At 43.4% G+C, this 144,179-nt stretch overlaps 2 protein-coding genes across 4 annotated transcripts in view; one reads left to right on the top strand and one right to left on the bottom strand.

The window, feature by feature from the left end:
* Positions 1-33,289: 33,289 nt before the first annotated feature.
* On the bottom strand, positions 33,290-135,501 carry arap2 (ArfGAP with RhoGAP domain, ankyrin repeat and PH domain 2). 3 transcript variants are annotated; one of them, XM_068713345.1, is made up of 34 exons: positions 135,076-135,322; positions 133,713-133,764; positions 130,303-131,216; positions 129,605-129,702; positions 126,417-126,493; positions 126,025-126,089; positions 125,044-125,406; positions 124,419-124,488; positions 115,993-116,113; positions 108,280-108,473; positions 101,046-101,152; positions 92,891-93,090; positions 87,634-87,719; positions 87,207-87,389; positions 82,212-82,386; positions 74,272-74,397; positions 66,834-66,978; positions 62,922-63,024; positions 62,036-62,234; positions 57,215-57,278; positions 56,567-56,730; positions 55,699-55,911; positions 55,403-55,508; positions 53,260-53,407; positions 51,323-51,400; positions 47,723-47,797; positions 46,876-46,993; positions 43,708-43,836; positions 43,075-43,208; positions 40,985-41,067; positions 38,292-38,327; positions 37,372-37,435; positions 35,306-35,404; positions 33,290-35,005 (listed from the first exon to the last, which is right to left on the bottom strand). In XM_068713345.1, exons 3-34 carry the CDS (start codon positions 131,148-131,150, stop codon positions 34,658-34,660), a joined length of 5,019 nt encoding a protein of 1,672 aa, XP_068569446.1. In that variant the 5' UTR covers positions 131,151-131,216; positions 133,713-133,764; positions 135,076-135,322; the 3' UTR covers positions 33,290-34,657. The 3 variants fall into 3 exon arrangements, with proteins under 3 accessions (XP_068569446.1, XP_068569447.1, XP_068569445.1); XM_068713346.1 differs by lacking the exons at positions 133,713-133,764; positions 135,076-135,322 and adding an exon at positions 135,333-135,501; XM_068713344.1 differs by lacking the exon at positions 133,713-133,764.
* Positions 135,502-137,683: 2,182 nt separating this feature from the next.
* dthd1 (death domain containing 1) overlaps positions 137,684-144,179 on the top strand; it is a 10,652-nt gene continuing 4,156 nt past the window's right edge. The window contains exons 1-6 of the mRNA XM_068713876.1: positions 137,684-138,131; positions 138,991-139,513; positions 140,196-140,526; positions 141,180-141,359; positions 141,865-142,127; positions 142,980-143,135. Of these exons, the coding sequence (XP_068569977.1) occupies positions 137,684-138,131; positions 138,991-139,513; positions 140,196-140,526; positions 141,180-141,359; positions 141,865-142,127; positions 142,980-143,135 (1,901 nt within the window). The remainder of the gene's footprint in view (positions 138,132-138,990; positions 139,514-140,195; positions 140,527-141,179; positions 141,360-141,864; positions 142,128-142,979; positions 143,136-144,179) is intronic.

The raw sequence follows: 144,179 nt of genomic DNA, 5'->3' as shown, positions 1-144,179 counted from the left end.
CACAACGGCTAGAAAACGGAGGGGGAAAATAGCTAGCCTGGGTCTTTACAAAGGGAACAAAAAGCTCACCGATTAGCATATGTGTTTTGTTTAATCTGCACAAAACCAGAGAGTTTAAAATGATAAGTTGTCGCAAAATCATAATTTGTACACTTTGGTTGTTATATGAATTAAATAGACCAGATATAACAGGATTATCAGTGAGTTTTTAGAGGTTCTGGTTGGTTTGTTTTGTTTCTTTTTGACAGGGCCAGGCTTTTCCTGTTTCCAGTCTTTGTGCTAAGCTAAGCTAAGCTAACCTAGTGCCGACTGTAGCCTTGTATTAAGCAGACAAACATGAGTGTTATCCATCTTGTAATTTAACTCTCCACCAGAAGTACTTCCCAACATAGTCGGGTGAGCATTAGATGGAAATACTCAAGTACCTGAAAGTTGTCCTTGAAGAACACTACTTGAGTAAATGTAGTTACTTTCCATCACTGGGTATTTACTGGACACACTACTTACACTGATAGAACACATGCAGGTCCACTTTTTAGCTCAAGGACGCCCAGAGAAAACAAAATCCTGTTGCTGTCCCACACCGGTATTCGTGCGGACATCTCAGGACAGCGGCCCAAAATAACTGGAATATTTTTGGCATGGGTGCTTAATAAATCGTGATGTGCTACTTTTTATTAAGAGGCATCAAAGCCAGAGAGAGGAGGCAAACCTGAAGGGGATCGTTGCCCCGGCCTGGCCCCTCTGTTGGGAATTCCTGAGGTGGCTGAAACTCGCCGCCGGCGTACAACTCCATCCGCTGGAGCAAAGTCATAGGGAACACCGGCGAGCGCTTGATGTTCCGAATGAATGGAGAGAACAAGAGCAACACAGAGTCGGCTGTGCCAATACATTCATCATACTCCGCTACCCCCCCCCCCCCCCCCCCCAACGGACCGGGTTCACGGTTTACAACCTCCCACAGTTGTGGAGTGCACTGATGTGAATTTGATGCAGAACTGTAGCCATTGTAGCAGAGCAGTCATATTAACTTAAATGCCTTTTTTGCTGTTGCTGGTGTCACTATTTTAGGCTTGTTTGCTTCTGTACGCTGCACCATTATTGGAAAAAAAAAAAAGAAATGCAATTCAGGGATTGATGAATCATCAAATATGCAACATATTTCATAATGTTGTTGTTTTGTTAAGACAGCTGCCCACTCTTCTTTTTCCTATCCACTATCCACTAGCTAATGAATATCTATTTTAGTCATACACACTTATATTGTCCCCATTACAGAGGTATTATTTCAAACTGCTCCAGTTGCCTATATGGGGCGTTAAAGAGAATGTCTAAGCCAATTTCCCGTGGAAGAGGAGCCTCAAGAACATGTCTCTGTTAGATAAGTTAATTACCTCATATCCTTCGGCTACACACCAGCCTCCTCCTCCCCCCCTACCCTATACAGGAGGACTGAAAACAACACTCCTACATGATCAAGCTGTACTATATGCTAATGCTAATTAACTCACCGCTATTATCTTCATCATGTAACATGCACCTGTTTGGCTAATCACAGGACCATCAGCTGTGTACGTTTCACCTTTTGCAACGTGCATCACAGGCCTAATTTATCTCAGAGAGGAGAGGATTTAAGAAAGCAGAGATGGAGTTTTGTGAGGTGCTGGGTTCTTTATCTTCTTCTACAGGAAGGTGTGTGTGTGTGTGTGTGTGTGTGTGTGTGTGTGTGTGTGTGGGGAGGCTTGTCAGCATTGTGTGTCCCACTAGTTTAAAAATAGCTATGAATTTCAGTATTTTCGCATGAGAGTTAAGTTTTTATTATTGTGACTTATGAGCTCAGCTTGGCAGAGGTACAATAGGAAAGTGGAACAATTAATGGTGATTGCATGAATAATTGTCATTTTCAAAATAACATGTCTATCCTTCTCACTGCGTAATGAATCGACTGGTTGCCACGCCGCATTGCACGTCAACCGCTGTTTGTTGTCTCCACATGCTTCATGAAAACATTTACATGGCAGCAATTGCACATCTATGAATAATTAATTAAATGGACATGTTTTGTGTTGCTCCTGTACTACAGTAAAAGGTAAAATCTACCTATTTTGTGGGTGAATAACTGATTCGTGATGCATTGTGCACACTGAAGATGTTATGACTGGCTGCCTCTTGTACGAATAGTGACACTTATGCACACATTTCACGTTGCCATCTCAGCAGAAATAGGCGGTTTTGTCCACACATTTTCTCACGAGTGTGTTCTGAGTGATTGTTCCGTTCACGTTCTGTGTATCACTGTCATCGCGAATAGATTGCATGTTTTTTTTTTCGCTGGATAGCTACAATTTGTATCACAAGAAGCATTCTTGGCAGGCTGAGTGGTTCCCTAGCTGCAGTCCAAGGATGTGGAGGTTTAGAGTCATTAGTTTTATTTTATACATGGTGACAGAATGTTACATAAAGACCATTCCCAGGTTATAACCGCTTCAGTTTTGAATAAAGATGGTCTTCCTGGTGAATCCCTTTTCTTATAAAATGGCAGAACTTTCCTGCCAGGATCGTTCATTTTCAAACAAAGTTAGTTTGAGAGGCCAGAAATTACACAAATGGACTTTGAAGGATATTGATGTTTTGACCTTTTTTTCAGTTGAACCGTCACAAAGACAAGGTGGGGTTTCGATGACAAGCCTAACGATGATCTATATTTTACTTAATGGCAACGAATTCCACGAAAATACCAACTCTGATCCAGCTAGCATAGCCGTATACGTGGTTTTAGTGTCATTAACGCTTAGGGCACCAAACTGTATTGATCCACGACTGCAAATACTCCACAACAAATACACTACTTAGCCCTGTTTGAGTAACGTTTGCTTTAACACTACAGTGCTCAGATGCTTGAGGAAGTAGCCTTTTTATTCAAAGCTATATGTGTGTCCTGTTTTGATAGCATTATGCTTTTGATAAGAACAAGTGGGCTCGAGTGCCTCAGACAGGGTAAGTGTTTTGGCTTGTGAGATTTGGCAATTTGTTGACAATATGAAAAATGTAGTATAATGCTTGGCTTATCCTCGTAGAGTACATAGGCAGCCCTAAACCAACCATAAGGAAACAAGAGGATATAATGATGGAGGTGGTTGTTGCTGTGATCATTAAGAGTCAGTATGGAGACACCTTGGCTGTGTTGAGGGAGTCTGTGGCAGAAGTGTCTGAGTGTTGCACATAAGTACTTTGTGCAGTGACTGGACCCTGGTTGTTATGGAAACAACCTTCTTTTTTTTTTTTCATCATGATAAAATGTGGTCTGAACGGCGCTTTTTTCAATTAAAAAGAAGGGCAAGAAGCTGAATAACACAAATTAGTCCTTGACATGAAAAAGTTTGGCAACCCCTTGTTTGAGCACAGGCCACTGCTTCCTCTGCAGCTCTGGAAACAGCCTGTTCTATCACAAGAACAACAAAAAAAAAGAATCCAGCAGCACTAGTGGCATACAGACAGAATACAGCTGTGGACCGACTGTGCCGGATGCACTTCTGAAAACATAATCCTTATTCTGTATGTGTTGAGAACGGACACGTTTCCCAGAGTTACACTAAAACCACATTTTGAATTGTTGCAGCGAAAGAGTCCCCCGCTTCATGTGTCGATTTGTTTACGGAGCTTGAGCTGCACATAATCCTGCACGTCAGCGCTGCTTTGCTCGAAGCTGTCTCGTATGCTGTCTGTGTTGTGCACTTCAGTTATTCTGCAAATACACTAAGAACAGCGCACACACACACACACACACACACACACACATGCTGCACACACTGCGGAGAAAGTCAGCATGAGGGCTTCGGCGTAGCCCCCTGCATGAGGCGTGTTTTTACTGGATTATCCCAACTCCACCTCGCCTCTAAAAAGCTTTAAGTTGGGGGAAAATGCTCCTCCTTCCCCTTGATATCTTGCTGGCTTAATGGCTAATAAACCCTCTAGTTGGTGCTCAAAGTCAAAAGAGCCGCAAACACAAGCAAAACAAACAAGTCTAATAAACGCCGCTAAATGCAACCTTAGACGTCACCGGTGCAAAAGCTTGAAGAACACAAAAGGGCGCGTGTTTATTTTTCACTTAATTCCAAAAGATGCTTTTTTTTTTCCTGTGAGGTCTTTCTGAAGGCTGGAAAGCTGCAGCTGGAAAGCAGCCCTCTGCCTCTTTAGTGTATCATTACCCCCCTCTGCTGGTGCGTGGAGGAAACAAACCCTCTGCGCTCCACCAGGGAAGTATCTTTAAAACATCTTTACCACCTCATTGTTATGACCCAACACATTCTGCCTCAGTGTTAAACAAGGAGAAACAGTATAACACTTGCTGTAGATTTTATTAGTCGAGCAGAGTACTGTGACTCATTTCCAAGTCAGCGGCTGGAGCAGTTGCTTCAGTATGCAATGTGCTCTTCTCACAGTCTCTCTCTCTCTCTCTCTCTCTCTCTCTCTCTCTCTCTCTCTCTCTCTCTCTCTCTCTCTCTCTCTTTCTCCTCTCACGCTTTCATTCACAGCTGAATTCATTAGCCCCGCTGCCATGTTGCCGACGCGGTTGGGAATGTAAATTAAGGTGACGGAACAGATATTAACAGTCGTCTACTAATAACGTCAACTGATGTTATCAGGCCCGGTACAATATTCCAATATTTCCAGATGCCCTTTTTTGTCTGCTCCTGAGTTATAGCTATTCTCTCCATCCACCATCTTCCCTCCATTGCCCCCCCCCCCCCCCCCCCCCCCTTTTCCCCCGTGGCTTCTCTACACCCTGTCACACATGGCCTCCTCCAGCCCATTACGCTTTGTTTTGTGTCACGCCCGTGGACGCCGGGGCGAGCGGCGTATTGGATGACTTCAATCCATCTCGGGAACCCCTTTCCTCCTCCGCCCTCCTCCTCGGTCTTTCTGTCAAACAGACACATTCTCTGTTTATCTCTATATCTCCCCTCAGCCCTCACTTCTCCGCCTGCGACAGAGCGCCAATGCTGATGGATGTTAAAGCGAAGTTGCTAACCGACGTTCCCCCCCTACCCATACGTAAAATAAAGCCAGACTAAACCCTCATTTACAGCATGCGTTGGGTTCGGATCACAATGCAACCCAGACCATCTCCAGAAGCTGTCTGGACGCTCCCATCGAGTTCTGATCGCGCATAGTAGACCTTGCAGTTCCTTATCCAGATACAGATGTTAAAGCCAGCTGTAAATGGGGCACAGGTGAATGCTACCTGTACAGTTTTGCCGCCCAGCAAGTTGAGCGGTCTCTGGACTCCGCCTCTTCCTGCCATCTCAACCAAACCCGTCAAAACGCCCACGCGGCTGAATTCAACCTTCCTCGACCTGGGACGCACCAGGTTTGTTGGCCACTCTGCGGAATTTTTCAAACTAATAACTGATCGCAGATTTGGAAAGATGAAGATCTCGTGTCATTAACAGGAGTAAATGGGTACTAAAAGATTCAAGACCTATCATGGTCGGAACCATTTCCTTAATCTTTGTCATGGAACTGATGGCGAAAAAAGGTCACGACGCGTACAAAGGAGCCCCGGAGAGGACGTCGCTCACCTGGGGTCGCTGGGGAACAGTGTTAAATAATGAACAAGCCCGTGACTAATGAGTGACTCATGAATCTTCGCTTTGGAGGAACCTCATGAGCTTTCGTCAGCACCATTCACACACACACACACACACACACACACACACACACACACACACACACACCTCCACCCTCCTTTATTCTGTCTTTCCCTGCTTTTCTCAATTCACACCGGTTGCTTTCAGCTGCATGTCTCTGCCATTTCCCGGGGGCTTTAACTTTACTCCTCTCCTCTTCTCGCAGCACCCTACCTCCCTCTCCTCCCTGCCTCTCCCTGTCTCAGGAATCAGACACAGGTTTGCCACTGCTGAGGAAGCAACCGTGGTAATCCTCGGGCTCAACTTCAAAAAGAGCCTCTAAAGACTACACCCTCTACGGTTCTGGCAACTCAGCCTGCTACCTATGCTGGGGGAAGAAAAAAAAAAAAGAAAAGCTCACACCTCCCTTCTCTCACCTGCCTGTTTCTCCTCTTCCCAGATACTTCACTTCACTCAAACTTGCTTCGTCTTTATCAGCACTAAATGTTCCTCAGCACAACTCCTCAACTCCCCTCGCAACAAAAGCTCCCTTCCCCTGCCCATATCAACACGCATCTCTGCAGGGAGGAGTGGGAGGGGAATGAAAACCTAAAGCAGGAATGAAATAATAGGATGGAGGACGGAGAGGAGGGAAAACTGGGGGGGGGGGGGGAATGTAAAGCATAAGGATAAAGCAGCTGGTGACTGGAGGAGAGAAAGGGACGGCGAGAGGGGAAAAGGAGGTGAAAGAGAGAGGAGATGGAGAGTCCCCAGCTCCACACGGTTGGTCTCAGAGGGGCAGCCGCCCTGCTTCTGTGGAGAATTTGTGGGTCGGGACCGTTATCGACGTGTATCACGCGCACTCAAACAAAACGCGCGGCCAGACCGGCTATGCTATATCACTATATCTTCACACTGCAAATATGTGCTTTGCTGCTGTGTTAGTGCTCTGAATTCAGTACACCTTTGCAATAAAGCACACGGTGAGCATTGTCACTGTGCAGTTCCAGACACTGATCCTCCCCTTGTAACTTTAGCGGATCCAGTTCTCTTAGAACACGAGCTGAGGCCCGGTTACACAACAGCATTCAAAAGTAGAGGTGCACCAAATGTTAGTTTCTTGGCCGATTCCAGTTTCCAATTTATCAAAAGTCTGACCAATTTTTGCTGATAACCTATTTATTTTCAAGAAGTAGAGCTATAACTGACAGCAAGGCTCCGGACAATTTTTGTTTTTTTTCCCCCACTGTCCAGGAATCGCCCCGAAAACACCCAATTGAAATGATTTGAATATAAATGATTGTATTATTACTTAAATTCTTGCTTGGATTAAAAAACGATCACGGCATCAGTGTTCTTAATTACCTGTTAAGTGTCAGATTAATCTTCCTCCACGACTTATTTTGGACATGCAGTTGTGACAAATTGTGAGTCTTCCTCACTAGCCTTGAAGAGCTTCCACAACGACAACATGTTTTGTGTGCGTGGCCGTGACGTTGCTGTCCTCGCCGCTGTGTGCCGACGATGTGTGCAAATCTGACCGGCGAATGAAAGAGAAAGAGAAGACTGATGAGTCTAGACTAGATACGTAAATCCCTCACGTTACCAGATAATCTGGGGTCAACCAAGGTCCAAACAACACCATGCTTTGGCAATACCATGCTTCATTATAGTCCAATAAGACAACATTTGACTTTCAATTTAGAGACAATAACAAAAATGTCATCATCCCATAACTATACTCGCATGTCCAGTCATTATCGTTTTCACACGGGAATACTGTATAACACAATGGAAAATGGAACCACAGAACTGAATGATATAATTTAAATCAAAATGATCCCCCTTGAGTTTTCCACATGCCGTACTAATTCACAATTCATATGTGGGAGGCATTAACTCCCTTATCTCTGACATGCGATGTATGATTTGCCGCACATATCCCTTTGTGTTTCTTTTTGATTGCTATTCTCTCATTCTAAGTGCTGATTCTGTGGATTTTACCCAGGGGTGCCGTGCGGCTACCCTCCCCCCCCCCCCTCATCTCGCAATCACCCATCGCCCACGTGTCAATGAAATAATCGGTCCCCGTAGATGGTACGCTCCAACAATATGAATTATGAATTATTTATTCCCAATACAGTCTGACTTATATCTTTTCTGAATTACATTGTTTTTTTCATTCAGCTGATGCCACAAAGCGGAGTCCTGTCTGAGTACTACCAAGGTGTTTCCTGCTCTCGTTGAGAGGCGGCGGCAGGGACTTTTGGAGGCGGAAGGACTCAGACAGGCGCTACTTAAACATTTAAAAAGGAGGAGGCCAACTTCAAAGGAATGGCCTCGCACAATCAGTGTAGCCCTTTCCTTTTCAATTAGCACACAGTCTGCCGGTCTGGCACGCTCCACCTAGAGGCTGGGCTAAGGCCGTGAAATATTGATGGCCCCCTTTTCTCGGGAGTGAGCGGAACGCTTTGTGCTTCATTCCCCTGGGTGAGTTTATGTGTTTAAGATTTTTTTTTTTTTTTTTTTTTTTTTTTGACAGCAGACAGCCGAGTGGGTGATTTGTTTGTGTGATCCGCGAGGGCGTGCAGTGACGCACTAGTAGTGGATAGCACTAAATTCAATCAAGTGTCTCAACAAATACTCCTCTATTCCTAACTCAGCAGCACGTCTTTCGCAGCAGTAACACAACAAATAGCTCTTTGTTCGATCAGATGAATCCCTTGTCTCTCCATCTTTCTTCCCCCAAGCCTGACAGCGTTGCTTCCTTATTATCCGCCGCTGTTTTACAAATCCATCTACAGCGTTTCACCTTTGGCTGCGGCGTGTAAACTCTGAGAAGGGCAACTTTTGCAGGAATCAAAGCGTTTTTGGGGTGGAACTGCTAGTAAACAAGACCTCATTATTTTTCTGCTGCAATCACCAGGGACTTTTTTGCGTTCGGTAATTGCACCGGCTCGTGTGCGCAACAAATGAAGAGCACTTAACACCTGAAACCGGTAAACCTCAACACTTTTACAAAACTTTTTTTTTTTTTTTTATCTTGAGAAGCACAAAGTGCCTTAACAGTTTGGCGTTGTGTTTTGGGGCTTTGTAATTCGTTTCCGAGTGATTTATTTTGCAAGTGAGTCAAGGCTTCAGAGAGGAGAGGTTGGATGTACATTAATTACTTGGAAAGGATCTCAAGTACATCTTCGAACCACAACATGTTTGAGAAAAAAACAATTCCGACTCCTCCCTCACTCTGTTTTATAGAAAGAAAAAAAGAAGTGGATACCTCAACACATCCAGACTTACAAATTGGGGTTTCAAAAAAGGCGCAAACTTTGACATCCCCAAAGACACCCTCACATTACATGCCAGGGTGTGAAGCCGGAGACGGAGAGCGAGAGAAGATTGGATGTGATATTAAAGCTTAAGCAAGTGGAGGGGTTATATACTTAGTCATACGATGACACAGCCCCTAATGGGGCAGAGAAGCGATGCACTGATATCCTTAATTGATGGATTAGAAGCACATAACTCCCCACAGAGAGAGGATGATCAAGAGAACGGAGGAGAGAGTAAGCAGAGGGAGCGAGAGCTTGAACATGACCTGAACGGTTAATTGAATAGGGAAATTCCCAGGATATTCTATTTAAATGAGGTTGGGGGGGGGGGGGGGGGGCAATTTATGAAGAAGAGAAGAAGGGAAAATGAGATGAAGAGTAAGGTCACGGTTATGTGGCAAAATGAGCAATAAACAAGAGACTGTGTTAACAAACAGTGAGGATATTAAAGTTAATAGCACCGATAATGAGTATGAAGCAAATCCGGAGCTCGAGAGAGAGAGAGAGAGAGAGAGAGAGAGAGAGAGAGAGAGAGAGAGAGAGAGAGAGAGAGAGAGATACGCAGTGAAGAGATGGGCCTGAGAGCGGATAAATACCCCGCACGCCGTTTCTACATGGAGAGTGAAAGGTAGCTCCACAGCGGGGACGTGGATGGATGGGTGGAGGAGAGCGCGGAGACCTCGGGAGGAAAGCAGCAGATCCCTGTCGAAAACTCCCCTTTCATCTGGCCCACACAGTGGCAGATCAATCCCAACGCCCGCCCATCATTAGGCATCAAAGGTGTGTGGGAGGGAGAGGGGGGGGGGGGGGGGGATCCTCTCTGCACACGACTAATCCCCTTTAAATGTGCCTTCTCAAGGAACAAAGGCACCATTACGTCCACAATGCGTTTGTCGATGATCTGCGCTTTTCTCGTGACGCTGCGCGATCATCGAAGCGAGCGGCGTTGGCGGGGAAAAAAAGTTAGAAAAGGAAGCCCGGGATTTCACAACGCTCGACCACCGCGCGATAACTCTCCGCGTTCTCTACGTACTCGAAAAATGCTCTCCAGAGAGACGAGTTCCCGCGGTTTTAGCGTCCCCAATTTTTCAGCCGTGAACTCCTGGTTCACGTTGATAAATGTGCTGACGGCGACTTCGGGGACGCGTTAACCAGAAAAGGTCAGCAGCGTTGGCGCGAGTGCAATCAATTCCATCGCCACAGATGACGAATGGAGTCAGTTTCTTGTGCGATTGTCAAGAGATTCTCCCCTTCCCTTCAGTCCTCTCGCTCTCTTTTTCTGCACTCTGTGTCTCACTCACTGTTCCGCCCTGAAATCCACGAATAAATAATTCAAGCCAGAGATTTTTCATTTTTATGACTGAATATGATATTTATCCCTTACCCGAGCTTGCCACCCACCCACCCCGCTGAAGGAGCACATAAAACACCGTATGCCTCAAACAAGACTTTCTAAAAGCCCTCAACATTTCTTCTCTCTCTCTCTCTCTCTCTCTCCTCTCTCTCTCTCTCTCCTCTCTCTCTCTCTCTCTCTCTCTCTCTCTCTCTCTCAGGCTCCAGGATCATCTCTTGAGCCCCAAAATGTTGTCTCAGCACCACTTGAGTTGCTTTGTTTTCTCTTAAGTATCCCCCATTCCCCTCCCTCCTCTCCTCCTCCTTCTCATCCCACCCTCTCATCCCTGCGTTGCCCTCCTCTCAGCATCGTGCCATGAATCTGAGGCGGTGACAAACTCCGACAAGAAAGCCAGCGATCTTGATACCTCTCTGCATCTCAATAATGGAGCAAGTTGATATGAAAGCCTTGTTATCAGGGCCCTCTTGGCTCACTGCGTGTTGCATCCCATCCGTCAATGGGGGGAAAAGAGGCGGGGAGAAAGAAGGAGGGAGGGGGGCTATGGTTGGGTTATCACAGCAATGGGATTAATGGATGTTTGGGGTTTAAATTGGCTCTCGATGACAGCGGAGCCTCACCGTGTTTTCATCAGTTATCGGCAGGTTTCTCCCCCATTACTCTCTTTCTCTCCTTCCTTCCCCTTTTTTCTACCTCTCCCTGTAGCTACAATTTATTCCTCAACCTCTTACCATTTCTATCTCAGACCCCCCCCCCCCCCCCCATCAATCTTCACCCCCTTTAATCCAATACTCCAGACAGCATGATGTCCAAATTAAAAAAATGTGATGGAAGCCAAGCCAAGAAAAGTTCATATTCGTGTACAGTGAGTCAACTACACCAATAGACTAAAAGAGCATTTTTCAATATCTGATAACTGAATATGGTGTTCGGCACAGTCAGGGGTTTGGCTCCCAAACTTTTCCCAAATGTCTGATACCATCACGTCCCTCAGACAAGTTAGGGAACCTTTCATCGATACAGCCAATTGTTTGTTCATCTTTTTTCACTGTTTATCCATTACTTTTACTGTTACTATTGAAAGTGTTTTTTCATTACTTTTAGGCTACTGTAGTTAACTACTTCCACTGTTTGTCCATTACTTTTCCTTTACTTATTCCACTTGTTTGTTTAAAGTCATTATTTCAAATATTTAACGGTTTCCTTTCGTTCATTTTTTTTTATTCTACTTACCAAAAATATGCAATATTATTTATTTTTTCTAGAATTAAAGCATGATCTAGATTTTATTTTTAAATTGACTTGCTTCCTAATTTTGCATTGTACGTCCCGGAAACTGCAGAAGTACCCCCCCCCCCCCCCCCCGAGGTTCAAATATCCGTTCATGGGAATCACAGTTAAAGGGCGTTCATGGCTTCCACTGCAGCTGAATAGACATCCCATCAGGTGCAGCGCCATTTGATTTTTTTTTCCTGCGAAAGCCGGTCCAACACTTCTCAGAATGCTTGCTGCATCTTATAAAAAAGAAGGACTTTGTCAAAGACATTTATTCACGACTCACTTTGGTTCGAAAAGGCTCATTTATCTGAAAGAAACGTACGCTCATAGCAGCAGATGGGCTGGGAAGGAAGAAACACCACTATCAAAAAAAAAAAAACTCCCCCGCGACGGCCTAATTGCGTCTCACTTTTTCTTAGTGTTTTACATCGAGAGAAACGGAGGAAGAGGCTTTAACGTGGTGAAACCAAACTCCATTCGGGGGGTAAAGAAAGACCCAAATACAGCCATCTTGCCGCCACAGACTTGGCTCGCAGTCACAGACACTGAAAACTATGAGACATCCTCAGTCGTCATGGTGGGTCTGGGTTGATCAGCTCAGTCTTCGTTTTGTGCGCGCTTTTCTTTATGCCCCACATCCCCTCCGTCACAAAAGTCCCCTGTAGGTCTCCATTATCCCTTGCAAATCCTATCAGTTCCAAAAACACACACGGGGTATTGCGATGCGCGTTTTGGAAATGGCTGACACAATTTCCTTGTCTTTTGTGGCAAATAATGTAAGCAGGGTACACTATTCAGACATCTATGCGGATTCACAAACATCTGCTGCCGATCGAAAAGATACCCAAAGGCTTGATGGAATATGGAGAGAGGAAAAAATAACCTGGTGTGAGCAATTTGCTACCGTCAGTTACAATCTCCACTTCTAGGAAAATGGCTTTATTCTAGGAAATCAAAAGCATACTTGTTTTTAATTATATAGGTGTGTATGTAAGACTGTAAGTCCCTTCCCTCTGGACACAGTAAGAACATATCGGAGTTCTATATATATATATATATAGATATATATATATATATATATATATATATATAGATATATATATATCTTTGCATACCTACGGCATGTCGTAGAGCTGAGTGCATGGAATCGGAAGCCAGTGTTTGCTCTCTGTGTTGTGCGTCTTGTTGTGGGAACGGGGTGAGCGGCATCTTTACACATGGCTTCCCCTCAGTGAGGGCGAAATGAAGGGGAGCCCTCGGGGCAAACACAAAGGCAGGAGGATCTGAAAGAGTCTTAGATGAGCATAAACACACACACACACACACAGACAGACAGAGACACACACACATACACACACACACACACACACACACACGAAGACACAAAAGTAAACAACAAGCACTTGAGGAAATGGCACATTCCCATGCACACCTTAGACACCCAATACGGAACCGTCTTCAGTCCGAGCACATGGGAGGCTGCTGTGGCCTTTTCAGCACCATGGACAGCAGCCCCCCCCCCCCCCCCCCCCCCCCCTCTACAAACTGGATGGACAGCACCTCGCAATATGCTTTAAACATCATGTATCTTCAACTCAATCAATTAGTCTCAGTGTGTATTTGTAAAGGCAGTCTAAGGGTAAACAAAATAGTATCTATCTGCTCACCTTCAGTGTTTTCCATATTCCATATTTCCGTTTTAGAAATGTGTATCAGAGCTTCTTCTATCAACAATTTCTATAACATAATAAAGCATCATTCTGATCTCTGTTTTCATCTGAGGCACTATCTTGCATTATTGCCAGTATTGTTAGGTTTACAGTTTAGAATAGATTTAGTTCTGTGCATCGTGAATCATGAAAAGTGGTTTTATGTTTTGTGATGATTATATTGCCGAATAAAACATAAAATAGTGTGTTTGCCACAGAGCTTGTTTTCTGCAATAATCCAAAATCAATGGGAAAATCTCATCGGCTTTTAGTAGAAGGAACCAGTGTGACGCTAACTTCAGGGGTTAGCCAATAAAAACACGTCATACGCATCACTATGTTGGAATCGATGGACTAGTTTTAATGTAGGTTGACTTCATAATCTAAAAGTTCACTAGTTTGCATGTGTTGAGTTAGAGTTGCATCTTTATTTAAAAAAAAAAAGAACTCCATATTTCTGCATGAACACTGTTATCTATCTTTCTCCAAGCGAAGAAGTTGAATTGTCCAAACTTTCAGTAAGCAGACGAAAAAGTACTTTATCGTCTCCATCATACTTTTTGTTTGTGGATTTATTTCTCTCCGTCACCCCTTCATCCCCCTCTGCTGATAATTTGTTGCGATTTCAAGACAAAACATGGAAATTGCACAGAGGGGATCAGGAATTTTACTCCTTGATAACATCTGTTACTAACTATTTCGCTCAGCATGCAGAATCAGTTGCCCCAGTAGACCCGTTTTCCCCCTTTATCTTATTTATTTGGAGAAAGGGTTATATTGTCTCGTACACCACAAGGTGCACCTAGGAACCTCTGTGCATGGCTAAACGGGAACTTTTATAGCCGTCCCTACCCAGAATGGCAATTAGCTGCGGTAGACTGGGGAAAAACACAGAGCGGAGTTGGTATGCAGAGAGCTCGGCAAAGTTAATGGACTTTTAAATCGACACTGTGCGCCAAATTCCCTTATTAATGCCATCCCTAGTCCCTGCCTACGCGACCGTTTGATTTCAAAGGTCAACTCTCAAATGTCAACATAGGAGCGGTAAATAGAGTACATTTTTATGATGCACGCACTGTGAGTCTAAAGTATGTGAATTAAAGGAGCGACGACGTGACGAGGGGCACTGCTGACACGTTTCCCCCTTTATTCACCCTTCTTTTTTTTCCCAGGGCATGATGCGTGTGTTGGTCTTCATTTTGAGGCTTTAACACACAAATACGCACAATTATCTCGCATTACGTCACTGTACAAAGTGCGCATGTCGAACCAAATTCGACTTTTGTTATTGTCTCCTCTCGTGCTACTCATAGTGCATCACAGGATCACTGCTACATAGCGCTGTGGACGAAAAAGGTCACCGGTTTAATGCAGGAAACGTTATTTATGTGCACTTCACACCTACGCTCATAACAGGCCACAGTCCGTCTGTCATCATTATGAGCGTTATAAACTCTTAAAATTGAGGATGTTTGTTTTCCTTTATTTCCTGACTTTTAGTTTGTTGTTTATTTAGTCATTAATATTGAATGTTATGGAGAAATACTTTTACGTTTTCAGGGGCTTTAAAGTTTAATGAAAACTCAGGGTTCCTAGTTGTGTCTGTCTGCAAAAACAGCGTTTTGTAGCTTTTTTCAGATGCTTATGTTCCATCTTTAGCCAAGAGATCGAGCCTGCCACACAAGTCAAGATTTATCGGCCAGTCTACGACCCCGCGAGGACTAAAACTGTTTCCAGGCATAGTCAAAAAAAACAAGATGAATATGTGAACACAAAGTGCAGGGGTGCTGAACCAAAGAACAAAGAGAGAGTAATCGTTCTGCAGACTGCAACAGACCAAGAGGAAGTATCATCAGCGATTGGTGAATAGGAAGAGCAAGATACTAAAAAATTCTATTTTCTTCAATGAATTGCTGCAAAACCACAAATAAAAATGAGAGAACCCTCCTGTGAGATTTAGTTTCAGGCCAGAGAAGGTGTTCAATAGGAAATGGAACAAACTGGTCACAGAGGTTTCATGAATGATGTTGGACAAGAACATCAAAGCTTGTCATGAGAGGAGATGCAGGGGGGGGCTGATGATGGACATCTCATGATGAAGACTGATCAGTGCCCGATAGAGTTTGGCGCTTGAAGGGAGAGTGTGCCAAACTGAAAATTTTCACGCCCAGCCCGAGGCTACGAGCTGCGAGTTCTGACCGCGTGACTTTAGGGGCCAGCGGAGCGCATAACGCCACGGGCCATAGTAGCTGGACGAAGACTTGTATCTTATAATGGAAAACACCACATTGTTTTTGTTTTTTTGGTGGGGGGGGGCTCGCCCACAAAAAAAGATCCACACGAACACGGATCCATTAATGTGTGACGATGTGCTGTGAGAACACACCTCGTTATTGATCGCACTAATGTAGCTTGAGGTTCAGAGGGTAAAAAGAGTAAAAAGAATAAGAAATTGTGACAGACGGGGGGGGCAGAATTTAAACATGGCCTCCAGCAAGCAGACTGTATCAGTCTATTTGCTTTCCTAATTATCCGATTACTGCCTGCACCCGTGGATTCATGCCCTTCTCTAAATATAGGCCCAGATTGTACCGAAGCTCTGCTGAGAAATTCTCTTTGATTGTTTGGTGGGGAAAACCTTCCTCAAAGTGAAGGGGCCCGATGAAAGGACCCACCTCCTCAATAAGACATCGCTTTGCCTGAGGTTTTTTTTTTTTTTTTTTTAAGTATTTGTTAATATGCCCGGAAGGCAGAAAGAGTTTTCATCTCCTGTCCCACTTGGAAGGCCCTCATCAGGCATTTCCAGATGTTTCCCTCTGCCCTTTAATCCACTCGCTTTGTTGTCAAGAAAACAGCGGAAAAGTTTTGTCTCATTAATTATTGTTTGCTCTCCCCCTTTTGTGTTGATGTGCCTCAAATGCCATGTTTGGTACCCGCAATAGGACTTGTGCTGTGCATTTCGAATGGGCTGCGAGGACGTTAACATGGACGGAAAGTTTAAAAAAAAAAAAAAGAGAGAGAGAGAGGGAACGGGAAGAGCAGGGGAAGTGTCAGGGTGTGGTGAGAGAGGGATATAAGGAGAGACAGGGGAAGAAAAAAGAGGGATATTAAGAATGCAACCTGCTGGGTATCAGGTTGAGGGCGACAGGTTGAGTGTGTAAGTGGCAGCTGTGAACGCTTGTCAAAGGAAATTTGGGTCAACATGTAGCCATCTCCCTGGACATCATTGCACCCGTGAAACGGAAATCCACACAGCTTAGATTATACGCATGTGTCAGATTCCTCTAAATGTTTGCCTGCGCTCATTGATTTCCTGTTCCTCCGGCTTGATTGATAAGCCGGGCGCATTCATCTATTAGTTTTGGTCCTCCAAAGCAACTACTCAAGATGAAAGGGACAGAATGCTTTTGCAGTGAGAGTCTGCATGCCTGTGTGTGTGTGTGTGTGTGTGTGTGTGTGTGTGTGTGTGTGTGTGTGTGTGTGTGTGTGTGTGTGTGTGCGCTCGGAGGCAGCTGCCTGTCTGCCATTGTCTAGACAGAGTCATGTGCCTGCATACAGAGAGAGGAGGTGACATAGCGAAAGCTGCCTGTGTTGATAATTCTCCGCGACACTCATTTGCTGTGACAGAGACCCAAAAGTTAGTTGCAGCAGAACTTTGAAAAAAAAAAAAAAAAAAATGAAAGCGGTTCAGGGATTTAAAGTGAAGATCAGCTTTTCAGCGTTAAACACTTGACAAACATAACAGCAATGAGTTAAGGGGATTATGATTATAAGGCTTGCAAAGTATTCAATACAATACTATCAACTGTATGCATACCCAACTGTGTCTTCTTTGGGCGTTTTCCAAAAAACGCGAGGCAGAACTGATGTCATAAACGGCTCATTATTCACTGTATATAAAGCCAGATACAGTAGAAATACTTTCAATGTTTCTGCATGAAAAGTCTGACACACTTTCCACTGAAACTTCTCAATCCTCCGCATCTCCTCTCCATCTGTAATGGAATCCCCGCACACACCATCCCCAATCAGCCCCCATAATGCCTTGCTGTCTGTATGCCCCCTGGTTATGGCTGTGCCACGCTATAATGGTTCCCCCCCCACCCCCTTATCTGACACACAGTTATGCAAATATTAGGTTCCACCCGAATATCTGGTGACAGGAGTTTCTCTCGCTCTTCTCCTCTCCCCCCTGATTATGCAGCGATAGGCTCGCTCGGCCTGGAATAGACTACTGGCGCATAATCGTGATTAGTCATATCTCGTGTTCGCAGTGATGTAAAACCCATCACTGCCTGGTCTTTATTGTCGACATGCGTGTTTCTGTTTGTGCGCGAGACATACTGATGGACGGTCGGAGACAGAGACGGAAAATCCTTTTCATGCCACTGGTTCAGACGTTGTATGTAATGTGCTATGTTAGCTCAACAAGCAGTGAGACATTTCCTTTTTTCTCCAGCTGATCAACTTCTCAGGCGGAGAGCTGAGATTGCGTTCAGTCAAACAGTAATTAATCCGCTTTTTTTTTTTTACTTTGACTTTTTCCTGCTTTTGCTTCTCTGAATGCCATCATGTAAAATGAAACGCACTAACCCAGAGCGGGACACAAACCCACACAGTCAGCTGTATATATAGATTGTCATGGCAAAGAAAACTTAGCCATTAGTGTTAACATGTTGCTCGGCAGACTTTAACTTGACCTGACAAATTGGGAAGTGCAGTGACATGTCATGTCATGGAGACTGACAGAGACCCAAATGAAAATTAAAGACGAATGTCCCCCAAAAAAAAGAAAAAGCATGCTGCAGCCTTCGACATCATTAAAGCTAACTGACAGAAAGTGGCATCACTAACGTCTCTGGTAAATATATATCATGTATATCCTTATTTATAATATTTGTTTATATTTCAGTCAATAACTCTAGACGAGAGTACATTTTTGGTTAGCATATTTTAATTAAATTATATATTATTTGATTGTTGACCACTTTGGGGCAGCAAAATATGCTGAAAACATAATTGACAGATTATGATAAATTGCTGAAGGGTTAGCAAACAATTTGCTTTTTTACATATCAAACAGACATGAAGCAACATTAGCAATCACCTAAAGAAGTCAGTCACCCGACAGAATGCAAGTCTCCACCACCTCCTGAGGGATATAATTCAAAATACTATTAGCCAAACACCCTACTTTGTCTATTTCCTGTTTGGTGTTGGGCAGGTTGCATGTCGGGGTTTATCTACAGTTGCCTGCTAGAACTGGGGCTGAGTTGTGAGCCAGAAAACCAAAACAATGAGCTAAAGGAGCCTACAATTCTTTGTTAAGCTGAGGGGAACTGCAGAGTGAAGATATAATCCACGAGGGTTGACACTTCTCGCAACACATTCAAGTGCAGCTTAAAAGTTCTTCCCTTACTTAAATTTATGTTAATTTGGATGATTTAAGTCGGTTGCTACAAATGTTGACACGTCCTAGATACATGGGTGTAGGTTGCCAACGTACAAGTTTGACAGAAATGTGCGGTAACAACAATGGATCACCTGAGTAAGTTGTAATATTAGAAGCCATACGCCCCAAAGTATAAGGGTGCGTAGTGAAATCAACAGGTTAACATGTATATATTTGCAGCCTCCATATAACTGTTTTGTAGATGGTCAGGTAATGTGCTCATGTGAGTTTAGTCAGTCAGGTGGAGCGCCGTTGGCTTGAGTCGGTCAGGCAATGGTGCCAAGCGAAGCTGTTGACAGCGAGACTGAAGAAGGTAGGTGAGAATTACGTGAGTAGTAAAATAACAACCAGTCCTCCCTCTCTCTCTCTCTCTCTCTCTCTCTCTCTCACAAACACTCCCTAGCTCCATCTCCCTGAGGGGTAGTGATCTGTGACTCCTCAATGTTCTGTGCACATCTGAGATGACAGCGCACACACAACATGGCCATCGCTGCAGTCTGGGTTCCACATGATCACCCACAGCAGTACTGTACAGCAAACAAGAAACAGCCACACTGTGTACAGACAAGGACACAGGTCAGGGCGCTCACTGAATCCAACAGTGTCGCACTCAGACGTGGACACACGGTATGTCCGAATAGTGCGTGGTTCATATGGGCCTGCTCTGGAGTCCGATGCATGGACATCGCCATATAGTTCAATGAAATTCTTGTTAATCGTTTGCATATTAGTTTAATTCTTTGCAAACGACATTCTGTTATTCTACCCCAACACTCGGAGATCTTTTTTGACCTAAATGTGATCCTGATGTGTCCATTAGAGATGCATTGGAAACATTGGCTGTATATAAGAACTGCATGCAGTTTCATGAACTGAAAACACACTGCGAAAGGGTTAAAGTTGTAAGATATAAAGACAGACAACTCCAAGACCGGACAATGCTGTGGAAGCAACCATTAAATTAAAAGGTAGCCGCACCCTAAAACATACCATGCTTTAGCGTCTATTTCACTGTAAATGGACCATCATTTACTGAATGAACATCATGCTGCATTGAAGAAGACTTGAAACTAGCGATTGAGATCTTAAACTTGTGTTTCAATGTTTGCTGAGGTAATAAATCGAGAGACGTAGGGTCATTTTCTCACAGACTTCTATACAATCCGACTTCTTTTTGCAACACGCGGGGTCGCCTCCTGCTGGCCATAATAAAGAATGCAAGATTAAGGCCTTTATTAGACCCAGAGGTTAGCTAGAAACTTCTTCACAAACACCTATGTCTCTATATCTACTGCAATGATAATGGGGGTGAGAAAAACTGCAGTGAATTGATCAAATATATATATATTTTTTTAAAGAATGCAGTAAATAAAAACATAAAAGCAGTATTTGAATCATGGATAAAAACTAATTTACGTTAGTTCGTTTTTATTTGTTATAGAAATTCAGCGTAACTGAAGGATTCTGGATTCCAGATACATGTTTTATAGATCACAACTTGGATTTGATGGTATAATAAGCATAATTAATAAGCGTGTCAGAATTCTTTTATGAGCGAGTCCCCACGACACTCATTACAATATAAGAGGAAGTCTGTGATGCTGAATACCAAAGGAGGTGTGAATTCACTCTCTATTTCGGGCTGATTATATGGAAGCTGGGGGAGAAGTTATTCTCCGCAGATATGATCAAATGTTTTATGAAACATGTGTTTCGTCTGCGATTTCCAACGTGCGTACCGGATGTAAATGTGTACATTTATATCTCTACAATTTAAAACCTGAGAATTTATTATTTTTTTTTTCCCCTTATTATCAGCAGAGGAAGGAGCAGACCAGATTCAATTTGAGGAGAGGTAGTGGATCATGAAAGCATTTCACCATTCGGGAACAAATTTGATATCCGTCTGGAAGTCAGGACCCAGAACGGTTGTGTTGTCAGAAAAGTAAAATGTTGCTTTATTTGCCATTCCAACTCCAATTTCACATCATTGCTCAAACTTTTTTTTTTTTGATCTTATCACTTTTTCTGACTTTTACTTATATTTTTGCTCCAACAGCCCTTTCGCCACTTACCCGTAAATCCTCATGGATGTACTTAAATTCCATCTCATGAAACTGAGACCAATTACACTTACAGGATCGTCTACAGTATGGTAGATTTACTGTGAAGTAGACTAAGGAAAAGGGCAAACTCTGATCTTATTTCATTTTCTCCTTTTATAAGATCAAGTTTTATCATCCCAAGCCTGTGCAATACTATCCTGTTGATATTGCTTCTTTCACTACAGCCTGCTGCAAACAGTGCATGGGTGAAACTGAATAATATTGACATGGGTGCGTTTCATCTCGGTCATCAATAATGAAATCGTGTTATTAGTTGTCTGGCTTGTATGCTGATTATAAGTGCTGCCAATGCATACGCAATGCAATAAAGACACTATTGAATTTCCCCAGAAGTCTTCTTCCAAATAGATTTTTACCCATATCCAGAAGTGAGAATGAAATAAAACCTCTTTCTCTTTCTGTGCAAGTTTGCTCTTATATTCTTTAAATCTGTTTTCCCCACTTTAATTATACTTTCCCAGGTTTCTACCTCCCTACTTTTTTCCCACCACTTACACACGGTGGCTATGTAATTGCTGGCTGTGCAGCTTTTGCCAAGGTTCTTTTGCTAAAACGCCAACGATAAATAAATAAAAAGTAACCTTTGACCAACGGATTATCTAAACAATATGAGCTGCTTGCTAGGCAGAATTTTTATTCGACATTTGTAATGGTGTAATTATAGATCACAACTTAAAATGAAAAGAAACAAGTGCTCCCTTGTGCTCTTCAAGACATGCCTTTGTTCTTTTATTCCATTAATATTTGCTCCAAGATTTTTTTTTTTTGTCTTTCACATATAACAAGTTACCTTCTTTCTGCAGACCTGGAAGTTAACTCTTAAAACACCATAATAATAATAATAAAATACAATATAAAACAACAATAAATGCCTAAATTGATATGTGGAACATGTTTAGTTCCTGACAACGCAGATATTGCATCAATCGTATGAACATTTACCAATTGAAAATATATTTAGACTTAAAACACTCACTTTTGGTCTGTTTTAGTGGCCCTGTGTGGCTGTTTACCCATATTTTGAACCAATATCAGTCCTTTTAAATCAGTTTTTGTACCTGGCTGTCTACATTCCTTCAGTCAAACCTTCTGAAAGCCATGGATGCCAGGAGTTGGAGTGAAGCATCAGGTTGGCACGATGCCTCGGAAACAGCGAGACGGGAAACAGAGAGAAGCCCAGAAGAGATGGAGAGAGAAGAGAGGACAAATGAAAAATATGGTAGCGGCGAAGGTGCCGGGGGAGTCTGATGATGCAAAATGAAAGCATAGCAACAGGACAGAAAGCGAGGAAAGAAAGAAAGAGCGAGCGAGTAAGATGTGTTTAACTGCGGGAGTTCGTGTAGGAGTGATGGGAGACCCCGCGGGGCCCCGAGGTAATCTGCAGGTTTGTGCGTTAGCTCTCCAGGATCTCGCAGGTGCACTGCAGTGGAGATGTCACAATTGTTGTTTCACACATGTATTCGGATGAGCAAACGGAGACGTACGGGCGCACAGAGGATAAACAGGTGGGCATTAAGCTTCAATGCAAGCTGCAACCCTGCGGTCAACTCTTTATCCATTTCAATAAAAACAAGCAACAAAGGCTTATTTTATTTTTTTTTCATTTTGCCCTCTGCTTCTCACATCCATTTTTTTTTTTTTTTTTTTTGGGCCGGCTGTGTTGGCAAAATTAATAGTCACATATCTTTGTAGCAACATTGAAAGCAGAGACTGTAAATACCATCTCTCATTTAGATCAAATAAATACATACAGTGTAGGCAGAATGCACCAGCCACACGTCCTTGGCTGACAGTCTCCATGCACTATTTCATCAGATGCAACTGTCTGTCTGTCTGTCTGTCTGTCTGTCTGTCTGTTCATCCCCACAGTCACACACCTCCCTGGCAATCTCAAACAAACTTAGACAGAAAAGACTGACATATTTATATAGATTTTCCCCGTTCTCCCTTTCTCCCTTTCCTTTGCTCCGAGAGAGATGAACAACAATGAGATTTAATCACCCCATTTTCCTTTTGCAAACAATTAGATTATGGCTTTGTTTTCTTTCAATTTGATAAGAGAATCTGACACCATTCTTTCCCGCAAACCGCAGTCATACATTATGGAGACAGTGGAGCGTTGCTTCTGTTAATAAGAATTGACAGGAGCTACTGCAGAAATAACAAGAACAGACTTCTCCGGAGTCTCGGGCCCCACCCAAAACACTGCGCTTCCACAGACGCATACACTGGCACGCATACCACCGTCAATGCACAACAGCAGTGGGACATCCACAAGACATCCTCATCAATTATGAAGGAGCTCTGAGTACCATCCATTACACCCAATCAGCTGGAGAAATCACTGTTTTACCACCATTAGCATTCCTCTATTCATTAGGTAACCACACACACACACACACACACACACACACACACACACACACAAATCTGCACACACATGCAGACAATGCGCCCGATAAGCCAGACTGAATATGGAGAAACTAAACAGTTCTCAGAATGCAAAAGAAACCAGTTCCAGTCCCTAGATTATTCATGACCTGAATAGCATGCCTGCACAAACAAGCCCCGACTAATGTTAATTAAGCAGAAAAGAGGCTCGTTACAGAGAGAGAGAGAGAGAGAGAGAGAGAGAGAGAGAGAGAGAGAGAGAGAGAGAGAGAGAGAGAGAGAGAGAGAGAATGGATTAATCCAAGGACGGAAAAAGAAACGTGCGTTTGGAGTTGGGAGAAAGGAAAAGATTGGCAAACTTTCATGCTTCCAAAGAAAGGGTGAGTTATGGAGAAACAAAAAGGGTAAAATCAGACAACAGCAGGATTTAGTCTCTGGTGAGGAAAGCCAGATGAGTAATGCTATAGAGAGCTTGCCACTGTATTTTTTTTTGTGCACGCTAAAGCAAAAAATATGAATTGTTTCATACATTTCCTTTTCCCTGTGAAATAATGGATATAATCTAAACAGAACAATTTCTATTTTGAATGAACTGCTGAAGAATGACAGACGTTACACCTCCGATGAAGGGCCTAATGGTACATTGAATAAGCCTTCAAGCAGGGTGACTCAGTAATGTCAGTTACACAGCATCTTTCTATCTAACATTAGCCACCACAAGCTATTGACCACACCAATAAAAATCGCGAAATAGCGACAGGCTACAAGTGATTTTCTATGGAAGCCGATGACATGAAGCGACAAACTGACGCTCGATACTGAATATGCCATAAGCCAGTTTCCCGTGTTGTTTTTAACGTCAGAACTACGCCTCCGAGCTCTCTGGCAACACTTCAGCGGCCACGTTCGGCCGTTTTGTTGCTTTGCTCGCTCCTAGCGCGAAGTGTATCGAATTGCAAAATTGTGTTTTTCAGTGCCTATGAATTAAACTATTGAGTTGCGATGGGATGACTATGTTGTGTCTTCTTTTAAAATGTGCTCGGTCTAGCCAGCCATGGTTGGAAACCATCGCACTGAAGCATACACACAACAGCAAGGCTGGATCCATTTGGAGGTCCGATAACGTGGACACGTGTTGGATGACTCTGTCTTTAACCAATTCCAACTGTTCAATCCAATTCCCTCCAGGGAATCTCCATCAGATACTTGCTTGTAACCCGGTTAGGAAATCGAAGGATCAATCTGCTGAGGGTACAGCAAGTGGGAGCAAAGATGGAGGGAGTCCATTCCGAATTGAAGGTCAATCCACGGGTGCGCGTCAACTCCTTTGGGCTGCGCTTTCGACGCGGCTGCATTGTGCTTTATTATGCATGCCGTATTGAACCAAACCAATAGGTAATCAGGGTGAATCAAATATTTATTGGGACAAATTTCGCTGGAGGCCACAGATGGACTTCGGTCAGGGCAACAGAGACACATCACAGCCGACAAATCTCGCGAAGCGGTGCACTGACAGAACATTTAGTTTAGCCGGGAAAACATGAACTCTGAGGGCAACGGCTTAGTAGGTGTTCCCATTCATGCTACGCTGCGGTGGAAGTTACAGTCATTTTTAAGATTTTTGTGGACTCAAAAGTGAGAGGGGAAAAAAAAAACCAAAAAACATTCACTTTAACTACCTTTTTGTCTGAGAGACTTATTCCCCTTTGCATCTCCTAGCAACAGTGAAAGTGTGTGGTTATTGTGTTCCGACAATGGTGCTGCTGTGAAGTCAGGTGTGCTTAGATTTTGCCAGACCGAGACGGGTAATACAGACGTCCACTGGTCAGAGCAGTCAAGGCAGGTGTCTTTCTGCTAAATGAGTCTGTGGTGGGTTGGAAAAAAAAAGAAAGAAAGAAAAAAAAAAAAAAACCATGATGTCTATGAGCTGGAACAGCTCTATCATCACAGCCTTTCTTTTCATCCGTCCCTTCTGTCTCTTTCCCTCTCTAACTATGTCTCGCTAGAGCACTTGCCCCTCACCCTTGGTCTATCTCGATCTCTTTTATATCCTCTGGTGGGAAATCAACCACATGCACGTAAACAAAGCCTCGTACTCGCTCACATACACACGCATTATTTTGCAGCACCACAGGGCTGAAAGAAGCTTCTATCAGCCCAGCTTAGTCTTTCAGGTGGTAATTAGCAGTCATTGTTGTTCTTCTGCTAATCAGAAATCTCACACACCAGTGAGGGTCATTATCTTGCCATCACGAAAAAAAAAAAAGACCAGCCTAGCTCAGGGAAGATGCAGAGAGATGTGTGTGTGTGTGTGTGTGTGTGTGTGTGTGTGTGTGTGTGCGTGTGTGTGTGCGCATGTGTGTGTTATGTGATATGTGTTATGATAGAGTGCACAGCTTTATCAAATAAAATGGCGAGATTGGATCTCTTTCAATCATTTGCATATAGAAGGGCTTAATATCAATTATGAGATGAAATCCTGTGATTGCTTCTTCCTCTGGCTAATTGCGCCTTCAGACTCGTGGACGCATTATTCGGAAATAAACGCTTTGAGGCTAGCGACAGTGGGAACAAAGAAGCGTTAAAGTTCAAAGCGTGAAACAAAGCTGAACGCGGTTAGAAATGAAAATAGGTGAATTAAGAAGAAGAAGAAAGAACATGCTGTCTGTATAGAAATACATGCAATTTTGCCCCAATTTTGAAAAGGGCAATTTAAGAAAAGCTTGGTTTTAAAGCTGACCAGGCTGAAAGCAACACATACACTCCAAATATTTTAAGCAAGATTATAAAATGTTTGCTCCATAACGACCATTGTAGCCAAATAGCTAAATGCTAACACCATAGCACACGTCTTAAAATCTAGTATCAGTTACACAGCAACAGCTGTCATTAGCTAACATAAGCTAGTGGTCGTACCAGACCAAGTAAAGATGTAGCAGGAAAACACCTGGCTGTATTGAATGTAAGTGTTTTATTCATTACGTTTTAATTTGTAAGAATTAGAACATTTTAAAAGTTACATTGTGTCACTCTTAAAAACAAGACTACAGAACTTTAACCAAACGTTGGTAACATGAGCTAAGTTTGCTAACACAAGCTAACATTAGCCGCCATAGGCTTCGGGTCATAGCAGGCCACGTATGGAGTATTTTGAGTTAAGAGCATGGTTTATGTCTTGTAAATTCAAATGCGTCAACTTATCATTTGAAGGGGGAAAATTGTTTCTATAGACTCTCAAAAGTTACGTTCTTGACTTTAATAAGTCAGTAACCAAGAAACAGTTTGGCCCATCAAAGACAGAAATAAAAAAAAAAAAACAGATATTGGGAAGCTTAAAAAAAAAAACTGAATGCATGCAGTATTTGTATCAACAGCTATCAAAATACGCCAAATAAAGGGGAAGTGTTCATATTGACTCGCTAATACCACCAATTTAGTTTTATGCAATAATGATGAGGTATCTGAACTCTTTGATTGGTGGCTTTGAGTGTGTCTATAGACTTTATGTCAGATATTAAGTGTACCAAGCAGCAGCCCAAGGACACCTACACTTTGGAGGACTACTCTGCCACTCTATAGAAACTCTACGCATCTTTAACAAGCAGATGTTTAAATCCCTGCCAGTTTGCCACTCCTGAAGCCACTCCAGTGTTGACGACTTCATTTAGACCAAACAATCTCGACATGAAGGTTACTGCGGATGGACTGGCATTGTAGATTAGATGGGGATAAATAAATAATGGACTCCGAATGAGGCAACAATTTATGCTCCTCTTCCCAATTCAAATCAATGGTGTCCAATCTATACCCGTGTCCTTGGGATGGTGTGGTTTTGAGGAGCTGGGGGGCACAACAAATTGCTGACTCTCTTATGCGGTGTGCTGCTGGTAACCCCAGAGAGCTGGCAGCCTGCTTTAATAGGGTGGTCAAGGTCCAACACAGAAAGCCAATACAGGGACTCTGGATACAAGGGGTCAGGAGATTGTCAGGCATTATCCTTCTCTTGCTAATGCACTTTCTTTGTCGCCATGTTAAACGCTCAGGTATGCAATCTTGCCGTGTCCATTAGTCACATTTTTCTCACTCATTTCCTTCCACCTTGTTCTTCGTCTGCTTACGACTGCCCATTCCTGCAGCCGCTCCCTCGCTGGTGAAATAAGGGAGCCCATTGGACGGTGGTATGCAGAGGTCGGCTCGGCCTCGCTTCTCATTCCACCTCTGGAGTGGATTACTAAATGGAAATGACCGCAGGGTTCGCAGGTCCACCCTGATCAGCTCATAGCTCACTCCCTCTTTCTCTCGTTCTCTCTCTGGCCGGCTGTTTCAAACCCTCTCTCTTTCTAAAAGGTGCTGAACTCTCACCAAGTCCCAGAGACCCTCATATACAGCTTGCCAGCCTCTGTTTTGTTTTTTTCCAATCCACCAGCTGTGGATGTATCAATATTAGAATCGCTCTCCTCCACTGCAGCACACAATGTTCACAGTGGAGAGACAGCTTTTCTACGTGCAGAGATTAAACCATAAGATTCTTTTTTTTTTTCCATCTTAAAAAGGTTCACTCCAGAGATTCATTCGTGGACACCCAAGTTGGGAAGAGAGATTTCGATCAAAAGCAAAGCAGCAGAGGCCAAGATGTTGTGACTTTTAGTCACTATACTGACTCAAGAACACTGGATCCTACATTCCCCATGATGCAACTTGACAGTGTCTATCATTGGACAAATCCCTGCTTATCGAAAGAATAGCTAAAACTCCTTTACGTTCAAAAATGTCTTCAAGCCAAAGCCAGGGTAACTCTGATGACATCATAAGGCTAATTTTCCTGGACTTTGGTTAGTTTACCTCCAGAGCAGCTGTTTCCACAAGTTTAAAAAGCAACCGAGCCAATCGGAGCTTTGTACACACCAGGATGCAGAGCGGGACCGTTCTGTTCCTGTACCACAGTCGGAAAAACACAAAAGAATTACAAATATTAAAAGGGGAAGCGTGCCAATTTTATACACCAAAGTCTGCAGTATGCTCGATACATTTCCTCAAGTGATGTCACTTGAGTCGGCGTCCGATCGGGCTGAAAAAAACGACATGTTTGGGCGTGTTGGGAAAGAAATGAGCTTACCAGATCTCTGAAGCCCTCTCCTCATCTCTGCTTGAGGCTCAAGGCTAGATTAGCCGCTACTAGCTTACCACACCTGAACCTGACCGAACTGTGGATTGTTGTGAGTGAGGTAGACGGAAACTTTTTGTATATGTGTAATGTTGAATGCTTGGAATAAAATAAGACAGTATTTTTTTTTTTTTTTTTTTATTAAACTCTCCACCATGAGTCGAACAAACACGAAGTTACTTCCCATCATTACCTGCTTCTGTGTGTGTATTTAGCTCAGGGTAATCCATTGGAGCTATGCCTGCTGTTCAGTCATTATGCAAATTGTGAATATGCCTCAGATACCGGACAGTAAGGTCACCACCCAAACAAATACAGTGTCATCAATGAGGTGACCGCCTCCACTTGGCAACATTCCTATAATACCAATAATGTAAAAATATGAAAATGATCTACAGCCCTTATTCTTCCACAATGTTTAATTGGAATGTTTAACATTTCCTTCTTTATTAGCCCTGTGGTGACTTGCTCCCTCCCTCGACCGGGGAGGGGGGGGACGGGAGGACGGGGGGACGGGAGGACGGGGGGACGGGAGGGGGGGACGGGGGGGGGGACTGATTGAGGTTTTAAAGACTCAATCCCGGTTGAATTGCAATTGCAGAGGCTTTTAATTAGATAAAGCTTGGCTGGTTTGAACATATACTTTACAGCCGTGTCAGGCTAAAAGGCTCCATGTGTCGTAAATATCACCCGAGACATTAATAGAATTGAGATTAGGGGGCAGAATGTGTGGATCAGCGTAAAAAAAAAGGCAGCCAGCAGTGGGCCGACTTCCTGCAGTGAGCTATTTATAGCTGCTAAAATGGACGGCTCCATTAATATAAGGCTTACCCTTTTCTGGAAATGTAAATCACCAGAGCCACGGCTGGACGTGCATGTTATACAGCTGCAGTATGTCAGAGTTAACAGTACGGCCTCTGTGATTTACAGTGGTCTGGCACAAAGCGCAGAAGATGGCTTCATTTCCGCGTACTATCCTTACGGACATCTGGTTTGTTCTAAGCAATGTCTTCTCTCTACCTCTAAAAGAAAGACATGAGGCCGCACAGGATACATATTTTAATTGCTGGACTGTTTTCAGGAAGGCGGCACGAGGACGAGCTTCTCGGCTAGCCCGGAATACAGATGTCTTAAGTGGCATTAGCGCCATGTTGAGACCTGTCATTCATCTGCTGCCTTCATTTCTGCCCTTGATGTTTCTATTATTCAGAGGCGAAGCGATGCCGACACCAAAGACGGTGGGAGATCAGATCGCGTTCTCAGTGGACACTTCCACAAGGCCGAAGGCTGATCTATAACCTCCACATTTCCAAACTGCATCAGATTAAGTCCAACATTTCTTGTTTTTAAAAAAAAAAAAAAAAACACCGGCTCTGGGTTTAATTGAGAGGCATCTCACGTAGAATCAGAGGGCTCATGTCTGTTCTTTTGAAATAACTTGTCATTTTCTCTCTCTTTCTCGAGCATATCGGCTGGCTCCCTTTCTCTCTAATCCCCCTCCCCTACTCTCTCTCTGTCTCTGTCTCTCTCTCTCTCTCTCTCGCTCTCTCTCTCTCTCTCTCTCTCCCCCCCACTGTCATCACCGTCTGTGTGAGCACTGCATTCGGCTCAGATACTCTACTACTGTACACATCTGCATGCATGTGCTGCATGACTCCAGAGCACACAGCTAACTGCTGGTGGTAGAGACCTTGAGAATTTTTTTCACTTTCCGTAGGTTAAAGTAGCCGTGCCACAATAAAAACAAAATACACTTTTACAAGTACATTCACGTTTTAAGTTCCAGCTCCCCAACTTCATATCCTGCACTCTTTTGTGTTACATCCGGCATGAGTTCATCAATTAGCTGCCTCTTTAAAAGGAGTTATTTAGACCGTCACAGTGAATTTGATGGAAGTTAAATGATTGCTGCTTTATAAACTGGCACTGCAGTTTCAATGCAGAATGATTCGAAAGGTCTGCGGGGGATTAATAGCTCATAATTACAATGTAACTTTTTTTTTTTTTATGATTTGCCTTTTTTTTTTTATGTTACGACCTACACATCAGTCATCCATTCGATTGTAACAGACTCCCGACCCCCACCCATCACAGAGACGAGGGAGGTGTACCTGCATATACAGCGGCTTGCTAGTGACAAGGAGACAGAAATGAAATGAAATAATAATGAAACAAAAAAAAAAAACGGCTCTCACATAAACATGTGCTTCCACCTCGCCTTTACACCGACACTTTAATAGAGGAAATAGAAACGCCGCAGCGCATGTTTTTCTGTCCTGTCCTGCAGCTCATATGACATTCTTTCATGTGCAGCTAATTTTTCCCCCGATTCAGTCCCCGAAAAAGGGGGCTCCTCAGGCATCTTCCAGGTCCTGAGAATGATATGCCGTCAAAACCATAATAGCATTCCTGGTCCAGTACTTCAGTGATATTATAATGGAACTTTTGACAAAAAAATGCAGACTTCGTGTTCGCTGCAATGGATTCCACGACCGAAGCAAGTTTTAAGAGTCTGCTACCCAATTTACATATTGAACCAAAATAAATGATAAGAAATAAATACGTGAATAGAAACGGAACTTTCTAAATGCAATAGGTGAAGCGTATGTGATAAATAGGACTATAATTATTCAAATAGACATTTTTATTATGTTGTTATGAATATATTATTATTGAATAATGTAATCTACTATTGGTTAGTTAAATCTTTTACAATGTATATTTTACATGATGATCATAACTCCACTGGCCACATTAGGTTGCACCTGTACAATCTTTTGCATTTCAAGATCTACCAAAAAAGAATATTTATAAGCTACATAGAGGTAGAATGTACTGGCAGCTATACGTCTTTAATAAATAAAATGGCCACACCAAGATATAAAACATTCCGTTTCAAGTAAAATGTACTTCAAACATCACAAGTATCAAGAAGCTCATGTGACTACAATTTATATTGTATTCATTTTTGGACTTTTCTCTAATCTTTGCTTTAATAATTAGGTTTTAATTTAATTGTTTTTTTAGGCTTGAGGTCACAAGCCCAAAAAAGTTGGAGACCACCGGTTTAATTGGTCAAATGAACATCTGTGTATCAGTTAGGCCTACTCACCATGTGCTGTTGAATCCTTGATGAAAACCGGTTTTCCCCGTGGGCGGAGACTCCGAAAACGGTCGAAAAAACGGAGTCGCTCCTCGGAGAATTAAAGTAAACAGAGGCCAGGCTTAACAACTGCTCCGGTATGTTACAATGCCTCCTGCACAGCTTGTGCAGTATTACCCAAGTCTCGTGCTCAGTACTTCCCAAACACACATGCATTTTCGCCAAAATCGTACCATTTAAAAACACACTTACGCCACTACACAAAATGCGTCGTAAGTAGGTAAAGTACCTACATATTGTACTTATGTCAGTTTGTTTGGATGCATTAGTTAGGAGCGATATGGTGAATGCCGGCTGCAGGACTTTGCAGAGTTTTTTCGCTGACCTCTCTCGCACCATATGGTGACCTTATGGGCCTCACAGGGACACAGAGGACAACGGAGGTCAATGCACAGACAGGAGGCAGTCAGAGGACGTAGAGACGGCACAGCTCCGGTGCATTTAAACACAGGAGACATGAACGGGAGAGAGTTTTAAAGCAATTACCACCTTCACCACTCAAGTGAGTTATAGTGTGACTTTTGAGGCACGGACATATTGTAACACATCGGAACCAAGAATTGACGACGTACAGTGCGTCTGCTGCCATGGAAGCAAGGCTGCATGGAATGAAATTGATTCCCGAAGGGCCAATTAAGTAGGAACATATTCATTTCCACTAGTGCAATGAACTTAGAACTAATATGGGCGAGGGAAGAAAACAGATATTTGCACAGAGCTAACAAAAGCCCTCATAAGAAATGCTCAGACCATGAATGCATAAATGTGGCAGCGCCATGATTAGAATATAAGGACATGAAACAAAGGACAAGCAGCTGGTGTATGAGGCATAATGAAAATAAAACGTTAATATGAATTTTTCATGGAGGAACCTGTGTGACAATTGCCTACGTGTGCATTTTCCGGCAGCTATACATTATTCAACAAAGGCGTGTGACTTCAAATGGTGAGTTTATTCTCACATTTCACTCGAGAAAATGCAGAATTTAATGAAATCTATGAATAAAATGATGCTCTAATTATATATAAATAAGTCAAAGATGGAAGATGGGTTTTTTTTTGTTTTTTTTTCGTGTTTAAATCCACAACGGGGCTTAAGTTGCTTCCAGGGCTCTTGTCTATTAAATCTCGCAGACATGTTCATAGAACACAACAGCGTGCACAGAAAGAAATCTATATAATGGACAATAAAATCCCCATCGATACTGTGCAGATTTACCCGGTAACAAATGACCAAACGACTGTAGTATACAAACCTCAGTGAGCAGATGCAATACAAAAATAGAAATAAAACACAGATAAAGAGCTCTTTGTAAGTGAACAGAAAAAAAAGAGAAAAAATTCCAATCATGATGCATAATAAACCTGAAAGCAATGACGGTAATTATCATTTAACACTGAAGCTTTCATTCTCATATTATCTTGATAGCTTTGCTTCATGCGGTATTTTATTTGTACCCAACTGTAATTATCTGATGGATCTGGCTGTATTTGTAGTTTCATTGCTGTGCAATCAAAGTACAAAAAAAAGGGCAATTTCTCGAAAAGCAATTTCCTGTGTGCGTCTCTCATTCTGATACACAATCGCACACCTCTACCAGTCTCCATTGTTCCCACCATCTGCATTTCTGTGGGAACACAGGAAACATGTTTAGCCAGAGCTTTTGGCAATGAAAGAAAAGAAACATACAGAGCACAGTATTTATCCTCAATTTATCACCAGGATGAGTGAGAGTCAATAATGAATGCTGCGTATGAAAGCATGTATGGCCTCTAAGTATTAACAGAAACCATCAAACGGAAAAATATGAACATATGAATATGATGCGAGACGTTGAACCCTAAGATGCTCAAAATGCTGAGGTCAACTTTCATGTATGTACTTGTATTTATATGACAATTTGAATACAGTTAATGTTGGTTAAACGACAAAGTTGTTATGGGTAACAAAAAATATACGTCTGGTAAAAAAAACAAAAAAAAACAATTCTGTGGAACTCATAGACCATTTTAACTGAACAATAACCAGAAATCTAAACTTTTGTAAGAAATTGTATTTACTCACGCTATTTTTTCTTCTTTTTTTTTTACAATAAACATGTAAAACAAGCTAACGCTGAGGGACGTCAGCTGAACGGTCAGCGTCAATTATTTTGTCACTGTACAAAAACACTGAACATTAAGTGAAACGTGCACGAAAATGTCAGGTAAAGTAGCATGTTTCAGCTATTTTCAATGTTCAGTAGCCGATATTTATACTGCGCATTGAAATTACATTTGGTGGCAGCCGGTGCACAGTTTAAAGTGGTGCTTAATTAAAAACACTGCTAGGTAGCAATACAACGGATGTTTTTTTTTTAAACAAATAATACCAATACCAATGTGGCATACCATGCCTATTAGCCACCATTGATGGCTGGATGTCCCTAAACATATTCCCCTCTTGAATTTGATATGCAGGCATCATTTTCTTTAGTATTGTAACTCTATGTGGTAATAGAGGACCCCGTCCCTTTTAATTCTGAACATAGGGAATGCTGTTTATAACTTCTACGGCGAAAGTGCTTCCATCGAGATAAACTCCACCTTATAAGGATTCAAATAATTACAACGTTTTTTTTTTTTCCAGATGTCGTCAAAACAGCATTTTCAGAGTCACTGCAGACGTAAACGCATGAAGCAAGCACTTTGGAGCATTTCTGGAAACGTCTGGGCTTTGACAGCCGAACGTAGCTTTGGTAGCATTCTCCGGGTTTCAGAAGAGCGGCATATAAATCACGCTTTGTAGTGCTTGGGTCAGCGCCATGTCCAGCTGAGGTCTGCGTGACCTCCGATGTCTCCTGCACCTGTTTTCCACATCCCCGTGAGTATCGGCACCCCCCCCCCCATATCCAAGTTCAGAAGCAGTCTTCAGGCTATGCAACGCCCCTCATGAATGCAACTTACTTTGGTTCCATCTGCATCGCGTGTTCTTTCTCCCGTCTCCGCATCCTTCTCCTCTGTCCTCAACCCTGGAATGTTTTGTCTCACCGTTCTGAGTACCTCTCTTTCTCCTGACTTCCCGTCAATCGTTGCTCTTGGCGCCGCGACTGTTCTTGCTCAGCACCGAGTTAAGTTCGTTCATCAGATTAGGAGGCATCATACTCTCCCCGCCCAGAACAGGTCTCCTGCCGAGGGTCTTGCAGCCACCCTGAGGGGGGACGGGCAAAGCCAGGGTCTGCGAGTGTCTGGACGGGGACGGGGACGCGAGGCGTCGAGGCTGGCCGGCATCCACGGAGGTTCTTTTGTGCGGGACTTCTGGGGCCTTGAGCAAGTCTCTGTGATTGCCGAAGTTGGCCGTGATGTTCGTCCTGTGGGGGAGAGTGGTGGACGGTGGGTTGCCGTCGACAACAGACATCCTGTTGGTTGTCAGCTGTGGGCAAACGTGACCAATAAAGATGAATGGCAATGGATTGAAAGTCAACTACGGACTACAGGAGCCCCCTAAACCCACATGTGTCACGTCATGTACATAGGAAAATAAATGTTTTGAATATATGAAATGTTTTACATGAATGCAGCAGAAAAAACTGTCAGCAACCAAAAGACAAAAGGAAGCAATTATACGGGGAAAACGTGTTTACAATTGAACAGACTGCATTGTCTAATCCCGATTTCAACATTCCCGGTATATGACCAGCGTGTGCGGTTCGCTTCGTCATTGATTGCTCACCTGTTTGCCGGTGGTGCGGTTGTGTGTGACCTTCTGGCCTTCGGTCACTGCTGCCCCTTTGGAGGGTTTGAGATACGGCGCCTCTTTTGAGTTACCCGCCTTTGAACAGAAGTCAGAAACCGTGCTGAAGACACACACACACACACACACACACACACAGCCAACAGCAGAGTACACAAGTATGGTAATAACCCCCCCCCCCCCACCCCCCCCAAAAAAAAACAATCTTTTTTTTGGCAGTGATTCATTGTGGGCAGCAAAGATAGTTCATGTTCATCCGTTACCTTTATTCTCCCTTTGTTTGTGCTTGGCTTCGACAGATGTCAAAGTAAAAGGTAACTCCACACTTCTATAAACATTTCCTTCATCATGACAACAAAATGACTTTAAAGAAAGAAGACATGATAGAGTTGGTATCAATGTATAGGATATACATTGACTGGACTACCTCAGGCTTCTGTAGACATGAGGGAGACGATCCTGTGCGACTGTGTTTTGATCTCTGGCTAAACTTTCTCCTGAACAACTTCTCCTTTTTATATCACTGCGACCCCGAGACCTATAGAACTGTCTCCCTTTTTTTTTTAAAAAAGAAGAGAAATGTGTATTTCATCACTGCTAGGACCTGTCCTTGGACCTTTACACCCTCACCACCACCACAAGCCGTTCCACCTTGCTTCGAAACGAGGTCCTTCATCGGCAGTTGCTATGGAAACTGTCTGGAGCACAATGTTCGCTAACAGGTAAGAGAAAGGAAATCAAGAACGCTGAAGTGCTCTCTGTCTACTTTCTCATCTGCTCTCTCTCTCTCTCTCTCTCTCTCTCTCTCTCTCTCTCTCTCTCTCTCTCTCTCTCTCTCTCTCTCTCTCTCTCTCTCTCTCTCTCTCTGCCCTTCCCGCAAGTCCCGTGTCCTTCCCACAAGCCCCGGTGATGGGAGCTGACAATCCTGATATTTAGCGGATTTGGGAGGAGAATCCTAATATTTTTAGCCGGCTCCAGTCTGCTATAGATTTAGTCGTTGTAAAGCTGAGAGCTTCTGCAAAGAGCACAGAAAAGTCACTGAGCCCAGTGAAATAAACACCTGGAAACACTTAGAAACAACAGACAAAAAAAAAAAAAAAAAAAAAAATTGGCTTCCCCTTTAGATCAATCTCTCCCCGACAACGTTGCCCTTTTTACTTGCCAACCCAAACTAAGGCACTAAAAGGCTTTTTACTGTAAGCACCCGTGATAAACAACACCGTGCTGCAGGCGGGTTCCCATAAAAAGGAAGCCGAGCAGAGGGCTAATGCCGATTGATTGTGCCGAGCGTACGATACGGAGCGGCGGAAGTCTAAAGACGGTGAGATCTTTCAGTTTAGGAGGATGTCGAAGTTATAGCCGTTCGCTTGGAATTGAGCAGAACAGACATATTTAGTCTAATGAGGGAACAAGACGGCGATTTCACCGAGTCGTTCGGGACGAATATGAGAGAGAAAAATACAAAAATATGACACATTCGTAGCTGCTCTCTCCCCCCGTGTTTGCTTTGCCTTGCATTATTTATGTCATATGTGCTGTGTCAGCGACTGACAGCGACAACACTTAGCTGTATCTGGGGGCTAAGTACCACAATGTGATTGTTACAGTCGCCTTGACCTTATTCTCACAGCTTTTCCACATAAAATGATTTATGTTAGTGCTGAGTGACCTCGAAAACTTTACTGTCCTCTCCCTGTTTATGTATCTCATCTGACTAACGGCACAATGGAAGTGGATGATTGGGGGGGGGGGGAAATATGATTTATCGTATCTCCTCGTTCAGAGATATGGATTGTAAAATATGATTTATTCCGGTCGTAATCGAGTGTATTTTTCATCCAAAAGGAGGATCTCGCCGCAATGTGCGCGTGTCACATTCACGGGTATTTTTGGTTTGCAGTAACAGGGGAAAAACAGGGTTTCGGGAAAAGACAAAAACAATACTTCAAATCCCAGAGTCAACGCATGCTCTGCTGCTTCATCGAGCGTCTGCACGAGTGCATTCCTCACTCTTATTCCAACATCCCCGTTGCGCGGCGTCTTACCGTCGTCCTGACGATGTCGGTCACCCAGCTGACCTGCGCCTCCTTCGTCTCGCAGCAGAAATACCTGAGGAGGGAAAGCCCAGTCGCACAAGTCACTCATTTCCACCTCGTTATTTTCACACTCACTTGAACCAGGTGACTGGATTTGGTGAGTCACAGTTCCACGTGACTCCGCGTGGGTATTGGCGATTAGTGCTGGATGATGGTTTAAATGATAACTGTCACCTATTGAGGTTCGTAAAGCGTTCCATGTTAAAAAAAAAAGCAGCCTTAAAGATGTCACATGGTCAAAAAATGGCTGCATTCAAGCCTACAGCAGCTCTGTGAGGTTGAATACAATCCTAACATGGATGTTATAAATAACCTGAACCATGTTCACTGCGTTAGTGTTGCTGTTAAATGCTAACATTGGGTAATAAGCACTAAACACACACGGCAATCCCTCAAATAAATCAGATATCTTAACCTTTCAAACTATCATCAGTTGGTTTCTTCTCGTAACGGTTCAGATAAATAACTTTAAAAATAGTACGTTTATACTGACATCATAAATGTTGTGATACTAGCTACTATAGTAGCATTTGTAAAGAAATGACAATTGTCAATTTGAAAGGCAGCAAATAACGGTTTACGAGGAAGCTACAGATAGAGATTGATTTTGTTTTAAAGAGCGAAACAATCATCGTTTCACTTCCTACGAGTGGACCAGACAGCAGCATCTCACCATGCGATCATCATTAATATATATTTAATAGCGCTGACGGTCCCATTACTAATCCACTTGGACGTTTAGTGCTTTAAATTCAACTTCCTAACTCCCTGTCACTTGACCCCCTTTTGCTTTGGAGATACTTTAAGTGGAAAGGGTAAAAGTCAAACCCATCAATTATTGAATTGGAGACCTTCTGCGCGGCACTCACCATTGTTGTTTATCAGTGTAGACCGTGAAGCCCCAGCTGTTAAACGGGAAAAAAAAAAAAAGCACACGGGTCAGATTGTGCGTCTGCAAAACTGAATCTTGTCCTGTGTGCGCAGCTCCATTCGAAGACAGAGGTTAAAAAAACATGTTTTTGCGAGAGGAATGCCAAAGTATTCAACACCAGAAAAGAAAAAAGAAAAAAAGTTGTTGAGAGACTGTTTAAGATCAAAACCTTTTCAAATAAAATGCAAAGAGTTCACTACAACTGCAGGATGCTACACAATGGAATTAATTAAATCAGTCAGTGGAGTTCCAGCCCACATGTTTATGCAAAGTGTGCTGCTATTCGCCTTAAACCACAATTACTTATAGATATTAGATATGCGTAACGTCTGCTGTATGTTTAATGCTCACGTGTGAATTCATTGCATGATGCTGGGACCTAAACTCAGATGTGTCTCAGCTTGAATGTGTACACACACACACACACACACACACACACACACACACACACACACACACACACACACACACACACACACACACACACACACACACACACACACGTTTATGTATGTTTAAAGGGGAATTAACCTGCGCAGAGGTAGTGTACGGTTAAAAGATCACCTTCCTGGAGAATACACCTTCCCTGAAACCTTTCGCAGCTGTGGCTGAACAGGAGCGGAGAAAAGTGGAGGCAGAACAAAGCGAAAGAGGGGGCAGAGATGGAGCGCCGGCGAGCCTGGAGCACCACTCCTGCGAGTTAAGGCGGCCGATCCGAAACCCCGCAGTCGGCCGCTCACAGAGAGACCTCTGCCTAATGAGGTACTGGAGCACTGCCTCTCCGAACCCTCTCACCATGACTCTCTGCATTCTCCTCAGCACTCTGTCTTTATTTCTTTATTCACCGTAACACTTCTCCCAAAGCCCACTCAACAGTATATCTATGATACCGCGCTGTATCATCCGCTCCCCTCCGTCCCCTCCCTCCCTCCCTCTCGCTTCATCTCCCACTCTTGCTCTCTTATCCACTTTCCCTACCCTGAAGGACGGCGTAATGCAGACAATCGCTTGCTGGACTCATTTTTCACGCTTCCCCAGACTCCAAATTTCCGACATGGGGGGAAAATTATGAGGAATTAGAATTGGGTAATGTGAAATATAGGGTTTGGCTTCTCAAAAACTTTTCCTCTGTGCTTGACCAACACCAACCGCCGAATGGGTTTGGCATGCGTCGTAAATTATAATAATAGGAGGTCGTTAAAATAAAACAGCGGCGGCGATGTTTTCCACGCGCCGAATGATTTGTATTTGTTAAAATGCAATTACATTTAATCAATTTCATTACAGTGAAAAATAGGACGGGGGTCAGGAGTGGCTTGGGTATCTCCCGGTGACGGTAGCCTTTGAGGGAAGAGAAAGGGCGATATATCTTCGGGGACAAATTGTTTACACACAGACAAAGACAGTAGCAGCGCTAAATAATCACTAGTTCATCTTAATAACAGAGGGGTGGATTCGCTAAGAGCGCAGCAGTTGTTTTGGCTCTAATGAGTCACGTTTGACCGCAATCATTATGCAGCCACGCCATGTTTTTCCACCGGGGGAAAAAAATTACAGGAAAATAGTCTCGTTCGATATTTACTGCACCAAAAAGATATGCAAGGAAGGGGTGGAAATGTATACAAATGACTATTAAAACCGGCTCGTAATTGTTGATTAACCACTGTGGCAGAGGGGTTGGGATTTATCGTCCGGGAGAAGCAGGTGTAAAATTTGTGGCTTCGTTGTTTTATTGGCTGCTTGCAGAGAGAGAGAGAGAGAGAGAGAGAGAGAGAGAGAGAGAGAGAGAGAGAGAGAGAGAGAGAGAGAGAGAGAGAGAGACGAAGCCATCATCCACATTTCCGTGATATCTATACGACAATGAAAACAATTTCACTGAGGGAATAAATCAAATTGCAGCAAATGAATAAATTCTCATGAACTGCACTTTAAAAAGGAGCTTCAAAAAAAGCAAGCGATGAGACTGAATTCACATTTTTCCAGGTATTATACTGGATGCAGTCCTCTGATCGTCTGAAGCTGCCAATCACCACGTATTACATTTTAGATTGTTTTTATGTATTTACTGGAGGAACCTTGTCAAAGCACAAACAAACGTGTATTTTACTTTTGACGACTCCTTCGCATGATACGACAATAATACTTTTGAATGTGGATGCTCAATGCGAACCTTGGATACAGGAGCGTGCTATGAAAAAAGAACTGTCCACTTACTAGCTTTTTTCAATAGCTTTCAGCCACATAGCATGGTCTTCCTCAGCGGATGGCGTAGCATTACAAAACAAGCTAATCAGACCTTTTTTTAGCATTTAAAGAGACTTTTTAAAAGTCGGCAACCTTAATGTTCAGCTGACACTGTTATTCACCACCTTCTTCTTCTTTATAACTATCTTTTATGTAATATAAGAGAGTATATTTGAAGTTTCCAAAAATATTATGTTTACCTGTTTCTTTTAAGACGCGTGACTGAAACTGAGACTATGGAAAATGGTACATTTCCATAGTCTCAGTGAATCTACCAGAGATTTGAATCCCTTTGTCACTCATGTGCTGTGCTTTCTGATTACGGGTGGAGTGAGGAACAGACACTAGAGACGTATCATGCATGTATCAAGATAGAGTGCAGTTTACCTGGTTGGAGGTTTCAGCTTTTTCTTCAGGCCAAGGTAACATTTCACAGAGCGGAGTTGGATTACTTTCTCTGCTTTAGTGCCCTGCGAAGAAGAACAAAAAAACAAAACAAAGTGAAGAAACCTCATGCACGGCTTTGCTTTACTTCCGTCTCTCTCACAGAGGTGGTAGAGGAACACATTGCTCAAACAACGTACGATACTAAAGAGTTTCCCACTCAAAGTATACAATTAGAGAGTTTATCAATCGTACGGCACGTGTCATTATTATGCCGACGTGTCCACGGGGCTTCATATTTCATATTCATAGGTCAAACTGAGTGAAATGTTAAGCCAAGAATAGCTGAACATAAAGGACCTATCAGACATAAAAACATGGATTATTCTATTGTGAGGCACTAAAAGGGAAGAAATCATGGTTCTGCTGCCTCCCCTTAAATCATAGGTATTGAGGAAGTCACTCTGAACTCCGTGGGCGGCGATATTATGAATCAGTTATTATGATATCGCATATTGGAGATATGAACTCCTTGGAGCCACATGGGTTAAACTTCTACTTTTGTAATGTATTAACTTGTATTGTGGTGTTTTTTTGTATAGTACCTTCTTCTAATACATTATTTTCTACCATTTTTTTTGACATGCATCTTTAATATATTGTACACTATGATACTTCTTGATTCATATTAATTGTCTGGGCCATTCGTTTGTTGGTACCTTATCATGAATTGATCATATCTGTGGCACCTTCTGGTAATGTTTATGGTGCCGTATGGAAAGATCTACTCCGTTGTACTCTTGTTTTGTATCTTGAAATGTATTCATGTATATTTATATCCAGATGCTACTGCCTATTATTGTTTACTTTTGCAGTGGTTTGCTGTAGAGGCGGGTGAGTGATTCTTGGCTAATCAGCGCCACATGATTAAAGGCACACCTGATGGCAATCGAGCCCAAACCCAACCTGATGAAGCAACATGCTGAAACGTGCGTTTCTCTCTTTCTTGTTCTTAAATGTAATTTGTCAATAACACAGCGTCTAAATCAGTATCCTGGTGTGTGCCGGTGTCTTAATTTCTTTCGGTTTGCTGCGCTCAACTAAATAGACCAAAGTGAAATAAAATGCCAACAAACTATCCGTGGAGCATCAAAACACGACAATCAATTTGAGTCATTACCAGCACGCCTCTTCTTCCGAGCAACAAAGAACAAAGTGGAGGAGAACAAAGCGAACAGAATCAAAGTTTGCCTTTGACACCTACACATCACAACCCACCACCCATTCCCTGTTCCATCCAACTTAATCCGTGCTAAATACAGACCTGGCAGTAATAGTAGAGGCCAAAGAATATCAATTCATTTTCAGAAACCCTCCTAATTTCCTTAGCATTTACACAGTAATTAGCCACTTGTGCAAGTTGATATTTAAAAAAGCTTTCAGTGAAAGCACCACCCCCCCCAACACACACACACACACACACACACACACACACACACACACACACACACACACACACACACACACACACACACACACACACACACACACACACACACACACACACACACGCACACACACACACACACACACACAGCATCACCCCTCACCATTTTCCCTCCGCCATTCTGCCAGAATTACTGCACCTCCATCAATTATTTACACTTCTTCACACTCCTTTACGAATCCCATGTTTCAACTGCAGAAATGTGCTGAGAAAAAAAGAAAAAAAGAAAAAAAGAAGGCCTCCAGGGAACTGGGGCCGGCTGGTCCTCTGTGAAGCACTCGCTGTATTCTTCCTCTTTTTCAAAATAGAGAAGGAAGTCCGCTGCCATCAGTACGTTTCATTTTCCTACTTAATTCAAAGATTTGGAACCCTGAGACGGACATCGTCGCCGGGGAGATGAAGCGGAGACACTTTGGGAGGAGCTTGGTCTATGTAGTTGCAGGTATGTAGACGCTAACATATTTTAGTTTGACAACCTTTTCAATACCCCCCCGTGACACAAAGCGATCCGTGTTGGCCCGGAAAACAAACACGTGTTGACAGTTGATGTGGCAGAAGATTAGGCTGAAAATAAAAGCGTTCTTACTTTGATATCTCTGTAGAGCAGCAGCGTGTCGGCGCGCAGCACGACGTATTTATCCTGGAATTTGTGCCCCGACAGCAGTTTGGAGGATCCATCGCTGAACTTCAGATAGTCTCCTTTTATCAACTGTCTTTGGTCTGATGTAAAAACACAATGAAAGTTCATTAAAGAGGAAAATATTCTTTCAGCCCTCAATGGACGCACGAGTCGATCAACTGGTGCTGTAACGATTCGCCGGTTATCTATCAATGTCTTGATCTACGTCAATTTTATTATAACTGTTTATCCATTACTTTTAGCGCACTATTTCAATGGTTTATCGATTACATTTATCTGACTATTAAAATGTCTCAGCTCTTTTGCTACAACATCTACATTCTATAATACTATTCAGGTGTTACAGTTGAGTCAATATGTACATCATTTTAATTGAATATTTATTTCAGTTACTTGACAACTTCATAAGTACAAGTTAGTTGAGATATACCGGTATAGACTAAACCAATTAAAAACAAGACAGATTAACTTTTATTGAAAAGAAAAGAAAAGACAAAAATATCAAAATGCGTACTCTATGAACATTTGCATTAATAGGTAAGACCTTAATGGTTTTCTGCCATCAATATCTTGCTGTACCTTTCCCATCAGACACTCCTTTGGCCCCCGTGAACTTCTTTATAACAAGAAAAGCAGACCTAGGGCAGTCCAGAGAACTCCACTCCAGCACCTGTTCAAGAATCTTCTCATTGTGGTGCAACGGCCGCTCTGTTGAAAAATAAAAAGGCCACAGGTCAGGAGGGAGGGCAATGAAGAGCAGGTAGAACGCAGTCATGGGCCAAAAAAAGTCAACCGCCAAGAACAAAAAGGAATTCTGTCTTCTCATGAATTATAAATGCAAGAAACCAAATCACAGCCTCACACCATTAAAGCCATGACAATTTCTAGTTAACCAAATAACGGAATTATGTTGTTGTTCTACCCATTTTCATCACAGAGCAGTTTAAATTATCTCCAGCATATCAGGACCTGATTATAAAAACACACTCATGTGCAAAATAGACCTATTATCTCTTCCTAATTGGTGAACAGGGTACATGCTATCAGCCGAAAAAAAAAAAAAAAAAAAAAAAAACTCAAAACGTAGATAATTTGTGTACCACCACCCCTGCTCTGATGCCTCCATCTCCACACACCCATTTTTCATAACCGAAGGAGGTAAAAAGAGCCACAACGGCATAACTTATTCATAATGGTGGGCTTATCTCCTCTCTGCAATCTCTGCAGACCCAGGCCATGGAATTAGTTCCTCATTTCCCAACAAATATTAGCTCCCCTTTTTCCGCCTATTGTCCTCGATAACAGTGTTTATCTGTAGCTATCCTCCAAAAATGGTTAATTAACGCACTTCCCCTCCCTTCTTTGTGGTCTTATGAGCAGAACCTGTCACGCTAACGCCTTTCAAAACAGCTCGACTGTTTACTCGTCCACAGACATATTGTCTTGGCATGGAAAATATGCTGAACCGTCAGCAAATGCATTCGGTATTCAACGCACCTTCACTTTTTAGAAGAGGACGGCGCGTCCTCTGGAACTTTGCGAGGAGGAAAACAAACATAAGAGAGCGGCGTAAACTCTCATTGAACTTGTGAAAAGTGCACGGGGACCGCCAGCTAAGCATCTTCACGACGGAGCTCAACTTTGACTCCCCCTTTGCTCGCCGCCTCCCGCGCGGTGATCAAATGCGGGGCACGGGGGTGCCAACAGTGCATGTTAATGCAAGATGAGGTGGGTCAGCTCCCCGGGTCAATCATGCAAGGAAGATGAAGGTAACTCATGACATAGGACGTTAAAGATGATTAATTAATGTGCATATCATCAAACCGACGATGCTTGGCTAATTTCTCGGCGTTCGCGGACACTTGTTCATTAGAGAGATAACAGAATCCTCTAATCACGAGGTCCTCGGACGAGAGTGAGTGTGATCTTTGCGTACGGCCATGATAAAGGCAGCCATTTTAAATGGTGATGCGTCACATTAATCACCAATCGGCAGAAGTGGGTAGGGTAGCTAGAAACTGTACTCGAGTAAAAGTACTGCTACCTTTCAGCCAGCAAGTAACTTCAATGAAATACATGCGTTTGTCTCCTGTACTATTATCATGAATTGACAAAACGTGTGCATGCGCACAATAGACCGTGTCTGCCATTTCAAAAAGTAAATAAAAAAAAAAAGACTGTCAACATGTTACAGCGTCCTTAAACTTTGATCGCTCCAGTAAACATGTCACAGTCTCTCCAATCGCATCAAGACAGTCAGATTAGAGAAGTGGACACATCAGTCGCTTATCTCTCTGAAGACGTCTCACGTCAGATGACTCACTGAGGCCAATTAGGAGAAAAGTGCCGTGATGTTTCATTTTTAGTTGCCTATTAAATGTGTGTGTTCACTTCATCGCTGGCACCGGCGCAGTCTGTTGCTGAAACATGACAACAGATATGTCCACGTGCAAATAAAAGCAGCGCGTCTGTTTCTGTCTACACAAAGCATGGCTAGTCAAATCCAACACCATTTGAATGCTTACTTTACGACAGAAAGCAGGAGCGGCGGTAGTTTCAAAGCATCATATGCGTTATTAGACATATCAGCATTAACACAACGGACACACTCGCTGTAGGCACGGCTCTCCAATGTCAGAAGAGCTTTCTCAACTGCATCAAAAAGTTAAGAAGTAACAGTCATGTTTTTTCTCTAAAAATCTACTTAAGTGAGAGTAAAAAGTATGCTGAATTAAAACTACTTTGATAAGTACAATTTACTCAAAAAAGCTACTTGAGTACATGTAACTAGTTACCAGCCATATAATGTCAGAAAACTGTAGATGACAGTTTTATGACTATGAGATGTGGAATTTGACAGAAGGGTAACTTTTGATTTAACTTATTAAATAAAGTTCTATATTTTATTCCAAAATCCTTTCAAACGGCTGACAAGCAACAACTTTATTCAGTTGTAATCACTCAACAGGTACTTGTACTACTTGACAAGGGCATTCATTGTGTTTAAAATTAACGGGGGTCTTTCACGAGTGCAAGTATACTCTATAATTTGTATAAAAATACAGTTTAACTTTGCGTAAACGCTGATATTGCGACAGAACTACGGACAATAATTGCAGGGGCAATCATTTTCAAAGAGACAAGTGTATAGAAACAATCAAATGCGTCGAGCCTTTGTGAGTCCAGCGCTTCAATTACACAATAAATGACTTCTTGACCCACCTAACAATAAGGACTGTAGTATGTGTCACTTAAGATGCTCTTCTGGTTTATTGAAATAAAATGCTTGGATTCCAAGAAGTGCTAGTTAGTGAAGAGCTTTTTTTTTTTTTTTTTTTCCCTCAGTGGTATAAAGAAACACATGTTGCCTTTTAAAATGAATTCCACTTTCAGTGCTAATAAAACTGCATGACTTTGCATGGTTTAAGCAGATTGAGGAGGCACCTGTGCAATGTCTAAGGCTTCAGCATGACTAGTACTCTATTAAAGCAATACTTCATGTAATTAATTCAGCTTCAATTAAATTAAATGAAAATTTCAATAATGGAATTAAAGAAAAAAGAAAAATAGGAATAGGAGCTAGGAATTATTTCTGTCATTATCATTTCATTATTATTTAAATTGTTACCAGGGTTTTGAATGTTGGAGATAATCACGCACCACTGACTGGAATGCAGCGTTTTCACGATGCTTTGTGATTTAAATAAAGTACCACGAGGTGAGAGGGGACTATTGAACATAGCGTACCTAACTCTCCATTCTCAATGACTTCAAACGTGGTCCAGGAGTCGTCGGCAGCAAAGGTGACGTTCCTCATACTCAGCGCAGTTTCCGCGAGCTCCGTGGACCGCATGCTGGGAGAGACCTACCGCAAACACAACAAACGGGTAAAAGCACACCGGGGCCGACAACCGAACAAGTAAAAGGAGAAACAATCCAACAAAGTAAACACCTCCTGCATATAAAAGCTCAGATCATAAGCTCCCCGGATCGATATCGTAGCCTTCAACCGTCTCTCCCTTTGAACAGCCACTCGATATTTTGCATGTAACACTAACTGCACAGGTTTCTGACACGGTGGTGCACTGATTACATCCTTGCTTCTTTGTCACGTTATCAGGCGTACCTGTACAGGACTGAACAAAGCAAATGTGCTACTTAACTCCACAGAGAGAAAGTGGAAGTATTGAAGTCAAACTGTGCTGCTGAACGCTCCTCTTTAACCCCGTCCCTATTCCGCCGCTGCCGCCGACCTGAGAAAGGAGTCCGAAACCCTACAGCGGCCTGCGTGCCTTGTAAAATGCAATTACTCACACAATTAAATCAGACGTTTCTTTGATTAGTTCGCTTTTGATTTATTTCTGGGGCGGTAATCCCATCAGGTTAAACCACAAATGTCTCAGCCCTATTCCATCAACCTCTCCACCTCTCAGTCTACCCCACCTTCATCCCACACTCCATCTCTCCCTCCCTCTTTCTTATTTCACCTCACCACCAAAAGGACCTGCGGGAACAGCAGGCATACACACAAAACCCACATGCCCACATGCCAGCAGAAAGTACACATCAACTCAGACACACCATCCTCGTATACCTTGATTAAACAGCAGTTCTCTGGCTCTTTCTTTTCCAGGTACACCTCGAAGATCAGGTCCCCGGCAGGAGAGAACTGTGGAGAGAGAGAGAGAGAGAGGAAGAGAAAGAGAAATAGAGTGAGACAGAGAGATCAGCTGAATTACAAAAAAACAATGCAGCAGGATTAATTGGCTTTTCTTCTAAATTCGCACTCCAGTGTGGCATGAATCTAAATGGAGAAAAGTGAGAGAAACGGCTAGTGGATTTGTGGAAACCAAAGGTCGTTTTCTGCGCTGCAGGCAAACTAAATCCCAGTAGCTTTAATGGAATGCAAAACCTGGCGAAATGAAGAGAACACGCGTGAGGCAAACTTTTTGTAGGTGGAAGTGTAGGGTGCATGTTTCACCTACACTAAAAACCGATATGCTCTCCCCAGGTATGCTGTGCGTTTAAAACATGTTTTGAAGATGTACTGAAGCACCGCAGAAATGCCAAGAGGGAGATTACGAGTTCACGGTAACAGTCTGTTCTCCATCTTGTATTCGTACAAAGCGAGCCGCGCTGTAGAAAGGGAAACATTTTGTATCCAATGTTAGCTTTACCATGTTTACACATTGTTGCTTTTCTGTAAAATAAAATCTCAAGGACTCTAGTTGTCTACTGTTTGTACATTCATTTCTGAAGGTAACATAGGTTATCAATGTATACGAAACAAAGTCTTTTATATGCGTTTCTATGCCATTGCGTTGTTCCGTCAGAGAATTAGACACAAAACCTTGATACCACTGTCATGTCTTTCAGTTAAATATAAAGCTGGAGTCTGGCGGCGACTAGCTTGGCCTAGCATGAAGAACGTAAGAAAGGGTGAAAAGCTAGCTTAAAAGAAACACGTAACAGCACCTCGTCTCACTAATCAACAGGCCGTTCCTTGTTCTTTAAACGCTTTACACAAACAGAAATGTTACAAATACATGTGTGTGGTTCTGTGCGAAAAGCACGCTAAGCTGTAAATGCTACTAAGCTAACATAAACTTCAGATAAAGCACAGGGTCGACCTTTGAAGAGAGCTGGGCTAGCTGTAAGCTAAGCTAACCACGTCCTTGCAGCGGCTCCACATTTAATACAAAGACATGAGAGTGGCATCGATCCTCTTGTCGAACTCTTTGAAGGAAGTGAATTAGCTCGATAACGTAAAATATACAGTGTATACATACATATGTATAGATCCTCCTGTGATGCGTTTTAAGTTTCCCTCACAGATCACTACAGAAGATGAACAGGAATATCTATTTCTTTAACGAAAACCTATATGTGAAATTAAATGGAAGACGTTAAAGTGGCCTCTTTGGCTGACATTAAGGAGGTCACATTCCCAGTAACATTGCTCTTATCAGTACAAATGATGGCACCTTTCTCTGTGTGTTGGAGCTGTAATCCTCTCTGCATCCAATTGAAAACTGATTTACTTTGGTGTAAAACCAGAGAAGTTCACAGAGAGTGAAAATCTAGCTTGAAAATACGAGAGACAGAGTCAAACTTTGCAGATTTCTGGCATCCATCTTTAGAAAATGAACGACCACGTGAGCACCAACAGGTGTCTTTTCCTTTGGCTATCTGGAAATTACAGTTACTTTTCCGTTGTCATTTCAATGTACAGGTGAACCGAGGTTCATTACTGGCTTGAGAACTTTCACACGATGAGAGGGAGGAAGCCATTTCTGATTTCCGTGGCCCTAAAATGACAGGAATTACAGTCATTCAAACCCAATCTGTCATCGGGAAAATGCCACGCACAGATATCGCACCATCTTGGTTTGCTAAGTACATTTTCACTCCTTCCATTCTTTGTCACGCAATAGAAGGAAGACCAGCAAAACAGCGATTGTTAAGTGAAAAATACTGCACAGCGAACAAAAGAAGTGTTAAAAGGATGGTGAGATTTCTCAGTGAGAAAAACAGCAATGTACTACTAGCAATAAAAGCATTTATAATCTTTAGTCAAACTATCGCTGCACTAACCCTGGCTGTAAATGCAAGTATTGATTTAAGTGCCACTTCTTACTTAAAAGGCATGACATCGCCTTGCACCTCTTTATATCACTGATTTACTTACTCCCTCAGTCAAGCCATACTATCCACTTGCCTCCTTGTCATTCTCTACCTTTAAAAGGAAACGAGCGAAGGTCAGAGCCTTCCCCTGCAGGGCCCGACTGAGCCCTCCGAGACAAGCTGAATGCAAGTACTGCAGCATTTTTTCGCTATTTCCCGACTGTATTTTCTTCCCTATTTGACTGAAAGTCCCGATGTTCCCGAGCGCAGCCTCCCCAGGCAGCTAGAACAGCCGTAGACTTATTGTCTCAATTTAAAATCTCCAAACCAGACGTCAGTCGCCTAATTTTGCACAGTGATGAAAGTGGCTCCATTTACAGAGGAAACAGCTCTGATTTCCTGATTGTGTCAAGTAATTCATCTCCAAGAGACGCTACAGGGTGAATGTTGATTGGCTGTTAATAAAAATATGCTGAATGTTGAAAAGAAAATGTGTGTTTGCTCTATTTCTAACAACCCAGGCCTAAAAAGCTACACTCCAAACGTCTATTGGATAGAAATAGACGTTTAGAAAAATAGAATTTTTTTTGACATGATAGCTTACATAAACCTGAGCCACATACCACTATAAATAAACATGCATACATAAGTGCAGCCTTTAAAAATCTGTGCGTGGGAAATTACATTCTTACTTATACTTCTTCAGTTAGACAGCAGCTCTGCAGACATCGTGGCAAAGTCGAGCGCTTCGGCATGAAGCCAGTGAGTGAAAGGTTATCATAACTGATATAAATGTTAGCCCAAACTATGGAAATATAACAAAACAAATAAGTCCTCAGTAAAAAGGAGATGATGAATGTAACATTTTAATGACTTTAAGCAGTTTCCCTTCGCTAACATGTTAAATCATCCCTAAAATAAGCTTGTCCATTATCTCAACAGAGACATTTTCTCCATGCTGACTTGCAATTACACTAAATGATTGTTCTTAATGATAAAACCAGTCACTTTTTGTATTTTCCTCAAATTCGTGTCCATAACCGAAATGTCCCAATTTTCACCTTCGACAGCTTTGTAATAGTGCAGGCTTTCCACCGAGTGACCCTCCTGACCCACAGCAGCAGGCATGTTCTGGAAGCATGCGGGCAAGGTGGAGAGAAGGTGGGGGGGGGGGGCAGGCATAAACAACTTATTTCAGATTTCAACAACGGCAGCGGTGTGTGATTAATTTATTTTTTTTTTCCCCAGTTATCTGAACCAAATGTTTTTCTCGGCTGAGGCATCCAGGCAGAAAGTACCTGTAAAGGTTAACAGGAACAAAGCCCTTTCCCCCCCCACCCCCTCACCCGTCTGCTCCTGCCTCCCTCACCCCCCCCCCCCCCCCCCCCCTTCCCTTCATTTCTTGCGAGAGAAACATGAAACTTGTTCAAATGAATCCCTTATTTGAGAGACCCTGAAGCATGCAGGGAAATCAATACACAAACACACACACACACACACACACACACACACAAGAACAAAACGGAGCACCCATTGGTGCTTTCCATTTGGGTTGCGCGGCTCGACTTACCGCGGCGTCCTTCTTCTCGTTCCAGCGGGTGATGAAACTGTTCTCCCTCTTCATCTGTTGCACGCGGCTTTCGTTGACCTGTCGGACACACGCAGACACATCAACTCAAACCCAATTGGATTCAAAGGTGGCATTAATTTGAGCCTTTAAATGCGATAATAAGACCAATAAAAAGTCATCATACGCAAACTGCAGACACGGGTTGTTCAGCAAACACTTCTAAAACTAATTTAAAAAAGGAAGTTGGCTGGGAGGTTTTTTTTTTGACACAGCTCAGCACCAAGAGAATACTCTTTTCTTTCAAAAAGCTCTGTGTGGGAAATGATATTTTTCTAATCCAACTTTTTTTTTTTTTTTTCTTTTTTTTTTTTTTAAACACCATTATCATTTTCAGAGAACAATTTGCTTTGTTGGAGTTCTATGAATGGCAGAGGAGATTGCGGGTGAATAATAAAAAATAAAAAAAACGAGAAAAAAAAAAAGAAAACTCACAAACTCATCGTGTGTGTTTAGGCCTGATAATGGGCGCCGTCGACGACATCCAGCACAGAACTGGCGCTTTAATTAGCAAGATGTCTCCCCCTCGTTTTAAGTCACGCCGCGTGCATTCACTGCTATTGAGCGCATGATTGGTTGAGCTTAATGGCTATTTGTCATGCGAATGACGGCGTCCCGAACCGATTTGGAGTGAACGCTCCCTCCTTTAACGTCGGAACAAGAGGGATCCAGGCGTTCTGTTGGGCATTAGCAGTCGCTCTGTGCCGCGTATCCCGTAAGCCAGGCAAGCTCTCCAAGGGTAACACTGATCCCACACCCCCGCCCATCCACACGTCAGCAAAGTCAAGCCAATTGTGGAGCTTTGGCAACAACAGTTCTGCTCCCAGATGGTTGAAGTAAGAGGTTGCAAATAAAGTCATGTGTGCAGCTTTGTTAAGATATGCAATATGTTTATGTATGAATGCCTTTCAAAAAAAAAAACTCACTTGTCACTGATGGGAGAGTCATAATAAAAAATAAATCTAGCAGCACAACCACATTCTACTGCACCGTTCTTACAGTTGTTACAAGCAGAAATGTCTCAGTTTATAGGATTAAAAACTAAGTAGTTTATAGGATGTAGCTTTCATTTTGGATGGTTCAGTGCATATCGTGTATACAGGTCTATTTTTTCACATTATATAGAAAGAACCAAAAATAAAGAACTTTATCCAGCCACGATGTTTTTGTGGGTCTAACGTTAGAAACTATCGAGTTGCATTGTGGGAATTAACCCATTCTGTTGAATCTTAGCTTCTTTTTTTTAAAGCTTTAATAGAGCTTTTGGTCTTACACACATGACACTTTGTTGAAATATGACTTACTTTGAGTTAATCCGAATACTTTCTTATTTAAACATATTATATATGGGGACACATTTTTCCAATTTAGTAGAACATTTTAAAATCTCATGTCCCAGTTTGTCTGTTTTTAAGGATGGCATTATCAATAAAAACTGATTCTCAATAGAATTATCATTCATAAAGTTCATCACATTAAGGAACAGCTAAAATTATTTTAATATTACAGCAAAAATTCAAACCAAAACAGTCAGATTTCTCAGTCAAAGGGTTGGATATCTGATGTTTCTATCTCTCTTTTTCTTTCATCATATTATAGACTTCACTGCAATAAAAACTCCTCACATAAATCAATCACCAAGACATATGTCTGGTCTCATTTCGCCTCTCATGTTTCTCTATCTATGATAATATATGTACTTATGTTATGAATGTTAATGTAATGTAAATCAGGTGTGATCTAACTTAGAGACCCGTATCATGTGACCGTGCTCAGCTCAGCCCTTTTGTCACCCTCCTCACCGTCTCCCAATCCGGTCCTCGCCAGCATCAACACTATCAAACGGCAATAAATGAATAAATGAAACGTTTTTCACTCACACTGAAGAGTGTGATGTAGTTGCTGATGAGGTCGTGGACGACTCTAATTTCCTGCGGGGTTTGTCCCTGAGTCTGGAACAAGCAGCAGGAGAAGACGGAGGCCAGTTTTACGCCGGGCATGTGATTGAGGTTGGAACACTGCTGAATCCTGAATCACAGAAAGAAACAGGGTTAGAAGAACCCAAAGGAACCTGCACACACACACACACACACACACACACACACACACACACACACACACACACACACACACACACACACACACACACACACACACACACACACACACACACACACAGATCAACTTAAACAGCTCCTACCAGTTGCTCAATAACTCTCTCAATCTGTCATGCCTTCACTCTGACACACACACACACACACACACACACACAAACACAGAGAGAGAGTTTAGTGAAATGTTGGGCCTCAGTCCAAATTCAGCAAAAGGCCAATTAAGTCTTCTCCAAACAATCCACATCATTAACATAATGCAGCTAAATCACGATTAACCACTGCAGGTTTCTGAGGGAGCAACGTGTGATTGTGAGCATTAGTGAATGAGACATCGGGACAGCAGAGGCCTTTGTGTGGAAATGCGACGAGAGGTGGAAAACAGGTCTGAGGTGGGGGGCGGGGGGGGGGGGGGGGGGGGGGGGGAGGCTGCAGGACAGGGAGCCGAGTTGTGATGCTGGCTTTCGCCTGTTCGGCTCTGCACCTGGAGTTTAGTGCTGACGCTGGATTGTACACAATTGCATTATGAAATGTATTACTAGAAGGTTCTATACATACCTGTAAAGCTGACTGCTGACTGTTCACAATATCCAAAAGTGAAACGATTGATAATTCATCAAAATTGTAAGTTAACGACTTTCTGAACAAATTTGAAATATATGTTTTTCCTTATGAAAAAAAAAAAAGCCTTGTTCTGCAAAAAATAGCACTACTTCTGCCTCTCAACTGTGTGTTTGCTAATTGCCTGAGTTATTGATAATGACAAATATCTGTCATATGCCAAATAGTATAAACAAATGAGACAAACGATATTACATTGATTCATTAGTTTCAACCTTAAAGGAGGAGTGTTTTCCTTTTCAGCTGGTAATTTGAAGGACATGCCAACATATTCACTCCGCACACACAGAACCCCTGATTAAAATCGGAGATCGGACCAGAAAGTATCCCACTTGATTGGTCAGAAGAGAAACACACAACAGAGGGTGAAGCGGGTCATTAACAGAGCAGAAGGGACAACAGGCTAATCAGCAGGTGCTAAATAGCAACCCTTGGGCTGCTCAAGAGTGCAGAGACCTCTGAGCCTCCACACTTGTAACATCTGTGACGCAGGTCGGCATCTCTGGAGCTACGCCTGTTCCATCAGCCATTAAAGACATGATATAGACAAGAACACTTCAACAATTTGGCGCTATTCTAATGAGTCATAATGCATAATTTGGCAAAAGTAGCTATGCTTCCTCTTCATGTCTAATTATCTAATCTGTCCACGGCCGTGTCTCAGGCTGGCTACCTACTGTATCACATTCAAGGTAATATTAGTCATGGGACCTTGTTCACGTCACACAATGTATAACAACCCTACAGAGGGACTTGATATTAGCTGATATTTATTAACATTTACAGTGGCTGAATGTGTGTTACCGTACATTCATATTTTGGCAAACTCGAAAATGCAATTAAGAATACCTAGTAAAACGACTTTCATGTCACCGCCGGGCCGCATACTGGCGCACAGCTGACATCCATCGCAGTACATAAGTGACATAAAAACAACTTAAACGTCTATTTTGATTTCATGGGAACTTTAAAGTATTAAAGTAAAAGGACTGCTTCTGCAGTGAAATGCCCCCTGTGACCGACATATTATATGATATGATGACGTATCAATTACTATTAATCTGAAAAAGTAAGCAGTACATATAGCCGTTAGATACATGTGGTGGAGTAAAAGTACAATATTTAACTCTGAACTACAAGGTTTTGGCTCCTCATGTCCTGTTTTTGAAGTTGACCACATGGATTTCACCTTCAGGGGAATAAACTTTATGAAGTAGCCTCACGAGTACAAAGCTTTAAATGCGTCTGCAGTTTGAAGCGTGCGTGTGTGTGTGTGTGTGTGTGCGTATACCTGTACAGATGTTGGAGCACAGCATCAAGGGTTGACCTGTTTATCTTTGGCAAACTCTCGATGAAAGTGGAGTACTTCTTTACTCTCTGCCTCTCGTCCTCCTCGTCTGCAAAACCGCACGGATGAGAGCTACTTTAAAAAAAGGCCCAAAATAACACCCTATAAACTAAAACATGAGCATCGACACGTAAAGGAAATCGAGGTCATTCTGCACTTTTAGTTCAGTTATTGAAGCAAATTTAAAAAAAAATCTGTTTCCTTCATCTGTGAGGACTCAAACCAGACGCCTCACATACCCAGAGCTGACACCCAGTAAGGATACAGCTCCTTGGTCAGCAGTGCATCCTCTGCTTGGGATAGGAAGCTCTTCAGGGTGTCCGTCACGTCCTCCAGCTGGTGCTCCTTCTCCCTCAGCTTTACGTTACGGGCGTCCCGCGTGAACTCCTCCAGGAGCAGGGCCACCCGACCAGGGTCCCCTGGCCTCTGGTAGAGCCCCTCCTGGCACAAACCTGGTTACATATTAAAAACAAGGGAAAATAGATGGACAATTACATACGTATATTGACTGCTTCTAGAAATCATTCCGCTCATTAATTTATCATCTCTCCATATTTTGTTTTAATAGTCACTTTCTGATGTGTTGTGTCTGCAACAGCAAATGGCAGTGCATATATTTTAAGTAAAAAAAAAAAAAAAATCATAAGCCAATAAACAACATTATGATTGTTTCGTTGTGGGATTTAATAACGGTACAGAAGCACATTTAAATTGAATTTGCAGGAGGAATAAAATTGTCACTGCGAGGTATATTAGCCTGCTGTACCGCATCACAGTTCCGGTCAGTGTCGACTTTTATGCCAATCACTCATTATATGTCATACCACTTATAATGCTACTGTACAAGTAGTCTTTTGCATTTATCATGCGCTGATAAAGCAACAGGCGCTATGATATATAGATTTTGTGAAGTGCAGCGGAAAAAGATGGCCTACATGTTCTACATTTCAAAAAGAATATGGCGAAAGGAGAGATGGAATAATGTCACAACATTGTGCAAGACAATAGAAAAGCAGGAAATTGTTATCGTGAAACGGCAAACTAAATCAGCTACTGCAGCAGTTTTTTGAAAGTTTTTCCTCGCCCCGTAAGAATAAGGTAACTCACCATACTGGGTGACAAAAGCAATGCAACTCTCGACTATAATAGGGACCCCGTTTTTAGTCAGCTGCTGGTCGCTGAGCGCCTTGCCATCTGTGCCGGCAGCCAGTGTGATGGCAGAGTGCCATAGCGCAAAGTCCATCTTGGTGAAGCCGTGGATGTAAACGGTTCTATCAAACACAGAAAAGAAGTATTAATGAGGTTGTGCGTCATGACAGAATTTCCAGTAACAACATCCTGTTTCATATTTATTCCTACATTTGAAAGAGCTTTGCTCAGTCATTAAATACACAACCAAAAAAAAAAAAAAAAGGAATCCCACAGTGCTTCTGCAGAACACACATTATCAACAACAACCACTTCCCATGAGGTTTCATCAAAAGCACACAAACGAAGAGCAATTAACGGAGTGCAAAGTCTAGTTGGATTATTCTGAAAGGGAGACTGGAACTGTTGGCTGGCGTCACGTGCCATCCCACCGTCTCCGTGACCGAAGCAGCCGGCGTGGCGAGATGTTGATTACCGCGGACGGTTACAGTAGGTAATGTGCGTTCGGACTAACAAGACAAAAGGCGAAATCAAAGCTTACAGCGTTGCATAATGCACCATGTTGTTGTAGCGCAAATTCGTTTGCCAATTAGCAAACCGACATACCTTCCTCCCTCCACCATCAGCAGGACTTGGATCTTGTCCTCACCCTCTGTATGCATGGAGACAGCTGTGTGTGGGGGGGGGGGGGGAGAGAAACAAGTTGTTTAGAAAAGTATAGCCTCCAAAACGGTGTAGATTCATATACGAGAGAAAAGCGCTAATACAAAGTAATGTGTTTAAGTCTGACATTTGCAGTTGTTCAATCTCTGTATAAAGCACAAGCGCTTAGAAGCTTTCGCCATTAAACTCAAAAACGCATTCATTTCCTGTCACTGAAAAGGTCTCAGTATTCATTTACTCTTTAAGTCAATCCCTGCAAAAATAATAACCTGCACAATATGTTCAGACATACCCGACTAGTCTTTTCAAATGTGCAGACGTATAGCGGAAATAAAGTGAAGGAGCGGTACAGCGGTGGAGGGGCAAATGCATCCGATTGGAGTTAACAGCATTTCCTTGTTGTAATGGGAAACATGGGTCTAGTTTTTGTGTCACAGACTCACTAAAAGGTGGTTTCAGCAAGAGAGGGGAAGTGGGGCATAAATGCAAAGTGTCGATTGCAACCAAACGAGATTGGACCGAGGGAAAGTATTTAACACACCAAAAGCAAAAAGGGAAAAAAAAAAAAAAAAAAAGACGGAGTTGCCGCCATTCTTCATCAGTACAATCACTCTTTTTAAAACAACAGTGCAAGGATACAGGAAAAACCGAGCAGAGGGACTCCAAAGCTCCGCCGTAATCTCTTCTGTGGGTTCAAGCAGCTGCTTGGATCATGGCAACAATCACACACACACACACACACACACACACACACACACAACTGAAAAGTGTACAAAACAAAGATATGAGGCTCCGCAGTCGAGTCACAAATCTCCAGACAACAACATCTGGCACTTTCATCTTACTGAAGTTCCCAATGGTTGTGCTCAAATAATGGATACATATCAAAGAAACTAACAAAAAAAAAAAAAGAGAACAAGCTGGACTTTACCCAAATAAACAGTTGACTTTTGGAGATTGACAGCTCGCTAACCTGCTACCTGAACCATAAGCAATTACTAGATATGGCAAAATGATGTAACGGTGCCCAAAGACATCTCTTGCTCTTCTCCGAGGGTTATTTATGGAAAATTTAAAGGAAGAGTTTAACAATTTTGGAAATACGCTTATTCACTTTCTTACCAAGTAAAGACTTTTGAAGCTACCGCCAAACAACTAGCTAGCTACTTTTGAAGCTACCGCCAAACAACTAGCTAGCTTAGTAGAAAACAAAACAAAGAAGATATAATGTGTTAATTAATTAGCTCTAGAGCTTCTTTGTTTTACCTTTGGACAGAGCCCAGCCAGCTGTTTACCTGTGATTCTACAAAATGACAAATGACACATTTTGATTCAAGCTACAGTAAGGGGCTGCTAGCATTAGCTTTAAACTTACCACACAGACATGAGAGTGGTGCTCTCAGTAAGAACCAAATCCTTGTTAAACTATTCTTTTCATCCTAGGATTGCTTGATTCAGGTAAACCTCATAACCCTTTATCTGAGGTCGACCTCCACATTTACCAAACTCAAATTTGAATTACTGGAAGTAGCAAACCGAAAAAAATACAGCCTTTCTATGAACAATATTTTCTTTGTACTGTAGATCATAAATTAATATTTTCATCACATCTCATCTACAACTAGTTTCGTTTTCTCCACCAAACTGCGTAGTAAACACACGGATCAATTATCAGCCCTGACAGGCAACGGTTTAATTGAATAAAAGAGGATTGGCAAAAAAGATATTACATGTAACGGTGTTGTTTTAGCTAAAAAGCCCTTTGCATGTTGAGTGAAACAGCAAAAGCAATTAATCCCCAAAGTCTCTCTCAACAAATAATTTGCTTTTTGTTTTCTTTGGCAGATTTTCAAGGGCACAGTATTTCATTCTGATCCAAACAACAAGAGAAGAAAGCCGAGAACTTCAGAGATTTGTATTGACTTAAGAGAGGTTTATTAACAGTGTTATCAGGTAAATGCAAAACACTTGTCATCGCTTTGTGAACAAACACAGCAATCCTCTTTTATCCATCTTACAGCTCAGTGGGAATTTTTTATTACCGAATATGTTGGTGTGATAAGGAACTAAGTCTGCAGCCTTGTTCTCTCCATAATGTGTGCTGGGCGTCCCATAAGACATTTCCATGGTGTTTTTTTTTTCCCCCTCTTAAAGAAATCAGGGTGATTTAGAGGGCTGGTGCACATTTTCAGTGAGAGCATTATGTTGTTTATTTTATGATAACCTCATAATATAATAAGGCTTGTTGAGAGCTGGGTTTGTTTACCAGCAGGGGTTCCTCTGGATGTTCTCGGATGGGAAGCAGTTGAGGGATCCACTGATTTTCGCCGTGATAGCAAAGCTCAGCCAGTAATGGAAGTTTGAGGTTGATACTGTAACTGATATGATATTGGCTATTATAGGTTTTTTTCTTTTTTTTCTTTACATATATGGAAACCAAAACAAATATTTCTGAAAAGGATCCCTTCAATTTACAGAATCGCGACAAAGAAAAATTGGTCCAACTTTCTCAGTGACACACCTATAATAAGATAATATTGGCCGGTTGCTTTATGCAAATTCCTACAAACAGCATAAACTATACCATACACTAAATATTACATATATGTAAGTAGTAGGAGCATTTTGTCCTGTCGAGTTTTCTTGTAAACAAAAATGATGTCAACTACGTTATGTTCACTTCATAATGCTACTGTAGCTGCAATCTATCAATTCATGTGAAAAATTCTAAACAATCAAAACAGGGTAGTGGCTCTGTAACTTGAAAGGAGTTGGAACACTCATTCAGGTTATTGATAGTATGTGTAATCAACAATAAGTAGAGAAATATTGGTCTGATCAGAATCGGTTATTAGCAATTACTCTGATTCAAGTTATCTTCCAAACGGACATGAATCATCACTAACGGCACCGGCCATGTTAGCCGTGATTGCTTTAAATCTTTATAATCTTTTTAAAAAAAATCTAATTATACCCTAAAATTAACTTCAGTGGGGACACACTGACATCTGGCTACTAAATATGCTGGACTGCAGTCTTGTGCTGATGCCTATCTTAATTTTTAGATGATTGAGGAGAGCAATGAATTAACTGTGTTTTTCCCCCCCCCCTTCTATTTAGCCACTGCCTTAAGATAAATCCACTGAGAAAATTGCACTGAATGAGCTCAAAGTTAATGGTCTTATCTCGCTTGAAAACCGTTCATTTCAGAAGGTCCAGGGTGAGAAAGCCGATTTGTGCACTGTGACAGATTAATGATGATCCAACTGTATATGTCATTTCCTCCACTTATTTTGACTTTGGTTCGAGTTATTTGTGCAGCAGACATCTTGACACGGGGACATCACAAAAAAAAAGATCAATCGTCTCTCAAGCACACAGCTGAGCCCCCTAGAGGCCGTTTGGAGCGCTAGCGCACTCCTGTTCTTTGGGGATAGGATTCCTTTTTGTTTATTTACTTGTGAATGTATTTATATTTTTACTTTTGAAACACAAAGTTATAAAGTGCTTCATAACAGTTGATGGAGACCAATGAAATAATTGGAAGAATACGCTAAAGACGGTAATAATTGTCTTAGTCATAGGGAGACAAACAGAATAAATTACAGACAAGGCAATTAAGGAAAAAATGAATGAAAGCCAAAGATTAGAGCTCTTACTTTCCTCCAGTATGAAAACCCTTTAGTACGATCATAACTCTGCCAGCCTGAAGTCAAAATAACAGGCTGCATCACACTCGCAAATCCTCCTGATGCAGTTTGAAGAGCTGCATGTAGGAAACATGTAGTGATTTTAATTGAAAAAATGTTGTTTTTTTTATTAAATGCCTCACATGCTTCACAGGAGCACCTTTCATGTGGTGGTGTCACTGCAGAGAAAATAACAGTTAATCCCATGTCACAGACTGTGATTCCTAAAGGGATCCTTTCAATGCTCCAGAACCTACCACCACCACCACCCCCCCACCCCACCCCCACCCCCCTACAAAACATAGTCCCCTCTGGCGCCAGCGGCTCCTTGGCTGTGACAAATATGGTTTGAGAAAGCCGGGACTACAAATGAGCACTGCTGCAGTTCTTTATCCCGCCCAAGGTGGGAAGACGGGGCGGCACTTTGCGCGATTTGATCCACGTCGAGCTATAAAATGGATTAAAGAGATCCATCGATTCTCCCCACCTTCTGGTCGCACATCGCAATCGATCAATCTGCCAAAGTCTATGAGAACTTTTTGAGCCTTCCCCCGGTGACTGGCAGCTTCCCTCCACTGACTGTCCCTTACATGACATGGGTTTGCCAGTAATGGGGAGATATCGGTTTGTAGGCAATCTTTGCTTTATAGTTATTTTGTAGCCTTAGTGTTGCTAAGCTAACAGGTGTCTTCATTCAGGGTGATTCGTTTTAGAGTTAGTTAGCTCTTACCTACGCGTGTGTCTGACGGCTTCGCCAACCCGAATGATCCTGAAGGGTTATACTTGGACAAGTTACACGAATGTGGGAAGAGAAAGACTTCAAGGATGAGGACCATAGTATCCTTAGAATAATTGTATCTTGGAGAAATGTTCCCAGCAGGACTAGTCTGTTTGAATGTTTTTTTTTTCAATTGTCCCTTTGTAAAGCAAACCTGACTGTGCTGACCTTTGAGGGAATAGAGTCCAGAATGGAAGAAGCTTTCAGATTAGAAGGTAACTTAACTGTTCTCACGTATTAGTAGAAGGACTGAAAAACACAGTGAGAGCGAGACAAAGAATAATGCAGTATGCTTACTGAGCTCGTGTAGCTGTTTGAGTTGGAGGACTTCCTCCTCTCCCTCCTCTTCCCCTGAGCTGAAGTGCAGGGCGGAGCATTCCAGCATGAACCAGCCCACCCTCCAGTGGTACAGGTCATGGCCCTCTTTGTAGTGCAGTCTGCCGATCAGCTCGACGTCTTTCTGCACCAGTCCCTCGACTTTAGCCGGGACGAAGCACTGCGAGTCAACGAGAAGAGACAGCGAGCTTGAGAATTAAGGAACCTTCACTTTTAAAAAGTGTGAAAACTGTGGAGCGTTAACCTAAAAAAAACAAACAGCGAACACAAACACAGAACAGGTGCAGCCTTCTTTCGGTGAGGATAAACCTTTGCTCGTACGTTTCGCTTTCGACTCGACTCCGTCTGGCCGTCGTTGCGCGATTCAAACTGAAATACGGAGGTGTGGAAGGCCTATGGTGCAGATGGAGAGACATATGGACTAACGCGGCTATACCTCCCACTGTCTATGACTGGGTTGCCTGGGATTAAAGAAATAAAAAAAACGGGGATAGGGGACATATTTATGAAGGGTATTATTGCAAGATCTTGGCAGCATGTGGGGGGGAGATAGTCAGACCTCTTGTCTTACTGAAAGAAGCTCAGGCAGCACGGGGCTCACTGAGGACAACGTGGCATGTTTTGTAAAGCAGCAGAGTGAAGGAAAGAAAAGTATGGATGTGCTGCACTTCTGCGGCACAAACACACAGTTTCTTCCTTGTAACCGTAAGTGAAAAACAAACTTAAAAAGGAGGAAATGGAAATAAGTGCGTTTGTGTCTCTCTGTGTGTGTGTGTGTGTGTGTGTGTGTGTGTGTGTGTGTGTGTGTGTGTGTGTGTGTGTGTGTGTTGCATGCAAAGTGTGTCACCTTTGTTAGCGCCTGGATCCAGTCATGCTGTGTTTCCTGTGTTTCAGCCCCGACAATCAGGACTCGCTCCGTCTGCAGGTACAGCTCGACGGTAAACACGGCCCTGCCAGAGACACGCAGCTCACCATTAGACATCCGGAGTGGAACTCGTCCTCACAAACGCAGGGAAGCAAGCACCCAAATATGTAAAAATTAGCATATGTGCAATATAGACCTCCACACTGTGCTGATATCTTGACAAATTTCATTACATTTTTTCGAATTTCTGTGAATTTCTGTGAAGCGATATTCCCTTTTTTTTTTATTAATATACAGTGCTGAGAGCATGCTATTGTGAATTTTATTTTGGATATCCACATGTTGCCTTGAATCTGTCATGAACGTGCTTTTGTACAATGTGTGTCAGCGATGAAGGTTACATACACACCAACTATGTAATCATTCTAAAATAAAAAAGGAGCATGCATACACTCATTCATCCACTCGCACACGGAGGCAAAACCGCTGCAGTCGGAGGCAAAAAGGCAGCTATTAATCTTTGTTGGTCCTCCTGTTGTCTCTGCCTTCACTTCACCTCCTCTCTCTCTCTCTCTCTCTCTCTCTCTCTCTCTCTCTCTCTCTCTCTCTCTCTCTCTGTGTGTGTGTGTGTGTGTGTGTGTGAAGGTACAGAGGTCAGAGTATCACTATCTTAATGGCTTCAACAACGCTGCCAAGCGGCGGCCTCGTTTCCGTTTGGTGCGCTACAGCGAGGGAGGCTCTGAATGCGACAGCGGTGGGCGTTTAAGGTGGCGTGTCACGCGGGGTCACGGCGGCGCCGATTCTCTCCCTTTCTTACATGTGTCAGGGGAGCAAGCGAGACACGGGTTGTTTGCATGGCCTCACGTGACACCCCCTCTCCCTCCCATCCCCCCCCTCGTCTTCACCGGCAGGTGTGCTGGCGCTTGTTAGAGGAAGTCCCAGAGGGAGGGAGAGGGACTGGCTGGCAGTGGGGGTACGCCGGCGTGCTGGGCAAATGATGTCGTAAAGACGGGAGGAGAAGACGGAGGGATGAGAGATGAACGCTGCATTACGAGTGTCCCAGAGGGAGGGAGGGGGGCGGGGAGAGAGAGAGAGAGAGAGGAAGATGTTGAAACAATAACATGCATGAACAAACTGAGCGACACGAGAACTTTGATAAGAGACAACATACTGTCCTCGCACAGGACGCATTCTTGTACTGTATTTTTTTTTTTGTGTCCATTCGCACTCACATGCTCCGTCATAAGAAAGCACACCTGGTTTCCGATTCTATTTCTGCATTTTATGAATTTTAAAAATTCGTTAACTTCCCAAGAGGAAGAAACTAGTGTGGTCGCCCATGCTCAGTGACAAACAACAAAAGAGACACAAGCGAGACACCTCACAGAGGAAGACGGAGCAAAGACAGACTGCCACAGCAGTGAAACTTGTACACAATTCAGCGCATATCCCAATAGGACATCAGTGTAGCTGGAGCCACAAAGATCATGGATATACAATTGATCTGTTTCTGAACTAAAAGGCAGATCATAAGCGATGCACCTGAAAACAGGGCCGGTAAAATAGGGATCAGCACATGAAATCAAACATAACTTACTGTTCAGCTGTGGAAAAGTCTTTAGGCGTGAATATCGGCCTTATTGTATATCAACTCCACCTGTAGTCAGACTTTCAGTATCATAATGGATAAGAGCAGTGCTGATGGTAGGTCAATGGTAGGGAAGATCTAATTTGAGTGTGCTATCCCAAAAAGTACCTCCTTGGGTTGAGTGAAGTTTGACAGAGCGTACATGTACTTCCCCTTGTGGAGGAATCTGCTGCACAAGATTCACGAGTGGTTTGAACAAGCAGAGATGTATGTATACGTATTTCTGGAGCATTTTATTTCCTCCTGAAGGCTTTCCTGCGCTCTGAGAAACTCTTAATTCCCCAGCCCTCGTATATCTATCCCATCTCGCTGACAAAGTTAGCACCTAAGCCCTTCTAACAGTCTTTTAAAAAGTCTGCTATTTTTTTTCTTTCTTTTTGTTAGTGTGTGAGAAAAGAAGACAATGAGAAAAGAGTGAAAAGGTGCAAAAAAAGAAAAAGAAGCCAAACAGACGAAATAGAAGTTCGCTTCCATTTGAATTTGAAGGTCAGAATTAACTTACAAATATTCTTGTAGAAACAGAGCGGATGAGTCAAAAAAAAGAAAAAACTCAACTTATCACCAGCGAACATACCCCGTTTGCATTAATTCCTCAGAAGTGGGTTTGTAATATTCATACAACTTCAGCAGACGCATGTGTCGGGGCCGAGCCATAATTCACGGTGTCCTCTGCCACGGTGAAATTACCCAAACGCTGCGCTTAATGGAAAGCGACACCTACGGCTTCCTGTAGCGCGGCGATAGGCTGCTGGTGGGAGTGTGTCATCTGCATACGTTAATATTCATAAGCGGCAGACAGTCAAGAGGTGAGGCGTCCCCGCTCGCTCCGCGCGGCAGGCATGCTGGGAACGCTGGAAGTTGCCAAAGGGAGAGGGAGAGAGCGGCGGAGTTTAATCTAGTGAAACGCACAGGCATTACGAGTGTTAGCGAGGGAGAAATAATAGCCTTTCTGAGGGGGGGGGGGGGGGGGAGACCATGACCTGTAACTGTGGATGTATGCGTGAAGCTAAAAACGCCGTTTGTGCACACAACGTAGCATCATTGTAACCTGTCACGACTGTGTGCATGTGTCCAGCTTATTGGAAAGGTCACAGTTGTAGCTGGGCAGCTGTGTTTCTAATGGCTGTATAAATAAAAACGCACAAATAAAAGCATTGTTTCCTCTTCATAACATCTGCTGCTGTCATTAAGGACCTGGCTTAGGCTTCAATCATAAGCCATTATCAGGCTCCTCGCAGGGGAACTGAAGCGCGCACACACACACACACACACACACACACACACACACACACACACACACACACACACACACACACACACACACACACACACACACACACACACACACACACACGAGCACAGAGTGTAACCCAATGGGAGCGGGGAGAGGGTGAGCAGGGAAAGGATCGAGACATCTGTTCCTCCTTTGGTGCGTTTGTAACACTTCCAGAAGACATAAAGGAAAGTTTGCCGTCGGAGAAACTTTTTAACTGAATCATAATCTGAGAAGCGATATGCGGCGCGGTAAAGTGAACGGAGGGAGGGCAGTTAAAGCGCCGACGTTTCGCCTGCGTCTCCGCCGGAGTAAACAGGAAATATAGCGCTCATAAAGCCCGTGATAGGGTCTCTTAAATTGAATAATACTCAAGTTTAGATTATGCTAATGAGACGTGTGACAACGGGAAGAAACTGTGTAGATGTGTTTATGTTGAGATGTGTATTACATGTGCAGTAAACTGTAATATAGCCAAGTAAACGGTTGTTTTTTTTCCTCAATAAAACATTTTAAAAGACCTCAAAGCAGGTTGAACAATCAAATATGAATTATGATTTAATGGTATTTCAAATGGGTTTGACTGGTTGATGCCTGTGTGTGTGTGTGTGTGTGTGTGTGTGTGTGTGTGTGTGTGTGTGTGTGTGTGTGAGAACACATTCTTAGTGTAAAGGAAGCTATAGCTCGCCTGAACAACTGTTAACCATGTGTAAATTATCACTTGCTGCACAGAATTTACATCAATATTAAAGGTTATATGTTAATATTAACACTAACAAGCACATCAACTGTGGAATTCTATATTAAACCATTTAATCAATTCAAGTTTAGTTGAAGCAAATACTACTGCTTAAAATCCAGAAGTTTTTCCTGATCTTGCCTAAAGCGTTCACAGTGGATTATTGGTTTTTTGAGGAAGGTTTTTTCTCGACAGCAGTGACCCGCCCCACAGTGTGTTGGTGTGTGCTCATACCCAGCTCCGGTCATCGTCTCCGTGTTGCTGACGGCCAGGCTGACCACCTCAGAGACGTCCACCCTGCCGAGGGCCGACGGGCTGCGCTCGCTCTCATAGTAACTCAGGAAGCCGCCCTCTAAAGTACACCAACGATGGGCCATGTCTGAAACGCACACAAAAACATACAGACACATGTAAGACGCACAACGTACGGTCATGTTAAGTTTCCTTAAAAACGTTGCAACATTGGGTCACTGCTCTGATGCTAACTTCAGTAAATGTCTGGCTTCGATCCTTATGTACCCAGAATCCTCCAATATGTCTGGCCTCTATTGGATTACTACTGTAGAGCCTATGATTTGCATACCGATAACAATGTGACACATCGGCTATTGTTTGTAGAGTCAGAAAAAGAAATGAATTAGTGCCTGCAATGTTAGTGATTGGTTTGTGAACAATTAGCACCACTCCAACCCCATTTAACGACGCTAATGACTCTCTGCGAGCTCAGACAGCACTGCCGAGAAACCGTTTACAAGTCCGGAGATAAGACGCCGCGCATTCGGCTTTCACACTCCGATAGATGAATGGAGATGTGACAGCGTCATAAGCCTCCACTTTTGTTTCAAGAGAGCAGTTAACTCAAAAACAAAGTTGTTGTTTTTGAATCCGTCGCCAAACCGAGCAGACGTAAAAAAAAAAAAAAAAAAAAAAAGATCACACCACCTGAAGGCCAGCGTTTCGAGCAAACATCCCTTCCAGAATCAACATCCAAGAGAAGAAGAAAAAAAAAAAAGAACATCAATAATGCAAGAAAAGAGGTAATGGCATGGAGAGAGGAGTGCAAACATCTCACTGTTGAAGAACAGAGCTTTAACTTTATGATGAATCGGAGAGGAGGAGGCGGTCCTTTCTTCTGAGGACAACTAAGTCAAGCTTACTGAAGACACACAGCATTAAAAGAGTCGAGCTTTGTCTTTATTTGCTCTTTGAGTTGTGGCACGAGCCTCCCGCAGATGACACACGAGCCACGAGCACATGCTCGACGCTCTTCAGAGGGCGGCATAAAGCCCGAAACCAACCTCCCCGACGCTGAGGAGGAACCGTAAACTGGTACCTCACATTCATGGACTGCTTATTTGCCTTCATACAAGCCCTGTAGATAAAGAAGTCAAGTATTAGAAGCGCTATAAAGAGACGGAGGTTGAATTTCCAAATGTAGACGGCCGTCTTTGTCAAATCCTCAGACGGGTTCATAGTGCCTTTATTAGGGGAAGATTTGTGACATTAATGTCTGAAAAGCTCAGAACGCTGAGCGAGCGTCTGGTGTCAAAAGTTGTGAAGGTGAACTTACACTGGACTGGCGAGCAGCGATGACGTCATTACCGGTGGCGTGTATCTCGCGCCGGGTTTCAGTACGGCGAGTGTGAACCCAGCTTTAAAGAGGCCCTGAGCGCCGAGCAGATTTCTATCAATAAGCGTGATCTCAATGGGAAAGATGGAGAACACATCGTCTTTCATGATTTACATAGCCAATGAGCATGAAGTTCATGAAAACATACCTAATTTTGGATTTTTACAAAGTCACCGTGCCATCTGCTTTTGTGTTCCGCAACAAACAAACTCACACACACACACACACACACACGCACACACACACACAAACAGCCCCCCCCCTCCCCTCGCACCCCCTGTCGCTTGTGACTCCAAAGTTTCCACTGTATTCATCTCATGAATATGCTAATTGCACATTCCTCTGCCAACTGTGTGTGATGTTTCTGAAGGAACAGATATAGTAAAAAAGGAAGTGTCTACAACTGTCTGTTAAAAGAAAAAGGATGTGATAAGCATAGGAAACGAGGATGTCACTTTCGCTCCCTTTCACCCTTGCACTGCCTCGCTGTATGGCTCTTACTGACTTTTCCTTTTGTCTTTTCTGTCACCGAAAAACAATCTGGACACAAACATCAGACGGCGTTGAATCTGCAAAACGACTAATATCTCGTCGCTTACTGTGGCATTTAAAAAAAAAAAATACTTTTCTTCTGACCCCACTTCGCTGAGAAAGAAAAAAAAAAATGATTCCAGCAGCTGAATAATCATAATCTTTATCTTAAATCATCCGTGCAGGTAGCAGGTTTTGCATGTGAGTGTGTGAGAGGGAGAGAGAGAGACACACACACACACACACACACACACACACACACACACACACACACACACACACACACACACACACACACACTCTGGTATTTAAAGTCATTACCAATCCCATCTATCTGACAGGACGGACTGTTGTCTTGGTGACGAAAGAGATCGTAACTTCACTTCCGCTCCAAATGGATTTCCAGAAAATGTCATGTCCATCATTTCCCACTATGATACAGTTTAGTTTTTATTTTGTGATATATTTGCCATTCATTTTGCTTCCATAACTAACCGAGTAGTTTCATTTGTACCGCCTGAAAAACTCAGACAATAATTTTACACTAAATTTCCAGAATGAAGTCAATTGCTATCATAAGTTGCTGGAAAACTGTTATTGATTAGCTCTGCATTTTGCATAACTTCTTAACACAAGCGCAAAGTACTTATTGCTTTGTTTTTCTACATTAACTATATATCAAATAAGGTTTTAAGAAACGAGGATTTTCTCTGGTATTGGTATCTGGTACTACATTTCTGTTAACGCGACATCAATAGCGGCAAATAGCTATTGTCTAGGGTTGACTAAAATGTGAGGGGACCCAAGATGACCATCATCACTAAAAACATATTGCTGCTCATAACTTTACCTTTAACTCGAAAAAAACTATTAAATTAAAACAGGATTTAAAACATGGAGCGATCAGGGGTCACGGAAGGCTTTGTCTCGATTGTCCTAGAACATCAGAATTATTAATAGATTTAATTTTCATGTTGGCACACGTTGGCATTCACTTCCTGTCTCCTTGAAATGTCGGACTCTACACTGTAGTAGAGAAAGAAAAAAAAAACACATTTTTAATTTTCTCTCAACTCCAAGGAGAAAAGACATTAAAAATCCCATCGTGAATCCAGTAAAGCAAATTGCTACAGGACCCCGGGTCCCTGGGCTCACCAGCTTCTGAGGAGTTGTCCTAATATTGGCCAGCACACCCGAAAGAACAGATGCCCACATCAGAATGAGGAGACCGAAGAAGAGGCATTAAAAGGAGGGCCAGAAAGGTGCAGAGAGAGAATTCCAGACACACTTATCTCTTCTGGGTTTGAACAGTGAATGAACATGAAGGATTTGGTAGACTGATGGGAGGACAGAAGACGCTGTGGCGACAGGACAAAGACATTTTCATGGAGGCCTGAAAGGGAAACAATACCTCAAACCAGATATGCCCAAAGATAGAGACACGTATGGTGGTGTGGCTGTTATTGCAGCACAATAATGACTTCAGTGCAAATGTGGAATAGCTGCAGTGAGTTTTACTCAATTGAATGGAACTGCTATTTTGGTGTTTTTTTGCAGAAGTTACTTCCTCACGCAGGAATGAATGCCTTTGGATCCCTTCAAGATATTCCACCAGGAAGCTGGCTCCATCAACAAAACAAAAAAACCACATCGGCGAATCACATGCATCCTTCTTCCTCCTTTGTTTGTGGTGCAGAATTTCCTTCGCGGGCGGGATACCACAAGCTTCCACACAAGCAGCCGTGCAAAAAAACATGGGGGGGGGGGGGGACGGGACACAATAGTGCTTGATTTACAATCAGGCAGCTGCGTCCATTGCCAGCTGTTCCACACACACACACACACACACACACACACACACACACACACACACACACACACACACACACACACACACACACACACACACACACACACACACAGCAATGGCCCCGCGGCCCAGCCGTTCTCCGCAGGAGTCCGCAACCAGCCGCCAGAGACAACGCTAGCGGAAGCCAACCGTGGAATGTGCCTGCACCAGCTAAATTGGGCCAATTAGCTCGTACGCCAAGAGTGCTCCCTGCATAGCGTCTTCTTTTTTTTTTCCAGAAGAAATGTGGAATCTCTTTCTCTGCTTTTTTTTTTTTTTTTGTCCTCTCTCACTTTGGTAATTTGTCAAATTCGCTAAACGCTCCAAGTATGCAAGATGAACAGGTTGATTAAACTCATCAAGTCGTCAATATGGCAATTTAACAGTCCTATTAGTCATCGGCTGAGCGGCCCAAGTTAGAAAATTACATATTTACTCAAAAGTTAAGACTCGGATTGTGTCTCCAACTGCACTGCTCAAGATTTGCCCAATGTCCCCCCGAAACTTTTTTTATCGACACAGCACAGACACCCATTTCAGTATGCATCGAAAAAAAAGAAGAAGCAGGCTGTGCCCCCTTTCGCTCGCTCTCCCACCTCTCCTCCCTTTCCCGCCAATCTTCTGCCTATCTCGCCATCGGACTAAAATATCTGTGATGAAGACATCTGCTGGACAGCTTGTCAGGGGAGCTGGAAATGGAAATCGAGAAACTGAAGGGATCTGAACGATCTGTCTGTGCCAGAATTACAGCCCACTTCATTACAGGGTGGAATGGACAGATATGGCATAAGATAAAGAAAAAAAGAAAAAAAACACGATCTGCCATGTATTTTTGGCCTTAAAAAAAAGAAAAACTGCACAACTGACTCATTGAGGCAAGCAGAGGCACAGTAATACGAGCACTCCAAAAGCATATTAAATTAAGACTAATTGTTTAAACAGCTTCCGTGTACTCATAAAAAAAAAAAAAAAAAAAATAGAATCCCATAAATGTGACTGCTTATGAATTCCAATCATTAAACATCCTTTGACAGCTAATTTTGAGCAGAAACCATAAACAATATTTGGTTTATTATCAAAAACTTGACTCCAGCTTTGTAGATGCGGGTAATTGAATGTTCATATGTGCTCAGATTTGTGTGCTCAATAAAACCGTGAACATCATTCCACGTTTCTCTCGACTCTCCACACCACCTACTCCCTCTTCTCTCTCCGGCAGCGGTTGAGTTACTGGTACAGGCAGGGAAAAAAAAAAAAAAAAAAAACAGAGCAGCAGCAGCTGATGAGGAGAAGACAAAACTAATCAGAAATTAGGAGCTGGCCTTTCCCTGCTGCCACTCACCATTTCAGATAGTAACTGCCTCGCGTCGCTCTCTCGCCTCCCAAGACTCTCACCAGTGGCCAGACACACACACACACACACACACACACACACACACACACACACACACACACACACACGGATGCACACAAAGCATGTACACACTCCTTAATGTGGAAGTAGCATGACTTCATTTACGCTGGAATCAACTGCGTAAAACCCTAATATGGAGCGGAGCTCAACTGAAGAGCTAATAAAGCGGCTCCACGCTGGAGACTAAACCAGTTCCACCTAGATTTCAGCACGAATATAACAAGAAGGAATATTGTTTTTCTAATCCTAACCTACAGTCCCAGCGGCATCTAGACTGAACACGGTGTTTTGCCAAACGCTAAGTAGCGCAGTATTTTATTTCATTACGGTGGACTGGCACAATGATCCCCCAATGCGAACCTCCGTCAAGGCCATTACCAGAATTGCTTGCCAAATTAATTCATGTCGTTCTCTCAATTTAGCTCCCATCAGTGGAGGCATGAAAGCCTCTTTTGGAGTTGTCTCCAGACAAAAAGTTTAGGATGCTGTGGTAGAGTGCTTTTATTAAGCCCTGACTACAAACTATGAATTATTAAGAACTTGGGTGTATCTATAGACCATCTCACCATTAGCCAGGAAGCGAAAAAGGCATCGTGGAGTACGGTAACAAAAAAAAAAAAGACCTCGTCCCGCCATGGTCGCAAAGTCCTGACAGTGCTCCCTCATGATTGAAGAAGCTGAAACGCATCGAGTTTTTTAAACCCAACCCCTCTGAATTTTTTAACAGCTGCATCTGCAGTTAAAGCCCCATTAAAGCACAAAAGCCAAACTTGTACGGCTCTTCATAATAGATGACATAACGGGGTGTTTATCGTCCGAAATATTACAGGCAGTCATCAGAAGGGTACGACTTTGGAATGGCGCTGCGTCTGTAAGTGGTACAAAATGCACAACGGTGACTAAAATAGACCTCGACATAAATATGCATCTGGAGTCCTGGTCCATCTCGAGCGAAGCCTCGCTCTAATGTTGTCATGCCAATGCTTTTTTTTTTTTTTTTTATGAATACAGTCAATAGTGTTATTTTTCTGTAAGTACTTTAACATGAGGAATCACCCAGGAAAGAAAAACGCTCGATTCAGGCGGTCGTTTTCACAATATAGTCACAGTTTGAGCAAATATAATGAAATATTATTTTAAGTGGTCAAGATAATCTGGCATTCATATATACAACAGGCTCATTTGAAACCTGTCTGAATATCCGACCAATTAGACTCAGCAATGTTGCCATGTTTCCCGGGTCCAAGCAATTTCTTTGGCGAGTGCAATATTATCATAACCAACATAAATTGATGGCCAACTATTACGAAATTAGGACCCAAATTGCAAGACATGTGAATTATCCTTCAACAAATGCAATGGAAGTGAATCTCACCTCTACATATAATGAGAATTTCAATAGACACTGGTGAGAATGTCCCCCCCCCCACCCATCTCCTCTTAAGGGGCAATTTCCCAGACCTCAGGCCTGTTCATTAGTCAGCATGTACGACCACCAATGAGAGCAGAGCGTGTGTGCGGCTTGACGGAAATGGAGATGGATGTCTTGCCCAAGACGAAGGAGACTCCGCTCGTCCGAGCGGTAGGTAGCTGCAAGCTGTCAAGTCCCACCCGGAACCCCCCCCCCATCCTCCATCCCACTCGTCCACCTTCCCAATAACCCCCTTCCCGAGGGGCAGCATCCAGAGCCGGCTCCTTCTCCTAATTACCCGTGGGCCCGAGAAACGCTCCAGCTGTTTGGAGAAGTGGGACCACTGCGGAGCAGGAGAGGTGCAGCAGCAGCTGAGCAGTGTGAGATGGAGCCTGATTAAAAGTTTTAAACTGCTTTGGAAGACAGGACAAGGAGATTTGGGGGGTAACGTCTCTCGGGTGGATTTCAAGAGGACTTGAACTGAATTCTTAAATGTATTTATATCTTAATTTTTTTAACCCTGGCCTTAATTTACCTTGTAGCTACTTACATTCGGTGCTGGGTCGTCTTGAGAAGATCTTTCCATCTGACGCGTATTCCCAGAGGGCCGATGCAGAACGCATTTGAAAGACAGATTCATTGATCGTTTAGACCGGACTGTTTGGTGTAAGGATTAAACGATTGGCGGTTTGACAACTGACAGACTGACACTGATTGATCGCTCAGCGCTTAACTGGAGTAGATCTCTTGACAAACAAGCAGTTTAAATTGCTTACAGAAGGATTGACGGATTGATTGGCCTCACAAAAAAAAAAAAAAACCTGCATCTGTGCTCACCATCTCTCCCGCGGCGGTCCGGCGTCGTCTTGGCCGGCCCGGTGGAGATGTAGAGGAAGCCATCCATGAAGAGGGAGACGTCGGACAGGGAAGCGCTCTCCGACCACTGCTCGAGTCTGGGGAAATCTACAGTGAGGGGGGGGGGGGGGAGAGATACAGTAGATGAGCTGGGAAATGGTTTTCCCCAATTAATGTCATGGTGGCTGTGCGCCACTCCGATGCTTTGATTACACTTCTGTGTTACCAATTCACCTCCACCTGCAGCGGTAACATTCAAGTTCTGATTTTGCACAACTTTTGCCGTATTTGACCCCAAGTGAATCAGAGGATAGCGTCCAATGAAAATCATATTTTTGTCATTTGGATCATTTCAGATAATTCTGAAGGGTTAAGCGGTCACATTTCAAGACACATACCTCCATGTACTGTATCTGTACAAAAAAAAAAATGAGTTTCTATGTTGAGTCCCGTCTTCATCTTTGTCCGTTTAAATTAGAAGCCTTCCTCGCTAATTTTTTTTCTCCTCTTTCAGCTAAACTCCCTCATCTTCTCCTTTCTTGCTGGCTTTAAGAGCTCCCCACATTCAACCTTATCGTTCTCAAATTCAATTAGCTTCAATTCTGGGGTTCAATTTTCTGCCGGAGCCTTGGCAATATCTCACAGATTTTTATCTTCGCTACCTCCAGCTCTCTCATCAAGCGAAGGTAAAAGAACTATAATTGAAACCACTTTTAATTGAAGCGACATTTCCACCCTTTACTGACACCACCTCGTCTCAAGGCCGCGTATCCTTCCACAGAGGAAAAACAAATCAGTTAATTCAACAAGACAGCTTACTCTGAAGAACTAATTAACCGTGTCCATACGCACAGTAATGACCTTTGAATTACAGTAAATATTAGGAAAGAATTAACATATTATTCTGAAAAATGAAATAAATGTCATATGTCACATGTTTGTTTTTTCACATGAAAGTAAAGCCCACCAAAAGTTCAAATCTTAAGTAAATGTATACAACCTGTGAGTGGAACACGAGACAATATACAGTGAGATGACAAATGTGTAATTTAGGTTATTCCATATTTTCTATCATGTAACTATGGCTGAGGCCGTTGTGGGTCATGTTTCCAATCCTTTTTTTCACAGTGGATTTATTTTTGATTAAATGATCATGTTACTTTGAGTTGAGTATTTTTATATCAAAAGCTCTCTCTCTTTACTTTGGCGGGGTTAGCTCGTCAGCACACATCACATTTGATTGGATACCAGCTCTAGACGAGTCATCGGAAATATGCAGTTTACGTTTTCACATCTCAAGAAAAGAGGGATTTCATATAGAAATATAATTTATTTCCCCAACATGTTTATGAGTAATGAAGACCGTAAGGGATACACCGTAAGGGAATAAAAAAATAAAAAAAACACCCAACAAATACACTATCACTCATGATCAGTCTGGCTAGTAGCAATCAAATCAACACCAGCACCACATCTGGCATGATGGAGGCATTTGTATTCACTGCCGCCAAGGATGTAGAGCCAATCAGGAGCAGGGTGACATAAAGCCTGGGTGACACTAGGGAGCAACATCTGTAATCTGGCTTTGAATCTACCAACCAACAATGTGTCCGCCAACAGCAGCATCATCAATACATGGAATCTGACAGAATTTAATCAGCAAACTGCAGGGAAGTGAATCCAACACGCACACACACACACACACACACACACACACACTATTTTCCAACCACTCAGGTTGAGAGAATGTAAATAAGCCAGTGGCTTGATGCTGCATCAGTTGTAACAAGGCTCTCTCTCTCTCTCTCTCTCTCTGTGAGCCTTCTAAACAGTCCCTCTGGGCCCCTAAAGCTGGACTCTGTTAAGATGGGACTGTGATGTCTGTGGGGGCGGCGGTTGAGAAGTCTGGCCCGCGCTGATTGGCTCAGTCCCCAGCGAAGGGATGTGACATGACAGAGTGCTCAATTAGCCATCTGGTCGCCCACGGCAACGGTCACAAAGTGGTCCCCGACAAGCAGTGGACAGTGGGGTAATCAGCGCACACACGCGCACACACACACACACACACACACACACACACAGTAAATAACACAAATGGCTAACATATGCAAGGCAAGCATGGATGAAATGTACAAGTCAGCTAAAGATAAGAGACCAGAAGAGAACATGAAACATGTCATTCACATGGTTACAGGCATTAAACTGTTCATTGAGCTGTTGAGCCAGAGGCCACACACACACAAACACACACACTTGAAAATTAAAACCATCCACACAGAGGAAACGCCTCCGTTATTAAGACTCAGAAAAAATAATAACACTCACCGGCCGCTTGCGACCTCCTGACCCCTCCAATAGCCCAGCGTACAGTTTGTGTACAAGTTAAAAACATGCACGTCAACAAACTGGCAGAGCCGTGCGATGCTCCTAACAGCAGGGTGGAATGGAGACCTGAGATAAAACGGGGCCTCTGATTTAGTGTTGGTGTCTGTGTGTGTGTGTGTGTGTGTGTGTGTGTGTGTGTGTGTGTGTGTGTGTTGATGTTCATCTTTTTATTATCCACACAGAAAGCCGGCTGGATAAATTTTTAATGTGCCGCGAGATTTCAGAGATTCGAGGCGTCGGGGATGCTGGGGTGGCAACAATAAAACTCCTTTTGCCTCCAAATCCGTGGTGTGTCATTTAAGAAGAAGCGGGATGATGTCAACAGCGAGAGGCATTGCCGGCTTAGCCCTGTTTTTTTTTGGTTTTTTTTAACGGTAAGAACGTCCTCTTGGGTGGAGTGAGGAGCTCCCATAAAACACAATTTACATGTTTACATTGCTCTGTTTACAGTTAAGACATTAGCTGACGCTCTTATCCAGAGATTTACAGGGTAATAGCTGGCAGGGGCTCACTGTCTTGTTGCCTTAAAGCTACTATTTGTGGATTTATTCTTTTTATACGGTAATCTTAGAAATAGTTCTAATGGCGCACGTTTTTGTTTGGTGACAAGTATGGCGCCGCTTTCTTCTGGGAGGCACCAAAGTATGAAATTCTAAACACTTGCTTTAAAGCTGCGCTATTTCTTATTTGTATGTGAACAGTGAGATGTGTCACTTATAACGCAAAGAAAATTGTACGTCCAATTTCCAGATTTCAAATAACATACGTCTCCTTTTAAACATTTACCACATTACAACATTTACAAAACTCAAAGCATGACTGCATTGCTGTGAACCACTAATCCAATATGTTTTGACATCAACTGACTGGACTTGGTCGGTGTGTAGTTGGTGTAAATGGATCCTGCGCGTCTGTGTTCTGGTACTGAGGCCAATTGGCGCATGGAGCCCAGTTCTTAATGTTACCCACCTGCAGCATTTAAGAACCAATTAGCAACGTGTCTTTCCAGTCCGACGGGGACCAGCGGCACCAGCGCAGAGAGCGGCCACGTCCAAGGAATGAAACTTCTTTTCGGAGTTAGCAAACTATTCGTTGGCCAAACTCGTCCTCGGGGTCGTCCATTAACGCCGCAACCTTGGACGTGACAGCGGCGCTGGCAACACCATCAGCACACTGAGTTAAATTAGCCGGCAAGACGTTGGAAAAGGACACAATTTTGGGTTTTTACAATGCTCATTTTGTTGTTAAGAGAATTTAAAATGAAGCGTTTCGGTCCATCAGATGATGCTTTTGTCAAGAACGACTTCCAATTTGGTGCAAAAGCTTCGCGGATAGACTGATTATCGGGGGAAAAACTGCCCACTTACAGTTTGGTTTCCTTGACCACTTAGACTGTGAATTAGCATTCAAAAAGTGGCATCAACCATCAAAGTACAGTCTCCACAGTTTTGGGTGTCTAGTGTCATATCCATCACTGTGTTCAAACTGGAAAGTGACAGGACAGACGGCGGTGACGGCACCGTTAGACATGAATTGTGCCAAAATAGATTACCGTGAGACACGTTTGACGTTGGCAGTGTGTTCATTTTACAATTTAGCTAAAACAGTCCCCAGGATAATTTAAATTAACCTTATATTAGCTATTTTAATTAGTTTCCAATGTGGCTTATGGAGCTTCTCGAGTGTAACATATGGAAAATACAGTGGACATGAAAAATGATGAAGGAACCTAAAGATATACAAGAAACCGCCTCGGTGGAAGCGTTCGCCCTCGGGGGTGCGAATAGACACTGCCTCAGAGAGCTGCCATTGGCGTTATTTTAATGAAATCTGGGATAGGGGATATGTAAATGAACATGTATCCCAGGGTGCTATGGGGCGAGCAGGTGTGGGCGGGACAGCGAGGTCCGTCGAGGCCCGCGTGGATGCATAAAGATGTATGGAGAGAGAGAGAGAGAGAGAGAGAGAGAGAGAGAGAGAGAGAGAGAGAGAGAGAGAGAGAGAGAGAGAGAGAGAGAGAGAGAGAGAGCCTTGTTACAACTGATGCAGCATCAAGCCACTGGCTTATTTACATTCTCTCAACCTGAGTGGTTGGAAAATAGAGAGAGAGAGAGAGAGAGAGAGAGAGAGAGAGAGAGAGAGAGAGAGAGAGAGAGCTAATGAAGTAGCAATGCTCTGCCATCAGAGGACGTCCCGATGCTGGAGCTACAAATGAGCCGCTGTGGAAGGAAGGGACAGTGGCGAGGTTCTGGGAGATGCAGGCTGACAGCTTTGTTTTCATACACTACATCCGGGGGGAAATAGAGGGTTTCTCTATTGAGTTTTTTTATTCGTACAAATTGGGAGCGCGCTTCACACTGCGAAGAGACGCGGCTGCAATGTTTTCCTCACACCGAGAGGCGCTCCAATTCAGATTTTAGTTGTGAAGACTGAGAAATGTTCAGTCTGGCGATTGTTTATCGCCGTCTTATCTCAGCCTCCCACCCGGGGGGGGGGGGGGGGGGAATTTGGTGAAGAACCATGTCTGCTGCCATTTCGTTCAATATAGTTTGTGGTTTACAGCACCATGTGGCGGTTGAACGAAGGCCTGAAGTGCACCCTTGTTGGGGATGTGTGCTTTATGAGATCAAATGAAAAAGAGAAATACTAGACACACGGCAGCAGACATCCGCTTCAAACAAAAGGAAACACTTTTATCTGTCCTCGTGTCACCTCGCATGTGCCGAACTTCAACTGTAACCCGAGGCTTAGGTCTCCGAAACAACCCCGCGCTCGGTTTAGTTCTTGATATTGGCTGCTATGTTGCTCCTTTTATTCTCCTCTCTATCTTCGCTGTTTCAACACCAAGCTATACAGCAGGGATGGCGTCATGCGGGTATTGAATTGTTCCCAGCCTCTGCCAGACACAACCGCTGAAAAAGTTCAAATTTTTTTTTTTTGTTTAATCTAAATTTTCACAAGTCTTTTTTTTTTCTGCAAACTCTGGAGGCTGCATGCACAAAAACAATGGAGACGCCACTTTCCACAGCTTTGTGTGATGTGACAATGTGTCCGGCAGTCGGAAAAAATGTCAAATAGGGAATTTGGACAGGGTTTTGTGTGGAGCCTTAATCTTTTCAGCACCACCATAATAGTCGGGGGGTTTTTTCACTGTAGTTTCACAAATTGTATTTGTTTACAGCTTACTGCTAGAAAGGTGCACATAGTCACATATACAGTAGTGTTGGGAAAAAAAAACACACACGTTCGATCGTCGTAGTAAATTGGGTCAGTCGATACTCAATCGAGCCTCATACTATACTGTGCCAAAGAACTTCATAACTGTGTGTAGTGATATAAAGTTCCGGCTTCTTCAGGGAACAGAATATTGCCCACCAAAAAGAATGATAATGATTGGCATTTGTTTCTAAACTTAATTGAATCAAGTTGCAGACTCTTCATGCTTTACAAACTTCACTCTGTATTTTGATGTCAGGACTACCATCTATTTTATTGACATTTAAGATTTGTTTCCAGTGAGATATTATTGAGTTCCTATCGTGACTTTGCTGTTGCTGCTATAGAAACTACATTTAGCCTAGGTATATAAAACATGTATGGAAATGTATAGCCAGCACTTCGTTATTTGTGTAATTATTGCTACATCGCCATCGCAATATTGAGCAATGTTTTCACACATTGCAGATTTTCCTTATGTTGCGCAGGCATACTGGGCGCCAGAAGATCATGCGCGAGACCACCTGGTACATTAAGAGACCACCTGCAGAAGCTCCGCAAGCGGGAAAACTCTGCTTTCTCGGTCAATATGGCCTACAGCGAGGAAATAATTGCTTTATTTGACTACGTGTACCGCCGACATTGGTTGGACATCCTCATGAAAAATTAACAAGGCGCCATCTTTAACGGTGCATCTGACCCCGGGTGAACATTTTAAGGAGTTGCTTTCTTGCGGTCGGCGCAGTAAGTCGGGACTACATGGCAGAGTGACTGTTGACCCCGAGGCAAGATCTCCATTGCAGCCAACAAACAGTGTGAATCTGGCATTTGGGTTCTTGGTAACCCCCCCCCCCCCCCCCCCAACCTCGGTCCGTTTTGCTTGCAGTAGTTGGTTTGTTTAGTTGAACAGACATTTCTATAGGAAGAGTCCGGTTGGCTCCATATTTGTCTGTTTTTTTAATGATGAAGCACAACAACTTCCAGACACATAATGAGCATATAGAGACTGCAAGTATGCTACACGTTTCCGACGGACAACACCACACGCGTGAGAGTGTGTGTGTTTGTGTCCGTCCGTCTCTCTGGGTGTGTGCATTTTAGCACACCTCCAAGTAATGGCCATCACCATGCGACCAGGTGACCCAAGCTAGCAATTAGGAGTCCCTAACAGGCTTTGCGCGGGCGAGTGTGCACAGATGCAGCGCATGCATTATGTAAAAATACAGTCCCTGAGAAAGTCCCCCCCCCCGGCCAAAGCCGATGACCTCTCTCGCTCCTTTAATCTCACACATTCTCATCATCGGCCCCGTGTGCAACCGCACAAACAAAAGAACCCGTCATGAGGAAGCCGCACATCTGTGACGGGCCTCCGATGGCGGGAAACATGAGGTGGTTAATACAAAGGAGAGTTGGGGGGAAATAGCAGAGAAAGAGAGAGACAAAGAACAAGAGGGAGAGAGAGAGAGAACATTTTTTATTTATTTTTTTACTTCAAACTTGCTGGCTTCAAATTTGTGGGTTTTTCTGCCTTCATTTCCTATTCATGGCAGTGGGAAAAAGAAGAAAAAAAACCTCCCACTGTGCCTTTATAAACGTGGCGGCTCAGCGGTGAGTAAGACTTCTAAACATGATTGGCTTGTTAAAGTATAAAGACAATGGGCTGAATATATGTGGCGCCGACGGTTGTAAAAGTCCAACTCGCACACCTAGTTTAAAGGCCTCTCACTGATTTATGTGAGTGCGTCAGCTGCTTTTTCTGGTCAGTCCAGGAGAATTCATGAGTTATTCTGTTTCATAGCTACTTTCTGTGGTCTAGCATCTCACCTGGCTCAAACACTGGCCATGGGAAAGTTTCCTGTATTCTACCTGGAACTCTTCTTTAGTGAATGAAAAAAGTATGCACAGTTGTGTTGAAATATAGTATTTACTTAGATGCCAGAGAGCCAAACCACAAGAAGTCGATTAAACAGGGCATTTCGTCTGCTCTAACTTAAACCAACAATGTTAGCATGACCAGCTAACTATCTCATAACCAACAGAAGTAAGAAAGCAGTACTTCAAAAGCCACGGAGCATATTGTTAGCAAACATTTCAAGTGAACCTTAAGTTAGAATTTTACTCTAAATGTTAAAGGCCAAATTTGAGACCATTTTCTGTTTTGTTTACAGGAATTAGATGGAGAACTGTCAGCAGAAGTGAGAGTTTTTAAGCCAAATCAAGGAGTTAGCATACCATTAGCTAGCTAGCTACATCATACGTCATTGGAAACTGCAATAGGCGGGGTGTGAGATAAAAGGGGTGGGTTAACCACAGTTGCTTACCAGAGAGTTTGTTCTGGTGCAGGAACTCCATCTGCAGCCTCTGTCCAGCACGCTGGGCCAAGAGATACGGGGTTGAGGAGGCGGGATCCCCAGTGGCGCACATAACATCTGCCCCACTGAACACCAGCGCCATGGTCTGCAGCACGTCAGGAAACACCACAGCTGCACACAGTCCCTGCACACACATGAAACGTATTTGTAGGATAATACTGTATTTTCTAATTTGGACATATTTCTACCTCAGATGTCCAGGGCTTATTTTGATTGGCCGTGAATCTTATTCACGCAAGTCCGCCTGTCACTTGACGTTTATTAGAGTGATTGACTGATAAAAGACTGAGTAAGTGCAGTCACCGCTCATTGCATTTCTAAGTAGCTTTTCAAAATTTCACATCCCAGACAATGGGCGAGTGAAAATCCCCGGAAATGTGAGCATGGTCTCACGTCCTCGTATAGCAGAAGCCGCTCGCTGTCGCTCTGTGTTGTGTGCCAGGTTGATAGAGGACAAAGAGTCTATAAAGCGGCGTCACAAAACCATATAAAAGTTTAGAATCGAGTTCCGCCCGCTGATCTCAAAAGAGGAGTTAAAATAAGATCAAACTTTAATATTCCCTGTGGGAATCATTAAATCTCTAATCCCTGTAAAAAAAAAAAAAAAAAGGAATACAGCAAATAAGAACAGGACAAATGGGCCATATTAAATATAATGAAACTAACAGTTTCAAATTGGAAGAAGAGAAATGTGGGAATAGAGGCATAAAACGAAATGAGTTGAGCAAATAACAACAGCAGAGCACACTGAGGCAAGAGGGAATTCACGGAGCGAATACTCTGTTCCAAAACATCAAGTGTGGGAGATATGTACAATATGACACTGACAAACAAGACAATGAAATAGAAAACACATTAGGGGTGTGAGTAGGCCTGTACTGCACACAGTTTAACAGTTTCCAAAATTATCAGTTGAAAAAATGTTCAGAATGGCACGTATTGGAAATAAAAAAATGATGTACTATGTGTAGGAACACACTGATTTGTGCACTTTTCACCACACTGCAATTGTGACACAATTATGATGTGGGAAATCGATGTTGAAGTGTTCATTATCATACAATCTATTACAAATGAAAAATTGCATAGAGAAACACAGTAAGTGCTTTCGTCCTCATTAACACTTCTGCTTAATTCCAGCTTTAGGAGAAGAAGCGGCTTGCTCAGCTCAGTCGAGTACGATGGCTGCCGACCCAAAAATCACAAATTAGGCGAACCAATGAGTCCGCACTCACAAATAAGTGTGTAACACTTTTTAATGATGCACAGCAACAAAGGAAAATGGATGCGTTTCAGCTCTAACCTTTCCTCAACATTTCCAGTAATTCCAGTTTTTGTTTCTTAAATGGCAAAATCATAACTTGGACCTTAAGTCTTATTTTCAACTTCGAAAAAGCACCGTCGTGAAATGAGGGAACTTGCGATATATATTTTAATAAATAATAAAAGTCAAGTCTGAGTGGAGATATTTTGTGAGACGTCTCCTCTAAGAGCCACATGAGGCCTCATACAACTGTTGCCACAGGGTATGGGTTACTCTAGGAGGCAAACATTTCTGTGCATTAGAAGAACTGCTGGTTGAGGCATCTCTGCACTGGCTCCAGCATCCTCCTATTGAGGCTGGCACATGGTCTTCCAGGGGCTGTTAAACAAACTTTTGCGTCTATAAATACACAATGTTGAATTCCCCCTTTAATAGGGAGCAAAACATAAAAAAAACACACTTCTATATGTAGTGTGTGCAGACAAGCTTTGTTTAAACCATTCACCTGTTTCACACAGTGTGAAAGCCCAGCGAGATTTAAAGAGTCTGACGGAGGAAAATAGTTTCTCTCTCTGTCTGCTGTCTGTCTCTTCCCATCAGTCCGGTCAATTGATGTGACATTGTGCACGATGACCCGCGACAAAGTGGATCAACAACGGAGTCGAGTGGCAAATGGCGAGATTTCAACGGGCAGAACCTCTCCTTTCATCGGAGCCGGAGCGAGTCGGTAAGCTGCATCGATGTGCCGCGAAACAAGCAAGATCCGTCTGAAACAGTGAAGCGCGGTGAGGCTGCGCATATACATGCACACGCACACACACACACACACACACACACACACACACACACACACACACACACACACACACACACACACACACACACACACACCTGTCAATATAACCTGCCATCCTACACAAAAGGACCTGCGAGTACTTTCCAAGCACACAGATTCATCTATTGCTATCCATGGGCATCGTTTCTGTTCATCTTTAACAACAGCAACCGCAAACAAAGGATTTATACAAAGATATGATTAGTTTAGTCACTTGCTTCTTTTTGTCTCAGGCGCCATTGCGCACGCGCTCGCGCACGAGACGGGGTCAGATTATGGCGAAATAGTCCCAAGCAACCTGGCCTTATTCTGTATCGTCTCTGGAAATGACCTTCCGTGTCATAGCAATTACTGCAGCCACGAGAGGGTTTATGTGTGTCTGTGTGTGTAATGATATAAGAAGGTCCTCTGACACCCCCCACCCCCCCCCCCCCCCCCCCCCTCTCTCTCTAGGTCATGTGGCCTGCAGAGACTATGTGGAGGTCACTGGGATATGAGCTTCTAATGGGGGACATGGGACTAAGGAACGGAGAGAGAGCGGCATAAAGACAGGACATGAAGAAACCGGGAAAAAAAAACAGAATAAACGTGCGCGGCTCGAGATTATGTAAGAGACATATTGGTGCGGTCGGGGATGAATCACTTCACTTCCTTTTAATTCCGTTTCATTACTGGAATTGACACTTTAAAACGGTAATTGACTGTATGTGTTGAGCGAGTCTCGTGACCCCTGCGCCTATAAAACTTGTTAAAATGCCATCACATGATTTTCAGAATGGCATGAATGTCAGTGAGGAAATTGCTCGTATTATTGTCTTTGTTCCAGAGACGACTCCCGGAGGAATAGGTTTTATATAGCTTTTATTTTTTCCATATTCATACTTGTGTAATGGTAAGTAAGTGTGACATAAAACTGGAACAACGTTTCCAATGAGATTAGACTCAGTGTCCTTGTTTATGTTTAAAACACTTTTTGGGTATTCTTTTGTTTTTTTATAGGTTGCATAGGATTTATTACTTTTAGTTTAAGAATTAACTTGTTTTAAACATTATTTTAGGACACATACACACACACACACACACACACACACACACACACACACACACACACGTTGAGCCAAGGTTTGTGTAATGGTTGTACGACGCAATGATCCCGATTCAAATCTGTTCAGCCCATTTATAAAGGCAGACTTTCTTTCTCACTCTCTTGCTCTCATGCACACACACACACACACATATACACACAAACACACAAACACACAAACACACACACACATCTCTCCATTGCCCAAACCCTTTTAGGCAGCCACACTCTCTGTGGCTGTCACACTTCATCTCCTGCAAAAAACTCACACTATAACAGCAAATTCACACATCCTTAGTGGTGCAGCACACACATGTTCACACGCATGTACACATCACACACTCCCAAATACACATACACACTCAAAAAGGCCAGCAAAGCCGCAATAAAACCAACCCAAGCGTTTCTGTTGTGGATCCTAATCCACTTTTCCACTTAGCTAGCTGGTATATCTCTTCCTTACCTCCCCCCTTCATTCCATCTCTCCCTCTCTCTCTCTCTCTGTCTGTCTCTCTCTCACTCTCTCTCTGTCTGTCTGTCTCTCTCTCACTCTCTCTCTGTCTGTCTGTCTCTCACTCTCTCTCTGTCTGTCTCTCTCTCACTCTCTCTCTCTCTGTCTGTCTGTCTCTCACTCTCTCTCTTTCTCGCTACATCTCCATCCCTCTCTTTCTACACAAGAAAACAATACATGGGGGCTGATCTGCGTAAATGCTGACGCAGGTGGAAACTTAGCTGTTTGGAGGCTTGGTGCTTTTTAAGACCCTCTCTTTTAAGGGAAGCCAAAAAAAACAAACAGCCGCTTTTCTTTTTTTTCTTCTTTTTTTTTGCTGCAGTAATAAACCCTAAACCACAAACTAGAAGAGAAGGCCTCGGCGTCAACATGCTCGCACAAATTGATCTGACTCATGGCGCTGTTTCACTGATTATCAAAAGGTCAGAAAAATCTAGACATGTTCAGACATGTTGGATTTAGCAAATGGAGTATGCCATGTACCACGTTTCTTAGAAGTACAGATGGAGCTACTGTAGGTGCCCACTTATCACTGCAGGTTGATGGACTGCTGTTGCAATTTGCTCCAACCCTAACAGAAAAATATTGAAGTAACTAGAGGTTTAAAAAATGCTTAGAATGTCTAGAACAGAGGTAGTTCTTGATGTTTTACTTGTCTCGAGCGATGCCTTGTGATCGGATCTCACTTCCCACCTCTCTGTAAGGAAATAAACAAGTGCATCATTTCCGTTTGCAAAGACCAAATGCTAAATGTTTTTAACTGGCGGGAGGAAGCGATGCACTTTCTGTGTCTAGTCTGCCGAAAAAATGAAAAGAAGAGGAAATCAAAGCACTACAGATACACATCTATGGGTTTTATCAGTATTGTCATACTTTATGGACAAAGCCCGCTTATGGAATTTGAGAGCTGGAGACGAGAAAAAGGAGGACAAAAGGGAAGCCGTGGCTTTGATGATACATCATGACGCATTAGTGCTTACACTACAAAAGTTATGATGCCAAACGAGTCCCAGACCACCTCGGCAAGTGGTTTGAGTCTTGGCGGTTGTTTACACTTGTATTTAGCAAGTCTGATCGCCCGAGACACATGTTTATAAGACAAGTCTTAAAGTCCATGAGACACAAACCCCGGCTTTAAAGTAGAGGATATCTTGCCAAGGCGGTGAGGGAGTTTGGAAGTTGTAGATCTAGTGTACCATTGCTACTACTTGTACCACATCTTATTTGATGTGACGTTATTAGGATTGTACCTGGTTGAGCTCCTCCAGGTCCTGAAAGCCCTCCAGCACCCTCCGGTACTTCCTCTCCCTGTACTTCCTGCGGATGAACGAGGCGCGCTGCTCCACCGAAGCCTCGCTGTGGACTTCCTCCTCCAGGGGAAGATTAGCCGCCCAGAAGCTGTTAGCATTCTTGTTCCCCACCTCCAGGAAGAGCTGAGGGGTCAAGCAAAACGGAAAGAGGACAATTACAGGTGAGAATCATTTGTAGACCTATTAGTAGGGTTGGAAATAAACATCTGCCAAGCCCTAAATCACCGTAGAGTCAACATGTCGATTTGTTTTTCAGGTCTTCACTGTGTATTTGAAGCGAAGCAGATGCAGTTAATTTGAAGACACTGACTTTCATATCAAGTGAGAACTTAATTAGCTCCCACTCATAAGAGAAATCAGTACGTACCTCCACCAGCTCATTGCTCCAGATACTGCTGTCCAACTTCAAGCTCCGCACTTTGGAAATACTCGGGCCGAGGGAGCGATGTTGCCCTGGGACACAGGAAGACACACATGAGCTCAGAAGTTCATAGTAACCCTCGGGTTTATGAAGCCTTTTCTCAATTAAATGTATTCAAAAAATGCACAGCTGTCAGGCTACGCATTTAGTTTCTGGGGGAAAAAAAGAGAAAGAAATGTAAATACATACATATACATGTACATATATGAGCAGAAATCTCCACAAACACACGCCGATGCCAGCGATGGTGATGGAGTAAACAATAAACAGGCATTTACGAGACGGAGGAACGGAGCGTGACTGGAAGCTCGTTCTCTCACTCACAACAGACATATTTAGTCCCCTCAGCACTCCTAATTGGAAATGAAAGCACAGAACGAGGGCCATTAATTGCTAATGAATCATGAGTAATTCATTGTGTTTGTGGGTCGGCCTGTTTATTTGGGTGAGCGAGAGGCTTCTAGGGTTGCTCATGGCCAAAGACGGAGCATACATGCATAATACATTAGAAAGAAAAACGCTGTATGTGTGAATGCGAATTATTGTCCTGTGTGTGAAGCCGGATAATTTTAGCATTTGGCATGAGCTCATTACTGTGCTCAAGTAGAGCAGCTGTGAGTTAAAATGTGGCGAGAAAGCCGTCTTGACACAGATCTAAAGAGCGCAGATGCCAGAAATCATTGAATTATCTGTATTTTTATTCGGAAAAACTATGAAATATGTTTTGATAACAAGTGATTACTCTTCCTACTTCAGGAATACTGGTGTTTAACGTGTCTATACTGAGCAGAACAAACCATTAAATGAATTGACTGATTGCTTCCTGATTGGATCTGCCGGTTTCAACTTATTAATTCGTTGGTCAATTGTTTTAAACCAAAATCTGGGGGGATGTTAGAAGATCATGGTTTATATCTCACAAACAATAATAATATAATGTCTCTTGTCCATGCTGGTCTGTTCTCAGCAGTACTGTAAGTTTTTCAGTTGAGCCCTGAGACCACAAATAGTCAAGAGATCTCCTTCTTCCCCGAGGTTATTCTTAAATCTTTCGTGGATACAGTTCACATTAAAGTGTCAAGTGTGTGGATGCTAAGGTCGGGTGAAGAGCTAAAATGTTTCCAACCGTCAACAACCACCGATTGCTTCTATGCGCAGGGGGAGTCCCGCAAACATCCGCCGTCTTTATTGTGAAAACCTCTTTTTACTTGCATTACAGCCTTTAGGCTACTTTTCTTCAATCAAACACAATGAATCACATTGAGATCTTTGCTGAGCAATAAGCTGTAGGCTGAACAGCTGTCCCAAATGAACAAAATAGGTGGGGATAGCGCAACAATGCTGTTAAATGACCGGACACATCTGCACAGTTCTGGGTCTAGTTCTGAAATATGATTTACGGATTGACTTGCGATTGATCCGACAGCAATCACTAAAAGGCGGCACAAGCCGAGTGTCCATATAGCGTTTTCTTTTACTGTCAGAAAAGCGCTGGCAGGGCGGTGCAGTAAGTAACGAGAACGTGCAAATCATGGCCGAACTCCACTGCCAGCTCCTTGTCACAAATGCTTTGAATTTACAGTTCATTTTTTTTTTTTTTTATTATTTATGAATTAATTTATTAGATGAAAGTAACCGGCGATGGACTCGCTGAAGCCCAGTGGATGCATTAGTGTGTTCAGACTCGGGAGTCCGATTCGCCCACTCCCAAAAGTCCCATTGAAGAGAGAGAGAGAGAGGAATGATCACTGCCTCTGAGGCCACACGAGTCCAGCTTGACAAATAAAGCCCAAAGAGCGGAGATTCTGTCACCTCAGCCTGTGAAGGAGTGGAAATATTTCACTCCGGGCGCGCCTGCTGCATTTCTACAGCCGCGCTCCGTCCTCTGAGCCTTTACAGCACCGCAGGACCATTTTCACTTGTGTAAGGGTAATGAAGCCGAAAAAAAGTGTGCATGCACCACCGGGTACACGGTGAGATCTTCACATATAAATAGCCCGTTGTAAATGTCTTCATCTTTCTGATGGACCCAAAGCAACACACACACAAAAAACAAGGGCAATCCCATCACAGCAGCAGAAAACGGCACACCGCACTCAGGTTTTCACCCCCAATTAAAGACTTTCTCGGTGACAGTCCGTGAAGCACTTTCCCAACCCCCCCCCCCCCCCGTACTTGCGTGGCATTTTCCGCTCACTCAGTGGCGAGTCAGAAAGGAAACAAAGCAAGGAGCACTGCGTTTGTGCGTTACCACGGCAACTGTTGCCAGCAGACGAGTCTACAAGTCGCATCCTAGTTGAGAGGAGTTTGTTGCAATTAAATGTGGTGGTAAGAGGGGCCTCCAAAATCTTTTTGGTCGGGTTGCATAGTGGGAGGAAGGGCAAAGAGAGGGAACACAAAGAAGAATGTAGAGGGATAGCTTCAGCTACTGCGGAGGTGAAGTCACTGAGGAATGTTTTGAATGTTTTAGTTCAGTGCTACTGTTCTTATTGTCCTGGTTTCCAGCTATTTACAGAGAAAAACAGATGTGTTCTACCCGCCCGGCACTGAATAGCAGGGAGACAAAGTCGGCTACTGGCCATGGAAAGTTGTGCAGCAGTCAGCAGATAAACAGGTATTTCATTCAGGTGGAGACCAAAGCAGAGTTAAAAAATAGAGAGAATATTTGATGAGCATTGATTGTGTGGCCAAAAATGCTAATGTTGCTATATGTAAGCTGGATAAGTGACAAGGCAACTATTTACTAACACTTTAGGCATGTGAACTTAATGAGTTGATATGATGTCAATGTAAAAAAAAAAAAAAAGCGCCGCCCCCAAAATAAATAACACAGGTTTAAACCTCACTAGCTTCCAGTTTCTACAAAATTATACTGACACTATTTTTACTGAGATTATTTTTAAAGTAGCTGATTATGAGCAGGAATTGTTCCCTCTGCAAGGAGACACTGTCGTGAAATAATTCAATATGTTTCCAGTAATGACATCTTTCTATTTGCGCTCTCACTTTCTGCTAGAAAAGGGCCAAACGCAAATGAGCAGAATACGAATGTGTGTATCTTAAAGTAATCTGAAAAAGAAGAAAGAAAACAAACAGGTTTTATATGATTGTTTTTGATCAGATTCATCTGTATGTTAATATTCATAATAAACACAATTCTATCGTTTCATCAAACTGAAAATAATGGGCAGTGCTTCAAGTCTACGTAAACAAAGGTGCACTATTGCAGTATATGAAGCTGCTCCACATCAGAGAGTGAAGCTAAAGACTATTAAAATGAATTCCGTCTTGGCATAAAAAGAGGAGAGCCAATCTGGAATCATTTTTTTACCATTAGTCTTCTCATTACTTCTTTCCTCTTTCTCTTGTTCAGCATTTCTCTTTATTGTCCGTGACACGGGAGCGCTAATTAAAAGCATGAGCAGTCATTGGTATTCCAAATGGACCGTCGTCTAATTCGAGGAGAGCGCGGCGTGAGGACAGCTTCCTCGTTGCAGATATCGCCCAGCGTGTCGACAAAATGTAATATTAAACAGCCCTGCAAATGAAATCATTTAAGGGTGTTTGAAAAGGGATGTTGGATATCTGATGCGTACCAATTACATAGGCTTTGCAGAGGTGAGGTGAAGAATCGCATTAAGACGTACGACTCCGGGAGAAATCTCAGGCCTAGAGAGGATCTAGGGGGGGGGGGGGGTGTATAGGAGCGTGGAAAAACCTCAAACCAACCAGGTATCCCTCCACATCAGGCACGGCTGCTGCTTCTCTCTAATCATGTTCAGCAGGTCAAGAGGCAGTTTGGGATCCCTCAAGTTCTTGCCCGTGGCTTAATCTTTGTTGTCATTTCATCTAAGCCATCCAGTATTGCCAAATAGATTAGAGAGTCCAGAGGCCAGATGCCAACTCCCATAAGTGGCTTACCACCTGAGAACTTATTCCAAAAAGAGCCTCTGGGCGAGAGCACCGGCTCACACAAACAAACGGACCACCCATACGAATGAACGCAGCACGGAGTCTTAATTATTCTTAATAGTTTCCTTGCAATTTTGCTGCAAAATGTGTATTAATTAACGGTAAAATAGTGCAGTCGCATGGTTCAATGAGCAAACTTAATGATAATCAATTCCAATAAGTGAAATGGTCTGAGATTCCAGCCAGTGGACAGCAGGTCAACTGAACGTTGGTGTGAAATTAGTTTACAAGCAAGCTCACAATAAAGCGTTCACGGAGAACTAAGTTTCAAGTAATAAATAATGAACACACACAATTAACTTTGTCTGTATTTTTTCCTATAATTAGTGTCAAATTATTTGTATTTTTATTTTTTCCAGGAGAGTTCCAAGGAAATAATTAGAAAATTACCGAGTAATAAAATGAAGTGGTGTCTTGTTTGTCATCTGGCAAACCACTCAGGCTTATCTGGCGACAACTCGGGGTCCTTAAAAACTATCGTATAAGAGGAGTTCAGACATGCTGCTGGCTTCCTGTCCACACAATGCTATACATTGGCGGTAGTGGTGTAACGGATGATATTCCGTAAAAAGAAGCGATCAGTAAATCGGCATTAAAGCTTTCTAGTCGCCAATCCCTGATACACTACGAACAACAAATCCTTGAGATTGACTGGAGGAAGGTTAGCAACGCTAGCAGCGCCGCTAACAACTAAAGTACGGATGCTACATCCAGTTACTTTATGATGCGTTCGTCCTCTGCTCAGAGAAAATCAGTATTGGGCGAATTTCATTTTGTAGTAAATTATAACATCGTGATGTTTTCAAACTGTATTGGAATGTAGTTTTGGCGAGAAACTTGAATAGATCCGGTTGTTTGATGGAGCTGTTTTTACAGCTATATAAATTACATAATAGAGAGGGATTTATGACCCGTTTAACTTCCCAACACTAGCTCTAAGCAGCTTATAATGCATCATTAAAACTACTAATGCCAATAATTATTTTTATCAATAAAAAAAAAAAAAAAAAGAAATTACAATCTGGATTCATGAAAACCAGCTGCTGTAACAAAACCAAGTTTTATGATCCTTTGCACCCTTAATTGCCGGGTGTAATATGTGTTTTTTTTTTTTCAGTGCACTGTAATAATATGTTGTATATTAAAGAGGACGCCGGCATCCAGCTTGGGTGCGCCAGCCTGAGACTAAATATGGAAGCCAAGAATAAAGCGGCGTACGTGTGACCCTTACCTGCACACTTTTTGCAGACGACCACGCCCAGATTGACCGACGCCCACTCCGGTCGCGGGGCGCGACAGTCGGCGCAGCTCCTGTTGGCCTCGTTGAACCAGATCTTCTCCGCCACTTCATAGTCGGAGAGCGTCTCGGCGATCGATTCCTGGACCGCTTCAATCCACTCCTCCTTCTCCCGTTCTGACTCGGCCGTGAAGCTGCAACAATTGATTTTTTGCACCCCCACCCCCCCCAACCAGTCCCAACACATGCCTCACAGTTATTGATTTGATTTGAGAGAGCAATTAAACAGCATAGTATCGCTTGGCAGGGTTACGGGGGGGGGGGGGGGGGGGGGGTGCAGTATTTGGAGTAGTTTTGGGGAGTTGCTGAGTGTGTATGCCTGTGTGTGACTGCGATAGATTTGGTGAAACTGATAGGGGAGTGGGAAGAAGGGGGGGTGACGGGGCAGGTAAATCAATCCGTCTCACCTTGCACCGCCAAAATCGTTAAACTGCTAATGCAGGACATTTTTTTTTTCCAGGATATTATTTCTATGTTAGACTATATTAGAAACGGTGACGGAAATAGACCATGAACACATTTCCAGCTTCAATATATACGTAAGTAAGTAATAAATAATCACGTTTAAACATGCTTGTCCCATCAGGACTTCCATCGAGAGCTCTGCCATTTGTAAAATGTGAAAAATTTTAAAAAAGCACTGAGGATAAGCTTGGGGATGTGGGTGATGCTGCTTCTCCTGTTGACATGGGTGCAGTGACAGATTACAGTCACTTTCATTTCAGAAATTAGGCTATAATTATGTTGGCGTTCTTGCCTAATTAAGGGAAAATCCAAATAGAACTCGTATGGCCAGCACACAAAGAGGTTTGTTTCCAAAACACAAGAAACCAGGCGACACAGGACAAGTCAACGTGCAGCGCTGTGGTCTCTCTCTCTCTCACACACGTATAATTGCAGCGGGTAAGTACTCAAATTTAGTGGCGATACAATAGGCTGTTTCCACATTTGCATTGAGAGGAAGGCTTTGTCTGAATTGTCACCGCAGGAAATGGCGGAAATCCAACTCGTTCATAATTATAGAGGCTACTTTGTACGAGTATAATTTAAGTTTAAAAAAAAACTGTTTAAGTCATTTAAAGTATGGGGACGCATTGTTACGCGTAATCACTGCCCTGCTGTCACAGCCAACGAGAAACGTAGTGGCGCGTATAACACTGCACATGAATCTAGCTCCCCTACCGCGATTACAGAAACAAACTTAAAGTCTACTGTAACCAAGCTTACTTTTGACTATGTAGTGTTTTAAATCATGTTGAACTGGCTACATATCATCTAGTCATTAAAGTGATGCAAGCAGGGAGGTAAAACCAGCCATATTTCATATTCGGTGTGAACTAAATATACACACAGCACACACATACAGTGGATGCCTGAACTGTCATAGCTCCCAAATTGGGATTATTTCAGGGGACTCATTCACCTGTCTCTCAATCCATCTATGCACACACACACACACACACACACACACACACACACACACACACACACACACACACTCAGAGAGAGAGAGAGAGGAATGACGGCACATCTCCATTACTGTCAAATGAGCACTTATAAAAGATACTTGCACAGGCTTCCGATGGAGAGGACGGTGTGTGAATTTTGACTAAGTTGCTGAATGCACTAAGTAACTCAAAATCAGATAAGTGTATAAGTGTACGTAACAAGCAATCTGCAGGAGTGTGTCAGCGATCCCAAGATCGGGAACATTTGGATTGCCTCTCGACGGGTCTCAAGGTGTGGACGGCGAGCCGGCGACTCACAGCTAACGGTGCTGAAAGGCGCCATTCTGGCGCAGCGACGCCATCAGTCACCACTGTATCATCGGCAGTAACCGCCGTATGAGAGCAGTATGTCACCCCAATATATCTTTACTTATCAAATAGTTGTTTACTACTATTATAATGTTCAGAATGTACATGCAGCTCCTTTAAATGAGAGAGGATAAGAGATGAATGCAGGCAGAAAGATCGACAAAGAGAGAGAAAGAGAGACAGAGAGACAGAGAGAGAGACAGAGAGAGCGAGACAGACAGACAGACAGACAGAGAGACAGAGAGAGAGAGAGAGAGAGAGAGAGAGAGAGAGACAGAGAGAGCGAGAGACAGACAGACAGAGAGAGACAGAGAGACAGAGAGAGCGAGAGACAGACAGACAGAGAGACAGAGAGAGAGAGAGAGAGAGAGAGAGAGACAGAGACAGAGAGAGAGACAGACAGAGAGAGACAGAGACACACAGAGAGAGACAGAGACACACAGAGACAGAGACACAGACAGAGACACAGACACAGACAGAGAGAGAGAGAGAGACAGACAGAGAGAGAGACAGAGAGAGACAGAGACACACAGAGAGAGAGACACAGACAGAGAGAGAGAGAGACAGAGACAGAGAGAGAAAGAGAGAGAGAGAGAGAGACCTAGGTTGACTGAAAGAAGCACTTTGAAAGGAAAAATGGGACCACTGGTCTCCATGGCAACCTGGCAACCGGTGTAAAGTCAGACAGAGGATTTGGGGGGGGGGGGGGGTTTGGGGGGGAGGACTTTTGCTGCAAGCAGAGGATGTGCACCAGGCCCGCCTCGCCAGGTAACCCAGTAGAGATCGATAGGTTGATTGGGTTCAGCTGTTCCGGGCCCACCGGACTCTGCCCGGGAACCGTGGAGAGGCATGACTGCTCACATCGTCTGCTGAACTACAACACGGCCTCCAACACCACACAAAAGGAGCAAAGGGAGGCAAGAGTCAGCACCAGAGTGTGTGGAGGGGTCCCAAGCCACCGAGTTATAGACTTGAAGTGAAGGCTGGTCTCAGGTGAGCCGCTAAAAAGAACTACAGCTTTGAAAATATCAAATAAAAGAATTAGAAAAGGAAGTAAAATTATTGTTTGACAACAATAATAAAAGCGTTGCCTTTTCCCCCTCCGACTGCAGTTATAACTAAGATATTTGCAAGCACTTCTTTTCACAAAAATAACAACTTTCAATCCCATATGTTGTTGAAATATGTAAATCATCCGGCATCTATCAGCTCCTTCCCCGTCACAAACTACAATAATAAGGCTCTTGTGTTTTTCCAAGCGGATATGATACGATATATATTTATTCACAGATATGAAGAATACAAAGCAAGAGCAAAGTCCAAAGTCTCTATTTATTGATTATTATTATTTACTCATAGTTTAAACACTCACTGAGAGGAGAAGATCGATATCATCTCATATCTGTCCGATGAACAAAAGCCAGGAGATGCTTAGCCTAGCTTAGCATAAACACTACAAACAAAGGGAAACGGCTAGTCTGGCTCCGTACAAAAAGGTAAGAAAATTAGCCAATCATTTAATGGTGACTTTAGAGACGTTGGCAGGTAGATTCCGTTGGCTTTGGACGGAGCAAGGCAAGCGGTTTCTCCTGGTTTCCAGACTTAAAGCCCAGCTAAGCTCACTTTCTCTTGGCTGTAGCTTTTCATATACAACCAGAAGACATCCAACTCTGGGTAAAAGAGAAAATAAGGACATTTCCCTTACGTAACCTTCATGGTCCGGAGTTGTAAATAGTGCACATTACAGACAGCTTCAGGGTTCCACATTCACTCAAGGATCTAGTATCAGCTTCCTCTCATGAATTTTGAATTTGTATATAAATGTAAAATAATTAAATTTGGAAATCCAATTTTGCAGTGCGGAAGCTTGAAGTTCTTTTTATAATTCTCAGTTACAGTGAGCATTAACATGTTAAAGTTCCACTGGTGCCCTTTATCCTTTTTTGCTGTTTAAGGCATCTGTGCTCTGCTACTCTACATACAAGTGAGGAAATAATTTTTCAGGAATGCTGAATAGGCATACGGCTCCTTTTGCATGCAAATATGAAGTGGTTTGCATTATTAAATAAGCATTTTTGTTCATATACTGAAATAAGAAAACATTAAGAGTGGTTAATCAGTACACGTTGAGGAACATCTATATTTCTTTCAAAATTCAGATGACCTGACAGCTAGTCATTCTCCATTGCATGTATTACTGAGAGACGGAAGCGCTTTATGTGGATCGTCAGTGCAGCCTCTTTAATGACCTTGGTGTGAAACCAACAGATCATGGTGCCACCCACTATCATTCCAAAATAATCTTTTGAATGGCAATCCCTGACACATCCAAAAACATATTGGCTACAACCAAAAAAGAAAAAGAAACAAGTTATTCCAATCCAACTTTAAGAAGTAAGTTACATCAATCTCTACGACCACAAATATAGCCTATGAAAACCATTGTATGACGTCTTCATAGCTCTGAAGGAACTTTCTAAAGCCTGAGAAATGACCCTGAAGAAGTCATCAGGCGAAAGGTTTATAACTGATAACCAGGATGCATTCTGGGTAATGAAGGATCCAGAGTTTTAGAACACCGGCCCATGGTAGAGAATACAAATCTGTGTATCTCAGCCTTTGTTGCTTGGATTTTGACCATTATTTTTTCAATGTGTCTTCTCAAGAGTCCCAAGCCTTATTAATGCAAGTGCAATACTAAACTGTTTAAGCACCCCATACAGATCAGGATGTTGATGCTCTTTAGCCAATTTCAGATCACAACAAAAGCAAGTTCCACAGTTGACGTAATCTAATTATGGAATACAATACAAACATTTAAAAGGGAAGGTGAGTAGGAAAAAGGAAAAAATGGTTTCATTAGAGTTTAATCACTTAAAACTAAGAATTTTGAAGGGGTGAGCTAAGAGGTATTCAGTTGGTTGCAATATGCAACGTTACCACTAGATGCCACTAAATCCTAGAGCCTGCTCCTTTAAGGCTGATATCAGCCGATACCAAGAGTGTACTAATAAAGAAAGAAGTAAAGTAGAGGTTGTTTTGGGGTGACCAGGGTACTTAGAAATATATTAAACTGCTTTTTTTTCTTCAATTTTCGAGAGAGGGCATCAAAGGGAGTTACAGGTTCACATTTTTCTCAAGCCTGTCTTCAAATAACACCCACATGTACGTATGTTGAAAGAGTTATTGGTTGCCAAAACCTTCCTCCTGTACAGGGCCCTGGATCTAACCTTTAAATAATCTGCTGGGGGGGGGGGGGGGGGGCTTTAGAGATCATCTGGTCCTGGACATGAGAAAGACACACAACAGACCTAATCCTGTCCATACAAGCTGAGAAGAAATCCTTTCCTAAAGCTGTTCCAATGTTAAGGTTGGGGGACAAAATCCAGATTCCAATGAACAAATCCTTAAAAGCGTCATTTTATCCAAACTATAAAACACTTGCCCTTGTGATGTCTAACAACGCAGTACAGATGCGGTTTGTGGTTTCCTGCTGCCGCCTTGATACAATGAATTGAATGAAAGCGGTGTGTTTGTGCCGCTCACATCTTTAGAAAATGAAATTTGAAAAACGAAACAGCAACGTGTCCTTCAAAAACAATGCCCTTCCCACTCCAAAGACCTTGCTGTGCTTTCATAAGGAAATATTTTCCACCTAAAGTTGAAAAATGATAATTGCGAAACGGTCCGAGTTTTTGATACACGCCAGATAAACAGAAAACAAACATGGATTTTCTCCAATATGCCCTTGAGCTAGGCATTTATCTGCAGCTTTACTTCAGCAGAGGTGCTTTCTGATCAAGAGCACAAGGCTTCTCTTTTCTTCAAACTTCTGTGTCTTTGCCTGTGCTCTCCTCTCCGCCTCATTGTCATTCTCTCTGCTCCAAAAAAAAAAAAGTCTGCTATTGCATCTAGCACAGCAGGCTGAACGCTCTGTCCATTTAACGGCAGCAAAAAAAACAATAGGAAAGCCAAAGTGAGTCTCCACAGCTTAAAGTGATTAGATGAGTTTCTCACTAATCCCCACCTTGAGCAGGTAGGGGAACGCTCCCAGGGCTACCAATCGATTTGATCCACACACACACACACACACACACACACACACACACACACACACACACACACACACACACACACACACACACACACACACACACACACACACACACACACAATAAAACCCTTTCAGCAATCACCTCATCAAAACAATTCAGGAGACCTGAGCTCATTTTAATTCCACCTCTCTCTTTTTTTTTTGTTCCACACAAAATGGCAATTACGTCCAACGTATTAACGAAGCTGCCGAACGACGGGACCATTAAGGGAGCCGACACAAACAGATCGATCGCACATACAACAGACAGGTAGAGGAATGGATGGGGGGGGGGGATCCTTACACGAAAAAAAAAAAAAAAAAAGAAAGATATAAAATAGTGAACGGTACACAAACAAACAAGGCGTGCTTTGTCCAGGCAGCTGTGACGGTTGTATTCTAAAATGGGCCATTACAGCAGAAACAAAGCGGTGCGCTTATTGATCGTAGACCCTCAGGGACTGGGATCACCTGAAAGGCCTCGCGCCCTACAGAGGTACCTGCTGCATGGAGCACCCAGGGGAGATGTTATTTTGAAAAATCCTAATCAATAATTAGTGATTTTCGTACAGGACCCTGTTCTCAGATAGCGTGTTTACTGCTATGACGGGACAACACAGAGTGCTACTAACATTCAGTCAATACCAGTTAATGAGAAGATTCTCTTTGTCTCATTAGAGCCGAGTCTTGACTTTGTACTTTCACAATTTCTAAATTGTTTTTTAAGTGAAAGTGAATCTCGCTGAATAATTTCAAAAGAACTAACCGTATCAGTAGTAATTTTGCGCGTCACACCGAGGTCACTTTCACACCTGGAGTTACAAAGCATGTTCACACCGACTTTACAGAACTTCACAAACAAAACCAGGCGCTGTGAACATGAAGTCACGCGGGCTGATTGTGTTTCTTTGTTTTTTCCTGTGTGAAAAGAAACTGAACCGAGAGGGGAAAAACAAACCAACTTCAGCAAACTCATCCACAGATGAAACAAACCATAGGTTTGATAAGTGACAACCGGCTTGATCCAGATGTTCGGACAGCTTTCACACCGACTCAAACCAAAAAGAAGCAGGGTCAGGTGTCAACTAACGCACAGGACAAACATGTCCCTGATCATTCAGAACTTGAAATGGACTTAACCAGAGCTGTTGTTCCTGTGGCCTACTCTGTGCACTCTGGCAGTTTCTATCTAAAAAGGTCACTGAAATGTCACAGCCACACAGTAAACGTCTGTAATCACAACACCGGGTGTGAATTTCATTTTCCTCCACGCGGGTCCCTGAAGCTCTGATGATGACAGCGACTACATCCATCAGTCTGTGTAACAAACACAAAGCCGGACTCTTTGACCTTCTCATCGGTTACTTTGTTGCAACGCGGTTCAAATTAACAAGTAAGAACTTTTGTTCCTCTGTTGATAATTTTGCCCACTTGAGCTTTTATTTTATTTTCAATAGCGATGTGGCTGATTTTAACTTTGAAATGCATACTGCTTTTATATTTGCAGTGAGCAGCAAGAAGAAAAGACGGCAGATAAGTTTTAAAGTTGAAGTGTTTAAAAGCCTTGAAAACAATCTGATTTGAATTAATCCTCCAACTCTCCAGGTAAGAAGACAAAGCCCTGGTTCTTTTTTTTTTTTTTTTTTTTAAAAGGGCAAACTGATAGGACTATGTGAATATTCTTTAGTACCCCAAACTCTTATCGCATTATGAGACGCTTAATGCCTTACATGTATAAGAGCAGATTAACCGAAATGTTTGCCCTCGTCTTTCCGCTGTGAATATGGATGCTTTATGAGATACGGTTGTTGAGATTAAAACACTGTACAGCATGAGGCTTAGTGTACGTGAAGGGCGTGTCCGTGACTGCATGGTTCAAATGAGATGATAATGCAGGGAGATGAATTTAAGGAAGGAATATAAATGATCCTGCTGAGGCGTACGACGAGCACCTGTTGAATACATCAGTCTGAGGGGTGTGCATTCAAAGAGAGACTCCTTCATTTAACATTCATCTTTTAGATGTGTTCATGTAAGATCAAACAGAAAGGGCACACTTTTCTTTCGCTCTCTCTCTCTCTCTCTCACACACAGAATTAAAGACGCCACCATACATCACACACACATTTTAGCATGGATAGCTCTTTGTTGTGGGAGGAGGGGGCGAACCCAGACGTACCAGAAGTTCTTGAAGGGTGTGTTGATTTCAAAGCCCCGGCGGTCCACGTCTCTAATGTTGGCAGCCGTCAGTTCCACCTCAGCAATAGCCAGGCCCGCTTTATAGTCCTGGAAAACACAAAAAGGAGAGACGGAGATCGATAGAATTAATATTAATACAGTACAGTCACTATCAAAATATGGGCTTTTTTTCTCATTTCCAAAAGACCTTGAAGAGTATCTTGGAATATGCGCTTGTTTGCCTTTTTGCTGGCATTGTCTGTACCGTAAATATAAGGCTTCCACCATCAACCACTTAGCTTAGCATAGCCTTTTTATGGGGGGGGTTTGCTTGGGATATCATGAGTTTGTGCAGCATTACAGGTTATTGTTGATGGAGTTTGGTACCGTTGGATAGTCAGGATCGCGGATTCCCTCAGTTTTCACACTTTACGCTGAGCTAACCTAACTAGCTGCTAGCTCCGGCTTCATATTTGCCATGCGGACATAAAAGTGGCATCGATGTCCTCATCTCACTCTCGGCAAGAAAGCGAATAAGCGTATTTCCCCAGAATATCAAACCATTCCTTTAAAAAATTGCCAGTTTAGCTTAGTTAGTAACCTGTTGATGCTTGTCATGGTTTTATGTGAAACACTTTGAATTACCTTGTTGTTGAAATGTGCTATACAAATAAACTTGCCTTGCCTTAGTAGGTCAGGTTAGTATTCCTGGTAACTGGGAGGAGACCCTGTGGCAGCATGGGACCCCCCAGGAGGAGCTTGAGGAAGTGGAGAATACTTTTCCTCTTATCTCCCTGACTGAGTGGTTTTCCTCGTCTTTGATTCAATGATTAAAAGCATAATTTATTGTCATTATGCAACACGCATTTGCACAACGAAATGCAGTCGTAGCCCATTTTCTACACAAGAAAAACATGACAAAACAAAAACAGTAGTGCATTCCTATCGTGCACTTTATAAAATGTGCATCAGGAGGAACGCAAACAGCCGCAACAAAACAATCCTCTGGGCAGATAACATGGCCGACATCTTAACATTCAAATTTCGACATCAGGGAGACATCGTCCTTCAACTTTGACTACGTTTGAGCACCAAGCATCTGTTGGTGGAAACAGAATACGCCTCCTCAAGTCTCGTTGGGAGTGCTGGACTTGATCTGGGATGCCCGGTCTCTGTGAAGATGTGGGCACAAATGTGGGTCAGCCTGCGGTCTTATTTCATCCCTCTTATTTCCCTGTGACCGGACACTAGCCAGGAGTAGGCTGGGTGGTGGAGTAGCCTTCCTAGCTGGGTTAGCTTAGCTTCCATCTCGGCCCTCAACTTCGGTTTTCGGTGGCGTTTTGGTTCCGGCTGGTCCGACACGGCGGGCGGAGGACGCCGTGGGCGGTGATCGTCTCGACGTCCGCTGCACTTTATCCAATCGCTACGCTTTGTTCTCCAACGTCGACGAGCGTACCTCTGTCATACTCGCCCCAGTAATAAACACGAAAAGAGCCAGAAAGTATGCATGTTGAATAAATTTAAAAACTATTCAAAGCACCCAAATAAGAGAAAATGTATTCCTAAAGGGCCATGAAGATGTTAGGGCCCTTCTCAAGACGCAAACAAGAGACCCCCTCCTAAAAAGGTGGGATCAACAGTTCGCCTCATTAGAGTCTCAACTTGCATGGGGCTTGAATGTCATTTGGTCTCATTAAAACTAGCCAAAGCAGACCAACAATTACTGCAGTGACATCCTCAGTCTGTGCTGTCCTGTTTCTTGCTTTACTGCTGTTTCTTTTTTTTTTTAGGAAATGTCACTGGACATAGAGTTATATGTGAAAGAGAAAAACGTTCACGACAGACCAATAACGCCTCAAACAGTCGTCAGCGTTTTCTTCCTTCTCACCAATGACGCACAAGAGTAAAGAGTGTGCGTGTGCGTGTGCGTGTGTGTGTGTGTGTGTGTGTGTGTGTGTGTGTGTGTACCCGTGTGCAGCAAAGCTCTGCGAAAGGGAACAGGTGCCATTGGGGAATCCAAAGCAACCCAAGCTTTCAGTCTCAATGTTTTCTGAGGCCCATTTCAGAAATAGGGGTTAGATGCAGAGGCACGGTTTTTATAAGCTCCAATGTAACTCCGCATCACACCGCGCACCCCGCCCTTCTCCACTTCACCCTCAGCACTCACAGCAGTTTAGACCATTTTCCATCGCCTAGAGCTCCGAGCTGAGACAGAAAAACAGACAGGAAGACAGAAGAAGTGCACCTACGCCCACGCACGTGTAGCCACAACATCAAAATAGAGCAAGAACAAAACAAAAAAAGAAAAGAACAAAACCGGAGTCCAACATTACAATACGCAGATAAAGCCAAAAGAAGTGAGTCAAAAGACGAGGGAGAGAAAGACAGCGAGAACACAAAGCAGAGAGAGGGACGGAGAACGTGGAAGTGAAAAAGGGTCTCGGTAAACCTCACTGAGAGTGGGAGAGACGAGCGAAGGGGTCAGCTGAGCGGTTGACAGAGAGAAAGCGAGTGGAAAGAGAAAAACAGGAGCTGCAGCCAGTACGCCTCAGCAGCGAATTTGAAAAAGCACTGCCTTAGCGGGAAGCGCTGAACGCCGCCATGCTGTGCCAGCTATAAAAGCATGTGTGTTTTCTCTGCTAACTGTTCTCCACCAACAAAACAATTTACACTAATTACACATAAACAAGGAGAAGAAAATGAATGACATCATCTTTGTTGATTAGGCGCGTTTTGGAATTACATGGCCTCGCAGAAGAAAAACATATGTGTGTGTGTGTGTGTGTGTGTGTGTGTGTGTGTGTGTGTGTGTGTGTGTGTGTGTGTGTGTGTGTGTGTGTGTGTGTTATGGATGCGGGGGGCCATGTCTCTTGCAGAATTCTTCAACTAATTAGCGACAAACTTCTCAGTGTAGCCAAATTGTGCAGATTGCTAAACGAGGAGGAAGTCCCTGGAATATTCGCTATAGTGCAGGATTCCCTAACCGGGATCTTTCGGTATTGTGCCGGTTGGTTCAATTGGGGCTAATGTTGTCAAAACCTTCATTTGACCATCGTTAGCCCCAATTACAACTCCTTCAAACTAATTTAGAGGACTGCGGTGAACAAAATTCAAGCAATTATTCTCCTCTTTTCTAACACTTTCCGCACAAGGATATTGAGACGGAGCGAAACGGAAACACGGCGACAGGCTGGTGGGGACATCCCATGAAGCCGCGTGAGTAATTAAGGCGCCGTGAGCTCAGAAGACGGTCACATAAGAGATGGACGGTGAGAGATAAAGGAGAGGAGCGAGACAAGTGAATTCACTTCATGGCCAGGTCCTTAATTGAGCTAAAAGTTTTGATGCGAGGGGCTCGGAGGCAGCAGGAAACTTGTCTTCTCCATCCTATCAATGAGAACTAACGCACACGTCGTTGCTCTTTTAAATTCCACATGTTCCGAGGTTTGAAGACGCGTGACGCCTCTAATGAGAGCGTTTCAAGGCAATTCAGAGCGCATTATCGCTACACCCGTTTCGGTGCAGCCGAGTGGCTCAATGCAACACGCGGCTGTAACTTTAAAAACACGGAGAGAATAAAAGGCTTCCATGTATTACTGTATAAATGTTCCGTTTCACGCTGGAAGGATGTATGGAGGTCTGCGCTGTATGTACTGAATGCTGTGCTGAGAGGGCAAAGCAGTCACCTATACCTAATGACCCTCATCCCTCTCAGGCAGCCAATTAGAGCGCTGGGTGTTAGCGGCCGTCCAGCCCTCGCCACTCGTTACCTACCCAATATGTGCCGTGGCCTCCTGCCCTCTCCAATTAATTCACCAAGGATGGAAGGAAAGGAGGGATGGAGTGAGGAAGGGAAGGCATTAGAGGTAAAAATAACTCGTCCAATTACAACAGCCGAGAGGTATATAGGTGGCAATAACAGCGCTTGTGGGGGAAGAGAGGGGGGCAAAGGCCCGGAGGGGGAAATGTTCGAAGGCATGCATGGTTTTGTGTACATGTCATAATATACGACACGTTTCTGAGAAAATGAGGAATCCATCAACTGAAAGAAAACCAATCAACTCAAATCAAGAAAACTAGGTGTGTGTGTGTGTGGAGGGGGGGGGGGGGGGGGGGGGGGGACAGGATTACTCTCGCACCCAAAATCAATAACCTTAGCCTGGTAGGTGCTGAGCAAAGGCCTACTCTGACTACTCCGGTCATGCATCTAAATATAGTTTCTTTCAAAGTTTTTCAACCGCTCGTCGTGCGACTCAAGTCACTCCACAGTGAAAAGAAGCCAGACGAGTGAAGGCGACCTCGATGTCTATCTCCAATTCCAGGTCCACTCAACCGCTTAAGATGCTCTAAAAGCATGCGGGCCAACGTCGTCTCGCAGAGGGCCGGGTGGATTTTAAAATGAGCACATGCTCAATGGAGACAAAAGACTTTTTGATTATTTCAAAACATCAAACAGTGAGACGGAGGTCAAGGAAAGCGAAGAGCTACGGATGCTGATGAAAGGATAAAAAAAAGATAAGTGGAAGAAGACAAATAATAAGGTTGAATATAAGGAGGAAAAAGAGAAACAGAGAGAAGCGAGTGACGACTGCAGTTATAGTTTACTTTATATTCAGAGTTTAATATTGCAGCCAGCGTAAAAAAAAAAAATAGTTGGTCCGACACTTTGTCGGAAATATTTCAAAAAAAACTTTTCTGTGCATGTTGAACACGGCTTTAAAGACTTTGAGTTTAGCAGAGTTTGAGTGGATTAAGCAAAATAAAAAAGGTCTTGCGGTTCAACTTTGAAGCAAGAGAAAGAGAAAGAGTTAATATCGCACCTACATTCACGAGTGAACAGAAACACAACACCCGCCACATACAACAGTATAGCAAGTAGTGCTTCAAATGAGATGATTATCTTTCAGTTGTATCAGGTATGCGAAAAGAAAAGAAAAAACCGAGCTCATTACAAGGGGAAGGCCTTGGTGAAATGAGACTCACTCTAGTGTCACAAATTCCACAAAATGGCCTTGCAGTCTTGGGATGATGTTAATTGTTACAAAGAAGATCTTGAGAAGAGCAAATGAGAGAGAGAGATTTAATTAAAGAGGAGATTAATTAAATCCTCAGTCTCTCTGTTATTGTAGAGTCAGAATACCTTTCCCACCAGAGGAGGCTCGACTGCATGTGGAACTTTTGTTAAGTAGGAACCGAAGGGGAGAGAAAGAGATTTTCTCGCAAGCCTTTCTAGCTAGTGAGACGCTGACTGCAAGAAATATGAACACCCGACGATCAATCGATCCCTCATCTACCGGAGTGAACGCACACCAGAAAACACCAGTGATGCATGATGGGATAAGACACGAAACAAGTTGCTCCAATCTGCCTATGCTGGCCATGCGAGATCATTGAGTAATCATGTGTGTGAGTGTGTGTGTGTGTGTGAGACACACTTTGCGCACCATCTGACTTTCTTTACCTTGGTGTTAAAATGACCTTAAACACAGCTTCATCACCGGGCTTACGGCCCGTGAGAAATGGGGTAGGGGTGGTGAGGGAGGAGCTGGGAGGATGATGTTTCCAATAGCTCGTTCATCATGTTAGATTAAATACTCCACTCCAGTGAACTTGAACGGGGCAACGGTCTGCCTCCCTCCCTGCGCTCTTGCTCTCCATCACTCTCTCCTTTTCTTTTTTTTTTCCCCCCTTACAAACCACCGACGCTCATTCCTCACTCATGTGACCTCTGCACCTCCACCCTTTTCACTTCATCTTTCGACGCCTATCTCTTTGTTTCTGTCTCTTCTTCTCTCGTCTTTCAATCGCCGCCTCCCTTCCTCTCTCTCTGCAAAAAAAAAAAAAAATGTATATATACATACACACACATACACACACACACACACACACACACACACACACACACACACACACACACACACACACACACACACCGCCGCTGCTGCTGCATTTATGCCGGGGATTTAGCTTGTAAGCTGAAATAATACAATTAATTTGTCCTCTCTCTGATTCTCTTCTTCACTCCCCGTTTCTCCCGCTGTCTCAGCTCAAGCGAGTGGAAATGTGCTGACATGGAGTGATACCCAAAAGAGAATTCTTACAAAGATGTTTGTTCACGCTAATGAGGAAAATAATGAAAGGCAAACAACAAAAAACTAAAAAGAGAGAGCGAAACGAAATGAGAGCCAAGGAGGAATGGAGATGAGTAAGAGCGTGTGTAGCATTATCAAATATGAGGAAGGCACTTTATGAAATAGTACCACTGAGTTTGAGATATCTCACGATCTCAGAGAGGATATCTTGCTGCCGGGACAGGAGCAGGCATGAGAACAGAGTCTCAGTACATGAGCGGGGACTATCGGGGCTTAATTGGACTCAAATAAGAGAAACTTTGAGGAAGTGAAAACTCATCTCTTCTTCATTCTGCAGCTAAAAGGAGATGCACGTTATAATGCTAACTAAGCAGGCTCCTTAAAAGGACTGCTGACTTCTTTGGGTCCTTTGTTCCACAAATGCAAAGCCCTTTGAGTAAAGTGTTGGTAAGGTTAATTTGAAATGTTATAGATTACAGATTACTAGTAACCCTGTCAAAAAAAAAGTAACAAGCAATTTGTAAATGAATAACGTAATGAACAAAAAAGGGCGAATTGGCGCTAAAAGCAAAAGGGCCGGGGCATTCTGCTGCCCGCATCGACTGCACTATTAACTTTAATTAGGAATACCCACCACTAAAGCACAATATCAACCCAAAGGATAAGGACCTAAAAATGATGACTCTATTAATACTTGTCTTGGAGAGAAGCCTCTACTAAAATTCCCATCCTGCACACATAAATTTGTCCGAGTTGGCCACTGGGGAACGGTAAATTTATTCGCCTCTCTCCCACGTCCAAAGCCTAAATCCGGCCAATGAAAGGAGCTTCTTTCCCCCCCCGAATATTTTCAAGATGACTGGTCCTATTTGTACTTGCGTGAGACGGCCACACCCAGTCATTCCTCTGCGCTAGCATGGGCTTGCTCCCGCCAAAAATAGACCACAATATATCCCAGGACCCTTAAAGCATTTTCACACATATTTACTTTTCTGCATTACACATTCATGAAGACCTCCATATCCTTCATGAACATCCCCATCGCTGCATGTGCTTCAAATGTTCTGTGATTATTATCCTCCTTTTTTCAAACAGGAAGCTGTCATCCTGTGGAGAGGAAGTCCCGGCGGTGTTGGAATGTACCTGTTCTGTTTTGCAGAGCCTGACTTTACTCCCCACCAGGGACACCAGCACTCTGCCTTTGTAACCGCGGAGCTCCAGCGAGCCTCGCTTGTTTGTGGAGGAGGGGCGGGAGAGGCTGTCGGAGCGCTTCTGGGAGCCGCAGGCGGGGGGGCGCGTGGCCGTCTGAAGAGTTTCCATCCACTCCTGGCGCTCCCCTGTGGACACGTGCATGAGTGAGAGACAGACGCAGACAAGAAGAAGAGAGGTGTGAGAGCGCATAAGAGAGAGAGAGAGAGAGAGAGAGAAAAGAAAACAAGAAAAGCCAGAAGGAGAACAAGACAACGAGAGATCAGGGCATCTTAAAGTCTTTGAATCACAGTGTTAATTCATCACTTTTACATCCCTTCTGTGAGTAACACTGGCTTGTTGGCTACTAAACGTCCGTTGCATACTGATAAGAGAAAAGTCTAACAGAAAAAGGAATTGAAACACAGGATGAGCTGCTATCGGTGTAAATTAACTGGAGAAAAAGAATATCATGCAAAGCTGAAAAGTGGAAATTCTAGCACCAGAGATCGAGATAGTGGAGACTGGGAGATTGGCAAGCCTCAAGCGAGATGTGGCCAGGGTAATTTGAGTCAAACACACCACCTAATTAAAATGTATAATTAAAAAATATATAGCCTAATATATAGCTTCTAATGAGATACTGCCGCAGTTCTGTGGATCCACTCGTATGTCTCAACCTGGCAAACAACGCAGCGAAGTCACAGAAATGCATTTGGACAGACAGACAGACAGACAGACAGACAGACAGACAGACAGCAGGGTTCTCATATCGATTAAGCCGACTGATTGTATCGGCTGTAGTTAGCAAGTCAGCTATGTGTGCTGGTTGAAAACACTGCGATCTGACTTTTTAATATGTCCAGTTGACTTGAATCCTGAATATGCACATGATGGCTTCATAATTGATAGAATGCGAACATGTTGAGGCTGAAGCTGAATGTTGAAGGCACAACGTCAGCATCATCACCAGTTGATGGTCCATGTAAAGGACAAGAGAAGCCGTAGTACTAAACTTATGATAAAGACAAATCTAAGATAATCTTATTGGAGTAACCTGTGAACCCTAAATCTTATTTTGGGTTAGCTTAATGATGATCTTGGCCTTGGAAGTAACGCTAGGTTCCTGCCATAGGTAGCAAGCTAGTTAGCCGTACATGCTAACGTTTGCAGACCACATCAGAGCGGACTATTTGATCTATTCTTTACACTTCCTTACGCTCTACGTTATTGGTTTTGGAAAGGCTAAAAAAAACAAAAAAAACACCATCATCCGAACTGTTTGTATACAGTTTAGTATTCCTACTATAGCCCCATGCGTGTGCAAAAAATCCAAAGCTCGACAGGCCTGCAGTGTCTGGATACAGTTGCTAAGATATGATTTGAGAATCTCTTTTTCGGTAGACGGTTCACAAACACCCACATTCAGTGTCTTCAAAAACCATTTGTCCTTGAACACGACACCGACTCTCTGACTTACTGTGAATTACCCTGGATTACCTCACAGCCGAGCGGCTCAAGCATACGAGGCGATGCATCGTGTATCATCCGGGGTTTACATTCAAACGATGTACCCTCGAAAAAGGCCTCTCAGATATCTTCCCTCTGCAACTTTTTTTTTTCAAATGGACATGAAAGACGACATGAAACCGGCGCCGCAGAGCCCATTCCCCTACCGCCCGAGACATTGCGCTATCAAAGCCAGCAAAGTGGAAAGACAAGAGATACCAAAAAGGATTGTAAACACACACACACACACACACTCAAGACATCACAGGTCCAAAGCAGCGCCCACTGTGGTAGCTGTTCAATACACACTGTTCAAGAGGAGAAAAAGAGAAAAAGAAATCAAAAAAAAAATCTGTAAACAGTTATTAAAACTAAGCAATTGGGATGGACCAGACAAATTGAGAAATGGCAACAAGACACCCTTTTTTTCTGAAAGTAAAAAAAAAAAAAAAAAAAAGTCTAAACCTTTACAGCTTGGAACTGACAGACCCTTTTCTGAAATATAAAAAGTGACAAAGCCATGTGCTCAGAACAACATTTGTTTGGTCACACGTTAGGCATCACAACCCCCTTTTTCAGAAAATGTATTTTTGGATACCCATCAATTTGATCAAACAACAGGATGGAGGACGTCATGAACGTTCCCCAAACCGAGGCCTTAATTTCCCAATGGTCCCCTTGTATTTTATCAACATGTCACCCAAAATCTATTAGCCGTGTAAGCATGCGGAACTGTTTGTAGGAAGTTAACAAATGTTGAAGCGTGCCAGTTAAAGAATAGAGAGAAGAATTGTTTTTATTGATTGCCGCATTGGAAAAATCATTTCTCCCCACAGCTCATCTACTGAACATAAAGGCCTAAAGGTCTGTTAAGGTGTCCATAGGTCCACTTGGTCACAGGCAACCAAGATCCAGAGTTTTGCAAGGCCCAAATCATACTCAATACATAATTCAAGACTTTAGTTTTCGCTAATGCGTGGCTCATCGTGCTGCTTTTAGTGTTGCCGTTATCTCTCCATTTGAGTTGACTGCATTTTTGGATCCGGTCCAGTTATCCTCGAGTCTATCTTGGATCCGCCCCTCGAGTGTTCTTGGGCTTTTATTTTTGTAAAATTCAGTTGGAAAGGGTCTCAACGGGTCACTTAGTGTGAACATTCGGACCAAACCAACGTGTCAATTCACAAATATCAGTTCATATTAGAATATTAAACATTCTAATTCCTTGTTATTGTTGTGCATATGTATAACTTTAAGAGAAGCTGTAGTTTTTTTTTCTTCATTTCTAGTTCGACAGAGTCGACTGTGAGCCTGCGTTCTCCTCAGATTGACCTGCTGGTGTGTCCTTGAATCACTCTCCTCCTGCTGAGTGACAGAGGAAGGGGGGGGAGGGGCTCAAGGACCTGTCAATCATCTCGTGGCCACTGTCAACCTCACATTGGCCTAAATTGACCTTAATTAACTTCTCGACTTGCGCACATGTGCCCGTCTTTTAACCAGCATGCGAAACATATCCGCTAACATCTGAAGAAAAGTTTCTCCTCTCCGAGTATCTGACACACACACACACACACACACACACACACACACACACACACACACACACACACACACACACACACACACACACACACCCCTCCTGAGCTCCCAAATACTGTATCCGCCGCCTGGTACCGAACTCACCTCTGGTCCGGCTTACCCCCCCCCCCCCCCCCCCAGATTCTTATGAATTTACAAAGAGCTGCTATCAATAATGAATGGCCTACTCAATTATTGACTGCTCTTTACATCACTAGGCTTTAGTGTTCCATTCCCACCCTTGCTTTTCTGAGTTCCATTACCTGTCCTGCGCTCACTTATTTGCCTGTTCATTTATTCAGGGCCTTCCTCTCTCTCTCTCTCTCTCTCTCCTTCCTCTCTCTCTCTCTCTCTCTCTCTCGTCTTCGCCCAAGCTGTCAATCCTGAGTGGGGAGGGAGAGCCGGAGCGAGGACGGAAGGTGGGAGGATTGAGAGAAAAAAAAAACTTGAGTGAAGCCGAGGAGACGCTTTTTAGCACGTGTGCGTCCGAATGTGTCTTTCATATGATCGAGTGATGTTTTTGTTTGTTTGCGCTTACGGTCTCGCACATGAACCTCCGGCGTGCTTGCCAAAATTATTTTCACTCAGTCTGCAAAACAAGCCCTCACCTCTGTCTGCATGCATATTGAAAGAGTGCACCCAACAGCCACATCCAGCTCCGTCGCCTGTTACGGATAAATGTACAGCCGTGTATTTGAAAGACGAGTCCACTTTACATAGAGAGAGAGAGGCAGATAATCCTCATTGAGAAGTGGATGAGATGAGAGCCAGGTCCACTTAGTGCTCAACAGAGATCTTAGCCTCCCACGCAGTCTCCATCAAAAGGAAGAAAAGAAAAATAACACACAAAAAAAAGGAAAAAGCCAAAGCGGAGGGTTTGAGACTTCCTTTGTTTTCCATCATTCCAATGCTCTCACCCCAACATACAGGCACAGCACAGAATTAACAGTTTACTCTTCGATGTCATGTATGTTTTGAGCCTGGCCGAAGCATCGCCATGGACTAATGTTGTCAGCCAATTGCCACAGATATGTTGGTATCTGCATATCAGTCAGTTAATACCTAACAAGTGGTTGCAGAAACAGAAATCCCAAAAGGCATCCTCGCGTCTTGGAGGCAAATTAAATTCATCATATTACACAGTTCAGAATTCTTTAACGATCACATTTATGGAAAACTTGGTAATATATGCTCAACACCGGCTCCGGAGCTCATATCAAATGTTGTTAAATGGTAAAACCTGCCACTGGGTAGTACAATGCGAGAGTGAAATATGTACTGCGAGTTAATACAACTTCACACCCACTCCGTGTCCTCCTGAGTTGATTTTTCTTCCATCATTCTCCCTCTGGCCTGTTCCCGACCATTTTGTTGTTATCTCTACTTATTCTCCACATCTCTCTCGTACCCCCCCCCTCTTCCCTGTCATCTCGAACAAAACCAACATGTGTTAGGAGCGGGCTTTGTGGAAAGGCAATTGCCAAAGCATCGGAATACAAATCATCAACATTTCTTTACACCATAAATCCCATCTTCTCTCTTGTAGCACATTTGTCTGCATCCCCTCTCCTACACCCCCACCTCCTTTCTTGTCCTGACCATTTTCCATCACTCTCCGCCGTGTCTCTTCCTGCCAAACTCTACTTTCCTCTCGCTTTCTTCTCCTTCCCCCCTCTCTTCTCTTCCCTTTCTCCTGCCTGCCGTCCTTCTCTCCTTCCATCTCTCCTATATCGCGAGCTGACAGTACCTGAGGGAAGAGGCCACCTGCGGACCGAGTGGAGAATCAGCCGACAGCTGTGTGCACACTCTCTCCGGTGGCCTTCAATTATTCACTCGCTACTCCCTCCTCCTCCTCCTCCTATCCCTCTCTCCATCTTCACTCTGCCCTTTTCATCTCTCTGCCTTTACCTCTCTGTTGCTTCTTCGCACCGAGATTGCGTGTCTGCCTCCCTTTCGCTCTGTCCATTTCTGTTATTCCCTCATTTAATCGCTTCCTTTCCTTGTTTTCCCCTCATCTACCCCTCCTGGATGCCTTTACACTCTCGCGCACACTCCTCTTACCATCACTCCACCATCATCCCCCCCCCCTCCTCTCACCCCTACTGCATCAGCACCAGCAGCCCCATACCTCCACTTCACTAACATACTCCTTCTCTTTCCCTCTGTCTCCTCGTGTCTCCCTCTCTCTCATGTGTTTCCCCAAAGATTGATGACTCTCCGCCACAAGGCGAATGGGCCTGTTTAAAGATGCATGAGGGGATGAGGCCAAGTTTAATCCTCTCTCTCTCTCTCTCTCCCTCTCTCTCTCTCTCTCTCTCTCTCCCTCTCTCTCTCTCTCTCCCCATCTCTCCTCCCAACCCTTTCTTCTGACGGCAGCAGCCACCTCTGCGAGAGGCTTCCCACTGATCCCGGGCGGTCAGAGGCCACCTCCAAATAAGACAGCCCTCTCCCCTCCGAGCGCTTGTCAAGGCGGCTGAGTGTGACGTATGACGATCAGCTGGCTGACAGCGTGATAAATGACACCGCTGAGGACCCGCGACTCATAAAACGGACCCAAAAAAAAAAAAAAAAAAAAAGAGGCTGGCAGATATCGATATGATGCTGCGCTGAATCGACAGGGTGAGAAGGAAGAGTCGCTGGTGCTCGGCGTGGTGAAAATAGATGAAAAAAAACAAAGTTTAAAGGGCAAGTTTGTCGACTGTATTGCTTTTCTTTTTATAAACCGAAGGAGATACGAAATTGCATGAGAAAAACCACTAGTTCAGAGATGCTATGGTTTCCCCTCGTGTTTTAAACAATGTTGTACAGTAGTATAATGTGCAGTACGAGTACTTGAAAGTGCTGCAGATCAAACAAATATGTAGTTGATTAAGTCAAGATTTTCACTGCTGCATATTTCAATATCAGACCCGCAAAATAAATCAGGTACAGACTTCAAAAACTATTCTGATATCCTCAGAAATCGTACTGAAGTATGAACACAAGAACAATTTTCCACCTGACTGATGAAACCTTTTGACCTAAATCCGGGCCGACGCATTAAAGAATCTAGCTTTACCGTGAGGAAGAGTCCCGAGCAATAAACGACCAGTTGAACTTATCAACAGCAACAACAGCAGATGCTCAATATCAATGAGTAATACCTCAAATATTGATTATTCCATTTGTGGCACAGCAGACGTCGATATGTCAATAAGTTCTCGTTGGTCTCGGAAGATCATTCTTACATTATGAGTCAAAAGGTTCATAACCGCGCAAGACTCACTTTCTGCGATCTCAGTCATCCACACGAATCGAAGGTCGGCCGACGCGTGACCCCGGAGACGGACCCTCGTTTAGTGAATGAGCGGTTTGACCCCCGAGCGGCCTAATGGACCGCCATCAAGCAAGAAGTGAGGAGCCGGAAAAGCTCTCATTAAGGCCGACTCAGACAAAAGCATCCAGCTGAAGCACAACTCTTACTCCGTTTAGTCTGGCAGAGGGATGAAGAGAGACTATTAAAAAGGACGTTTCCTGGGAGATTTGAGAAATTGTTAAATTTTTTTTTTTTTTTTTTATATACGGTCTGTCCCTTTAGAGTATCTTAATAACATAGGTCCAGACAGGGACATGAAGTCATTACTGCCACCAAGATCTTCCTAAGCATCATTTAAATAGCATAATATCCAGAGAGCATTGAAGAGAACCTATTCTGAAAAAGTAAGCAGACAATTTTGAGAAATATGCTTAATTGCTTTCATTCTGACAGTGAAATGAGAAGATGAATCTCAATCTCACATCTGTGTTTGTTAGGGTGTTTGTTAGAGTCAGGACATGTTTAGCCTAGCTTAGCATAAAGACTAGAAAGAGGGTGAAACAAGTAGCCAGTTCTGTCCAAAGAACAATGTACCAGAACAATGTACCTCCCCCTAAAACCATGACTATCAAAAAACTAAATATTAATAAGTGATCTTTCAAGAATTTGAAAGCTGTATTTCTTTGTTATTATTATTATTTGAACAGATCAAGGCAAGCCATTTCAGTTTACATCCAATTTTTATGCTAAGCTAGGCTAAATGCCCCAACTTGAAGAGACATGATGCTGATATTCCCATGTCTCACTCTGAAAGAAGGCAAAATGTAGAACTATTTCTTTACATGACAATGAATTACATGATTACCTTGCAAAAATGATTTAGACGGCATGCCGAGAAAGAGAGACAGAAAAGGGGGAGGCAGAAGATGACCACATTTAGAGAGAGTGAGGCAAGAATGGGAGACAAGAGAGACAAACGGAAAGGGAGGGGGAGGGGAGGACAGAGAGAGATGGAGAACAAGAGAGAAGAACAAGGCAAGACAGGGAATCAGCTAGAGCGACAAATACAGACTGACCAGCGAAACGGAATGAGAAGCTGCAAAAACGCAGGACAAAATATAACGTCCAAGTGGACAAATTTGAAGCCCTTTCCTCCAGGAGTCCCTGGAATAATCAAACTCTCGGACACCGGGACGGATGGACGGACGGACAACCTGAAGACGTAACGACTCCAGCCACAGCTAATGCTGGCGCTGAGGCACATAAAGTAAGAAGGATGCTCGACTCACCTTCTCTGTCAGCTCTGAATGTGAAGGTCCGGAGGGCGGTGACCACCTCAAACTTGTTGTCCCCGAGTCCCCGCACCTGTCTGACAGCGCTGGCCAGGATCATACCTTTGGAGTACATCTCCTGAGGAGAGACAGAGAGACACACATAAACAAAACAGATAAGAAACGCACTAAATAGGTATATAAACTCAAGCAGACGCACACGCAGCCTCATGCATACTAACAATGTTGTTGAATTGTTGCCTATTCCTATTATCTACATCTGTAGACCCACAATTTGCGTATTCAGGCGCGTTGTTTGCATCGATAGATGTGTAATTCGGAGTTGTATTACAGTCGGCTACGACGGCATTGACACTGACAGACATCCTCATCAAACTAGAGCCATTAACCATCAATACAACGTCAAAATGTATTTGCAGAAATAGCTTCCCTGCTCCCTTTCAAGCAATAACTTTGATAAATGGCCCAGAGCTCTTGAACAAGAAGCATTTCAATCAACAAAAAAAAAAAAAAAAGCTGCTGCAGGAACACAAACAGGAACGATCACAGTATAAGATTCCATACGAGCCGCATACCGTTAAGAAAGCCGGAACAAATTTGTGTTGATGTGATCTTTGACATCAACGCAAATAACTCAAATTATAGACGAGAAATATGTGTAATTTGAAAGAGAGGAGCGTGAAATTACAGGAAAAAGAGTGGATTATGTTGCATTAAAGAAGCCCAAAACACGAGAACACTGTCAATAGGGTGTTAGGATACATCATAAAACAAATCCTCAAGCTGAAAACAAACTTCTCAAATATTTAAAAAAGGAGACAGGCACGCTGTAGTGGGGATTTGGGTAAAGCACAGGAAGCGCTTTGTGGAGTAAAGTGGGATCTGGCCGTGTGTGTGTGTGTGTGTGTGTGTGTGTGTGTGTGTGTGTGTGTGTGTGTGTGTGTGTGTGTGTGTGTGTTGTTGTTTCATTACCCCCATGTTTTCCCCCAGCAGCTTTCGTAAGGAGGTATCTAAATAAGGAGGATGTTGCACTGGAGGCTTCATGACCCTTTTTACAACCTCCCTTGACAATGGCAATTAAAGTACTGGGTCATTGTCGATATGAAAAGGAGACAGAAGGAAGGGAGAAATAAAAAAAACAAAAACAAATCAAACGTCAATATTATCACTTCTAAAAGAAGCGAGGACAGAGCGCTGCCGCCATCGACTCAGTATTCACACTGTGATGTGGCGAGTTCAACAGAGAAATGCCCTTAAAGTAGTTGGAGAAAAGCTAAGAACATGTCGGACTGTAGTGTTCTTGCAATAGAGTGAGGGGGGCGGGGGCGGGGGGGCAGTACATTACGCTTCTGTAGAGGCGTGAAAATCACTGGGTTATAAAAAAAAAGGAAAAAGAAAGAGGCCGTTGCAGACATTGCATTATTCATGTCGATAATGTCATTATCATTGCAGAGAAAGAAAAAAATAAATAAATAAAAAACCAGACGTTCTTTTTTTTCTTTTTTCTCCTATCTGTCGCTCTTCAGCGGGCTTGACCTGAATTTTCGTTCTCTGCCGCCCTGTGCACAATGTAATAACTCGTGGTGATTGCCATGCACAAAACTGTGTGTTTGTTCTACTGTACTGCCGCGGTCGTGTCCCGCAAAGACACCCGAGTGCGACGTGAGCGAGGGGAAAGAGATGAAGGAAGTGAACTTCTGACTCTCTCTCGCCGTTCTTAATTAAGCCAGTGACCTTGGCAGCCACAAAAAGCCTATTTTTAGAAACCGTACAGCCAAAAAAAAAAAAATAGCAGGTGGCACGGTCAGTCAGGGAGAGAGGGACGGATGGATAGATAGATGGAGTGTGAAATTCGATAAAAAAAAAAAACAATTTGAGAAATTAGGTTCATGTGAAAGGCCAAGGAGAGAACTGAGAGAGAGAGAGAGAGAGAGAGAGAGAGAGAGAGAGAGAAAATTAAAAAGAGCGCGGATAGATACAAAAGATAAAAACAGAAGAGGCAAACAGTGGAATTCCAGAGTCAGGAAGAGAAAGAGGTACCGCTAGAAGAGAAGAGGGAGGAAAGAAAGACATCATTTGGAAATGAAGAGGCCTAAGAGGGTCAGAGAGGGGTCCTTCTCATATTAAAACAGAACGTTAACAATGGCGAGAAGTGGCTCAACCTCATTACCGCCGGCCGGCCTTGTGCGTCTCTCTCCCGAGGAGTTTCACACCAGCATCTCCCCCCTCGTTCTCTCTCTAAATTTAGATACAAGTTAAAAGGAAGGTGAGGAAAGGAGAGCGCCAGAGTGCGTACGTGTGGATGGATTAGCTCGGTAGCTGTGAGCTGCTAATTATACCCCGGTACGGGTTAACGGTAATTAATTGTTTTAATTCTGCTTTTTTTTTTGGGGTCATGAAGAGAGAGAGAGAGAGAGAGAGAGAGAGAGAGAGAGAGAGAGAGAGAGAGAGTTGTTTAATTGCGAGTTGTGCATCTGTAAATACACTCGACAGCAGAGTCTGCAGAGGAACGACGAAAAGGAGGCGGTCAGTGTTCAGGAGGATTCAGACGCAACGCATTGCACTCGCCCACACACACACGCACACACACACACACACACACACACACACACACACAGGCGCAATGTTTGTAGACCGATCTCAAGAGGACGTACTGCCAAGGAAGCAATGAGGCCTAACTATCTCTCTTCCTCCCATAACAGACACACCTGACCGGCCTCCCTCTGCCAAAGATCTCCTCCACACTCATTTCCCCTCCCTCTGACCTCCCTCCCACTCTCAACTCCCTCCCTCCCACGTCCTCTCATTCCAGCTCGTTCCCACATCGCTGTACCTCCCGCTCTGCCCTCCCAACAATTATCCGGCTGTATCATTTTGCGGGGCGGTGTCACTTCTTCCTCTATTTCTTTTCAACTGCGCATCCTGGCTGGATAACTATGTCTCCTTTCTTTCTCAAAAACAACCTGGTAAACTTCAGGAAACAATTAAGGCAGAGCAATTGAGCTAAAGCCTACAATAATGGAGGCAGCGTGGGGGAGGAAGCAGGGAGGAGGGTGAAGGAGGGTGGAAAGAGTTTTGCCACCAGCATGGAGTTCAGGTTTTTGGCGTCTCCGAACATTATCAATGGAGGCACGAGGACACCAGCTGGTTGGAGCAGAGAGCTGCACCTCTGAGAGAAGGATGCCTCTTTGCTCTGGTGATTCCCAGAGTGGGGTGCATTATAGATTCTAAAGATGTTGCCTCCAGGCACAGCTGTTTTGTGTCTTTATGAGTCTTTATGAAGATAGTATGTTGCAAGACGTCCAGGTCTCTGAATGCTGACCATTAAAATGAGACATAGCATTGTCGTGTCAAAAGGGTGTTTTTAACATATGTGAGACCAAAAAAATGTGGCTAATAATTAAAAATTGAGGGTGTATGTCAATGCAAGGCCATGTATATTTCATTGTTCCAGGATTTTATGAGGTCAATCCCAATGTCCCCACCTAAGACCTTAACACCCTAACCCTCAAGGACTTCACTGACATCACCTGGTAAATGCATGAGAGTGAGAGGCTGCAAGGGGCTTAAAATGGTGTGAATACAAATGGGACATATCACCGACGTTATTTACACTTGTGGGGTTTTGCTTTATGTTTTTTGACCGTCTTATTGGAATGTCTTCCAGTTCTCTTGCCTTAAGAGACAAGAGGTAATTGTCAAATAATAAATGAACTTGTTTTTGTTTAAAGAAGGAAATGTTTGATGAATAAACCCGGTAATATTTTCTTTTTTGCGTTCCTCCAATTTCTCAAATCCTTAATGTGAAAGTTTCAGTGTAAGTTTAATATGCCAGGCTGAACACATGTGACTTCCTCTTTGTTTACGTTACCCATTTTCTTTCTTTTTTCTTTTTTTTTTTTTACGCCTCCAGGCTTCCCCTGGTAAGCCGGTGTTTAATGTCAGAGTGCTATGAATTGTGGGTAATTCCCTCAGGCAAAGTCTGCCGAAATGCGGACTTACAGAAAGTGAGCATAAAAGGGCTCAAAATGTCTGCCAGAGAGCCCTCGAGCACTTGACGATTTGACAGTGGGACAGCCATTAACCCTCGCAGACTTGGCGGGAACGTGCCTCCAAGTCTGCGAGTGCGGAGGAGGTTGGGATTGCGTATCTTCTGGCATGGAGTTTCGGGTTATGCTCGAACCTGCACTATTTCCTCTTCGGTGCTGGAAACACAACATTTATATCATCGGGTTATGACTCTCTATTCACTCTCCTTTGAGCTCAGTTTAGTGCCTCACCAACTCCTGAGGAAAATATCTGGCTCTGCAGCAGGTGAAATGCTCCACTATGTTGGATAGTCGCTAAATGTGTCAGCGCAGGGCAGGGAGGGTACAGCGGATATTTGGAGCTTTTTCTTTTTACTGAAAACTGCTGCCTGCTGAGGTTAAAAACAAACACAAAGCTGATGAGAGCAGTGAACAATGCCGGCCAAAAAACACAAAACAATGAGCTGAAAGACATTAAAGCTCTGCAGCAGAGGGGAACTGCAGAGTCAAGGGGAATTATCTCTGACTTTACCACTACAAGCAACCCATTTCACTTCGTCATTTAATCCTTTTTTAATGTAAAAATATCGATGAATGCAGCTTTAACAAAAAAATGTTGCTGCTTTTCAAGAGAGCTACTTAAATGTACTGGTGTGAATTCAAATGATATCTATTCTTAAATGTCTCTCTGTATGAATAAGACTTCTTGGATATCAAAATATGATCAGGCCACAACACACACACACACACACACACAGGGAATTAAACCCATGGAAATGTATGACACCATGGAAAAAAAACAATTAGGTACAGATTGCCACTGAATATGTTCCATGTATTTTGTCACAGAATAAAATGGAAAGAAAGTAACACTTGAGGTGTTACAGTAAGCGTCTGCAGAGACATCTTGGGAAGACACAGAAGGGGGTTAGAGGAGCTTTTAAGGCTTGGAAAGAGAGAGCTCTGCAGCATCAGACAGACAGACAGGCAGACAGACAATCAGGCAGACTGATGCACTCAAAGACTGATCCTCGCTCCTAAAACCTCATCTCCCCTTTGGCCTCCTATTCAACCTCCACCTCCCTCCACCTCCCTCCCCCATCTTCTCATCCCTTCATCCCCCCCAGTCATCCTCCACACTTCCTCCTCCCCTCACTAACCTGAAGCCAGGCTTTGGACTGTTTTCATAAACACACACACACACACACACACACACACTCTCACACACTCTCACACACTCTCACACACACACGCGACACCACACCAGGACCCTGAAGACTACATCTCAGGCCCAAAGCGCTCTCCCGAGTCAATCCCGGTGTTGACGAAATCAGGCGAAAGGGGGTGATTGATGAGGCAGGATTGGATACAACGCTGCAGAGAGGGAGAAGTGAGACCGAGCGTCTCGCTACTCTCCCACGCCACCTCCGCTACCCCCGATGATGACATCACGGCGGCCAGAGACCTTCAAGCTGCGACTGTGATTAAGTGCGATTAGTTCTGTCTGAGGCTGGCAGATTCCAGAGGATTTTAAACTACAAAAGAGCTTTTTGGGGGTGTTGAAAGTTGGAGAAAGGGAACAAGCATGGGAATGGTTTAGTGTCGAGCCATTTGTATTTTTGTGTTTTGGGGTAGTAAAGACTGGACAATATGATCAGACCATAAAACCATCCTATATCAGGCTTGATTTAATTTAAGAGTCTAATCTTAAGTCCAGTGCAGACTGCACCAATGTTGCCAGATGATAAAATAAGATATAAGATACGATTTGAGACAGAAGGAATCAACTCAAAACAGATTCTGTAAAGTTAGCTAATGCTAACGTGCTAAACTAAAGTGAATACGGCACGTTACCTCGGCATTGTGGACACTGTGACGTCAGCCTCAGAATTAGATGTCTACACGAGATGATGGCAGGTTAAGTCTTAATAGTGGCGACTGATACAGCTAGCTAGTCAGTCGAGTTTAGTTCCACTTTAATCGTCATTTATGATAATTCAACATGTGATGACATCATAAATATGCAAATTCAGGCACGACACTATCTAGCGACATTTAGCAACAGTTGAAGGAGGCTTTAGCTACTTTCCATTGAAAATAGTTGGCAAAACTGCGGGTAGTTGAAGCACTTTGGAAGATGAATAGTATCCAGAGTATTCCTACAATCAATAGACCTGGTCTGAGATCAACTGTACCTTTACACCAACGTGACAATATGGGATGAAAAATGACTTGTAAATGTGAGCAGCAGAGCAATTCTTTGCCGTCTGCTCTCGGTAAAACGCATACATGTATGTCTCTGCACTGCGAGGCGAAAGCAAGCCATCGACTCATATTTCAATTTCTGACACAAAAGTGGTGCTGAGAGACTTTCTGTCGGTCCGCGCAATCCTCCTCTACCTCGCTCTATGGAAGGTGGCACCGGGTGGCACGTCGGGGTGGTGCTCGGCCTCAGCTGGCCGCACAAAGCAGGGATGACGGAGAGATCGTGCTCGACCCCTCCGCTCACCCGAAACATGATGAAGCCCGCTGCTTTCTCAGAGGGGAGAGTCACATTGGCAGGATGACTTTTAAAAAGTCTAAACAACCGTCTCTGTTCCCCCTCAAACTTTTCATCTTTCCAGAATCTGTCGCGCCGACAGTGACACGGAGCGTAAAGTGCTGACTCGCCGGCCTCCCTGCCGATTCACGCTCTGCCGGCGACGGAGCGTGTCCTGACAAATAAAGCAACGAATGCGACGGAAAGAGAGAGAGAACAAGTAGGGGGGGGAGAGAGGGGAGAGCACGGAGGGCTATAATTAGTAAGTGATTAACGAGCCGGCTTCAGACAGGTCCCACATCATTGATTGTGATGTTGTGCAACGCTTGCCGCAGCGGAAACGAGCCGGCCCTGGGAAGGGGCGCCAAGGTCACGCTCTCACACACACAGAGATGCGTTTGTTCTGGATACATCCAACGGTCATTAGCGGGAACACGGAGGCAAAGCACATCGTGTCAGGTTAGGTTGTGGCCGCGTAACAATAGCTGGAGAACACAGAATATTCATGCATTAAAAAAAGATAACAGCAGGGTTCATGAAAGTTTGAACATAATGTATGCTCAACAGTTAAATGTATTTTTTTTTTTTTTTTGGTGTAACTCGCATCACATTAATCATCTGTTGTGCAATTATATCTGCTGTTCACTTTTGTCAGTTGTTGCATCATTGTTGCGTGATAATGCAGTCAGGGCAGATTGATTTGCAAAGTCTGCACTGCATGACCTCCGGGGCTGAGTGTTGAAGCTCAATACGACTAAAACACATCCGTAGCATTAAGTATTCAAAAGAGTCAAGCATCAAAAGTTGACATCAAGTGCTTTGTAATTTTTTTTTTTTATTTATGTACTCTTCAAATCAGATACATATTCTGATCTAAACCAGAAACCTTTTTCCAATTTGAGATTCTATATTATTTATGCAGTTCTGTATTTCACCCTGAAGCGTTGAGCATATTTTACTATATATAAATGACGTACTATACTTGCCACACACAAATATATTATTTAAAAAGGTGCAAAACACAAGATTGGGAGCATTTCGATTGACTCTCAACGGCTCTCAACATGGCGGAGCCAATCAACTAGAGGTGTAATCAACAAATAGCTGATTTGTTTGCTGCTGTATTAATGTTGAGAATGTTTCTTAAAAACGTTCTGGCATTGGACGTCAAAAGACATCGTCAGTAGTAATCAGTGTTGGATGCAGAATCATCCAGTCTGGTGGTGCAGAATCATAGTACTGGCAGCGAATAAATTATAATTAGATGCTAAAAGTTTTCAAACTACACAGGTGGAGGTGAGGCTGCCATATTGCCTGCATCTTGGTCTGCCTCCTCTCTACGTTCTGCTCATTCCAACTCCCATACTCTCACCCAACCCCAACCCTTTTCCCTCCCCCTCCCTCCCTCCCTCTGATGATGAGGCAGGCACCGCTAAGCGAAATTTCAAACTCAGCTGTCAGACAGAAGGAGAATGAAGAGAGGGAGAGAGAGAGAGAGAGAGAGAGAGAGAGAGAGAAACGCTGAGTGGAGGCAAAAGAAGAGAGAAGTCTTCCCTTCCCCTGCTGGTCAGGTGCCAACATCAATGTACTTTGCTGTGCGGCTGAGCGGGCACAGAGAGCGCTGTCACGCATGGCGTAATGTCGCTCCGTCCTTGCCCCCATTCTTTACTCTGCCAAGCTAATGATGATGATGATGACGAGAATGAGGAGGAGGAGGAGAAAAGGGAACGAGAAGGGGACACTTAGGACGCGCTCAGCTGCTCGTCGTATGGATTTCTGTCGAGGGAGTTACTTCGTAGCGAGGAGGGGAAGGAATGTGTGAAGGTGCGCATGTGTTGCTCTCGCGCTTACTGTACCTTGTCATTGTTGTAGTAGGCCAGACTCTCTCCATTGAATCTCACCCACCTCCTTTGAAAAACACAGTTCCTGCAAAGAGAAGGTGAAGTACAAACTCAACCTGGCGCATTCAACCCAAACTGAACCACTTCGGAGTGAAAGACGCAACACTGATCCAGAACCGACAAGACAGTAAGCCGGTGACTAAATCTGCTCGGAACAGGTACTCATATTTCATCAAGAGTGCCATTGATTCATTAATGTCAGGAGTTGTATCAACAGCTGTCAATTAGCATAATCAAAACAAATGGGCACTTTCAATTTGAATATTCAACAGCCATGGGCGGTTTGCCAAATCTATGCAAATAGGGCGGTGAGGGAGAATATAAAAAGGAAGTAAATGATTGATAGCTTCGGTTTTGGAGCAACGGTGAAGCAAGTTGCGCGGAGAAATACATGTTGTGCTGCCAGAAAAAGCCAAACTAAGTGAAGGCCAACATATTTTGATTTCAATACTACAACGTTATCGGCCATCTTCCTTCCCTGTCGTTGGTGCAGCGATCATAGATCATTGCCGTCAGATTAAGATCAATCTCTAACGTCTGATGCACGATCACAGGTATCTTCTGCAGCACTGTGACCTACCCTTGAGGCGACAGCTTGTCCAGCCAACCCACTTTGAGCACCTGGTGTTTGGGGGCTCCGTAGAAGCACGCGTATGGAGAAATGTCCGGCAGAGCGCTGCTGGCCTCGCCCCATAGAGCGTCGGCAGGATCCGAGTAGAGGTCGCACTCCACCATCGTCAAAGAGCCGTCCTGAGGGCCAGGGGCCGCTGGTCCCGCAGCAACACCCTCGGGGTTCACCGGAGAACTTTGGTTCAAACTGACTCGCGGCAAAAAGCCGACGCACTCGTCCACCGTCGAGTATTCGTCCCTGTGGGGGTCGGGGATTTCTGGAGCAGGGGGAGGACCTTTTTCCTTGGATTTTTTCCGTTTCGGGATCTTCTTTCTGTAGGAGCATAGATGACTTTAAAAAAGGAGCAGTTCATCATTTTTGGGAAATACCGATGATCGTTTTTCTTGCCGAGAGTCAGATAAGAAGCTATCACCACCGTCATGTCTGTTAAGGATGGAGTAAGAGTCAGACTTGATTAGCTTAGCATATAGCCTGGGAGCAGGAGAAACAACAAGTTTTTTGAATTACGTGTCGTAACTATTTCTTACACATCAATCAAACAAGATAGAAGGCGTTACTTTATTAAGTCAAGAAGTTATGGTAAGCAATTTGTTTTTTTTTAGTTTGGAAAGAGACATGTTAGCCGTTTCCCATCGCTTCCAGTATTTATGCTGAGCTAAGCTAATTCCCTCCTAACTCTAGCTATATGCAAGTAGCGAACAGACATGGAAATGGTACTGATCCCATCTTCTTCTCTGCATAAAAGTGAACAAGCATGTTTCCAAAACTATTCCTTGAAGAAGGCCCACCCTCATGTGTGTAGGAAATGTATAACTATTGCCTAAAATCACCTCTTCTATTTGTCATTTACAGTGCAGCCTAACAATCGCACTTCTTTCCTTTAAGATGAGGCCACCGGATGAATATATTCATCACATCAGCATACCATACCTCTGTTTCTTCTGTTTGATCTTGTCCTTAAAGCCTCTCTGTAAGCCTTCTTTGGCGCCTTGGTTCTACGGAGCACACACAAGAGATTCGCATCAGACGAAAAGAAGGTGTCCATCTTCCAGTCAGACACCGTTATCGTGTTGCTGCACGGAGCTACGTTAACTTTAGTGGCGAGGTGACATTTCCATTAACCTCAGGTGGCAAACTGAAACAAGCACATTTCCCACTCGAGCTATGTGTCGTTGGTGACAACGTTTACACCGAGAGGGAAGTTTGGTGTGCGGCCCTGCGGTTGAAACGCCGCTGATAAGTGTTGGAGATCTGAGAAATGTCTGTTCCTCTTTGGCGAGCTGCTACTCACTGTCCACTCGTGGGAGTGTGCGCTGTCTTACCGGAGTGCTTTCGGGGTTGTTGTACAGGAACAACTCTCCATAGGGAGCGATGGGCGTCAAGGTTCTTTGAAGTGGAGCTATAAAAAAAAAAAAAAAAAGAAAAGAAAAAAAAGGGACACAGAGACAACACAATGGTGGCTTTGTCGCGGCATTGAAACTTGCAGAACACGGTGTGAAGGCCTAAACATGCTGCATGAAAGTGAGGAGCTTAACAGGATTGTTCCGGTCAAAATTTAAAATCACTCAGATGTTATAGTGCCCTTTGATTAAACCAGCTCATTGATCTGAATAAACGTGAAAACACTTGATCCCTGTGAGCAGTAAACTAATTACATTTTTGTTTCAGCGTGCCTATCTCTCTGCCTCGGCCCTCTTTCCTCGTCGCCAATAGGGAGTGTGATCCTCCTAACACACCGCGTCCCCATCAAGGCCATTTTCTCCTTCTCGGCTGCTGCAGGGACCGTGGTCGGTGGTGGCGAAGACGAAGGAGGAGGAGAGCGGAGAGAGCTCTGGCCAGACACTATTAGTCTGGAGACCTGGGGGCCACCCTGCGTGGGCCACTGGCCTGTCACTGTGAAAAATGACACCAGCCTCTCCTGAGGATTGTGAGGGCCAAAAAGACGCCGCCGCGGGGCAACACACACACACACACACACACACACACGGAGAGGCAGATATGCGCGCGGACGAAGATCGAAACACCCTCAGACACATAAAGATGCCTCGAGACAAAACACAGACATAAAAAAAGGATGGACAGTCAAATAAGTACACAGTGGATGGACTACTTTTTAAAGCTTTACAGACACACTGCAGACCATTACAGGAGGGCACAGAGGGCATGTACGGTGCTGGGTAAGCTCTATGAAGGGGGTCAGTTTACTGGATGATGGAATCCACTCCCCAACACAGCCGCCCTCTCTCTGCGGACGGGCTCGGTGGGCATACAGCAACCATCAGTCATCATCCATCAGCCGACCTTCAGGCCACTCGCGATTCTCTCCCGAGGGCCCGCCGGCCTCTACTGTACTCCATTCCTGTCTGATTCCCTCCATGCTTCCGTCTCCGGCTTCTGCCTTTGTCTCTCTCTCAGTCGACCACGCTGCTTCTTTGTCTGCTCCTGACTCTGACTCTCTCTCTCTCTCTCTCAAGTCGCCATCTGGGAAGAGACCTAGATGCCGACATCGCTTCAGAGTTGGCGATGGAGATTGATTTTGTTATGAGCGAAGCCTCTGTTCTTTCTTTTTTTTTTTTTAAGTCGGGGAGTTACGGGTCAGTTCGTTACCACCACTTCTCTGTGTCACTCACACCCTGAGCATGGGGTGCCGCCATCTGAATCCAAAGTAGTCACCGAACTGTTTATTATTTCAGTCACTGGCTCCCTGAATTTACTCCTGAATAGCTCAAGAATAACACCAGCCAAGAGTGTTTTACCTTCTTTAATTACCGTTTTGTTCTTCTAGATGAAGACAATGAGGGCTGTTATTATGCATGTAGCTATGGTTGCTGTTCGGTTACTTTCTATCCTAATATATTGCGAGCTGAAATGTAGATTTATCGTTTTTTGTCTGAAGAAAGCTATTACATTCAAAACTTGAGCAAACACTAATGTAAAAAGTAATCTACAGTCATATCAAATTCTCATCATCCTCAGCTGTACTTGGTGATTTATTTCGTATAATATAGCACTTTTTTTATTTATTTTTTTTTAATTCACAGGAAGCTTTGTATATCTGTCATACATGCAGATATCTTTTCAACACTAATACTTGCTGTTTACTGGTTTGTTCTGAGGTGTGACTTAGCACTGTGTGTATGCAGTGTCAGGGAAACAACTGCCCTAAACGTTTAGGGCGCTTAGAAAGGGAAGTGCATTAAACTGGGCTGTGTGTGTGTGTGTGTGTGTGTGTGTGTGTGTGTGTGTGTGTGTGTGTGTGTGTGTGTGTGTCATTGTACGATCAAAGTAGAGCCTCACGACTGTAATTATTAATAGTTTTCTAGTTATTAATGGAATGATGTTTAGTGTCGTTTTAGCTGCAGGAGAAGCACTAGAGAGACAGATTTTTCCTCGTGAAAATGTATAAGTGGAGTTCTTGAGGTGTTAATTAACATTCTGTCAGCCTCCAACAGCAACTTTTGATTGAATACTGTGAGACTTTTTGGATCTCATCTGTGAATAAACTCTTCAAATATGCTCGGGTAAAATGATATGTCAAATAGCGCGGCGCTAGGCCTCGCTGTGAAGGGAGATTTAGCTCGCTAGTCGAGCTCCCCGTCTCCCTGCTCTGGGACCGCCTCGGCTCCCTCTCTTCCTCCCGTCTCTCTCAGCCTGCTTTGCATCCATCTCCCCCTTCCTTCCTTCCCAACCCGCTTCACTGTCTCGCCGCTCTCTCAAGTCTCACTCCCTGTCTTGTTCCGTACAGAGAGAAAGTTGGAAAAACAAGGCCTGCCAAGAGACTGCTCCAGTACACGGAACAAGGAGGGAAAGGAGGGGGAAGCCAAAAGGAAACGTGAGGGGGGACTAAGTGTGGAAAACGGACAGAAAAACTGTTGATATGCTGGCGAAGACGTGGTCAGGTATGGACCAGAAAACGACTGACACGCTCACAGGTGTTTCACACACACACACACACACACACACATGCACATTCACACTGGCGGTTGTCACAGCAAAGCAACAGATAATCCTGGGAGAACACGTCTGCCTCAACACACACGGCAGCTCACGTAGTATCTCGTCAGATGAGACATGAGGGTCGACTAAGCCCAGTAAATACGGCGAGGGAACGGGAGGAAACTCAAAAACGGATTTGTACTGGTTGTACTACAAGCCTGTGTGTTGTTAGCAAAGTTAAACAACTTCTAAAAAACTTTGGAGAGCTGGGTGACAGGAATACACACCGGGCTCTCGCCGAGGGACGCGATGTGAGAGAGATATTCCCTGTGAGATGTGTGCTTGAAACGGGGAACGATGCAGTTTCCCACGACACACACACACACACACACACACACACACACACACACACACACACACACACACACACACACACACACACACACACACACACTCCCCTCATCTCCTCTCCCTTCTTTCATCCGGGCAAACAACAGCACCGCTGACTCTACTGCCGAATGAAATATTCATGGCGTGAGATGATGAAGCGGATGCCTCTTGAAAGACGGTGTACCTTTCTGTGTGCCGTTTGCACCGGCGGGACCTTCGGAGCCTGTTGGGCGTTCGGGGCTGCTGGTTTGCACCGGCGGTGGCGGCGGCGGCGGCGCGCTCCTGAGGAGGATGGGAAATCTGTACATTAGAACCACCAATGCAGCACGTGTGTGTGTGTGTGTGTGTGTGTGTGTGTGTGTGTGTGGGGGGGGGGGGGGGGGGGGGGGGGGGGGGGGGAATAGGTAACACCATTTAGAAGAAAAAGGGTCTTCAGAATAGAGATGTGCAACTGTGAAAAGTTAGTTTCACAGTTGAAAAGTTCATGATTAGAATGAGCGGTCTTAACGTATGTGAAATGCGGAATTGTAAATGAAAAGGCCTCAGGTTCTCCATTAGTGTAAATCAAAATGCAAGGAGTGAAGTCTTGTTTTCATATTCATTCAGCGTGCAAATCTAGTTCTCCAGGTGCTTTTCCTCAGTACTCCTCCAACTTGTTTGAATAGTTCCCGACCGCTCATAAACTTTCATTAAGTCAAACTTTATACTCAAAGGAATAGTTCCAACATTTTGGAAAATGCACTTCGTTGCTTTCATGCGAGAGTTAAGTGAGAAGATTGATGCCGCTCTCATGTCGGTACGGTAGATGTGAAGCTAAACTTAGCGCATCTCATCCAACCCTCTGCAACAAAGTGAAACGTTGAACTGTCGCTTTAAGTTTACCTGTCCTGAAGTGGCGGGGTGGTCTGATTCGGGATTTCGGGGACGGGCCGGTGCCTCAGTCGGTAGGAGCGGGTGAGCCGTGGGCCAACGGGAACCTTGAAACAGGGCTGTGTCTCGTAGATGGAGTTGTCCACCATGTCGCCTTGAAAAACCCAATTGTCCTCGGTGAGCGTTGGGTAAGGGACTCCGGCCGTACGGGGGAAAGAGTCAGCGCTAGACGGCAAGGGATCCTCTGAGGAGACGTCCCAGTCTGAGGGGACTTCAGATATGGAGAGGGACTCACTGCTGCTGCTGCTGCTGCTGCTGCTGCTGCTGCTGCTGCTGCTGGAGAACACGGAGGCGGGGACATGTTCTGGCAGGGATCTTTGGATGTTCTCTGGATTGCGCGGGGCCGGTTGAGGCGGGAGAACGCGTCCGCTCTCTTGGACGTCCCCAACCTCTGTTCCCAGTCCGGCCCCTGGGGGCAAAGTCTGACTTCCCTCCGACTCATACGCCCTCCTCTCCTTTGGCTGATGCTGGCATGTAGTCCCCCTCTTTTTATCCTGCAGGAAGATGTGTCTCGGGTGCGGCATGGGCGCCCTGCGGTGCATCCCGTTCGCTGCCTCTCCCTTTTCATCTTCCTCTCCACCGCCCGTCTCCTTCACCCCGAGTGCTTCCAAACTTCGGAGGATGCGCCTACGGTGGCCTGTTGGAAACACATTAAGCCCCAGGAGCTGACCGTCGGTGAGGTCCTTGCAATCGTCCAGCGCTCGATAGCCTCCCTGCTGGAAATACGGGGTGTACTGGGACAGGCGGAGGGTGGACAGCCACTCCACGATCTCCTGGCTCGGCTCCGGAGGCTCCAACATGATGCTCTGGTCTCACCTCTGCCGCATCAGGAACACATTGAGAAGATCTAGTGGCTCGGCTTTAAACTGTAGACACACAAAAAAATTGTAAAAATGTGTGATGTGTGAAGAAAAATACAGTAAAGTGTCATCAAACTGAATTTAAATCTTTGCAGTACTCCACTCTTACCATAGACTAAATGATTGACCTACGAAGTGTCCATTAAGTGGAACAGAAATACTTAAATATATCAGTTAGGCTCTAATGATGCGTCTCTCTGCAAGCCCAAACGATTAAGTGGATATTGATTTTGTCTTAGAGGGTAGTTCTGCAGGTGAAAATGTATTTAAGAGTTCAACGTTACCTCCTTTCCACTTTGATGAAATTATTGGACCTCATCAAAGGAAAAGTTCAACATTTTGGGAAATACAATTATTCCCTCTCTCACCAAGAGTTAGACGATACCGCTCGAATGTTTGTATGGTGAAAATTAAGCTATATATTGTGTATTGACATGTGCATTTTTTATATTATATTAAGATTTGTACCCTGTTTTTTTACCTGTTCTTACCTGTAACCTACTGCTGCTTGCAACAAAATAATTTCCCCTCGCGGGATCAATAAAGTTACTATCTATCTATCTATCTATCTATCTATCTATCTATCTATCTATCTATCTATCTATCCATCCATCTCTCTATCCATCCATCTACAGCCTGGAGACAGTTAGGTTAGCTTAGCTTAGCATAAAGCAGGAGGGAAGCACCTAGTCTGTAAAGTATAAATGTATGTTAGAAATAAATAAATGTAAATGTTATATAAATGTAAATTGTGGCTTTAGACTCCAGGGGTCTCATTTATAACAAAAAAAAAGTGCGTAGCTACAAATAAGGAAATGTATGAAGGCCAAACAAATATTCTGAGTCATACCTTGCCTACATCTGCCAGTGCACAATTTCCTTTTATAAATGCCAAATCAACTTCGAAGTGTGCGCATATGGGTCCCTTCCCTTCCTCTACACACCCACATTCAACCTTAAATGCTCAATGCAAAGCACCTTATGAATGTTGATGCAACTACCGGGAGGAAGAGCAAGACAAAGATCTTGTTTGTGAAACAGAAATGGAGGCGCTCGTGGATGAGGGGGTCCCTAAACACTCGGTTTCACATTCTTTTCATTCACGTATTTCAAAATGATCGCTACAAGCGGTAATAACCACCACCCTGAATATCATTTGAAAATAGAAGTTTGAACACAGATCATTTATTTATGTATGCATTTATTTATTTATTTATATATTCAAGTTTTGTCATGGTGACCTTGGCCTGTATTGGGACTCATAATGAGGATATGGACTAAACTACACAATCCATATGTGCAGGGGGTGGAGATGTACCGGGGGGGCTGACTGGAAAAGGCAGAGTGAGTTTGACAGATACCACGTCAGTAGCCTTTATAAACCTCTGGCACACAAATATATATATATATATATATATATATATATATATATATATATATATATATATATATATATATATATATATATATGGCTACTGTATACAGTGTGTCTGTATACAGTAGCCTTTATAAACCTCTGGCACACAAAAAAAATATTTGAAAAAAAACAAAAAAAAAAAAAAAAAAACGTAGGCTACTCTGTGACACAGGCAGTTTTAGAAGATATTTTTGAAAACTATTGCTGCCCTGTTCTGCAATTTCTTAATGCTATTTAATGTAATCTTAGATTTCCAGAATTTCAAGAGCACCCCGGGGTGCAGGCATCTTTTAGGATTGAAAGCTGTTGAACAAATATAGTTATGGCTCATTAGCACAAGCGAACATAACACTTTTTTTTTCAATATTTATGATAAAGTGGAACAGAACGTAACAAACGCGTGTTATGAAGTGAGATTAAATCATCACATGCTTATGATTTCATTTCCTGATCTGTCTTCCATTCATTATCTCATCATCTACCAATGTCTATCTGTAAGATTTTCTCTTCAAAAAAAAAAAAAAAGGTACAGTGGGCAGATTTTTTCTTTTTTTACCCCTGCTTCAAGCCTTTGCGCGGAGCTAAGCTAACCGTGTCCGGGCTGTTGCTTGAATTCGACAAGTGAGCAAACATGGCCCAAAAAAACGAATCTAAATTTGCAACACTCCTAGATGAAACAGCAGGAAACAGCAATAGCTGTGAAGAAATAGCATGCCACCATTTAGAGCGTGGCTCTGTGGACAGGTTTTGGACAGAGGTCTTACCTTAAGGTCTGATCAAATGACGCGCAAAGTGGATTTCTGCAGAAAGGCCAACTGACATCGTCTCCTTTAATCACAGAATTTAATGATCCAAGCGTTACATCACAGCTCACTGCCGAACAACATAAAATAAACCTTTAAAATGGCAGGCTATTGTTAAAAGTCGCTTTCCTCGTGCTTTTACACCATCTGTTCAAAGTTAAGAACTAATTAATTTTGTGGCAGAACTGCCTCTCTATCTCCCTCACACTCACACACACACACACACACACACACACACACACACACACACACACACACACACACAGTCAACTTCAAACTCACAGTTAGATACGTCAACATCTTGCCAAGTCCACTTCTCTTTTGAGTTGCAAACCTACGGTGCACAGGGGACATGAAGTGTTACTTCTGCTTTCAAGTAAACACAATCTTGTTGCATACATGCATGTGTTTATATTTCAGTTCTTTAATGCACAAGCTGTTCCCAGAATACAGATACCTGCTGAGAATACAGATATAATAGAGTATAGAGGCTATTTTTGGACTACAGTCTGATAGGACACACACACACACACACACACACACACACACACACACACAGTACATCACACCTTAGCTGCTGCATCGCTTTGTGTTTTTTTTTTGTGTTTTTTTTTTTTTAAGCACTGACCACACAGTCTCTGCTCCGCACAACAGTATTTAGCGCTCACAACAGCAGCAGCAGGGCCTGTATACAGTCTATCAGACCTGCCCAGCTGTGTGCTGCAGTGTTAACATGCAGGGACCTGTATTGGCCGAGAGCCAGCGCAGGCACACGCCAAAGCTTGCTAGCACATTTGACCTGGCCTGCTCCTCATCTCTGCCTTTTAGCGCTCAGACGCCCACTCACACAGCTGCGCGCGCAAACACACACACGCACACACACACACACACACACACACACACACACACACACACGCACATTCAGAGAACATTATTAAGTGATGGATGCAGGAGCTTTGATCCATAGATACTGCCCAGTGTCGAAGCCCACGGGGTGTTAAGATCAATAAGAGGAGCAAAAAGAAAACTTCACAAGATAAAAAAAAAAAGCTTGCATATCCCACATGGGCATGGCAACGTATGAAGCAGTGTGTGTGTGTGTGTGTGTGTGTGTGTGTGTGTGTGTGTGTGTGTGTGTGCAGACACACACAAACACATAAAGTATGTATGCCACAAAACTCACTGAGAGCAATTTATAAGAGAAATTTATGAAGTTATTGTTTCCTCTGCTAAACAAAACTATGTCTGAATACATGCTGCCCGCACAGGTAGTGTGTTCCACCCACTAAGCACACCACAGGCATGGTATAATGGAGTCCTGGCACACACACACACACACACACACACACACACACACACACACACACCCAGCACATCATACTTCTTCTGCACATCCCTCAGCCAACCAACTTCGACCAAAGTCCAATTGGTGTCCCCTTCCTGGTTTTACGCAAAAGAACACCTGGGCATGCCTTACAGTGTGTATGCTGTGCTCTGTTAAAATAGTGCCAACACGTTTAGTAAGAAGTTAGTGCAAGACTGTGTTGTTATTAATAGTGTTGACACAGTCTTCTGACAAATAAACACAAGTGAGGGTGTTCACGTAACGCGTCGGAGCGTTTCAGGTGGTTTGGAAAAAGCTTACCTGCGGCTTAGAAACGGGGGGCAACCTCGGGCATCATCCGCACAGCTTTGCGCACTCGCTGCGTCCAGTTTCTGTCAACTTTTTTTTTTTTTTTTTTTTTGTTGCGCCGTAGCCGCTCTGATGACTGTCGCGAGCCCTCGCAGCGTGCTTTACACACCTACACGCTCGTCTGTTTCCGTGCCGTTTGTTAGACCACGCCCCCTTTTAAGCGCGAGGCAGTAGCAGTGGAATGAGTTGCAGAAGTGAAGTCACCTTACCTTTTTTTTGTCGCGCTCCTTTAAACTCCTCAACAGTTGGATGTAATAGTGTTAGTGTTGCCCTGTTGAAAGTGTCTTTGTCGAGGCTGCTCTAAATGCGAGGCTGTCTCTACAACAACACGAATGTGCTGCCATGTGACAGACACCCGGAGAACAGCGAAGTGAAGGCGCTTGTGTTGTTTCGTTGGTTAGACTTGCATGTCCCGGCTTGATCCCACTAAGGCCCTCAGGCTACGCATTCAACACAGGCAGGAATGCAGCAGGATGCGTGGCGCACGTAATGGAGCGAGTCCTGAGGAACACCAGAACACAAATTTAGTCTCATTATTTTGTCATCATTATTCATTGCTATCATTTTGATGGAGCGGCAGCATGCTGTGTTACATTGGATGTAGATGACATTGCTGTATAGACCAAATGTGATTTATCTTTCAGACCTGGCATTTGATTGATGAACAAAAACAAAATGAGTGTAAGATTATAAATGTAAAACAGAAAGCTAATTGACAGTTTACACATTGTTGGCTTATGAACAAGTATTGTACGGAACGTGATATGCTATTCCCACTATTATGACTTCTACCTGCAAAACAATTGATGACAAATGCACCTGAACTTCAGTTCCAAGTTCAAGTTCAATTGTAATTCCACATATAAATAAAAGACATTTGGATAGAATACAATTTCTAGGCAGGGGCCTAGTTACTGTAAGCTTCAAGCATCTAGCTTCAAGACAAACAGCATGTGTATTTAACAGTTTAACCCCACTATCATGAATACATATTTATATTTGAATATATTCCATGTTGTGTCTTTCTTTCCCTTTGGATGGACAGTATTACTACTTACAGAATCGGAAGTGATAAAATAAGTAACAAAATAACAGAGTCCCGCTTCAGCCACATGATGGTGACAGAGTGCTGCAGCGCTGCAGCTTCTAGGCGACTGTGACTCCAATGGCAGAGCGAAATATTCCACAATGAAGACATTTTGACACGTCATAGTAGAAAAAGCACAGGACTACATGATAATAATAATAATATCACAGATGCCTCAGTTTCAGGGTATTTGTATTGTGCATGCTGGCCCGCTGTCACACCGGTCTGTCCATTGTTAGACATAGTAAGACATTTTTCTTTAAAATAAATAAAGTTTCTGTTAAATAGCTTTGTGCTTGTGGTTTTTACATTGTGTTATTTTCCTGTTGTGATAATCGAGATTCAAAAATGGTAGTTCTAACCCTAAATTAATGCAAGACCTTTTGTCAGTCCATCCATTTTTTAAACCTAAGTAGCTTTGCTTAAACACTGTACTAAGGAACGTTTTGAGCATTTTCATTGTATACTTCCACTCTTAACTTATAAAATATGATGCGGTGTGTTAAGTAGTGTATGAAGTAAATCAAAGCATTTACAAACTTTAAACAAGATTACAATATATCATTAGGAATAGAAGAATAATACCTTTTTTAATTCTCTTGGGGGAAATACAATCTATCAGTAATCAGTTACTTTCTGCATAGTGAGTATGCTTACTAACGATACGGTAAACACACTTTGCTGGTAATACAGTCCTTTTGTATTTTTACTTAAGTGACATTTTATTTTACGTGCAGTATTTTTAGACAATTCAATGGTATGGATCGGAATACGTCTTCCACCACAGATGTCTTTCGATTCTGAAACCAGAAGTTCCACAGGAAACACACAAAATGACACTCCCCACAGTGTTTGTGTTGTCTAGAGCCAGCCTGCAGGTCTACGACCTCCTCCTCCTCCTCCTCCTCCTCCTCCTCCTCAAAATGCACATGCTTTCAAAACAAGTTGCATCTCTGCTTTTGAAAACGAAAGCTATGTGAAAAAACATTTTCTGTGATTCAGAAGTGGGTGAATTCAAGGAGCTGACGTCTTTTACTGCCCAGACATACGAGCAGTGAAATGAGTGACAGAAGAATAGAAGAGAGTGATGAGATGTCTGGAGGACAGCACTCTGTCTTCCTCCGAGTCTTTTGCTCTGTGGCTCCTCTTTTGTCCCTCCCAGTCACGCCTCCAGGGGTCGCATGGCAACATGTTTTACTACTGGCAGCCATATAAATACAGCATTGGCTCCTGTAAACTAGGAAAGCTGTGCAAGGCAGCACTCAATGCCAAGGACACAGTGAACAAGGGGGCTTCAGCTTCAAATACAAAACGAGGCACACAAGGGAATGGAATGTATTTCTAGTGAATATTTGATATTCAACATTCATTTGAGTGAATTGCTTTTGCCATGAGCAAAACGGAAAAAAGGGGCATAAAAACAGGCCCTATTATATATTTTTAACCCTAATCTGATGTGTTTTTCAGCTCAGCATGGATGCAAATCTGCATGCGAATAAACTGATGGATGAGGCCGAGTCTCCTCATGGCACGAGGAGTGAACGCAGCCTCCTCGACGTGTTGACTGAAACTCTTCGGAGGCTTGAAGCTGTCAGACGCTGCAGAGATCATCTCAATGGGACAGTGGGTGGGAGGAGATGCACAGGAGAAGAACCAGGTAGTGGAGGAGGAGAGGAAAGACGGAGAGGCGGTGAAGAAGGAATGCTCGGTCCTGCAGAAGACGAGGAAGACATCAAAGAGAGAAGCGGAAGTGCTGATGAAGAGCGGGAGGAGAGAGAGAGCAAGCGGAGAGTTCTGGGAGTGTTGAGGGAGCTGAGTGTTTTGCATTCAGAGAGAGTGACAGCATGGAGAGGAGCCCTCAGAGAATGTGCCCACAGGTCTCCACCAGGGGGCAGAGATCAGCAACATCCGTCCACAACAGGTATGTGAATAGATCGGACTGACGCATGACTTTCTCAGCCTTTTTTGAGAAGACAAAGAAGTGTCACTTAAAGATGACATGTAAGCATGAGGAAAAAGTTGTCAGTTGAAGTGGAAACCAGAGCACTTTAAGTGTTGGTTGCCTTTGAAGGACTGATAAAGAGGAGTTGAAGTCGAAGGGTGCGTGTGTCAGTTTGTTGTAAGCAGGAAAGGGAGTTGAAGTGTCAGTTGAAATGTTGAAAGTAGTTCAAGTGTCAGTGGAAATTGAAATGTAAGCATGAAAGCGGGATTAGGTGTCGGTTGAAGGACTTTAAGAAGTTCAGGTATGAGTGGAATTTGAAGCGTCGCTAAAACTCCTGAAGTCAAGTTAAGTGAATGAGCTGAAAGCAGTTGAAGTGTCAGTTAAAGGAGAACGAGTGTCAGTTCAGGTAAAGGTAAAAGGTGTGGAGGTGTCAGTTAAAGTTGAAATACTGAAAGTAGTTTGTCTCGAAGTGGAATTTAAATGTAAGCCTGACAAGGAGTGGGTCCATGTGAGGAGTTCAGGTTTCAGAGGGATTTCAATCAGCTGAAGTCAGTTTAAGCGTTTGTGTGAATGCAGTTTAAGAGTTAGTTCAATTAAATCTTCTGAAAGTATTTTAAGCTGGAAAAGGCCCTGTAAACATTGTACACATATACACACTACCACAGCATTTGACTTAATCACTTAGAAATAGTGTATTTGAGTACAAATTCAACAACACTTTTGTGGATCACACAGATTTTACAGATTAGTTTAAGAATCTGAAATTGGCTCTCAGAAGCAACAGTTGTATGATATTGTTGTGTTGAGTGCTATGTTCTTTACGTCTGTTTTCTCACAGATACAGAATGTAACGTCACACCTTGTTCAGACTCCTTCAGTGATACTGTTCTTAGTGTCGGGGAGAACATAGAGAACATCATGGACCAACTGAACGCAATCGTAGCCAAACTGGATGAAGAGATCCTCAGATTACGTGCAGAGGAGGACTCAACTGTGGATGCAGCTCTCCAGGATACCAGAGGTCCAAAAGCACCACAGAAACCCAAAGAATATGACAACAATCACCTGAACTCCTATGGCCCCCTTGAATCTGACTCGGAGTATAAACAGGCTGATGAAGATGGAGATGGAGACGATCAAAGTCACACAATGCCATCACCGGGCACTGAACAAGCATCAGACACAGGATCTCTGTTCAGCAGCTCTGTCTGCAATGATGTGGAAGAGGCAGAGAAAAAGATGTTGGTCAAAAGTCAAGGGAGTGAAAATGAGGACTGTGTTCCTCCAGAGAGTCAGACAGATGTCCTAGAGGAGACAGAAAATGACACAAATAGGGTAAACAAGGAATGGATCACCGTAGGGTAAGTTGAGTTGTAGCTCTAAGGTACACTGTCCACACTGTTTGATATTATTATATCAGCTTGCTCCAGCTCCTCAATATATGACACAGAGGGAAAATATTCAAACCTAAAATTCATCATAATTCCATTATAATTATTCTAGATGTCTTTGAAAACTTGAATGATCTCCACTGTATTTTAGATGTCCAGCATCCATGGTCTTTACCCTGCACGGGGGCCAGCTTGTGAGTCTGGCCATGACTCCATTGCTTCCGCTCATTTCCCCTGCTCACTGATACGGAAGCAAACTCTCTGCAGTGGTTCATCACAAGGTGCACATGTTTTGAACCACCTGGCCTCCTCATAGCCGGCTACTGTCAGGTCAATGCCCAGATTTGTCCAAAAGCCAAACCAATCAGGGAAATTCAGATCGGAGGGAGAGTCCGAGTCTGGGAGAAGCTGATATGTAAAAGTGCGTACTCCAGCATTTAAAAAATATTTAAGATGGTTGCAGTTTTTTTGCCAGAAATGCAGCTTAAAGATGACTACAACTTCTACTGCCCATACTGTCAGTACTATCATGAAAGCAAAGAGAAACACTTTTGATTTAGAGCTGTTCTTCAGTGTTTGTACATCAAAATATCATCTGTACATCACAAGCTTTGTATCTGTGTGAATGTGTCTATTTGAACATGATTTCCAGGCTCACTGGTCAACAGGAGGACACTTATTCAGATGTCCCAGACACGTGCTTCATCAGAGCACCGGAGGGTGTGGCCGGAGTCCTGAGATGTGAGGTGGCCGACACCCTGAGCTGCCTGATGGTGACCGGCTCGGAGGAATTGGTCAGCAGAGTGATCAGGGTCAAAGCTCAGGACGGAGCTCACATCCGCTTCCCTGTGACTATGGCTGTGCCTTTCTGGGCACGTTATCGTGGCAACTACAGGGACGTAGCTGTGAAGATAGTTGATGGGGAGAGGAGGGAAAGCTACGTCACTCCTGTAACCACAGAGGGCACGCATGGAGGGCAGAGGGTAAAGTTCTCTTTTACTTACTGTATGTTTTAAAGACACTAAAAATTATTTTACTGTCAGACATGCTGAAAACCTTAATTACATCTATTCAATTATCATATAGCATTTGCATACTGGAAAGCGCAAACATTTTTCTAAATCCAGTTCCACCTTTTGTTTGACTAGTAACCTTCCACATTTTACACAGAGTGGCTATGAGGCTTTTAATTGATAAAATGATAAGGTAGCCAATAGCTTGATTTAGACAGGTGCAAACTGTAGAGATAATCGTATTATCTGGATTCAAACACATCTGGGTTGAAGTGCCTTCCTTTATGGTTTGTTAAAAAAAAGTAAAAACAGAAAAGGTGCTAATATAGAGCCTTGTGGTGCACCTTTTGTGATCTTAGTACATTGAATTTACAATTATCGACAGAGACAGTGTTCCATCTGAGAGATCGTTTTCTAAACCACCCTAGTACATCTGTGTTGCTTTCATCTCTGTAAAGATGTTTTTGTTCAATTGAGGCAAAAGCAAATATAGCAATGTTGCAAATTGATGGACGCAATAACAGCTGACAGCGCTGTGCCTGTACTGTGTCCTGACCTTAAACCAGAATATTATTTTTCAGGCTTATAAATAATTGAAATACGTTGTCTGTGTCTCTTGTCAGGGCTCATTTGCAGAGGTGAGGGTGTACTCCCTGGGCCTGTTCGCAGTGGTTTCCTGTTTAAAAAAAGAAAATTACACAGTTCCCACAAAGGGGTTGTCACTCAAGCTACCCATGGACCACCGAATCTGTCTGAACTACCTCCCGGGATCCTTCACTGCTCCAGTAATGGCACAGACCACGGTATGGAGATAATGATTTGATCCCTATCCATCTGTCTCCTACTTTATATTTTTACTCCACTGATAAATAATGTATCGTGGGCTGTTTGAGACTGAGAAGTGGGTAAAAGCATGTTCAAGTGCAAGCCTTTGAAATAAAGCTCAATGTTAAAAATATTGAAATTGTTCCAACAAGGACATAAAAGCAGAGAGTAACGGATATACTGCTTATAATTCACAGACCTGAGTTCTCACAGATGTTTGCTGTGAGGTGGAAGAGTGAACAGCTGTGGCCGATATTTAAATTGACTTCTGCCTGTAAACTAACTCCACTACAGCAGTTTGTTGCTTGATCTCCAGGCAAAAAACCAACAGTTCTCCCTCTACACGGCTCTCTTTGATAATACAGCGTGCTGTCGGCAAAATAAAATTACAGGGGAAAAAAAAACATTTTTCATATCACACAGCATCTCTGTCCAAACTGCTGCGGAAATAATGCAGAACAGCTGTTACCTCATCTGCCTCAGATCCAGCCGGTAGATGCCGTTCTTCTGGCGGCCGTCAAGGCCAGAAGCGATGCTTACCACTCGGTGGTGTCTACGAGTCCTCTGCTCTACCTCACCCACCCGTCCTCTCAGCCCCTGAGAAGACCCCTCACTCTCACCCTGCCCTGTCCCCCAAACCCCGAAAAGAAGAGGCACACGAGGGGACAAGAGGAGGCGCAAGACCACCAAACCCGGCCTGTTAGCGCTTCTTCGCCATGGGATCAATCTGCTTCCCACAGGAGGAGGTGAGTAAAGTGTGGCCTCTTCATATTTGTCCAATATTTCTAGATACCAGGGTATCAGTGGCCAAAAATTAGCAGCTCCCATATGAGAATGATTAAGTAACTACGGAAATAATGTTTTGTACAAACCATCTTTAATGAATAAAACATTGACAAAGGCCTGTCCTTGGTCCACCACTTATGTCCAAACAATATACTGTATATAAGAAAAGGTTGTAGTCACTGCGACATTATTCATTGTTTTTTTTTAGACATTTTGAAGCTTCGAGTTATGCATTTTGGCCGTCGCCATCTTGTTTTTTTGCAACCAGAGGTGCGTCAACAAGGGATGTCGACTGAGACATTTTTAGGCGACCTGAACTGCTACGATTAACTTTCGTGAACTAAAAACACACGAAGACGAAAACACAGACAACACCTAGAACGGACAAGTTGACAGGTTGTACCGACCTGTCAATCACAAGGTAGCCCCGCCCTAAAGCATTGCCTGCTTTATTGTCTATTTGACTCTAAATGGACCATAATTTACAAAATGAACATCATGCTGTATTGAAGAATATTTGAAACTAGCAACTGAGACCATCAACTCATGTTTACAATGTTTACTGAGGTAATAAATCAAGTGATAAGAAGGCCACTAAAGGAATCGCCCCCTGGTGGCAGAAATTAGACAGAAATCTCACTTTTTGCTTCATTTCAGCAAAGCTGTACTAATTTCTTTGTGCTAATTAGCAAGATTTTGCATGTTAATACCCTAAACTAGGCTGGGGAACATGGTTAACATTAGTGTGTTAAGGGTTTAGCATCAAAGAGCCATCCTGATATATTATATGTTGTTTTGAATGTTTCCGTTAGAGTCCTGGGTGCCTCTGTGAAGTCGAAGGAGACGTCCAACGAGCTGCTGATGGTTCTGGGTTCAAGAGACAAGCAGTGGAGCGTCCTGGACAAAGTCACCGTCAGGAACCAGCTAAACGGACTGGTGTCCTTTGAGCTGACAGAGAACTTTGACAGGTTTGCAAAAATAACGTTTTCTTCTTGTAAGTTCATGAACATGTTATTGGTTGCTGAGAACATATAGCAATAATATAGCAACTTTATTTAAAGAGGCCTTTAAATGCAACACAGCTCAGCTAACACACAAAGAATAAAAATAATGTTGATAATAATAATAATGAGATTATGTTTACTTAAAAACAAATGAGGAAAAGATTGTTTAAGTCATTTCCAGGAAATCTAAATGAGCAAAGTGGATTGTTGGGGGATATACATCAGGTTTGTACTAGTTCTATGGCAACAGGAGAGCAGATATACAGCTAATATGTAGGGCCAAGGCATTTTATGGAAATATTAGAATGGTAGATTTAATTCTAAAACTAACAAGGAGCAACTGCAGGGAGGCCAGAGAAAAGGTAATATGGTTTTCTTATCTCGTTAGAAGCCTTGTTGCAGTGCTCTGGAGCCAGTTGGAAGCTGCAGAAAGAGGCTTTTTTTGCAGAAATATTGAAATGAAATTCAGTGGATATGTTGTCGTACCGTCCAACCGAAACAGATCACGGCACAAACCGCAACATGAGGCAGAAACATCCATAGAAGGACTACAGACAGCGCAGACAGGCCCAGGGTCAGACTCGTAGGCTGACGCTCATTTGTAGCATCGTTTGTGTCAGATCCTGTTCTGAGTTGTCCGGTTTGTCCACCCAGTAAAAAGAAGATCTGAAAAAAACAAACATACCATGTTGTATCACAAGAAGACCTTCAACAGTATCGCGTGAATACTGTGATACCAGACTGTGAGTCTCTTACCACAGCTCCTCGTGCCTGAGCCTTGCTGCTGAAGTTCATCAACCACTGAAGTTGATCTGAAGGGTTGTAGGTTTTCAGTTCGCTGCCGTTGTTCCCTATACGCAGTGTAAAAACGGTTCTCACACCACAAATGAGGATGTAATAAATCCTGCATCCGACCACAGAACAGGAAACACTCTCTCAGGCATCGCAGAATAATTGAAATGAAAGCAAAACCGTTTTTTTTTTTCTCTCCGTCTGATTGTGTACCTT

The sequence above is a fragment of the Cebidichthys violaceus genome, unplaced genomic scaffold (genome assembly GCF_023349555.1).
Source record: "Cebidichthys violaceus isolate CVI_PGR_0920_01 unplaced genomic scaffold, fCebVio1.0.p SCAF_19, whole genome shotgun sequence".
NCBI lineage: Eukaryota > Metazoa > Chordata > Actinopteri > Perciformes > Stichaeidae > Cebidichthys > Cebidichthys violaceus.
The sequence above is the reverse complement of the archived record's forward strand: the minus strand, read 5'-3'. Positions and strand labels throughout refer to the sequence as shown.

What these genes read in the sequence shown, in the direction of transcription:
- arap2 (XM_068713346.1), bottom strand. Translation starts at nt 131,150, where the DNA reads ATGTTGGAGCCTCCGGAGCCGAGCCAGGAGATCGTGGAGTGGCTGTCC. An exon ending in TGCAAACGGCACACAGAAAG is followed by an intron (nt 126,494 to 129,604) that starts GTACACCGTCTT and finishes TTTTTTTTATAG; the next exon opens with CTCCACTTCAAAGAACCTTG. An exon ending in GGCTCTGCAAAACAGAACAG is followed by an intron (nt 101,153 to 108,279) that starts GTACATTCCAAC and finishes TGTGTTTTCCAG; the next exon opens with GACTATAAAGCGGGCCTGGC.